The 138,310-nt window shown below is 44.0% G+C and overlaps 13 protein-coding genes across 25 annotated transcripts in view; 4 read left to right on the top strand and 9 right to left on the bottom strand.

Moving 5' to 3' along the window:
* Window positions 1-3,938, bottom strand: part of ndrg2 (NDRG family member 2) — an 8,559-nt gene extending 4,621 nt beyond the window's left edge. The window contains exons 1-5 of the mRNA XM_076027937.1: window positions 3,826-3,938; window positions 2,089-2,130; window positions 1,575-1,680; window positions 1,354-1,474; window positions 693-755 (exon numbers count right to left, since the gene is read on the bottom strand). Of these exons, the coding sequence (XP_075884052.1) occupies window positions 693-755; window positions 1,354-1,474; window positions 1,575-1,680; window positions 2,089-2,130; window positions 3,826-3,897 (404 nt within the window). The 5' untranslated portion in view covers window positions 3,898-3,938. The remainder of the gene's footprint in view (window positions 1-692; window positions 756-1,353; window positions 1,475-1,574; window positions 1,681-2,088; window positions 2,131-3,825) is intronic.
* A 27,087-nt stretch (window positions 3,939-31,025) lies between these two features.
* LOC142889288 (heterogeneous nuclear ribonucleoprotein C) lies at window positions 31,026-41,960 on the bottom strand. Of its 2 annotated transcripts, XM_076027932.1 has the most exons (10): window positions 41,810-41,960; window positions 39,580-39,613; window positions 36,765-36,814; window positions 36,256-36,524; window positions 36,074-36,146; window positions 35,104-35,151; window positions 34,762-34,955; window positions 33,072-33,188; window positions 32,562-32,740; window positions 31,026-32,051 (listed from the first exon to the last, which is right to left on the bottom strand). In XM_076027932.1, the coding sequence occupies exons 3-10, from the start codon at window positions 36,767-36,769 to the stop codon at window positions 31,938-31,940; spliced, it is 999 nt and encodes a 332-aa protein (XP_075884047.1). In that variant the 5' UTR covers window positions 36,770-36,814; window positions 39,580-39,613; window positions 41,810-41,960; the 3' UTR covers window positions 31,026-31,937. The 2 variants fall into 2 exon arrangements, with proteins under 2 accessions (XP_075884047.1, XP_075884048.1); XM_076027933.1 differs by lacking the exon at window positions 39,580-39,613 and having other exon boundaries at window positions 41,810-41,956.
* A 267-nt stretch (window positions 41,961-42,227) lies between these two features.
* LOC142889285 (FH1/FH2 domain-containing protein 3) lies at window positions 42,228-47,984 on the bottom strand. Of its 3 annotated transcripts, none has more exons than XM_076027920.1 (9): window positions 46,828-47,984; window positions 45,978-46,118; window positions 45,691-45,873; window positions 45,338-45,424; window positions 45,093-45,254; window positions 44,231-44,478; window positions 43,622-43,844; window positions 43,084-43,195; window positions 42,228-42,967 (listed from the first exon to the last, which is right to left on the bottom strand). In XM_076027920.1, exons 1-9 carry the CDS (start codon window positions 47,272-47,274, stop codon window positions 42,939-42,941), a joined length of 1,632 nt encoding a protein of 543 aa, XP_075884035.1. In that variant the 5' UTR covers window positions 47,275-47,984; the 3' UTR covers window positions 42,228-42,938. The 3 variants fall into 3 exon arrangements, with proteins under 3 accessions (XP_075884035.1, XP_075884032.1, XP_075884034.1); XM_076027917.1 differs by having other exon boundaries at window positions 42,230-42,967; window positions 45,338-45,457; window positions 46,828-47,983; XM_076027919.1 differs by having other exon boundaries at window positions 42,230-42,967; window positions 43,084-43,192; window positions 45,338-45,457; window positions 46,828-47,983.
* Window positions 47,985-50,192: 2,208 nt separating this feature from the next.
* Window positions 50,193-57,137, top strand: LOC142889284 (uncharacterized). Its single transcript, XM_076027916.1, has 7 exons — window positions 50,193-50,483; window positions 51,722-51,826; window positions 53,864-53,959; window positions 54,586-54,663; window positions 55,522-55,592; window positions 55,690-55,861; window positions 56,828-57,137. The coding sequence occupies exons 2-7, from the start codon at window positions 51,758-51,760 to the stop codon at window positions 57,044-57,046; spliced, it is 705 nt and encodes a 234-aa protein (XP_075884031.1). The 5' UTR covers window positions 50,193-50,483; window positions 51,722-51,757; the 3' UTR covers window positions 57,047-57,137.
* Window positions 57,138-62,937: 5,800 nt separating this feature from the next.
* LOC142889279 (kelch-like protein 33) lies at window positions 62,938-68,528 on the top strand. Its single transcript, XM_076027911.1, has 4 exons — window positions 62,938-64,082; window positions 65,094-66,033; window positions 66,135-66,302; window positions 66,922-68,528. Exons 1-4 carry the CDS (start codon window positions 62,978-62,980, stop codon window positions 67,442-67,444), a joined length of 2,736 nt encoding a protein of 911 aa, XP_075884026.1. The 5' UTR covers window positions 62,938-62,977; the 3' UTR covers window positions 67,445-68,528.
* An 854-nt stretch (window positions 68,529-69,382) lies between these two features.
* Window positions 69,383-72,406, bottom strand: LOC142889245 (kelch-like protein 33). Its single transcript, XM_076027872.1, has 4 exons — window positions 71,473-72,406; window positions 70,438-71,386; window positions 70,161-70,331; window positions 69,383-69,929 (listed from the first exon to the last, which is right to left on the bottom strand). The coding sequence occupies exons 1-4, from the start codon at window positions 72,287-72,289 to the stop codon at window positions 69,410-69,412; spliced, it is 2,457 nt and encodes an 818-aa protein (XP_075883987.1). The 5' UTR covers window positions 72,290-72,406; the 3' UTR covers window positions 69,383-69,409.
* A 628-nt stretch (window positions 72,407-73,034) lies between these two features.
* LOC142889278 (C-type mannose receptor 2-like) lies at window positions 73,035-76,702 on the bottom strand. Of its 2 annotated transcripts, none has more exons than XM_076027910.1 (5): window positions 76,574-76,702; window positions 76,239-76,326; window positions 75,410-75,784; window positions 74,939-75,238; window positions 73,035-73,996 (listed from the first exon to the last, which is right to left on the bottom strand). In XM_076027910.1, exons 2-5 carry the CDS (start codon window positions 76,270-76,272, stop codon window positions 73,626-73,628), a joined length of 1,080 nt encoding a protein of 359 aa, XP_075884025.1. In that variant the 5' UTR covers window positions 76,273-76,326; window positions 76,574-76,702; the 3' UTR covers window positions 73,035-73,625. The 2 variants fall into 2 exon arrangements, with proteins under 2 accessions (XP_075884025.1, XP_075884024.1); XM_076027909.1 differs by having other exon boundaries at window positions 76,586-76,702.
* A 4,688-nt stretch (window positions 76,703-81,390) lies between these two features.
* ltb4r (leukotriene B4 receptor) lies at window positions 81,391-86,680 on the bottom strand. 2 transcript variants are annotated; one of them, XM_076027914.1, is made up of 4 exons: window positions 86,473-86,680; window positions 84,759-85,304; window positions 83,424-83,700; window positions 81,391-82,409 (listed from the first exon to the last, which is right to left on the bottom strand). In XM_076027914.1, coding segments are annotated over exons 1-4 (1,194 nt in total). In that variant the 5' UTR covers window positions 86,475-86,680; the 3' UTR covers window positions 81,391-82,040. The 2 variants fall into 2 exon arrangements, with proteins under 2 accessions (XP_075884029.1, XP_075884030.1); XM_076027915.1 differs by having other exon boundaries at window positions 86,481-86,676.
* A 1,144-nt stretch (window positions 86,681-87,824) lies between these two features.
* On the bottom strand, window positions 87,825-93,671 carry LOC142889280 (leukotriene B4 receptor 1-like). Of its 2 annotated transcripts, none has more exons than XM_076027912.1 (5): window positions 93,495-93,671; window positions 90,287-90,837; window positions 89,498-89,698; window positions 89,339-89,379; window positions 87,825-88,195 (listed from the first exon to the last, which is right to left on the bottom strand). In XM_076027912.1, the coding sequence occupies exons 1-5, from the start codon at window positions 93,496-93,498 to the stop codon at window positions 87,952-87,954; spliced, it is 1,041 nt and encodes a 346-aa protein (XP_075884027.1). In that variant the 5' UTR covers window positions 93,499-93,671; the 3' UTR covers window positions 87,825-87,951. The 2 variants fall into 2 exon arrangements, with proteins under 2 accessions (XP_075884027.1, XP_075884028.1); XM_076027913.1 differs by having other exon boundaries at window positions 93,491-93,670.
* A 1,673-nt stretch (window positions 93,672-95,344) lies between these two features.
* LOC142889277 (uncharacterized) lies at window positions 95,345-98,217 on the bottom strand. The gene is made up of 5 exons (XM_076027908.1): window positions 97,872-98,217; window positions 96,961-97,164; window positions 96,455-96,582; window positions 95,937-96,127; window positions 95,345-95,825 (listed from the first exon to the last, which is right to left on the bottom strand). The coding sequence occupies exons 1-5, from the start codon at window positions 97,932-97,934 to the stop codon at window positions 95,449-95,451; spliced, it is 963 nt and encodes a 320-aa protein (XP_075884023.1). The 5' UTR covers window positions 97,935-98,217; the 3' UTR covers window positions 95,345-95,448.
* Window positions 98,218-98,859: 642 nt separating this feature from the next.
* Window positions 98,860-103,638, bottom strand: LOC142889290 (myeloid-associated differentiation marker homolog). 2 transcript variants are annotated; one of them, XM_076027935.1, is made up of 2 exons: window positions 103,493-103,638; window positions 98,860-100,683 (listed from the first exon to the last, which is right to left on the bottom strand). In XM_076027935.1, exon 2 carries the CDS (start codon window positions 100,550-100,552, stop codon window positions 99,701-99,703), a length of 852 nt encoding a protein of 283 aa, XP_075884050.1. In that variant the 5' UTR covers window positions 100,553-100,683; window positions 103,493-103,638; the 3' UTR covers window positions 98,860-99,700. The 2 variants fall into 2 exon arrangements, with proteins under 2 accessions (XP_075884050.1, XP_075884051.1); XM_076027936.1 differs by lacking the exon at window positions 103,493-103,638 and adding an exon at window positions 101,069-101,135.
* Window positions 103,521-130,258, top strand: arhgef11 (Rho guanine nucleotide exchange factor (GEF) 11). Of its 6 annotated transcripts, XM_076027923.1 has the most exons (42): window positions 104,263-106,185; window positions 108,546-108,560; window positions 110,079-110,170; window positions 110,261-110,365; window positions 111,053-111,102; window positions 111,187-111,244; window positions 111,363-111,562; window positions 112,180-112,251; window positions 112,666-112,773; window positions 112,870-112,918; window positions 113,871-113,908; window positions 114,046-114,138; window positions 114,997-115,065; window positions 115,216-115,320; window positions 116,028-116,126; window positions 116,272-116,314; window positions 116,432-116,528; window positions 117,146-117,268; window positions 117,719-117,742; window positions 117,826-117,952; window positions 118,282-118,375; window positions 118,735-118,764; window positions 118,965-119,097; window positions 119,193-119,399; window positions 120,103-120,150; window positions 120,457-120,608; window positions 120,703-120,843; window positions 122,206-122,282; window positions 123,055-123,180; window positions 123,273-123,390; window positions 123,936-124,084; window positions 124,189-124,264; window positions 124,741-124,923; window positions 125,009-125,090; window positions 125,172-125,252; window positions 125,492-125,538; window positions 125,846-125,977; window positions 126,764-126,994; window positions 127,649-127,756; window positions 128,410-128,741; window positions 129,125-129,257; window positions 129,865-130,258. In XM_076027923.1, exons 1-42 carry the CDS (start codon window positions 106,151-106,153, stop codon window positions 129,912-129,914), a joined length of 4,332 nt encoding a protein of 1,443 aa, XP_075884038.1. In that variant the 5' UTR covers window positions 104,263-106,150; the 3' UTR covers window positions 129,915-130,258. The 6 variants fall into 6 exon arrangements, with proteins under 6 accessions (XP_075884036.1, XP_075884037.1, XP_075884040.1 ...); XM_076027921.1 differs by lacking the exons at window positions 104,263-106,185; window positions 108,546-108,560 and adding an exon at window positions 103,521-103,657; XM_076027924.1 differs by lacking the exon at window positions 108,546-108,560 and having other exon boundaries at window positions 104,264-106,185.
* A 3,760-nt stretch (window positions 130,259-134,018) lies between these two features.
* On the top strand, window positions 134,019-136,768 carry LOC142889289 (uncharacterized). The gene is made up of 5 exons (XM_076027934.1): window positions 134,019-134,346; window positions 134,742-134,951; window positions 135,041-135,148; window positions 135,644-135,913; window positions 136,509-136,768. The coding sequence occupies exons 1-5, from the start codon at window positions 134,316-134,318 to the stop codon at window positions 136,751-136,753; spliced, it is 864 nt and encodes a 287-aa protein (XP_075884049.1). The 5' UTR covers window positions 134,019-134,315; the 3' UTR covers window positions 136,754-136,768.
* Window positions 136,769-138,310: the final 1,542 nt, after the last annotated feature.

Genomic DNA, 138,310 nt, shown 5'->3' with positions numbered 1-138,310 from the left:
GGACATGAATAACATTATTTTAATGTATATTTCAGTGCTGTTTGTTTGCTTATCCTATTTCTATTTTTATTTATTTATTTTTTTTAATTTTCTTTCGTATGTTTTGTTTTTTTTGTATCCCTTTTATTTTCTCATTTTCTTTCATGTTCGAAATAAATCAATAAAATAAAGTTATTTGACTTGTCGACTTTAGAAGAGTTTAAAAGCTAAAGCCTGACTTGATCAGTGTGACTGCCACCTGGCCACCACTCTGTGCTACACTCTCTGCTCTTGTGTCTTTTTCTTGCTTTCAGTGAGGCAACGCTGACCCTCCGTGGAAGGCCATTGGTCCCTCCATATTCCATCTGGCCAAAAATAAAACAATAATAATCTATGTAATCCATCGAACTATCTATATAATAATGATGGAGACAGAGAGACACAGAGCAATCCAGTTGACTTTGCTATAAAGTGTTTTCATGGCATTATTTCTATTCTATTCAGTATTATTTATCGTTTTATGAGAATATTATAGTTTTATTCCAGTGGACAAGATGATGTTTGTGATGACAGTGTCGAGCCTGTTGAAGCTCTGATTCTTTGTTTGACAGCAACGCCACTACATTCAAATCAGGGTTCGGAATCACAGCCACCGCTGGGTTTTAGGGCAAACCAGTGTCCTCCTGTGCACGGATGAGAGACTGCGAACTCACTTGAAAAACTGCAGCACGGCAGGAAGCATCTCTGCGATGGTCTCCATGGGGAGGAACTGGTGACTGCATGGAGAGAGCACGGACAAGGACTCATTAGAAATGGAGATGCATGTTTAAACAGCTCTCATTGTTGGACACGAGAAGCGGCTGCAGATAGAAAAGGTCCAACTAAAGTCTGAACTTTGATCTTGCACAGTTTTATGTTTGAAACTTCGCCCTATCACAGGAAGTGCACTTTTTATTCCAGGCGTTTTTCTTTCTTTTTTTTTTTTTTTTAATCTGCTGATGCGTAATACAGGATTAAAAAGAGAAAAAGTCTTAATTTCCCAGAAACACCAGCTGAAGTGTGAAGGTCACAGTTAAAACGCTCTGACAATACAGGCCAGGAAATCTTTGCCTGAAACTAACTGTGCAAGAAAGTGGAGCGGCGATAGTGTGAGGAACGAGGAGGACGGATTTTCTTTTTAAGCCCCCAGACAGGAAGGACGGCGCTGCAATGGCGAGATGTGAGAGATGTGAGGGGACGTATTTTTGGAAGAGATTAAGCGGCTGCAGACAACTGTTTTTTTTTTTTGTTTTTTTTTAATTTTCATCCACGGTGGGGAAAAAAAGAAAAAAAGAAAAAAAAAAAAAAAAGCCTGAAGGTTACTCCAGGTCGTACCCTGCGGGGTAGACGGCAGCGCCCTCCTCCTGCCCAGGAGCGTCCACGTGGATCAGGGTGAAGTTCTTCACAATCTCCTGCATCTCTTCGAACTTGAACAGAGGGGAGAAGCAGCTCTTGCCTGTCGGAGAAGAATAAGGCCAAATAAGGCTGAGAAGAAGCAGAAAAAATCTTGAGACAGAGTGAAAGGCGATAAAAAATAAATAAAAAAAAACACCTACTGTCCAGGCCCACATCGTGGAAGGTGAGGATGGCAGGCCTGCGGGTGGTCCGTGTGCCATGGAGGGTCACATGCAGGACCCCGTGAGGCGTCTCAATACTGTGCTCCTGCAGAGGGACGTGTTTGGAGTCAAGGGCAAGTTAAGGTTTCTGTATTAGGACCTGAGGGGACACTCCAGGTCCTCTATCTTCACCTGCATGAACATGAATTCAAAACGTAGATCCTAAAGCTACAATAAACTTAAAGCATAAAGCATGTTTATCATGCATAGTGAGTCGTCTTTAATCTTTTAGATATATTGCTGCCAGTCATGTTCTCTACTTTATCTGAGTTGAAGCACTTTTTGAAATGTCGCACGACTGTAAGCACTTCTAGATACTTTGTTTGATCTTTAAAGTGCAGTATAAATAAAATTCATCGTTATTATTTTCTAATTCTTGACATACAGGTCATAGAAACACGTATATATGTGTGTGTGTGTGTGTTGTAGATTGTGTTTCTTGATGACAGTTTACCTGTCCCTGGTCTAGGAGTATCCTAGCAGCCAGTTCAGCATCCTGTTGAAAAAGGAGAAGAGAGGAGCAAATGAGAACGAGGCGAGCGTGACATTGTTTGGGAACTGCAAGTTATAATTGGGTTAATTAAACGATGAAATACTGTCAGTAACACTGAAGCGGTGGACGAGGTATTATTCATTAAATGCTGCCGCCTTATTCAGCTCTTGAGGGTCTTTTTATTTTCATGGTCAGCCAGGAGAATCTAAAACCCCAAACTAATAAACTCCCAAACAGACGAAGGAACAATTCCAAACTTCCATGTAGAACTTGAAATAATCCCAACATTTTCCTAAAACGTTGTCATCATATTGTCAGAGTCATGAAGAGGTTGGCAAGATTGCATTTTTCTTCTTCTATCGGTGCGATCAAACATGCAAAAAGCATGCTGGAGAAATGAAGTGTCCACACATGGGCGGCGAGCAGCAGAGAAGCTCCTCAGAGGAGCAGGTGGTGCTGGTGGTGGTGGTGGTGGTGGTTGTGGTGGTGTGCTGAGGCCTGTGTGGAGTCACTGAGTCGGTGGGTGGCTCTCTGAATGGGATAATTAATGAGCAGCCTTGGATCTGTTCATCTCGCTAATGAATTGCCAGCATGGTGAGCTCTGGGTCATAATGGTGAAGGAGGGGGGAGGGTGAAGTGGAGGTGGGGCGTGAGGGGAGATGAGCTGAGGAGACTTGCAGATGTTTGTGGAGCTTGGCATTAGTGCGCTGGCGGTGAAGGAGAGAGGAGGGGAGGAGAAGAGGGGCCGCTTGATGGTGCTGGTATAATGTAGACCAGGGGGGGAGCTCAATGGGCCGCATATGGCCCCCGGGCCATAGTTTGCCCATGCCTGATGTAGACTACACCCACTGCTAACTGTGTTTCCTCCCTTGGGTGAAGGACGGATGGATGAATGGATGGAGGTATGGAAGAAAGGGAGGGAGGATGGATGGGATGATGGATGGATGGGTGGGTGGAGGTATGGATGGATGGAGGTATGGAAGGAAGGATGGATGGATGGGTGGATGGATGGATAGTTGGATGGATGGATGGATGGATGGATGGAGGGAGGGATGGTTGGATGGATGGATAGTTGGATGGATGGATGGATGGATGGATGGATGGATGGATGGAGGGATGGTTGGATGGGAGCCTCTAGTAATTTAGTTAACATTGATTTCACCAGGAAGTCACCACTGAGATTTAAAATCTACTTTCCAAGAGAAACTTGACAAATAGAACGCATTCCATATCTTCAATATAACGTATTTTTAAAAAAAAAAAATATATATATATTTTTGAGCACTTCAACGTTGTATTCGTTATTCCCCCCACCAGGTGCCAGTAGTGAGTAACAAGAGGGGCTGTGCAGCGCTACATCTGCTCAGCAACATCAGCGCCGGAGCCGCTGCTGCCCTGCTCCCCCTGGGGGCTTTGACGTCAAGCCGACACGTCTAAGCCAGCGCTGCAGCTGTGCACACACACACACGCACGGACACGCAGTCATCGTGCGTGCACAATCATTTTTTTGGGGGAGGGAGGGGGAGGGGGGGCACATGTCGTTACATGGTGGTTGCATGTTAGCTTTGCTGAGCCTCACAAGCCTTGCACACAACGGTTGCAGACGGAAACACGTTTGCATAATTACCATTAGAATGTATTCCGTGTGTGTGTGTGTGTGTGTGTGTGTGAGAGAGAGAGAGAGAGAGAGACTCTGACCTTGGCGTCAGCCTGACCCGTCAGTAAAGGCTTCTCCTCTGTGATGGCGATCTCCTGCATCTCTGCTGTCATCGTGTCAAACCTCTGCAACACAAACAGCAACAAAAAAAACAAACAAACAACTGAATCATGAGCCACTCCCCTCCGAGGACCCCCTCCCCTCCTCTGTTTTCTGTCATTACACACACACACACACACACACACACACACACACACACACACACACACACACACACACACACACACACACACGGGGACGTGTGCACCGACACAGGTGGTGCGAGCTGTAGTTGGAATACAGGAAGTCTCCAGGATCACTGGGGACTCTGAGCAGTGGGACGTGTGGAACTTAATTAAGACCAGGAGAGGAAGCGATGATGAGCAGACGAGGTCTGCGGCTCGACACCTACTTTGATGGTGGGCGGGTTCTGGTGTTAGGAGGACATGCAGGATTTGCTTGGCGTCAACCAACACTTGAATTGTGAACTTGGATGCAAATCTCCTCTGACTTTCTTGTCAAGTGTCTTCATAACTTGGACCTGGACAATTTACTTGCACTTTACAGATCAAATTTGTTATATAATGTTATATTTTTGCATTCTATTGTATAGTATTGCATAAAACTTCAATCAGCCTTATCCGTACTTGCCACTTTTTTTTCGTATTTTTGCAAAGCGTATATATTTAACTGCCACCTGCCACTTTTTAAATTCTCTTCTTTGCACTTCCTTTGTTCCTCGGGTGCACAACCACGTCGGGTTCTGCCACACTAACGAGACGTGACAAATCAAATCTTCCAGTCTTCATTCATGCACAACAGACCTCCTCTCACAAGACGTAGCCTGCGCTCAGTTGTACATGCAGAGTCGGTGTCATCGCATTAGAACATGGACGTGAGTGGTGGGGGGGTGGGGGGGGGGGGTGATGTGTATCTGCTTGCGCATGTTTTACGTGCATGTGTGCGCTCACCAGAAACTGAACTGTTGGCCCAGGGGGCCCTGTGGCTCCTGGGCCTCGGCCGGAAATGATTAGTCACCAAAGCAACCCCCCCCCCACCCCACTGAGGCACACACACACACACACACACACACACACACACACACACACACACACACACACAGCTATTTCAGCCATGGTGTGTCATCCATCCCTCCTCATCATCTTCTACCATCTCTCTCTATACACATAAATATATGTTTTAAAAAAAATCACATATCTATTGTTTATTGAATTATGATTTTATGATTTTACTCTGATTTTTTTTTTTTTCCACATGCTGGCCTCAAGTGACTTCACAACATCAACACGCCCATTAAACTTGACCACAGTTGAGCCACAAGCCACTGCATCACTATATTTACGTCTGGCGTGGCCTGACGGCGTTCCTCCGGGCGTATTTATGGGTCTGGTAATACTCCGCGTTGTCAATTGTAACTGGATATGCAGCACTGTATGGTTAACCCTGTGCAGCAGGTTGAGAATATCAGTGACAAAGATGAAGTCAGAAGTCCTATCCATCCAGTTGTGTCGCTGGAAACACTGAATTAAAATGAAATGAACTAAAATTAAAATACATAGTGGCATTGCTACAGTATGGCCACTCTTATCTTGACTAAGATTTCTGGAAAAAAAAAAATGATGCATGCAAACTAGTGTCTACAAGCCCAACTGCTAACGGCTTACTTTGTCAGCCATGGAAAGTGGACTGCATACTGGAAAAATGTGGAAATTGTGCAAATGTGGACCTGCCTGCTGACTCAACAGGCCTGCCATGGTTTAGCATTCACTTTACACACACTGCTTCCCATTGCTACTAGAGTAGGCTGATATATGCTGCACTGTTTCACAGAGAAAGAGGTCAGAGGCGGGGAGGCCCTGCGACGGAGGGCTCCCAATGAAGATATCTGTGAGCCCACCTGAGGTGCAGTGCAAGAACACCAGCCAGTGGGTGGCGCTATCCAATAGGACCACTGATAGTCTGATGGATGAAACACAGCTGTTTTACAACTGACTGACTATGAATATAATTCCTTAAGTTTGGCGGGCCGGATGAAAAAGCTTAGTGGGCCATATTTGGCCCCCGGGCCGTAGTTTGTAGTTTGCTCATGCCTGGTTTACGGACTAGACGTCTTCAGTTTGCAGTGCACGTGCACTGCAACGAACCCTGTTGACTGCATTTTCTTCAGTTGCTGACTTTTGAGTTTTCACTGTCCAGAATTGTTCGTTTTTCAGCCGTCACGGGAAAAAGAAAAATCCCAAAATCCCCACAAATTTTTCCAGCATCCTGATCCGGTTTTCCTCGTTCGGCAGTCTAGAAGCACACTTCTAATCATGTGATTCAGCTTCGACGGCATTAAGTAAACAGGCAGAGAATGTTTAGTAGTAGTAGTAGTAGTAGTAGTGGTAGTAGTAGTAGTGGTCGTAGTACTAGTGGTAGTAGTGGTAGTAGTAGTAGTAGTGGTAGTAGTAGGTAGTAGTAGTAGTAGTAGCAGTAGTAGTAGTAGTAGTAGTAGTGGTAGTAGTGGTAGTAGTAGTAGTGGTAGTAGTACTAGTGGTAGTAGTGGTAGTAGTAGTAGTAGTGGTAGCAGTAGTAGCAGTAGTAGTAGTGGTGGTAGTAGTAGTAGCAGTAGTAGCAGTAGTAGTAGTAGTAGCGGTAGTAGCAGTAGTAGCAGTAGTAGTAGTGGTGGTAGTAGTAGTAGTAGTAGCAGTAGTAGCAGTAGTAGCAGTAGTAGTAGTGGTGGTAGTAGTAGTAGCAGTAGTAGCAGTAGTAGTAGTAGTAGCGGTAGTAGTAGTGGTAGTAGTTTGCCCACGCGTGCCTCAGATGCTAACGCTTCAAATCACTACGGCTCCTCCGCCAACCCGGAATTTCTTCCAAATGTCTGCCAGTGTGTGAGCCAGTGAGTGAGCCAGTGTGTTTCAGACTGTGTAATGACGGCTCGAGCGCACAAGAGGCGCCGCGTGTCGCCCATGGAGACCGAGAGACAGACAGACAGACAGACAGACAGACAGACAGACCTTCGTGAAGAGCAAAACCAGGCTGGTTTACAAAGTGAACGCCTCCACACCACACTGCAGCTGTCAGTCCAACAGCTGCTCCGTCTGTCTGTGGCACCACAGCACCTTCCACGTCTCACATATCCAGCCACACCCAGATAAGTGTTTCATCAAAATCAATCCAAGTGCGCTTTTTTTTTTTTTTCTTTTTTTTTCGAAATGCACGTTCCTAATCCTGCACTAACGTCGGAGTGGTCGGCTGTTCGCGGGAAGCCTCGTTCACACACGTCACAATCTGTCAGAGTCCAGACTTCCTCCCACTGTCACACTTCATCCCTCCATTCTCGGACGACACGTCGCCACACTGCAGCTCACGACTGACAATCACGACATCCCAATGAGCCACTGTAATAAATTGTGAAGTAATATTAACATTAAGACATCGCAAGACTGGGGCGACACAGTGGGGGGGGGGGGGGCGCCGGGCCGCCGCCTCCGATTCCGGGCCTGGGACCTGGGACCTTTGCGTGTGAGGAGTTTGCATGTTGTCTCCCTGCGTCTGCGTGGGTTCTGTCCGGGTTCTGTCCGGGTTCTCCGGCTTCCTCCCACACTCCAAGAACATGCACGTGAGGAGAACTGGAAACTCTAAACTGTTCCTGTGTGAGTGTGAATGCTTGTTTGACTCACTCGCTGTGTTTCTGTTACGTCTAGAATTGCACACGAAACCTAAATACGGCAATAAAGAACTGGTGAAAATAATTGATGATTAATAAAAAAAAATAATTTGATGGTCATTTTTCATAATATGGTATCTGAATTCTGTCTGTGAGGGTTGTTGTTCGTCACGATATTCTGCTTTATTGTTGTAAACATTTTTAGAATGAAGAAAGAAAGAGTGCAATTTGAAACGAGTGCATTGTACCGAGGGTCGGAAAGCATCTTCAGCTCCTTCTAGCAGCGCTGCTTGAGGTATCGGAAGTCTCCCAAGAATCTATTTGCGCAAAAAACACAAAACAAGGTTTGACTTCGAACATTCCAAGGAGCGACTGGACAGAACCGATGCGTGTTGAACTTCAGCCTCCTCCTCTGAAATCCTCCTCCTCCTCGAGGGTTTTATCCTCAGCGCTGGTACAAGATGCTGCGGACGGAAACTCGCCCTCCCTCTGTTCCCATCTGTCCTCCTCTACTTGGTTTTAATCCCTTCCTCGCAGCTCAGCCCATTCCTCCGTCTCACTCCATCCATCCATCTTTTGTCACGCCGCTGACCTCTCTCTCTCTCTCTCTCTCTCTCTCTCTCTCTCTCTCTCTCTCCCCCCCCCCCCCCCTCCACTGCGCTACCTTTGTGCTATTTCTGCATTCCTCCGTCTCTCCCTCCCCTCCCGCTGCTTCTCCATCCAACAGATCGCTGCAGAGGAAGAACAAAACGCTGCTGCTGGCCGGCTCCACTCGTTTACTCACTCTCCCTTTCTCTCTGTATCCATGCGTGTCGTGCAGCTCCTGACAAAAGAGGTGAGGCCAGACACTCAGATGCACAGACACACAGACGTAAACAGTTCGCTGAAGTGGGGCACTGAGCATTAAGGTCACCTATATTGAGAATGTAGGCTGAAATGCTAAAGGTTCAACCGGTGACGCTCAGCGGTTGACAAGTGGTCATTTACAGTGCGGCGCGGCTCCATTTGTACCACGTGCTGTCAATTTCTGGCATTATCAGAACAACCCTGGACTTAAGTAAGGTAGGAGAACCTGATTTACTTCTCGCCAGAAAGCCAATCTTTTGAAAAAATATGCAAAATTGCAGTCGCTGCACAGCCGCTCGGGGCTAATCTGCCAGGACCCTCTCTGAAGAAGAGGAAACCCTACTTCACATGCATTAGAAATCGCCAAACAAACAAATAAAAAGGTCCACAGACTGAGAAAGATTTATCCTTGCTATATAGGACAACATTTTGGAGACGTGGTAGCAAATTGTGGTCATTTTGTCGCTTTCTTGGGGGCAGAAATATCAAAGAGGACTGAGATGGTTCATGTGGTTGTGCGTGAAATTTACTTATAAGACACCACTTGGAACAAAACGGCATCACGTGTACATCATGTTCCCACTATATTATATATATATATATATATATATATATATATATATATAAAAAAACACCGTGCCCTCAATCTGCCGGCCGATGATACGCCGGTGCAAACACGCCACACAAATTTGGCTCCTGAATCGGTTTCAAGATGTTGTTATCAGACACTGTGGTTTCACGTTGTTCTTCCTTATACTCTGTAAACGCTGTAAGCTTGTAGTGTTCCTTCAACCACTCATGCTACTACGCTGTTTAAGGCCTTTGCTCAGTCCACTCCATATTTTAGTTCCACGTACTGATACGCTCAAGGCTTCTATTGTTGTACGCGCCCACAAATGATTTATGTTTGCTTTATCTCTAATATCACATTTACATAGGATGGATAAGAGAAAAATAATTTAAAAAAATCTCAGATTATCAACTTTTTACAGGCTCGTCTTACTGTGTGGCTTAATTGAAAGGAGAACGGAGGGACTTTGCGCAGGATGTATGCAAGATGACCATTTAAAATGTATTCAGATCAGTTTTTCTACGGGAATAAAACAAACACACAACCACTTTGTGGATGCTCTGGCCCCTGTGTCTTTAAAGAGTATCTACCTCATCAGAACCTATCTTAGGTTGGGATTGCAGCAGATGTTGCCACAGCATCACAGATCCATGTGTCTCCATCGGCCCTTGGCGCCTGGTTTAATTCGTCCTACTTTGAAGGTCACCTTGTGTGTGTATGTGTGTGTGTGTGTGCCTGTTCAATTTCATGGCTACGTGTTCACGTGCTTGATCATGCGCTCCTCCGTTGGTCCGTGACCTCCATCATAACAATCAATTTGTCCTTATTAACATCTTTGGGGCTCTCCCTCAGGCTGAATGAACTAGAATAAAACGAGCTTATGCGCTTTACGCAATTATTTTTTACGCTAACTGATGACTTCTTTCCAGGCTCCGGTCGAACGCAATCACATGGTGGACAAAGATGACAGAGATCAGGGTGTCTGATGACTGCCAAACATTTAAACGCTCCGATGGGGGTGCTGATGGAAGCGGTGGTGGCTTTATTGGTGGGTGTGACGTCCGATTGTCCACAACGATCATAAACCACTTAACACGTATAACAAAGAATGATCGAGTCAGCGATTCATTTCCTTGCGATATGTCGACACGAAAAACTGCCATTGTCTCAAGGTCAAACATTTTGACCCTGTCCCGTGTGTATCTAGGATGCAAGTTGACAGATCACGACTTGCTTTTGTCACGTCGGCCTTGTTTGAGAAGAGACCTCTTCCATTTCAAGAGAGACAGAGACTGGATGTCTGAGTGGAAGTGATATCAAGATCGAGGGGATAACAGGCCGCTTGAAAATGAAAATGAGCTCCGAGCCTCGTGATGAACGACGAGATCGGAGGAGACAACGGTCCAAAGCCATCTGCTGAGAAGCAGACGGAGGGGAGGAGGTAAGCGGGGGGGGGGGGAGAACTGGCCTTTTTGTGGAATGGCTCTTTCATTTGTATGTTTGTTTCTTTTTGGAGAGCCAAGGTGAACAACACTGGGCCATCCAGCTCCGTGGGAAGCAGCGAGGGAGGGGAGAGCAAGCAAAGGCTTTGGCTCAGAGTGGAGACAAGGGGAGCTTTGGCTCCTCTCTGGGTCTCCATGGCTGCTGTTGTGCCTCTCTTGCACCCCAAGGCAGTTGTCGCTCATTTTGCCACTATTTTTCTGCTCTGCACTGTTTTCCCCGAGGACTACAGCAACAAAATTCTTCAAAGAAATGATCATTCTTCTTGCTCCACTTCTCAGAAAGTCTGTAGAAAATGAGTACTTCTGGAAATCATGCACCTTTGTCGGCTTCCTCTCCTCATCCAAAACATGCTCATGTTGTCCAAAGGTGTAAATATAAATGGTTGTTCGTCTCACTGTGTGGTCTTTTGAAGACCTGGACCTGTGTGAGTGACACTTACACAGGTCCTGAAGCAGGTGAACCCCCCCCCCACCCTCCCCAACAAGGCTGTGGGTCAAATGCTACATTCAACCAGGAGAGAGTAACTGGTATGCATACAGACATCTTCAACCTCTCTTCAAACAAGGCAGTAGTGCCTCCCAGTTTCAAGTTCCCCAACGTCATACCAGTCACTCGGAACACAGACGCATCCTCGGTGAGTGACGGAGAGCAGAGCAAGTACACATTAATCACATGGTGCTGGACGCCGTCGACCCGCTCCAATTTGCCCACCGCCCCAGCAGAACACGGTCCAGTGCTGGGGCTGTATCCTTCAACCACACCCTGCTGTCGACACCATCCAGCTAGCCAAGCTGATACAGACGGGTTTCCTCCTCTGTCCGGGGACTGCTGTTTGCTACTTCTTCTGTCTGCTCCATTACGTTACAGCCCCGCACCTGCAATAGCGCTCTCTGGTGGCGCTCTCTGGTCTGGCGCTCTCTGGTGGCGCTCTCTGGTGGCGCTCTCTGGTCTGGTGCTCTCTGGTGGCGCTCTCTGGTGGCGCTCTCTGGTCTGGTGCATTGGCTCTCGTGCTGTGTAAGAGCGACGTTACGGACAGTAAAAACCCATCAGTGGCTTTGCTGCTGTTCAGACTGAGACGCATCTGTCCAAGTGCGATTTGAAAGTGGTTTCAATCCGTTTCGCAAAAATCGTACACTTGATGTGATTTGTGACTGTTCAGACTGCGAAAGAGCCATCCGGTTTCATCCTGGATGAGCTAAAAATGGGATTTTGGCTGGCAGTCTGAACGCGGCTGATGCGACAAACATATTCTACAAATTATCAACGCAAAGAAAAACAGAAAGCCTTTTAATTCACATTTACACAAAATGCTACTGTGCAAGAATTACAAAGACTCCTTTGATGCGATAACTTTAAGTTGACCATAGTATTGCCGCCCGAACCAAACTCCTGGCCTATTTATAAAGTTTGAGGTACATTTTCTAAAGAAAAATGCCAGGTTGGTTTCATGCTGATATATAAATACATACTGCATATTTCACCCTCACAAGCCAGCAGGCATTTTCTTTGCGGTCTTAATATGCTCAGTGACACAACTGCAACATTCGACCCGCCGCACACATAAAAACACTCAGCATGGGGGTGGGACATAATGCACGCAACATTTCCGGTGAATTTTCCGGCTCGATCTGATCATACTCCCTATATTGACATACACACTGCGTGTTATATAACAGTACAGTTGGAATTCTCACCAGCCAAACCAAACGCACACATTTGGCAAACGCAGATTATATGTTATCGTTAGAAGAAGAAGAAGAAGAAGAAGAAGATGCATAAATGACACGTACGCACTCTCCTCACAGCCAAACCTGTGGAATATGAATGGAGTTCAGTCCGAGCCTCTGCCTATTAATAGGCTGTTGTGAAGACCCATTTGGACCCATGGGAACAGACAGGGCATTGTGCTGCCTGGCCTATCTGTTTCTGGCCTGCAGCCATTGGGTAAAGGACTGAGGAGCCCCCTCCACACCTCCTCCACACCTTCTCCACCACCACCACCACCACCACCACCTACTAACAAACACACACTTAAACACACGTACAGTACACATTGAGTGGCCTAGATGCCAGTATATGAAGACTGCTGTAATCTCGCACACCTACGTAGAATACAATCTATACACACTGACCCAGATACTGGCACTGCTCTGCCCACATGATATGTTCTAAATAGAAAGATTGGATATGTGTGCGCTACTACCAAAGGCCACAGTCAGAGTCAGAATGCAATTCAGAAGTTGGAAAAAAAAAAGAACATTTGTATTGTAAGGACACGCCGAGAAGGAATCATTTTTTTCCATCCTCTCCAACTGCAATGTTTTGCTGTTCTGTCAGAGACACAGGTATCTGCACATTCATTAAGCCCAAACCACTAAAGGGACACGGAGGGACGTGCGTCATTCAGCCCTCATTGCGCCCCCTTCGTCAATCAGCTTCATCATTAATTGGCTCATCTAATGACCTCTGCGTCTGTCTTTTGCGCCAGCTAACCTTTAGCAAATCAGGCCCTCAGCGTCTGACCTGTGAGGACAACTGCCACCGTTTGCATTACGTATCCAGCGTCGGCTCTTGTCACGTTAGCTCGGTTTCCGCCCACTTCCCAGACATGAGACAGAAACCAGTCAGTGCAAACTGGGGGGGGGAAAGGCACAACAGCGGCAAACGTTAGTTACAGTCGTCGCACTCACACACACGTGGGACAACTGGAGCATGAAAATACAATACAGGAAGAGGGACTTTTTTTTTTCTTGCAATATCAGGTTTTCAATTAAGGAGGAGGAAAAATGACAACAGGAAGCTATCCATTGTTATTGGCTTTTATCGGTTGCCTAATGCTCAGTCAATTGATACATTATTATTATACATATTATTCCGATGTTGTGAATAAAAACGCTGGAATATTTCTAACACTGTGGTGGTGGCCGTAGCTGAAAATACTTAGTATCTAATTCCCAAAGAGCAGAAATATAAAGTCCCTCAAAACAGAGACACATATTTGTCAAATTAAAACGGCAACTAAAAAGCAAGCATGTGGTTAAAAATAGGACTAACTTAGTTAGTCCTGTGAACTTGTCCTCGTGCACTGCTGGTGTCAAGGCTTTTAGAGCTGAATGGGGTAACGACCATTGTGCATTTAAAAACATTTCACAAGTAAAGGCTGAAACCGTATCCAGTTTTTTTTTTTAGTTGAACATGACTGATCCTGTAGTTTACAACTGACACTTTTGATTTAAGCGCTGCTCCTCCATTCAGTGTTGAACCCTACAGCTGGCGATGACTTGAAAAGCAGCGCTGTCAACACCTCGACATAAGTAAGACTATTTCTGAACAGTAGACACAACAACAGCGTGCGATATTCCGAGTCCTCAATTTACCTCTGAAGAAATGCTTACAGTCCAATTATAGCCGTTTACTGGCCTCGTTTCAGCGTATCAACACAGGCGTCTTCCTGTTGCCAGTGCTATCAGTGTCTTGTATTACCCAGCTTCTATCAACCTTCATTCCATGAAGTTCAGGAACATTTTAATGGGTGGATTTGTGCAATGTTTTGCCTTTTTTCTTTTTGTACCGTTTTACGTATTCGCTGTGAAATCTACTGTATCGCCTCAAACCGAAAAAGTGCTTCTACTGCATAAAAAAAAACCAAACTAATTTAAATCCGATGTGTTTGTGTTAAAACAAAAATATGAGGGCAGTGTAAAAATGCACTGTACTAACAGTAGCGGCTCAACCATAGCGGCTTCCCCTGCGAGCGGCGCTGATGAATTAGCAAACATTGGGGAAGTAAATGTTAATATTGGCTGAGTCAATAGACGAGCTGACAGTCTGTTTGAGTAAGTCCCAAAAATCTCTCCCTCATACACACACACACACACACACACACACACACACAGTTGATCCCTCTTGTTTTTCAGTCTGAGCATCACAGCGTTTTAACCAAAAAAAAACCAAGAGATAAAAGCGTGTGAATGTTGAGTGAACAAGCTGGACGTACAAATATGCTGGATAGAATTCAAAATCTGGGAGGTCGCCTTCTGTTCCCAGAACTCTGCATCCGTGTCGCGTTTCCAGGGGGACCGCTAACAGCGAAGGACCGGCCTATGACACACAATTCTGCTTCCAAACACAAGACTTCCTGTTAGGTTTAGTCGTACAAAGTCAGTTGGGTCAGAATCACAGTCGGTACTTCGGTATTATGAGTTGTGTGTGGGATGTGGGTCCGTCACCAATAGCGGTCCCCTTGGAAACACAGTGCGGCAACAGAGTTCTAGCAACAGAAGGCGACACTCCAGGTTTAGCATCATTATTGCGAATAACAACTATGCAACCAAGTGAACCTTGGCTTTCCTTTTCTAGCATGTTTCATGCTGTGAGTTGTGTATGTATAAGGTTGTTATGTACAGGATACATTTTTTGCGTGCAAATAATTTGCACCTCAAAAAAACAAACAAAAAAAAAAAAAAAAAACCTTAACTGCCAACTGGCCACTAGGATTTCTTACATAGAAACATGCTGCAAAAATGGAACCCTTCTTTTTTTTTTTTTTTTTTACAAAGTTTCACACTGCAAACAACAAATGAATCGTCTGTCTCCGGCCCTCAGAAAAAAATGCAAAAAAGCAAATTTAACTCAACGTTGACCTGAAAATGAATCTTGGAACGAGAATCTGAAACTCTTCCCTCCTTCCCTACCACGTAGGTAGGGGGCGCAATCGCAGACAGAGTCACCACCAGCGATATGATTTTGGTGAGAAAAAGGAAGCTGCTTCAGTCAGCCACAGCCCGGTGAGGTCATCGAGATGACCTCCTCGGATTATCAGTCTGGCCAGAACACAAACACGAAGGGAGGAAGCAGCGGATGAAAAGACCAATGTGTTTCTGCGACGTCAAGATAAAAGAAGAAGAAGAAGAAGAAGGAAAAAGTCATGAAATATGTCGGAAATTCAATAACAACTTATTGAGGTAAATGGTTGGGAACGCCGCCGGTCTAATTCAAACACAGTGAGTGGAGTTTGACTGGCCGGCCGGGTGTCTGAACGCCGCGGCGGAGCACAATTTGTTCCAACGGTCGCTATATCCAATTTGCACAAATATGTGCTCCCATCAACACAACAGCGGTGTTACATGTGCGAACTCCTACTGCACAAGATCACCGTGTAAACAGAGTGAAGTGTTTATTATATGGCTGTGTATACAGTGGTCCCCTGTGTTCCGTGTCATTCATAGAAACAGAGTCCCAGTGCACGCTGGCTCCATCAGCTCCATCAGCTCCATCAGGGCTTTCAGATAGGAGCGACTTTATCGACGATGACGCGTGAAAAGGAGTATGGATTCTTTTTTTTTTGTTTTGGTTTGTTTTTTTTAAGCTGTAGACTGAACAGGAACACGGTGGAACTGACATAAATATCAACTTTCCATCATCAATATTTGGAAAATCCAGACAGCCCTTTGAGGCACAAAAACACTTCATATTAATATCATACTAACTGCTCAGTATTCGTTGCGTCTGTAGTTTCATTCTAAGATTGTGATTGTTCTTATATACACAAAGACAAATATGTTTATACTGTATTAATAACAATATTTCTGGCAGGGCAGTGGGGAAGGTCATGGGTTCGGTTCCATGCCGGGCCTGGGTCCAGTCAGTGTGCAAGCTTGCATGTTCTCCCAGTGTCTGCTGGCTTCTCTCCGGCTTCTCCAGCTTCCTCAAACACTCCAAAAAACATGCGTGTGAGGTGAGGTGGAAACTCTGAATTGTCCGCAGGTGTGAGTGTGATTGTATGTTTGTTTGTCTTTCTATGCGGCCCTGCGATGAACCTGCCACTGGTCCACAGGGTGTCACCCTGCCTTCACCTATGGCCGCTGGGAGAGGCTCCAGCAGAACCCCCCCCCGCCCCCCCCAAGACCCTGAGTGCAGGAGGAAGCAGGTATAGAAGATGGATGGATATTTTTCATCATAAATCTATCATTGTATTAGTCTAAATGATGAGAAATTGATCTCGACCATGCATTTGAACCTGTATCTCCTACAAAAGGGCCAATTGGCAGGAATGCACATTTCTGCACACAGTTTCTGAGAAGTGGGACAACCAACGGAAGTAAAGGACAGAGTTGCTGTCGTCCAATGACGCGAGGTGACATCAGTCTTCTCCTTTGGCCCTCAGTGGATCATCTATGTCCGTCCAACACTGTCTTCCGCATCCTCCACTGTGACACCCATGCAGTAACTTCACGTCCTCGTCCACCATTTCCAGAAATCCCATTTTTGAGATGAAGAAATTATTAATGATGTATCGGTGACGTTCATTCTTGCATGATCTGGAGCCCTTTGATGTGATGGGCCAGTACATATACATACATGGACATATATGTGTGTACACACACACACACACACACACACACACACATATCATAGACGTACTGTATCTATCAGGAAATAAGCTCGTGGACGGCTTGTTAATGCGTGCTTGTGTGGATCTGGAAGAGCTGGAATAAATCCCACTGCTTCTCCTCCTTAGAGGAGGTCTGCCTGCCCACGCTGCTTGGCGGGGCTGTGCGAGTGAGTGTGTGTGTGAGTGTGTGTGAGTGTGTGTGTGTGTGTGTTATCAGCAGCAGGAGCTCCACTTCGCTCTGAGAACAGTGAGTGAGCACCAGACTCCGAATGCGGCACGATGACGCGCAGGCAGAAGGTGCACGCCGGTCCGTGGAGCTCGGAGCAGAGTGAAAACCTGTGTGCGTGCGTGTGTGTGTGTGTGTGTGTGTGTGTGTGTGTGTGTGTGTGTGTGTGTGCATGCCAGCTCGTCCTTGGTCTGGCACAAGCAAAAACAATCGACCCCCAACCCCTCCAGCATCATGGCTGCAGAGCTATTTGAGATTCCGAGGGGGGGGGGGGGGGTGTCTGTGTGTGTGTGTGTGTGTGTGGGGGGGGGGGTCTTCACGAGGAGCATCCTCTGATCTTCTGAGCACATTTGTTGTTTTTTTTTTACAGCGTTTGGGTTCGAGCGCCTGGTGTTCAGCCAGTGCACAACTGACACACCTCCATTTGACATTGGGAGATCTGCCCCCCCTCCCCCCCACCAGTGCAGCAAACACACACACACACACACACACACACACACACACACACACACACCTCCTGCTCAAGAGACAAACAGCAGCAGCAGCAGCAGATGCGCCACGGTGCTTCAACAACACAAAGGGGGCGCAAGTAACGCGCCTCGTGCTGAAAGGGGTCGGTGTGTGTGTGTGTGTGTGTGTGTGTGTGTGAGCGAGGGGGAGGGGTGAGGGTACACGCATGATTCAAGTTCATGTGACACGGCAACGAACTTCGATACTGGCCTACATTGGTCAAGCACCGCGCGCGGGAGGGGGGTGAGGGGGGTGTCGCGGTGTTATTATGGAGGGAAAACAAAGAGCCGCGGGCGACGCCACATGTGCGGGTCAATAACACACGCACGCACGCACTCGCGCTGGCCTCGTAGCGCGCGCGCGCGCAGACAAGAAAGGAAAAAGGGAAAAATGAAATCGACAGCGTCTGAATGAGGAGAGACGCAAAAACACAAATGACTTGTGCAGAGTTGAAGCGTCTGGGCGTCTGAGCATGCGCGTGACTGGATTCTGTCTGGCGGGGATGGGGGGGCGGGGATGGGATGGGGGGGGGGGGCACACATGATAAGGTGGGCTGCACGGACTGACTTTGACCATCCCATAGATTTAACACACTGCTGCACAATCCATGAAACACACACACACACACACACACACACACACACACACACACACACACACGTGTGATCCATTGTACTGGTGCAGAGTGAAACAATGAAACATGGTTACAGGAGATCAAACATTCATTTCACACACACACACACACACACACACACACACACACACACACACACACACACACACACACGCACACGCACACGCACGGCGCTTGATAAGAGGATAAAAACGCGGTGACTCACCTTGTTGTTGTTTTTTTTTCGTTTTGTATCAGCAACAAAAACAACCCAACAGAAAATCTTCTCCCAGTCAATGTGTGAGGAGGGAAATGGAACGCAGCCCTCTTGCTTGCAGCTCGCGCCAACCTGTTTCTCCCCACTGCTCTGCTGCTGTTTCACTCCTGTATCATCCGCTGCGACCTTCTCCTTCAGGTTGCTGCTGCTGCTGCTGCTGCTGCTGCTGCTTCACCTCTCTCTCTCTCCCTCTCTCTCCCTCTCACTCTCTCTCTCTCTCTCTCTCACTCTCACTCTCTCTCTCTCTCTCTCTCACTCTCACTCTCTCTCTCTCTCTCTCTCTCTCTCTCTCTCCAGCAGGAGCAGAATTCAGCACAACAACATGGAGCGGTCCATCAGACGAGCGGTGGGAGTTCTGGTGGTGGTGGTGGGAAGTTGGGCCCACTCAATCAGCAACAGACGCGGTTACACTTCAGCCAGAGTCGCTCCGGTGAGTCCACAACAATACCACACTGCGACAGTTGTGTTACACCGACGTGACGCCCCGAGTTGTTGTGAGACCGAGAGCGGCAGCGACGTGTCTGGTTCTGCTCTCTGTCCCCCCCCCACGACCCGTCCCGGTGGTTCAGTCCAGCCTTGTGAGGCTCGTGGACGTGAAGTGAGCGGGCGAGCCGGAGCGTGTTCCCGCCCGTCTGGTCCGCGGCCAACAGGTAAACAAACACACCTGGGCTTCAAACGCGTTGGAGAAACGGAGGAAAAGGCTCCATCACAGAGGAGCCGTGACCCAACTGGAAGTGGAGCTGCTCGTCGTTACAGCAATGGTTTCATGCGAAAAAAGATGGGAAAATGTATGAATGAAAAAGAAATAAGAAAGTTAAAAAAAATAAATAAAAATGTTAATATTTGTAGTTCATTAAAGGAAAAAACAAAACAAAACAAGATATTTATAAGAGACTTGAGAAATACGAGACTCGTAATCGTAATTATATTAATTGGGTTTAAAACATTGTATCATAGCAACAGTGTATGTTATCTTATAATATATTAATATATATAATCCCCCCCCCAAAAAAAAATAATTGAAATAAGTAATTAATTGAATTAAATTTAATAGCAATGGCTTGAACAAATGCCCTTCAGCTCTTGCCATTGTTACTTTGAGCAAACTTTAAATACTACATTTTCCAGTCATTTCTTAAACGTTGATTTTTCATTTTAAATCTCTGTTCTGTTAAGGCCGTGCAAACCAGACGGAAATTAAAAGTGTTGCACAGTACCCACACTAAAAAAAAAAAAAAAACCTTTTGTCAAAATGCTGTCAACAGAGATTTCTTTTTTTTTTCCCTTTGGAATATGAATAAAATGAAAATCTTTACCACAACATTTACAATGCGTTTTCATTTCTTATCTCCAGTTTTCCAGGCTTGACCCAACTCTCCCACTGTGACACACTAGTTCCCCCCCTCTGTACTGTGACACACAATGAGCTCTCTTATTCTGGGGTAGATAGGAAATAACCATGACTCCAGTACTTCCAGCTGTGACTGTAGTCCAGCCCCACTGCAGAGCTGCTGAGGACAAAAAAAAAAGAAAGAAAATCAAGCAGTGGTGGCCTCCACTCTCCATGTTCTGTTGCTGACTGTATTCCAGGCTCTGTACGACTGGAAGATACAAAATTTGACGAGTGACTTTGTGCCGAGTGGTCGTTCCTTATCTTGGCTCAACAGCTGTGCAGCCCAGCCAGCTGGATTAAAGGAACCGCCGGTGATGTAACGCGCCCTCTGGTGGCCAAACTGGAGGTGGGGCACGAGCTGCTCGGTTGCTATTGGGGGCGTCGTCTAGAATGGTTCTAGACCAGCGGCCCCCGACCGTTTTAGCACCGCGGTCCGGTTTAACGTCAGATGTCAATATTTTCAGTGGTATTTTCTAAAAAATAATAATAAGCGTGAATCCACTGTGTACACGTTTGGAACTTTATTAGCAGCGTCCTCTTAACATGGCGACAACAACATAAAATAATAAAAATCTGCTCTGTTAAACTCTGCTTTCTTGTTCTTGGAAGTCTCTTCCGTCTCCTCACTGGGCCGTTTCCTCTTTCCAAAGACGCTCGCTTTCACTCATGTTGCTCGCTAGCTCGCTAGCCCGCTAGCTCGTGGGTTCAATCTCGCGGTAACGTATCAGGTGACCGAGACGAGCGTTAGATGGACGTAACGGAGAGAATCCGCTCATTTTTCAAAATAAAACTGTTCAGACTCGGATAATGAACGAAAAGGGATTCATTTAACGGAAGTTAATTATTCTTTCTGTCCGGCCCGATACCAAATGACCCACGGACCGGCACCGGTTGGTGGCCCGGGGCTTGGGGACCGCCGTTCTAGACGACGGAATGAGGATAACCGGATCAGAATTAGTCAGGATGGCTGATTGGGGGGAAAAGAACAATTATGGGCAAAGACGGGACGGTGAAAACTCTCACAGCAATGCTGCTGTCGTGCACCTGCACTGCAAACTCAAGACGTCCAGCCGTCAAACCAGGCATGAGCAAACTGCAAACTATGGCCCGGGGGCCATATGTGACCCGCTAAGCTTTTTAATCCGGCCCGTCCAACTTGAAGAAATGATATTAAAAGCCAGTAAAGTCATAAGATAGCTGCAGTGGTAAAAACATACAATCGTACCTGCATCTGCCCTGAAGTCCATGCCACGCAGAGCCTCTTTATACATCGCTGCTGTGTTGAAGCGGACTGCTCACAGCAGGGGGTGCTTGGCCTTTACAAGCCCCCCCCACACACACACACACACGCAAACACGTCTGGCCACATAAACAAACAAGAAACGTAGAAATACCTTCATGTCTCATAGAGGTATAGATCAGTGTTTCTCAACTGGTGGGTCGCAACCCCAAAAATGTTTTTTTATTTATTTTTTTTTTATTACGCTCTGTTGGTGCCGCCCAGAGCGACAGCCCGCCCCCTTAGTCCTCGTTTGTTTATTTATTTATTTTTTTTTCATTTTATGAAGCAAAGTTGTTGTTTTTTTGAAAATGGTTCAAAATAGTCGGCAAAGCAGCGAAATGATTCAGACACCTTGCTGACAAGAGATGTTGCTGTTGGATTTACTGGCAAAGTTGAATTTAAAAACAAAGATACTCAGCATTTTCTTTTCTCTTTTGTTGTTATTTTTCTTGGATATTCAAGGTCATGGTCTCCATCTGGATGCTCTCTGAGTCTTGATCGTGTCTTGGTCTCGGTCTGGACTACAACACCGGGCCCATCATTTGGAAGTGTTGGTGTTTGGAGGTTTTCCCTACAAACACCAACACTACTCCATCACAATCAAGTCCAACCCACTGACTGCGTCAAACCAAATGATAAAGAGTGCGGTGCGGTGGTGTAATTTGCTATAGTGCTATTAAAATGATGAGATTTTTTTGGGAGTTAGGTTGTGATTTGATGTGAGATGCAAAGCCGCGGGAGGTTAACGTAGCTGGTCGAGTAATCAAGCGAAAGGCAGCAGGAAAGAAACCCCCCCCCCCCCCCCCCCCCCATATGTGTCATGTGTTTAATGCAGCACAAAGTGAGCAGTGAGCGAACGGATTGAAGAGTTTCATCAGCTCAGTCGCTGCTCGAGCTCTCACTTTGCTCCCTGCTGGGACAGATGATACCGTCGCAGGTCTGCTGCCTCTCAGACGCTTTGTAGCCACTGGCAGGAGTTGAACGACAAGAAGGTTTTGACTCCGACGTGTACAGGAACCACCCGAAAAATGAGAACATCCAGTAAAAGTTGTTTTATTTTGGCAATTTAACATAAAAGATGGAAAGCGACACATTTTATTGAGCCATTCAACGCAGATTGACATCTCAAGCAGTTCCTTGTTGGAACTTTGCTGATTAAGATTTTCAGCTCATTAAAACCACAAACCCACAAACTCAGAAAATTATTATAAAATTTGAGTTTTTTTTTGTTTTTTTTAATCTGCAAGACCTGATCAGCAAAACCCAAAGAAATAAAAACTTGAAATATATTGATTTGCATATTATTCCTTTATATAATATGTCACATTCACCTTTGAAGTTGAATTGCAGAAATACTGCAACCTCTTCAGGATATTCTAGTTTTCTGGGTAGTACCTGTACTTCAGCGTTGCTGCACCTGTTTTTTGGCCCAGCGCTGTAAATGTTCCATCCCATTCACCTCCATTAATGTTTGCATAAGGAGTAGCGAGTAAAGGCCAGACTGTCAGTCTCATTCTATTGATTGCTGCTATAACCTTCTGACCCCGTCTGCCCTCTTACACACACACACACACACACACACACACACACACGCACGCACATGGAAACACATTTACACCGCCTCCCCTGCAGCTGAAACATTTAACCAGGGTTAATGCTCGGCACAGGACAAAAGAGTGGAAAATATGTTAGTGCCAATGAACGACAGCCACACTTTTTCCAGTCCCCCTCGAATGGCTTTAACAGGCTGTCTGGTGTGGGCTCAGTGGTGCTGTGCACAGAAGGAACACAAATAGTTTCAAGAAGATCACAAGATATGTTTTGGTCTGCAGAAACAAAGTCTTGGAGCAAATCTGTTCTAAAAAAAAAAATAATGCAAAGAAATCTGTTTTCATCTCAAAGGTTTACAACATTTTCTCAAAGACAATACTCGATTTATATATATATATATATGTATATATATATATATATATATATATATATATGTATATATATATATATATATATATATATATATATTGATTCTCCATCAATAAAAATGAGAATATCAAGTAAAAGTTGTTTTATTTTGGCAATTTAACATAAAAGATGAAAACCAACACATTTTATTGAGCCATTCCACGCAAACTGACATCTCAAGCAGTGCCTTGTTGTAACTTTGCTGATGAAGATTTTCAGCTTATTAAAACCACAAACCCACAAACTCAGAAAATTATTATAAAATTTGAGTTTTTTTGTTTTTTTTAATCTGCAAGACCTGATCAGCAAAACCCAAAGAAATAAAAACTTGAAATATATTGATTTGCATAATATATATATATATTTGCACACCCACCCATAATATCTTAAAGTTGTACTAACTTGAACGTCAGGATATTTTAAATTTGAGGTTTTCCTTTTTCCTGGTGAATTGTGGGTAAAAACACCAAAGGATTTTTTTTTTTTTTTCAAATGATGGTAGAAATGTTTACCGTGCATACAGTACATTCATTTAAATTTTATCTCTAAAAAATATTGGTTTCATAAAAAATAAAAACAACATATCGTAGATGTTACAAAAAACGTTCATGCTCTTCTCAGAGCGTCAACATTTGCCCGCGCCTCGGAAGGGGCGGACGCAGCTGTAATGTGCTCAGCGAGACTCTGTTGGCCAAAGCGCTTTCTGTCAGCTGCACATTTTCAGTGAAAAGCGACGAATGGGACAAAGACACTCGGGCTGCTGCTGACTCTGTGATTTGATGACGCCGAGACGCATTGAGACCTGAGACTGCATCCTTATGTAACATGGTGCATTCGCAGCACATTACTCATGTGACCTGAATACACTTTGTTTCCTGCGTCGATTGGTTTATATTTCGAAATTAATTTTCCCCGCTTGTCATGTTTGATCTTACTGCCAAAGCATCTCGATGAGCGGCCTTGGTTTATTTTTATTCAGATCTAATCAATCAGCCTGCAAGATGTCAGTTTTTTGTTTATGTGTGTGTGTGTTTTTTTTTCTGTAGGTTTAATTCAGTTCATTTCAAACCTTCATTGAGTTCATAAAATCATTTTGGAAAAACACTAAATTTGCAAACGGAGAGAAGACGAGATTAGATTAGAGATGAGCAAATGAACGTTTCAAAGTAAAAGCATTAGAAAAACTATGCAAATGATAACAATGTAGAAGGTAAATGGCTTTAGCGGTGTTTCTATTTGTGGGAATAATTTATGAGACTAAAATGTGCTTGTGAGATTTTATTTCCATGTGTTTCAGAGGCTGTGTGTTAGCGAGTGACCAGTGCTCGTGTTGTTTGTGAGTGGGCCTGCACTGGTGTGTGACTGGGGGGGGGTCACATCAATGCCGTTTACACGCAACTTGGGTGAGAATTCACCGTCATTTCTGTTTTCTACTGAGAAAACTAACGACCTTGACCTCACAGGGTTGAACTTACACAGCCACCTCCATGTTGTCCTCATGGTTTGCTTTCTTTTTAATGCTGATTTTAAGCTCAAGTTGAAGTTTAAGGTAGCTCATTGTCAATCCTACAGAAGGTTGGAATTTCATTGCTCCATGGCCTTAGATAGCATAAAGAGTGCAAGAGAATTAAAAAAGTGTAAAACTATGTGACATATTTCCTCATTTTTTTTATCCAGAGTCCAGAATGTTTTTGGGGGGTTCTTTTTGACAGCTGAATTGATTGAAGTCAATTTGTCTTGATGGCCCCCAGAATCAAAAGAACGTCAGAACCCCCCCCTCCCCTGGTGTTCACCACCCAGGCCGTCCGTCCACCGGCAACGCCTGAGTGGAGTAGTGACGAAGCTCCGGTGCGATTTGACGTCGTCGTCCAGCAGGGGCAGCAGAGGGACGAGCAGCGAGGAGGAGAGCAGACGGGTGAGGGGTGAGCAGTGCATCTCCTGCAGCAGCGCAGCACACCACGACCGGCTGTTTGTGGGTCTACGATGAGACAGCTGCACAGGCTGGTGGGGGGTGGGGGGGGGCGATGACGGGGAAGTGTGTGCAGCAGCAGCAGCAGCAGCAGCAGCAGCAGCAGCAGCAGCAGCCATTGGCACACTGGGCCGATTCCAGTGCCAGTGACATCACATCTTTGCATCTGACCTACTTAAAAGTGGCTGTGACGTCGCGACTGGCTCTTCCACTCCGCTGCCCCCCCCCCCAGCCCTCATCCTCCACCCCCCCCTGTCCCAGCCCCCTGTCCCACCCCCCACTCCCATCCTCACTCTCCCCCTTATACAACTCCTCCCCCTTCTTTAGCCTCATTTCCCTCATTCTCATCCCTGCTGACTCTTGTTGTCTTTCTGTATTCTTTGCATCAGTCAGACACACACAGAGAGAGAGAGAGAGAGAGAGAGAGAGAGAGAGAGAGAGAGAGAGAGAGAGAGAGAGAGGAATGGAAAATGAAAGTGTAATGAGCAAACCGAGGGCTGGAGGAAGATCCAGGACTGTGTGCCACTGCCAATAACCCAATTTCTACAGATTAAAGCAACATTGATGAATATTGATGTGCTGGAAAGCAACATGGGCCCTGACGACTTGACAAAAGCAGGCAGCCAAGCTCCCGGCGTGCGTGAGGGCAGAAACGCCACGTGAAGGAAGCAGAAGGGAGCGGGAATGGCTGATGACTTTGTGTAAAATTTAAAGTGAGAATAAAATCACAAAACCAAATGCAAAATAGTGCGGAAACAACGACGACAAAAATGTCACTTTCTTCCTCTCTTGGTGCGTAACTGTAGACTGAACAGCTTGATAAAGCACCAGCTAACTGGCTGCCTGGTTACCTCAGCAACACCTCTTCAGGAGTACAACTATGGTTGTAATGCAGAAGATAAATAAGCAAAACAAGGTGTCAGTGGAGATGAGAGAAAGAAGAAGAAGAAGAAGAAGAAGAAGAAGAAGAAGAAGAAGAAGAAGAAGAAGAAGAAGAAGAAGAAGAAGATAATGATAATAAAAATGGATTTGATGAGAGCGTCGAAACCTTTGAGAGGTTTTTCCAAGTTTATGTGTTTCAATCACCAGCCTTTTGTTGCAAAATGTAGGTTTTGCACAATTGTAGGGGTGATGGAAACGCAGCAGCTGCTGCTGCTGGTGGTGCTGGTGATGCTGGTGGTGCTGGTGGTGCTGGTGATGCTGGTGGAGCTCCATGTGGAGCCACAGCTGCTCTGGGCCAGACTGACGGAAGCATGGTAGCCAATCTTCACCTCCGACCACCACCTAACATTCACTCACATTCGTGCGAGGCAAAGTGGGTTAAGTGTCTTGCTTAACTTCACACCAGTCAATGGAAACACCAGCAAATTGCAATTGTACTCTGTCGAAATTTTACAAACATCGCTTTTATTTTGGGAAAAACTGTCATGGAAACGCAGCTGATGGTAGTCGGTCTGGAAAATAGAATCAATGCACTGGGAGGGAACAGTCAAAAGGACCACACACACACACACACACACACACACACACACACACACACACACACACTCACACACACACACACATGCATCATGATGGAAACCAGGTGCACCAGCAGATTTGTGTGTGTCAGTGAACACAGGCAGATTATCAGCGAGAACCCAGAGACGCTCAGGGCTGATTACAGCAGCAGGGGCCGATCTAATCTGGGGCTGCGCTAAGAATCCCCTGCCCTGAGAGAGAGAGAGAGGGAGTGAGAGACAGAGAGAGGGAGAGAGAGAGAGAGAGAGAGAGGGAGTGAGAGACAGAGAGAGTGAGAGAGTGAGGGAGAGAGATGGAGAGAGAGAGAGAGAGAGAGAGAGAGAGAGTGAGAGACAGAGAGAGGGAGAGAGAGGGAGAGAGAGAGTGAGAGAGAGAGAGAGAGTGAGGGAGAGAGAGAGGGAGAGAGAGTGGGAGGGAGTGAGAGACAGAGAGAGTGAGAGAGTGAGGGAGAGAGATGGAGAGAGAGGGAGAGAGAGGGAGAGAGAGAGGGAGGGAGTGAGAGACAGAGAGAGTGAGAGAGTGAGGGAGAGTGATGAGAGAGAGAGAGAGAGTGAGTGAGAGAGAGAGTGAGACAGAGAGTGAGAGAGAGAGAGAGAGAGGGAGAGAGAGAGAGGGAGAGAGAGAGGGAGGGAGTGAGAGACAGAGAGAGTGAGAGAGTGAGGGAGAGAGATGGAGAGAGAGAGAGAGAGAGAGTGAGGGAGAGAGAGAGTGAGACAGAGAGTGAGAGAGAGAGAGAGGGAGAGAGAGAGAGAGGGAGAGAGAGAGTGAGAGAGAGAGAGTGAGTGAGGGAGAGAGAGAGTGAAACAGAGAGGGAGAGAGAGAGAGGGAGAGAGAGAGGGAGAGGGAGAGAGAGAGGGAGAGATAGGGAGGGAGAGAGAGAGGGAGAGGTGTTTGGTGGTCTCAGTAGTGAAGCGAGGAGAGAGATGGTGAAGATAAGACAGAAAGCTTTGAGATTCTACCAAAGTGAGGGAACAAAGAGAAACAGTGGTGGCAGGACATGAAGGGGAAAACAGAAAACAAGTTGTGTGAAAAACACAGACAGAGAAAGAAAGCTGGTCCAACTTCTTCAACATGGCCAAAAAGAAAAAAGAAAAGACGCAACAATTCTTCCTCTCGCGCTCCTCTTCTCCTCCTCTTCCTCCTTTGTATGCAGGGCAAGTCCTGTTCCACTCTCATTTATATTCAGCCCAGGCATGGGGCGAGTCGCAGGCCAATCACCACACACACACACACACACACACACACACACACACACACACACACACACTTCATGGTGAAAGTGTAGTTACAATAGGCCAAAACAACAATATCGACACTGCAAGTTTAGCCCAGGCATGGGCAAACTGCGGCCCGGGGGCCATATGTGGCCCGTTAAGCTTTCTAATCATTAATAGTCAGTCAGTCATAAAGTAGCTGCATTTCCTCCATGATTCCAGTGTTTTCAGAGTCATGTCAGTGAAGAGCTCAACCCCCCCCCCCCCGGTGGCTTCACAGACACTGATTTGGTTGCAACTTTGCTTTGCATCATTTTCAACTGACATTGAAGCAACATGTTTTCTACACAACCCATGATATATTTTTTCCTGTGATGGCCCCCTGTGTCACAATTTACAGCTTATTGTGGCCACACCAGTCAAAAAGTTACCCCCCCCCACCCCCCCCCTCCACCCCTGGTTTGGGGGCAGAGGAAAACAAAGGGAAGGACTGTTGGTTGTTCTCAGACACCTTGGTGGTGAAAGGCTGGACAGCTCTCCAGCCTCTGCTTCAGAAACATTCCTCAGATATTTCTGGTCCACACTGACCTGGACCAGTTGTGAGTTCTGGGATTGATTGGTGACCTCTGCGCTCTGGCATCAACGAGCTTCAAGTCTCTGCACAACTCTGGAACTCTGTCCCATCAGACATCCGTGACAGAGACTCTCCTCCTACATTTTAATCCAGACTCAAAACCCATATATTTAGATTATGCTACTTATTTTATTTTAGTTTTAGTTTTTATTATTTTCCTTCTCTTTTCTATGTGTAGCCTTCAGCTTATTGCATTTGTGTACTCCTCTAAAGTGTCCTTGGGTACTCAGAAAGGCGCTTATAAATAAAATGTACCATTATTATCATTATTGTTCTGGTTCATATACAGTATTGGTGTGTTGTTCTGTGGATTCATCTCTCCTCTCTCACAGGGCCCGAGTTTTATTTCTGGATCTCATCTATTTCGCCCTGTTTTTGTCTCTTTCATCAGTGTTGTCTGCACAAAGAGGCCCAGCGGTGACACTGATAAATCTTCCAGGAGGCTTTCAGCTCTGCCCCTCCATCTCTCACCCCTCCCCTCATCTCTTCCTCTCCTCTCTCGGCCTCTCTGTGCCCCTGTAATACTCTTCCTTTTATCTCCTGTCTGCCTTTGTCCCCCCCCCACCCCCCCGCCCTACATCCTCTTCCTCAAGGCCATGAACTTTTATTCCTTCTGCAGCTCATCCACCTGTTAGGCTTCATATATCATTGTTCTGATCTGATTGTGGTTCAGATCATCTGTTCATTTAGATTTTTAGATATGATAACCTGTCAGCAGAAGAAAAAGAAAAATCCACTTTCTTCAGCGTTTTCTGACACTGCGTTCTGTCTTATATGTGAGAAAAGTCAGCTGCTTTCTCTTTTTTTTTCACTTGCTCTAATGTTCATAGTGCAGGTACTCTGTAGAAAATCTGTGCTGATACCTCATGGATCCCTCCAAGTTGGTCAGACACAGTTGGCGACCCACTTTTGGGTCACAAGCCACCAGTTGAGAAACGCTGCACTGAGACTGGCAATCTTTAGTCAGCTGCAGTTGCATCAATTTACTGAAAACAAAACGTGTGCACAATCTCACTGTGGTCTGTATGACGATATAAAACATTAGAACTTTAGTAGGACTCGTTTTCATTTCAAACTTGGACATCAGTCAACACGACTGCTAGATTTCCTAAAACAAAAGATTTAGGTCGATGAAGGAGTGAGTGAAATTGTTTTAGGGGCGAAGCTCGCGTGCAGCCCTCTGGTCTTTGTAACCACTGGACACTGAACAAAAACACCGCAGCCAGGAGCTTCGCAGAGCTGCAGCGACTTGGATGTGAACGCTGCAGGAAAAGCAGAGCACTGGCGCTGACCCCGGTGCTCAGACTGCGCTGCAGCGGAGAGCGCTTGTCGTAATCGCTCTGTGTTCCACACCATTTCCACCGTTTTTCTGCACCGCCTTCAGCGCAGCGCTCTGCTGAGATGTCTTTCTTCCGCTCGTCCTCCCTCCATCTGTTCGCCATGCTTCCATCTGTGTCGAGTTTTGTGCGGTCTGTTTGTCCATCCCCCTGCGTCGTCGTCATCCACATGGTCTCATCATCGCACCGTCCCAGTCCAGTCCAGCTGCCTGGTGCCATTAATCATGGTTCACCCAGCGGATGCTGCTGTTATATTGATCACTTAACTCTTTGGTCACTTTGCATCCCTCCCAGTGGCGCTTCCGTAAAGGACAGAGTTTAAGCAGCTTCCCAGCAGGACATTGTAATTTCAATAGAGAGTCTCGAGTGCTGATTGCCTTATAACGAGGCTGGGCAAATGTTTTGACTGGTGGGGGGGCTCGCAATGGGTTCTAAAATGTGTCAGAGGGAGGTAGTGGAGCAGCAGCAAATGGATGGAGTGTTTTCCTCATAGGAGGAAAAAATACAGTCCTACCCCGAACATGAGAATCTCCTGAGAAGGTTGTTGTATTTGCCCATGTGTGAACTCTTCTGAGCCAACAACCCAACACAGACTTTTTAAAGGCTCAGGAGCCTTTTTGCAGGTGTTTTGGATTCTTTGGACTCTTTGAAGCTACAAAACTGAAGCTTTTCACAATATTCTAATTTTCTGAGTTTGTGGGTTTGTGGTTTTAATGAGCTGAAAATCTTCATCAGCAAAGTTACAACAAGGAGCTGCTTGAGAGGTCAGTTTGCGTGGAATGGCTCAATAGAATGTGTTGCTTTCATCTTTGATGTTAAATTGCCAAAATAAAACAACTTTTATATTGATATTCTAATTTTTCAGGTAGTACTGCATATAATGGGATATGTAGAAAACATGTTGCTTTAATGTCAATTGAAAATGATCAAAAGCAAAGTTAAAACAAAATCAGTGTCTTTGAAAGACAACCTGAAAAATGGATAAAATGCAGCTACTTTATGACTGACTTGACTACTAATATAATATCTTCAAATTTGGCGGCCTGGATTAAGAAGTTTAACGGGTCGCAGTTTGCCCGTGCCTGCCTTCTAGACACAAGTATCTGCGAAATGTATGTTTATTACTTCTAGTTTGTCACAGTAGTGTGAAAATTAGCAAAAAATAGTCCCAGACTCGGGCCGATAAACGCAAATCAATCAGAACTAATCAAGCTAGCTTCTGTCTGGACCCACTTCCTGTTTCAATCAAACATTTTTCAGCTGGATAAACACCAAAATCTCACTTTGAACGTGGAAAACAGGTTTATTTACTGAAACAAACGCGGTCAATGTACATAGAAAACATGAAGAGAAACATGGGTGAACATGGAGGAGTGCTGCTAGCCAGTCAGGGCCAGTCGCGGTGACAAACACTCGGGCAACAAGCAGACAGTATCCCTCTGTGCAGTCTGACGGTCACGTGTTGCTTTGACGGGCAGAAAGTTGTTGTTTCCCCCCCCCCCCTCTTACAGCTTAACGTTGAGAAGTGTTCAGCTAGTAGTCGCTCTGGATTCGTAAGGGTTATAAAACACCGCCACCTGGTGGATGACGGTAGCTGTACAGCAGTTGGAATTAGAAACACATTTGGAATTATTTTTCGACTTATTTATTTATTTTTTTTGTACGAATTTCCCTTCCCCCCCCCACACACACACACACGAGTCAATCGATGTCACGTGACGGTCGCTAAAAGTGCCTTACCTCGTTATTTATTTATTTTTTTTCCTTTCAGATTTTATGTTGAAAAGACCACAGTCAGCGTGGAAGTCAAGCTTGTTTCTTGAGACAACGCTCAATATTCTACTTAAATTTGCATTCATCTATTGTACCTATTGTAGTAAAAATTCTGAAAAGTTGCTAAATTTAGAGGGCGGGGAAGGAGGAAGGAGGAAGGGGGGGGGGGCACATCTACATTAGATTCCTAACTTGAAGGAAAATCCAGAACAAATACTCATCCAATAGACCTATTGATAGTAAGAGTGTGAGAGCGATTACTACAACACACGGTGTACAGTAGCACAGTCAGTTCAGCAGCTAGGAGCACACGAGACTGCACAGATCAGCTGTGGAGGTACAGTTACACAATCTACTGTATGTGTGTACGCGGCGGGTGTGTGTGTGTGTGTGTGTGTGTGTGTGTGTGTGCCGAGGTGTTTTTAAGAATCATCTCCGTTGGCGCTGTCCCCGTCGTCCTCTCCTTCCTCCGGCTCGCCGTCGTCCTCCTCGCCCTCCTCCACCTCCTCATCCTCCTCTCTGCCCCTGCTCTTCATCTGGAGTTCAAGAAGAAAACAAAAAAACAACAAAAAAATCAAACATGAGCGTCAGCGATTCCATAATTTTTTTTTTTTCTGTCTGGAATCACTACAAAAACATCATCTGCAAAGTTATGAACTCCAGAAGCCCACTGCATTCACTGGGTAAAGACACGAGGCACCTGAGGCACCAGGACCTGGCAGTTAATCGCAATTAATCTGCTATTAATCTGCTATTGCTACCTCCTCGGTTTGAGACACTGGGAAATACTTGCATTTCTTCAAACTGAGGATGCTGTTAATATCACCAAGTCAACACTGCCCAGGCAATTCAATGATTCAAGGATACAAATTGATTTGAAATGCATCCAGTCTGGTTTGGTAGCGACTCAGAAAACTGCACGGCCTCCGCTACAAATCCTAGTTCTAGTTACCAGAACCTCGTCTCCTAACTACCGGATCTTTCCTCGTAATTTGGAGATCCTGACTGAAGTGCGAATCGTCGCCGATATCTCGAGCTCCTCTCACATCTGAGTCGTCCTCCAGCAGATCTCCCTCCTCCTCCTCCTCCTCCTCCTCTTCCTCCTCGTCCGAGTCGTTCAGGTCCTGGCTCTCTCTGTCCCGTCGCAGGCCGTCCTCCTTCTTGCTGGAAGTGGAGGAGTTGAGTGAGGACAACTCACCCGGCTCTGTTTTAGCGCTCTTTAGCTCTGAAGGAAAAGAGAGATGGACAAAAAAAAACTGAAGTCTTCACCTTGACACTTTTAAAAAAAAAATCTTTTTCATTTGTATTTTTGTGATACTTAAATTTAACTTGCACTTTGCACTTTTTAAATTCTCTTTTTGACACTTTCTTTATTCTTTATTCTTTGATGCACCACCACGTCGGCTTCTGCCACACCGACACTTCAGACAAATTTAAATGAAGGAGTCTGTTGTTGTTGCTCGGCGATTCTTCACTTTCTCTGATTATAAATATCATGTTTGCAATAAACAATCCGCAGGGGCTCTGTGCAGTAGGAACTTTGAACCGCAGTCTACCTGACTTCTTGCTGTGATCCTTCTCCATGCGCTCCAGACTCTCCAGCAAGTAGTCCACCTTGTGCTTGATCTGCGTCAGCTCCCTCTTGATGGTCTGCAGGTTGTCCACCTTCACTGCTGCAGGAGGAGAGAGCGGCGGCAGAGAGAGTCAGAGAGCAGCAGGTGCTGTTCTTCATCATCATCATCAGCCTTTATTTAAAGTTCTCGTACATATAAAACAAACAGACAGTATGAGTTGAAAAATTAAAAGAATTAAAAGATAAAAAATTAATAAGAGCAATGAAATAGATTCAACTTAAAGTAATTAAAAGGCCAAGGAACTTCCATAAATAGCCAGAAATTTAAATCAAATGTCACGTTCTGTAAACGGGCGGTTTAGAATAATTGTTTCTCATGCAGGGGTCACCAACCTGGTGCCCCCCCAAGGACCTCATGAGTCGCCCACAGACCCGTTCGAAAAATTGCACAGCTCGCTGAGCTGCGTGTAAAATTAAATTTTTATCCAACCTCGTTAAGTCATTTTTGATAATTATTGAGAACTCATAAGCATCTTCACATAGAAGAGTATCATTAATAATAATAATATGTAACTCAGAGAGTTCAAGAGGAACAGAGCTGTGCTCTATGATGGTGCTTTATAGATACATAGAAACCAGTGACTGTCGCGTCTTTCAGTAGCTGCGTCTCCATGACATTCATTCATTCATTCATCTTCTATACCCGCTTATTCCTATTCAGGGTCCTGGGGCTCTGCTGGAGCCCCTCCCAGCTGTCTTAGGGTGAAGGCAGGGTGGCACCCTGGACAAGTTGCCAGTTCATCGCAGGGCCACATAGAGACAAACAACCATTCACACTCACATGCACACCTATGGTCAATTTAGAGTGTTCAATTGACCTCACATGCATGTTTTTGGAGTGTGGGAGGAAGCCGGAGAACCCGGAGAGAACCCACGCAGACACAGGGAGAACATGCAAGCTCCACACAGAAAGGTCCCAGGTCCGGGCCCTGGAATCAAACCCACGACCTTCTTGCTGTGAGGCGGCAGCGCTAACCACTGCGCCACCGTGTCGCCCGCCCTCCATGACAGCTTTTGGCAGAATGAAAGTAAATATTTCTAAAGGTTCAGCAAAGTACAATTGTGATTTGCAGGTGTTTCCATTGATTATGTTTGCGTTTGTTTGATTACGTTTGTTTGCTGTCAAGAATGGTTGTTATATTTTTCTCTTGTCTTTCTCCCTGACTTGTTAAAAAATATTTTGTCTCCTCCTCCGTCCAATCGTAACGCGCCATTTCCACTGGCCAGTGAAGTGGTCACGTGACCCCGTACGTCACGTCCGCTGACGTGGAAATGTGAAAAAAAGTCTTTCCAGGACACTTTTGTGATATTCCTCTATTTATATATATATATATATATATATATATATATATATATGTAGATACGTGTGAAAAACCACCTCATGAGAGCGTCAAACTCTTTTATCCATATTTAAGAGGTTTTTCCAAGTGTCGCTGTTTCCATCACCAGGTTCTTGTTGCCATATTTGGGTTTTGTGCAATTCTAAGGGTGATGGAATCGCAGCTGGTGAGAGACGGCCGGTCAACTCTGTCGTGTGAAATGCAACAATGTGTCATATAACTCCGGCATCAGCGGCGATGAGAGAGTCTCAGCGGTGGTGGTGTGACACTGACCGGTGCGGGAGCTCCGCTGGCTGCCCTTGGAGGACGAGGAGAAGCTGGTTTTGGTTCGCCGACTCCCGCCGCCACCACCGCCGCCGCCACCGCCGCCACCGCCGCCGAGGCTCACCCTGGGCCGCTTGGAGGGAATGACGGCGCGGGACAAGGGCGGCGGTGGAGGAGGAACCCGGGACGGATAGGAATACATCCTGAGAGCGGGTTTAAAACAGACAGACAGGCAGGCAGGGTGCGAGGGGGGGGGGCGGCAGAATTCAAGTCAGCTTTTTTTTTTTTTTTTTCTTTTTGAACAATCCGAAACAATCTGAAACGCAGTCATTCTTGGAAGTGCGGCGTCACCTGTCGTAGTAATCCCTCTGAAAGTCGTAATCCAAGTCAATGGACGAGCTGTGGAGACAGTAATGACAGTCACAATGGGACTTTAAGATTGACCGATTTGAACGTTTGTTTTGAATATAAGGCATTTAAAAAAAAAAAAAAAAAACGTGAAACAATTAAATTCAGAAAAAAAATCATATTACACAGGAACCACCTGAAAAATGAGAATATCCAGTGAAAGTTGTTTTATTTTTATTATTGAGCCATTCCACGCAAACTGACATCCCAAGCAGTTCCTTGTTGGAACTTTGCTGATGAAGATTTTCAGCTTATTAAAACCACAAACCCACAAACTCAGAAAATTATTATAAAATTTGAGGGTTTTTTTTTTAAGCTGCAAGACCTGATCAGCAAAACCCAAAGAAATAAAAACTTGAAATATATTGATTTGCATATTATTCCTTTATATAATATGTCAAATTCATCTTTTAAGTTGAATTGCAGAAATACAGCAACCTTTTCAGGATATTCTAATGTTCTGGGTAGCACCTGTATACACATATATATTGACAAGACAGGCGTGCCTACACACACACACCCCCCCACACTACATAAATATATAATAAAGTAAACATAAATTTCAGCTAGACATATGCAACCATAATTCTACAATAAAAAGAGAATGTGGTGAAATGTGCCCAGTGATTTTCAACCTCTTCTTTCCTGCACCTCATAAATGTCATTTCTTTAAATTTCATTTTAAACTGCTTCATGTTTCCACAGGTCTTTAATTCCTTTAAGTCCTGACCCAACCAAAATCAAATGAAATTTTATTTGTAGAGCACCTTTAATACAACGACATGCAACTCAAGGTGCTTAGTGTTGCTTAGTTAGGTGCTAACCAAAAGTATTCCATGGTTGTTTTTTTTATACATGTTTTGCATGTTCTAACTTGTGTCACAGTTGTTGTGAGCATGCTCAGTGTGCACACCTGTACATGTCCCCTGCAGAGCGCTTGGCTGTCTTGGACCTGTGAGGCTTGGGCTCGCCTGCCAGGTTGATGTCTGAGGAAGAGAAACAACGAGAGAGCTGTAGGGAACTGGAGGGAACGAAGACCTCGGTGACACTGACTTTGTCAAAAAAAAAAAAAATAATAATAATCAAATGACTCACCCAACACCTGTCCCACGATCATGCGGCCGTCCTCCCCGGTCACGGCAGCCTGGGCGTTCCTCTCGTTGGAGAACTGGACGAAGGCGTAGCCCTTGTGCACGGAGCAGCCCACGATCTTGCCATACTTGGAGAAGATGGCCTCCACGTCGGCCTTGGTGACCAGCAGGGTGTTGAGGTTTCCGATGAAGACGCGGGAGTTGAGGGAGCGCGGGTCGTTCTTGTTGGTCACGTTGCTGCTGGCCATCAGGCTGGAGGTGGAGGAGGACCAACTGACGGTCAGACAGACAGGCAGACAGACACACTAAAAGTGACTCCTTTTTTTTTTTTTTTTTTTTTTTTTCTTTTCCAAAACTCTTAGACAAAGACTGGGTTCCCAAATAATTTTTTTCATTCAGTCACTCTCCTCACACACTGGTGGTCAGTAAACCACCAGATGTGGAAGTCAGAGATCCAAGCATGAGACAGAAACATGGACGGTGTGATTGGGTCTTGAAGCAGGCAACACTCACTCCATGTTGTCGGCGATCCGGTCGGTGGAGGTCGGCTGGTCTGTGTGAGTCTGTTGGAGAGATGAGGGTCAGCAACACAGGGAGATCAAGGCCTCGTGACATCACAGCCAAATCAACTTCAGGTTTGACTAAACTAATATTGAATGAGGAGAAAATGAAAGGCAGTGAAGTGATGAAACTGGCTGCAGTTTGCAGCCGCTAGGCTACAAGCCACCATCACACCCCCCCCCCATCACCATGTCTGCTCATTCTGTGCTCCAACAACCTCCTGACTGAGATGATTGGATGGACACTGATGGTTTGAAACAGCGCCATCTTCTGGGAGGGACAAGCAAACAACTGTGCACAGGAAATACTTCAACAATGTCCTGACATAGTTGAAGTACATTTTCTGTCCAGTGGGAGCGCTGCAGTAACATGACCTGCCCTGTAACTGTACAGTGAACACACACTGGATGGCTTTCATGAGTAGAAGGAGTCAAACACATAGCCGCAGTTGAAGTGGTTCAACACTGCAGAGAACCATCGCAGCCTCCTATAATGATAGATTGCTGTCAATTTCATTTTATTCTCCTTTGTTCATGTAATTGAATGATTTGACTTTTGTGTTGTTGTAAAGTCCTTATTATCCCAAAGTGGCTATTGGGAGCGTCGTAAATCCAAGCGCTTCCAACTTTATGAGTCACTTCAGTTCGCTGGCCAGGTCACGACTCCGCTGCCCGCTGTGCTAAACTGTGAGCCTGCGGCCTCCTCTTCATCTCTGCCCGGTGGCCACCAGCAGGGGATTACACGCTTTGCTGCACGCTGCCCGGCCAAAAAGATTAATTCCCCGCTCGGCCCGCGACAACATTTGGCTGGTGAGGATTCTGCTGCTTGGCAAACTGCGATGGGGCAGACGGCTGCTCAGCAAACGCTTCTAATTCTCTGTGGCACGTCGGCATACGAGGGAGAATCTGAGGTTTATATAGAAGCCCTTCAGTGTTCAACCACTCGTAAAGCCACCGGGCTAGTTTTGAGGGACTCGACAATAAATCACTCATGGGATGATTTCAGTGTTTAAACAGGGTGGACATTAAAAACAGCACCAGGTGGCTCCAACAGCTAAATGCTGGCTGGTATAATAAGATCACATGTCCGTCATGGTTCATGACTTCCTGTACAAACCCCCCCCGCTCTGTTTTGATCACACTTCTGCACATAATGACCTGAATTCATCTGTCAGATAGCTCCAATTACTACCTCTAGTGGTGGGACATTCACAATGTTTTGGTGCTTTTGTCAGTTTGTCAACATAGGTGTCAAACTCTGGCCCTCGGTATACTGTAATTATATTTGGCTCATTACCAGAGCTGGCCCGCCGGTATTAAACGGCACATATACTGCTAATACTACAAATCCCACAATGCTCTGCTGGTATTTTGGAAATTTGAAGCGTATTATTATTAGGACTTCAATGGTTTATTATTATGTTTTTAAATCTATTATTAGCATGTACAACATTTTATTTACATTTGATTTATTTGAATGAGTTTTTTTTTTTTTTTAATTCAATTTGGCATGTGTGCAATGTAAATGTATTTACTGTGTAGTATTAAGCTTTGCTTTGTTCCATATTCAGTGTTGAAGCAAAACTCATATGAAAGAGTTCACAGTTCTATCCGGAGAAGGATTTTTTTTTCTTTTTCAATAAATATCAACGTTGCGCCGCTACCTTGTCCAAGTTCTACATTTTGGCCCAGCGGTGTGTTTGAGTTTGACAGCCCTGCTATACAATGTTTACTGCTGACGGAGTGAACTGATCCAAATTGTGTAACTGTTAATGGCTCCTGCAAAGCAAGTCTATGGCACCTTGTGTTTGCGTGATGTCCCATCATGCATGTGACGCTGTTGTTAACATGTGCGACAGGAGCATAGGTATATATCCTAGGTATATACTGGGCCTTTATACTTTATATATACACATACAAGAGTAATATATAGCCTTATTGTCTAAATAGGGGCCTCATTATCGCTGCACAGCAGCCGCACAAGAGAAGTTTGAGTGCGTGTTTTGTGTTGGTGCTTCAACTTTGCACAACACTGCCGCTCTACAGCATCCTGCTGCAGGACGCAGGAGTGGAAGAGCAGCCGAGTTGAGCTGAATGAGGTTGGTGTGGATGCTCGGCGCTCACTAAGGAGGTGACGAGGGAGAGGAAGTAGGAAAATACTTTTCAGAGTGCAGAGTCTTCTAAGTGAAACCAGTGGTTGATGTCACAGAGGGCGTGTCAAATGCAAGGTGGGATTATTCATTATTCAGTTAGTAAGTCATAGTGGTCAGTCGCATGCTTATTACTGTGAGCACAGTTTCACTATCGGGTGAAAAAAATGGCGATGGTGAAAAGTGCAGGGGCTTCTCTGTGTGTGATGGGGTCAGGTTTAGTCAAGACATGCACACTCCAAAAAAAAAAAAATAATAAAAATAAAAATGAATGAATAAATAAAACCTGAACTTGTTTTGCTGTCATTTTAAATGTCTGACGGGAGAGGTTCTTCAGAATGTGACCACCGTGTCTTTAAGCATTCAGCGATCACAGAGTGAGAATGTGTGGCAGGCTCAACATTTTCAAGACAAAAAAACAAAGGCAAAGAAGGAAAAAAAAACAAAAAAAAAAACTACATGCTACTGGAAAACAAAAAAACGGGGAGAGAATCAGCCAAAATGAAGGGGGTGAACACAAATGTAGATTTTAAAAAGTGATGCAAGAGTTGAGGTAAAAAAAAAAAAAAAAAATTAAGGAAAATAAAAAAAAATTAAAAAGTGATGAGACCAACTTACGATTTGCTGCCGTTCAAAAAAGTGGCTTCAAAAACTAAAACGGGAAAAAACAAAAGTGGAACATTAGAAAGAGGAACTCATATCATTTACAAAAATGTTATGTTGAGAAGCCAATTCTTATTCAAAAAACATTCCTGCAGTTTTTGTATACAATACAAAATGTACACACACACACACACATGGGCAATGTGTTGGGTTTTTTCACTTTGCCATCTCCTCCTTTAAAAATTAAACGTAGGTCCCACCCCCAACATGATGTCACAGGTACAGTGTTGGCAGTGGTTGGTAGGTCTGCCTGGGGTCAACCTCCCAGGCCGCCTTTTTTTTCTTTCTTCCCCCAGGGGTCGGGGGGTTGTGACACTCACCACTTGGCCACTGAAATTATATTTACAATCCAAATTGGCTGTAGGTCAATATTGTTTGTGTGCATTTTAACTACTCCATACTCCATACATTAGCATTTCACAGTGAAAAGAAGAGAATAGATGTGTCTGCAAATCTTCTCTTTAAAGGTCCAGTGTGTAAAAACCCTGACGGGCTTCCAAATGGTGGTGCACCTGGCAGCTAAGTAGGAGCAACCATTCTAAGCGGGCAGTTTGTTAAGCTTTTACCAGGATAAAAATCATAAATCAAGCCAAATTTTACACACTGGACCTTGAAATTGTTGTCAATTTTACAAATACGAGGGTAAATGCAGTGAAATAGTGGAAAACAGCTCGTCTTTCACAATTCTTTGCTTTGCCTGCAGAATGGCGCCCCCTGCTGCACAGTGGTGTAAAGCCATGAGTCTGCATTGTGGCTGGAGTCGTACTGCGGAGTACAAGGAGTGGAGGAGGGGTGAGGCTGGACAGAATAGCAGAGAGGATAACTGGACAACGAGGCCCTGACAGCCATCTACATGCAAAAATGAACCTGCAGGGGGCGACAGCGCCCTCAAGGAGCCTCGTCAGCCCCTCTCACAGTTGCTTCTCCCTCCCACCGTGAGGAAGGTTCCAGATATGTGCAATGAGTCTTTTAAACCACACACATGGGCCAACTGCTATTTCTCAATAGTAGTGCATTAAAAAAAATAATACATATCTTACTCTGCATTCAAGGCAGGCGGTGCCCTGAATTCATTATTATAAGCATTTCCTAGATGTTTATTTTGTATTTTTTCTCATTCAATTTCAGTATGTGCAACTTATTCATGTATTCAACTTGCACTACGTTAATCCAATGGCCAGGTGTTGATAGTGTCTGCCACGTACTGCTGCATCTTTATTTTGGGACCATATATTGTTCATAAATGACTGATTATTCTGATCCATGTTCACATGATGTGCTGTGTTCACTCCCCCACCAAGTCTCTCTGTAAACGACACAACTCACAATAGAGTCTTACTGACAACACAACTCATACACACAATAAAGTGCCATTAAAAAAAAAAGCAACTGAAATATTTGCTTTAAAAAAATTATTTAAAAAAAAAAAAAAATCAAATATTAGATTTACCAAATGCAAAAAAAATACATTATGCCACCGACGCAGGTCCACAAATGTAAAAGCACTTTGAAAAGCTGTCTTCCGATATTAAAAAGGCACCATGAGGGCGGGAAAAAACATATATCGCCTGAGAAAAGTAGGCTACATATGCTGCAGAAAACACACCGTCAAAATAGCCACAAAAAAAGCTGCAGAAAACACACCGTCAAAATAGCCACAAAAACACGTTGTGTGAGTCAATAGTCGACGAGTGCAACTCAAGTGTCGGGTAAGGGGCCAAAAGACAAAGACGAGAACTTGAAAAGCCTTGAAAAAAAGCCATTTAAAAACATCTTTCCAGAAAGTGGCCGACTCGAAAGACTGTAACAACAACAATAAGCCCGCAGCGCTTCCCCCGAAAATATCAACATAACCCGGATGTAGCGAACAGCAAAACCTTGGAAAAACCCAAACTTGAAAATATCTTGCAGAGGAATAAAAAATTAAAGCAAAAACAAAAATTCAAAATGTTTTTCTGGGGTAGCAGCTACTTGAAGCTAAAATTGTGCGCAGCTCACATTGCCTTCACAAAATGTACGCCAACTAAAGCCAACAGTCTGAGGGAAACCAGCCAGGAGAGCAAAAAGAAAAAAAACAACAAAAAAAACATTAAAAATGAAAAACAAAAAGTCCAAAAGACGGCTCAAAGTCAGGTTAAAAAAAAATAGGGGGGGTGTAAAAAATCTCTCTGTTAAAAATACTCACCGGGAGATAAATACTAAAAACGAGTAAAATTCACACGCTGCTGCCTTCTAGCTGAGCGAGTTGAAATCCTCTAACGGCTCTCGTTGTTGATTCGATCACCTTGAAATCTGTGGACGACGTGAAATGGCGTCGACACGCTCACGCAAAAGGGGGCTAAGGACACGCCCACTTCTGGTCTCTGAGGCCGCTGATTGGATGATGGGAACAGGCGTCACTCGTGACGTCGGCTTTCGGTGATTTGCTCAATGTTGTTGTCCGTCTGTGACGACAACAACTGTCGCCCATTGGCTGTCGTCTAGGTGACGTAGCGCGCAAGACCGGAAGAGGTTTGAAAACGGATCACTTTTACATTTCTTTTTTAAATTCTTTTTCGATTCTAAATTTCTAAAATAATGCAGTCATTTTAAGGATTCAAAAATTGTTTATTGAGTTTTTTTTTTAAAAAAAACAAAAAAAACACTGTACAACAGTGTGCGAGAGAACAAGGTGAATAAAAACAATGTCTGCCACAATTTAGCATTGAATGAATATGAAATAGAACAATGAGCAGATAGAAATAGTTTAACCAAGCTTCCCCTCCCCCGCTGCTCTAATGAGAAGCGTATAGATTCATCTTGGCCCAGCAATGAGAAAGCCTAATGAAACTCAAAGTTCCTCCAAAGATGCCTTATAATCTCATTATATTTAAAGCATCCTCCTCTTCCTCCTCTTGAAAACAATGAAAACCAGACATTCTTATCACCTATATGTCCATAGGTTCGTCTGTACATGTGACATATGTGACGTAACAGGACACCCAGGACAGGGCGTGGTCACCCTACTATAAGACGTTCAACGTATCTCAGTTTTTGCATGTTATTAGACATATTAGAAGTGTTTGAATGAAAACAGATTCCACCGCATGTTCAACGTAAAGCATCCATTTCTATGCTACTCATTCAGACACAAGTAATCTCATGCATTTTTCTGCACACGTTTACTGAATCACAGGTCCTCCAAGTCTCCAACCGGAATTCAAGACGTCAGCTGAATATGTTGTACTTGTTTTGACCATGGGGACGCAGGAGAGGTGACTTCTTCTGAGTTACAACTGGATGCATTTGAAACCTTCAGGTTTATATCTGCTGCGTCATCGTGTCAGTTTCCCTGAGACCTGACCTGAGAAAAACAAAAGAAGTAAACATATCTTTTAGTAGAATTAAAAAATATTAAAGGAAATAAACCATGCTTAATGTTGAGAACACCACACCACCACCACCAGAAACATCAGCTACTTTGGCTATCCGCTATCCTCCTGCGGCTTCGTGGCAGAGTGCCGTCCAGTCTCGGAGTGCTCTCTGGTGTTTTCAGCACCTCTTCAAGCTTTGTCTGTTCTTCGCTCTCCTGCTAGATAAACAGTCAACAGGATAATCGTGTATAATCGTCTACAACAGTACTTGTAATAACTTCAGAACATCTAGTCCACGGATGGGCAAACCTTTTGACTCGTGGGCCACATTGGGTTCTAAAATTTGACAGAGGGGCCGGAGGAAAAATATATCACGGCATATGTAGAGAACGTGTGCTATAATGTCAATTAAATAATGAAATAAAATGTTAAAACAAAATATGTGTCTTTGAAGCCCCACTGTATTTTTTTTTTTTATTGTCATATAAAACACCGAAACAATGGATGAAATACAGCTATTTAACTATTTCAAACTATTAATATAATATCTTCAAGTTTGACGGGCCGGATTAGAAGCTGAACAGGCTGCATATGGCCCCCGGGCTGTAGTTTGCCCATGCCTGCTCTAGTCCAACATTAAAAACCTGAGCTGGAGTTCTTGGGTGTTTCCTTTTCGCCGCTGGAGTGTGAGAGCTCGGGCTCTCTGCGCCGCTTTTTTGCCGTTCCCGCTCTCTCTGCAGGAGGACAGTTTGCCGCGTGGTTCTGTACTCCAAGGAGAAATTACTGACGGTTCGACAGAAGGCCTCTGGTCTGGTGTCTTTCACCGTGGCTTTAGGGTAACCCAAGAATAAGAGGAAAGAGTGGAATCTGAAATGGAGAGAAAAACAATTGTGTGGTCTTGTTTAGTGTGATTTAGTATTGCATCACACTTCAAACACCCTCATCCGTACTTGCCACTTTTTAAATCTTCTTTAAACTTGTAGTTTTGTGTATTTGTAAAACTGATATTCAACCTGCCACCTTTTTTTTTAAATGCTACTGTTCTTTATTCTTTAAGTGCACAATCACGTCGGCATCTGCCGCACCAACATTTCACTGCCGCGTAACGTGACGTGTGACCAAAAAAAAAAACGTTGAAATTTTGAAAAAGGGGGAAGATTGCGACGGCTCGATGCAAAACTTTCACCGCCACAGTGAATCCAAACTCAGCGGGTCTGGATGGTGCAACGCGGCGGCTTCGTTCAGGCTGCTACCTGTTGAAGACCCTGCGGTGGACGGCTCTCAGGACCTTCAGCCGCTCCTCAAACTCCTTCAGAAGCTTTGGTAACTTGTGGCGCAGTGCACCTTGCGGGGCCAAGGCCTCCTCGGCTCGATTCCTCTTCTCCGAATTCACACCTTTCCTCTTGTTGTCTGCCTTGTCTAGAACCTTCAGCTGCTCCCACGATGCTTTGCACATGGCCTCCAGCTGGACGAAGTTGGTCTGCACTTGAGAGTAATCGCACTGTAAGACAAGGGGTGGATGGAATTGCACCGTGTGACAATAATTTAGAGCAATGTAGTGTCACTGTGTCATGGCATTGCCGTTCAATTGCGATGACTACAATTTTGAACAATTAAAACAGCTAAAACAGACAAAGAACAAGAGTAAGTATATGTACAGGTACTACCCGTAAAATTTGAATATCAAGTAAAAGTTGTTTTATTTTGGCAATTTAACATAAAAGATGAAAGCAACACATTTTATCGAGCCATTCCACGCAAACTCTCAAGCAGTTCCTTGTTGTAACTTTGCTGATTAAGATTTTCAGCTTATTAAAACCACAAACCCACAAACTCAGAAAATTATTATAAAATTTGATGGTTTTTTTTTTAAAGCTGCAAGACCTGATCAGCAAAATGCAAAGAAATAAAAAAAAAAACTTGAAATATATTGATTTGCATATTATTCCTTTATATAATATGTCAAATTCACCTTTGAAGTTGAATTGCAGAAATACAACAACCTCTTCAGGATATTCTAATTTTCTGGGTAGCACCTGTGTAAATATATGCAGAAAAGCCCCAATCCACAGACATCTACGCTCAGAACAAGGAGGCACAGGCAAAGGCACTCACCTTGCTGGCTTTAGTGACTGCAGTGATGTCAGAGTGCAGGTCGGATGAATGTGGGTAGAGCTGCATCAGGAGCACACAGACATGGTGCAGCAGTGGCTGGCGAGTGTGCGTGTCCTTGACGGTGGACAGCTTCCCCAGGTAGCTCAGCTCAAAACCACGAGCCTTAGCAGAGGAAAATACACTTTCCGGATGTACTCAATTTCAAGTGTACAGGTCCTCGATACGTAATTCAGCCACAAACTCACCTTGCATCCATTGAGGAAGTTGCCGATGGCCAACACTGTGGCTAGAATATATCTAAAGGTCTGGCTTGCTGACAGCTGTTCCATGGCCTGCTTGAGATGATAGAGAGGCTCAGCAATCTCCTGGACACAGGATGGACACATTTTAGAGAGCAATGTTTCCAGACTGAGCTCAAACCCCAATCAGTCAGCGCCATTGATTTATTACCAAACTCAGAAATAATTCAACTTGTTTGGCATTATGCTCCTTTGAAGTAAATATGACTTCTGCTCATTTCAAATTTGAGTATTTGTAGGAAATTCCGTTAAGAACTGCAAATTGCGTTGCAATATGTGGTTGTTGAAGTGGCCCTCACCCTTTCTAGGGAGTCATAGTCCAGAGTGAAGGCCCACAGCTGAAGCCTGGTGCTCAGGTGTGGGATTTGTCCCAGTGTGAGCAGGCACTGCTCTGCTGGTGCCAGAGAGGAACTCGGGTTCTGGGCCTTGGCTTCCTTGATCAAACAAAGCTCCTCCTCGGTGGGGACGAGAGCTCGAAGCCTCTGTTTTAGATAGAAATGTAGACAAGCGGCGGTACAACTGAGACCAGACTCCTTCTTATCGGTCTGCATGCAGATGCTATAATGATGAAATGTAGTCGCTGTACCTGGACGTCTTCTCTGTCCAGCACGCTGCTGTCCATGCTGTAGATGGCAGGGGGGAGGAGGCGGGGAGGGGGCAGTCTGCTCAGGGCAATGGTTATTATGTTGCTCCGCTTCATCTGCAGCACTGAGACTGATTGCTGCCTCTGGGTCAAGATTTAAAATGTAAATGTGGAAAATGTAGAGAGTAACATTTATTTTTGAGGGCCTTTAGTCCGCTGAGGAAGCGCAGTTAAGAATGAAATTTTCCACCAATTTGAATTAAAATATTTAGGAGAAATGTTTGTACAAAATGATAAGGCCGACTAGATTAGCTGTGAAGAATAAAACCCTCTAGAACTCTTCCTCGCTGTGTGACAGAGAGCAATCTGGACATTTTTCTTGGACTCAATGGCAAATAATGCACTCATGGTTTAGAAAAAACCTTGCTTATCGCTGCCATCGGCACAATTTGACTTTTCAAATGAATTAAAAGAAATGAATTTAGAAATAAGCTCGGCCACCCGGGAGGAGCTCGGAGTAGAGCCGCTGCTCCTCCGCATCGAGAGGGGCCAGCTGAGGGGGCTCGGGCATCTGTTCCGGATGCCTCCTGGACGCCTCCCTGGGCAGGTGTTCCGGGCATGTCCCACCGGGAGGAGGCCTCGGGGAAGACCCAGGACACGCTGGAGGGACTATGTCTCCCGGCTGGCCTGGGAACGCCTTGGGGTCCCACCGGATGAGCTGGAGGAGGTGACTGGGGCCAGGGAGGTCTGGGCATCTCTGCTAAGGCTGCTGCCCCCGCGACCCGACCCCGGATGAAGCGGTAGAAGAAGAAGAAGAATTTAGAAATTTCCACCTGAATCATTTTCGACTTACCTGTTTACTGGAGACCATATTAAAACTGGCGCTGCTGCTCTTGGATTTAAACAGATATTCCAGTTGGTTTTTATCCAAGTCCACCGGCTCGAGTCGGGCCCAGATAGTCTGAACGCCGAAGCGAGTCATCCTGGGGAGGGGGGCCAACGTTTGGAGCTCCCTCCAGTGGAGCTTCAGCGTGGGGCTTTTGATGGTTGCACCTGTCGGGGAGGAAAAGGGCAAAGGTGGGGGAGGTGGAGGGAGCGGCGGAGGTGCAGGCGGGCCCCCGAAATACGCATCGTTGGCCGAGGTGGTCCCTTCATCCTCCGTGCTGTCATCCTCATCCCACAGGTCGGAGAAGTCCAAGGTGTTGAGACGAAGATGTCCCGCCGGCTTGAGGAAAGAACTCCACGGCTGGTCCGAGTCCCAGGTGAGGAGATTGTCCTTGGTCTGCTCGGACCTCTTCATTCTTTTTTTTTTTTCGTGGTCTGTGACTCCAGAGAAGATGTTGGAGAGCGCAGACGATTTCTAAATGACCTCGTCTCGATTAAGAACAAATAACTCAAACAGCTCCTTGGCAGCTCGTTGCAGTAGAACAAAATAAATCCATTTTTTTGGGGAGGTCGAGGAGGGGGGGGGGGGATCAAATTAGGTTACGTGCATCCATACAGAGGCAGAAGTCTTTCCCTTTTCGCCGACTCCTCTGTGCAGTCAGCATCCCTCACACACTGTACATCCAAATGAATGTGCAAACCCCATTTGTGGACCACAGAGTCACATAACTCAACACAACAGAATCACAATCTTTCCCCACCGCACCATAACCTGCAATTGTGTGTGCATATGTGTGTGTGTGTGTGTGTGTGTGTGTGTGTGTGTGTGTGTGCGCGCGCTCGTGCACGCTTGGGGGTTTTGTCCGTTCAAATCTCAAAATGAGCGCGCAGCCTGATGCTCTGATCCAGCAGTCCACAAAAATATGCAAAAAGAAAACCTGTAACCTCGGACCAAAATGTAATAAAAAAAAAATAAATAAATGAAAATTCCCCCCCAAAAAATCCAAACAAATCCAAAAGGCTTGCAAACAGCACTGATTGCAAAAAAAAATTGAAAAATGTCTTTCTGTGCAGCTTCCAGAATATCGACATGTGTTTTCTGAACTCCCTCTCTGACAGTGTTTCTCTCTCTGTAACAGGTAGTGAGTTAGACATTTAGACAGCAAAAGGGAGAGAGAGAGAGAGAGAGAGAGAGAGAGAGAGAGAGAGAGAGAGAGAGAGCGCAGTGCATTGGTCAGTTGAAACATTAGTCTTGGTGTATTTGAGTTGCACCCTTTCCCTTAATTTTCTTATCAGGCCTGTTTGCATCTCCTGTTTGTATTGCTGCTGGTGTATATACAGACCCTCTTTATCTGCAACTGAGGATCTGTTACTTCCCTCCTCTACACCCCCCCCCACCACCACCACCACCACCATCTCAGCCTAACGTCCATGTGGCGCCTACGAATGACCTGCATCCTTTTCTTTCTTTCTTTTTTTTTTTTCATTCCTGCACACGCACGTGACTTTGGAGATGACGGTGACGCAGAGAGCGCAGCATGTGCAACGTGTTGGATAGAAGGAATATTATCAAATGAAAGTGAAAGGAAGAGAACTGAATAGGATGTAATAGAGGTGACGGCCATTTGTACAGGTTAAGAAGAGGTTAAAGCAGGTTCACTGAAACGCTTGAGCATTGAGCAGTTTCCAGTTGACGCCGGGAGCAAAACAACATGGGGGTTAAAGTTGCCTTATAACCGCAGCTGCTCTGGGTGCAGGTCGTCAGTGTTTGGCTCCAGTCAAAGAGGTCATTTGCATGGTCGACGTGCAGCCATAATGAGGATCCCTCCCTTGATGATTAGCCCTCCCACTAATTACACCTTATCTTGTTTGGTGGGGCTCCGGTGAGATATGGGCCAAACTGAACTGCGGTTTGAACTTATCGTATTTATCAAAGGGGGGCTTCTATTAAGCCCCGCTGCTGCAACACCACTGCCAGTGCTCTTACAGCGGCAATGAAGACTCAAGTAGTATTTAGGAATTGTTTTTTTTTTTTTTACAGATTCAACATGAGAACAGACCCGTGTGCGAAATACACGTGGGTGCAGAGAAGTTGGACCCCGCCGATGAACCCATGAGACCCCCTGAAAACCTCAAAGCAAAATCTTGTCAGAAAAGAGCTATATATCTATATCTATATCTATCTATCTATGGGGATCTCAATATTGATGGGTGTTTTGCACACTGGGACAGATGTAGCTGTGTGATCTCCTTTGATTAACCTTATGTGTATATGTTTGTATTTGGTATGGTATGAGGGGGAAAAAAATCTATTCTATAACTATGGGATTGTGGTCAGAGCTGGATAATGTTTTTTTTTTTTACATTTGTATGACAAGATCAAAGTGTTTGTACCTTTGCTGCTCTGTTCCTGCATGGGTAGGTGCAGCTACTGAGCTCGTCCTTCCCCTCAAAAAAGACAGTTGCATTCCGATGCACAACAATGCGGCGGCCGTTGAGAGCGTTGCACTGACACAGACTCCCTCCTTCCCACCTGATGATTGAGGGTTTCATAAAAACCACCTTCACATCAGGATCAGCAGTGCACAACTCACACACGCACGCACGCACGCACGAACAAACATATGCACACTTTCTTTTGAACTGGATGGGCCCTCTGGCTGAAGACCTTTTGAACAATTATTGTTCAATGTAATATATAATAATATGTAACAATATATACAATGTTATTATTAAGAAGAAGAAGCCTTTTTGTACATCTGTGTGCTTAAATTTCTTTCTTCCATCGGTGTGTGCTGCTACTGCTGCTGGTAGTTTTAATTCCCCTGAGGGAGTCAGCCCAAGGGCATCAATAAAGTCTGTCTATCTATCTGTCTAACTATCTTTATCATTCCCACATTGGGGAAATGTGTGTAATTCCAGAAACACCACAGAAACACAACTGTAGAAAAGAATGGAGATTATATTGCTTGAGAAGAAACAGAGAAACAAAATAAAAATGTTTATGGACTACGAAGGGACAAACAAGATATTCACATTATATTGACAGTTGGATTATTTTACACATTATGGAAACAATATTGACATATAAAATAGTTTTTTATTGCACCTTTTTGAAATGTAAGCGTGCGAGAAGAAGATATTATTATTATTATTATTATTATTATTATTATTATTATTATTATTATTATTATTATTATTCAAGGTTGTGCAACAGCCAATGAATCCAATTTGCCTCAGCGTGACCCTGTAAGTTGATGCCAAAAAAACCCCCCAAAAAAACAGACCGGAAGTCGCTCCCTCCCTCCCTCCCTCCCTCCGCTTTCCGCGCTCCCGCACCGTTCTGGGATGGTGTCCGCGCACGGTGAGCGCGCGCGTGCAGCTGTCAGCCAGTCATCGGCGGGGCTGAGGCCGCAACACTGACATCACTCGGAGGCTCCGCTGCTACAATGTCAAGCAGCGTCAGGCGGCTGCGGCTCATGGCTTCCCCGCGCGACCGTGACCACCAGCACCACCACCGCGTCCTGCTGCTGCTGCTGCTGCTCATCCTCTAGACCGCTGCTGCTGCTGCTGCTGCTGCTGCTGCTGCTGCTGCTGCTCCACGGCGGACACGATGCGTTCCAGGTAAAAGAGAAATAACATAAAAGAGTTCCACTGTCCCATTGTCACATTAGAGCGTTGCAACGTTAAAACGATAAATAGGATATGTTTTTTGTTTGTTTGTTTGTTTGTTTCTCTTCGTGTTTTTTTTTTCTTCCCCCCTTTGGAGGGATTTATTTATTTATTTATTTATTTTTTTCGAAAACTTATCCCGGGTCTTAACGCCGAGTCCCCTCGGCTGTTACGTAACGCTGCTGGCCAGATGTTCCGGCGAGGCGCCGTTACGTCAAATCTCAGACCGCACGAAGCACGCTGCTGCTTGCTTGCTCGCTTGCTTGCGTAGTGACGTCATCCGCCTACAGCTGGGGGTGGTGTCACATTCGTGACCCCGCAGAGTAACAAAAAGTGGAGGAAGGGCGGAAGGAGAGAATAAAATCCCATCACTTTATTCTTAAATGGGACAAATTACACGGCAACACTTGAGAATGAAAATAGTTTAATATTCTGCACTAACTCTGACTTCTTTATTGTTATTATTATTGTTGTTATTATTATTATTATTATTATTACAGTTTAGACATATTGCATCAACGCACAATGGGCAGTTATTGTCTGTTTACCTGAAATGCTGAAGCAGCTAATAATTACAATCAATTATAATTTCACAAACGGTTTCAAACTCGTGTTCTGTCTCACCAGCACAAACAGGTACAATCATAATGTTTTCATTTCACTGGCAGGCATCAAAGAGTCTTCCTCATACAGGAAATGACGTCATCATACAGTTCTGTCACGCCTACCTCTCATGTTGTTTACTTTCATACCTTTATTTTGTATTGGGTCTTCCCCCCCCCACCCCCAATGATTTGTGATGTGAGGCTTGGATCATCAGTACACCTGTGTCTAGCTCAGGCGTGTGTGTCCTGTGTGGTCGTACACACTGAGGAAGACTTTGCTGGAACGCGTTTCTGTTTGATCCATGACGCCTGCCAGTGAGATAAAAAAAGAAAAAAAAAAAAAACATTTTTTTTTTTCACGATGGACGCTTGAGTGTTGCTGGCTCTTTTTCCATTTTTGTTTTTTTGTTGTTTTTTTTTCGCACCATGCTGCCTGCAGACTATTTAAATCCTAAAGTAGAACATAAAAACGCAGCCACGCTATCAAACCGTGTACAACTTTGTTTAACATGAATGCAACATTGTGGTCTCATTTCTGTGCTGTGTGTGTGTGTGTGTGTGTGTGTGTGTGTGTGTGTGTCGCAGCATGTCTGTGTGAGTGTGTGAGTCCGGTCGGAGGTGATGCTGCGGAGGGAATCCGACTCCCAAGGCCTCTTTTCCTCCGGGGAGACGTCTGACAATGGCTGTGAGGTGAGCGTCGTCGTCGTCGTCGTCATCATCATCATCATCATCACTGTACGGAGCCTGTTTTGTCAGACAGAAATCCTAAGGGGGTCTCATATTTTTTCAAAAAGCTTAAAAAAATATATTCTATTTTATCATCAATAATGGGTGTAAAATATCAGTCACCCTCTCTGATATTAATTTCCATTTCAGTGGCCATATCTTCCTGAAGTCAGGGTCATGGGGGTCTGCTGGAGCCTCTCCCAGCTGTCAGGGTGGTCTCGGGTCAAAGGTCAGCCAGAGTGATGCTGAGCATTGGGGAGGGAATTAAAGGAGTCGCCACAGGTATTGAGATGAAGAAGCTGCTGTGTGCTTTTACTCTTGTTTTTTTTTTTTTATGCTCCAGTTATTTATAAGTATTTACAAATTTTTTTTAAAAGAGCTCAAAATGTTCAAAACAATCACGACGCTGCCAGGGGAGCATGGATGTTTGCAAAATAACAATCTTAAAGAGCTAGGGGGAAACACAGAGCTAACTAGCTAGTGAGCTAGCTAGCTAGCTAACTGGTCAAGAAGCAAAAGCCTGCCTGACTGCTCTGTCCAGTGCAATAAACAGCAAAGTGGCAGCCACCCCTTACCCAGTGTGGCTTAACAAAGCTTCAACCTACGTGATGTCTGTGTATACGAGGCCGCCTCCTTACCTGTTCCAAGGCAGGACTTGTACACTAGATGATGGCAAAACTACAAGAACAAACTCCAAGGCTTCAATGGGCCTCAGGAGCACCCGGGCATGCAGCTGGTGCAGGTGACAGAGAGAGAGCAAAGTGAACTGGACCCAGCCCCCTTTTATAGAGCAGCAGAGGAGTGTGATCGGCGGGGGCGGAGCCAGAGAATCAGCAGCTGACCAATGAAGCCAAGGTGGGTGGAGGAAGCAGGTGGTGGCTGTGATCAGGGAGATGATTGGGCTGGTTGAGCAGGTGATTGGAGAACTCAGGCCTGTGGAGCAACAACAACAGAGGGAGGAGAACCAGACAAAGTTTGCTGGGCCTCTGTCCAACGTTCATCCATCCATCTGATTTCAAATAGCCGCTTCTTCCTCACCACTGCACCACCGCGTCGCCCTGTCTAACATTCCATTTAAAAAAAATATATATATTATCCACGAACCGGAGCAGTGAGCGGTGGATTTACACCTGGCAGAGGAAAATAAAATAATGCGGACGTGTCCTCGGTCATCAGCTTTGATGCTATTTACTCGGTGTGACTGACTCATCCTCATCCCACATGCAACAGTGGCGAGTAGGTGGGGAAGGTGAAAATGTCACCAGCGAGGCCCCCCCCCCCCCACCTCCATGAGAAGCTTTTTCCTCGGTGACAGACAAAAGTCTTCCTGTTCGTTGTTGTACATCAGTGGAGGGGGGTGGGGGGGGTTTAAGCACATTTTTTACATTGAAAAAAAAAAAAAAGAAAAAAAAAAATCCCATGGCACAAAACCAACCAAAAATATTATCAAAAATGACCATGAGGGTGGAAAATATGCTTACAGGTAGGTCTCAAAAAATTCAAATGTGGTGAAGAAGTTCAATTTTTTTTTGTCAGTTGTTTCAGAAAGTGCCGAGAGAGTTATTATATTTAGATTCATGACACACACAGTGAAATATTTCCACGTCATGTTCATTTCTATTCACTCAATACCGGGCTTGGGCCGCCTGTTGCGTGAATTATTCTAAATTATTTTTGAGACGGACCTGCGTATTCCTTTTGAAGTCACTCGGCAACGGAAGATTATTATTATTATTGTTATTTTTAGCCCAGATTACGTGAAATTGGAACTTCTTCCAAGCACACCTGGCACTATCTCAGAGTGCTGCAGCACAGTGGTTGAGGAACACTGGTCTACAACATTATGCAAGTTTTCCCTCTGTGTTTTTTTGTCATCCCTTTGACTGACTGTGTTCATAAGCGGATGAACAATTCTGTGTGCGAGTCAGACGGACACTGAGTGTGTTGTTCCCTCCTCTCTCTCTCTCTCTCTCTCTCTCTCTCTCTCGCTCTCTGTCTCAGATGGGGGCGAGCTGCAGGGAGGAGGTGGATGCAGTGTGTGTGTGTGAGGAGGCTGCTCCCTGCACACTCTACTCAGAAGTACACACGCCTACGCCGGTGAGTCGCTCAGCCTCTCTTCCTACTTTAAGTGGCTGCGCTCACAGACTTCCCTTCATCTCGGCGTTCTGCCTTTAAGTGCCTGCTGACCTTTGTTCAGGCTCTGCTTCTGGCTTTTTATTATTATTTTTTTTTTTACTGGGGTTATTTTACTGCACTTTTAAAAATGTCATGTGAGATATACTTTGTTAAAAAAAAATATATATCAACACACGACCAGTCAAAGGTTTGGACACACCTGTATCTTCTTTTTCTCGTGACTATTTTCTAAACTGTAGATACAAACTGAAGGCACCAACTGTATGACCAACATATGTGGATTAATGTGGCAAAAGGAAAAAATGTTAAACACCTAAATATGTGATGTTGTATATATGCTGTATGAAGGGTGGCTATTCTAGATCATCTAAAATATAAAATGTGTTTGAGTTATTTTACACTTGTTTGTTGAATACATATTATATATGTATTCATTCCTAGTTTTGATGCCTTGAGTGACAACCTACAATGCAAAACAGTCACGACAATGAAAGAAAAACCATCAAATCGGAAGTATGAGTCCAAACTTTTGACTTTGTATGTTTGTATTTAATAAACAAATGAACAAAATCTCTCTGCGCTCCCAGGAGACACTCCCACCATGTGAACAGTGTGGAAAAAACAGAGTGATGGTCACCAGGTACTCGGAAGGATACGGCACAGAGGTAACGCGTGTGTTCCTCAACCTCTCAGAAGCAACACGATGACAGTTTGCGTTTTACAGCCACAAATGAAAACCGGGGTTGGTGGTTTGAAAAGCTTTGGAAAAGAGAGCAACTTTGCAGCAAAGAAAAAACCTTGCATGCTGATTGGATGCAGGGTTTTGTTTTGTTTTTTTCACATGTTGCATTGCAGTGCAGTGAAATGTTGATGTGGTAGAAAGCCGATGTGACTGTGCACGCGAGGAAAAAGATAATATAATATAACATCATATAATATATTATGATATATTATAATATAATATAATATAATATAATATAATATAATGTAATATAATATAACGTAATATAATATAATATAACATAATATAATATAATATAACATAATATAACATAACATAACATAATATAATATAATAAAGGACACAGCTGAGGGCTCCTTAAAAATAAAATACTTTTATTAGAAGCAGTGCTAAAAAAAAGACAGCGTTGTTAGACTGTCAGACAAAGTTCATTAGCATTAGCATTAGCTTGTGGAGCTTCAACCCAGCAGACTTTCATTCATCAGTCAGACGTTTGCGTTTCGTTTGGATGTGTGGAGGCAAAAATCACATCACTCAGCTGATTACTCATGTGTTGAGAAGTCTGGTGATTCACCCGCAACAACAATGTTGCGGGATAATATAAAAAAAATATTTTTTTTTTTTAAAAAGTCAAAAACTCCACGGGACGAGATTTGTTCACACCATTCAATGGAAACACCGGCAAACCAATGGAACATTTTAGAAATATCGCTTTTATTTTGGGAGAAACTGTCATGGAAACGCAGCCAGAGATTCCTTCACGTGTTCCCGCTCTGTGCAGGAGGAGTGCGCGCTGTCGGACCCTCAGGGGGAGAGCGACGCCGACGCCGACATAGAGGACACAGACTGCAGGTTGGACTCCATTGCTGTGCTGTTTCTTGGACCGCCGTCCTCAACTCGCCGTTGCTGAAGTCTGTCCTCTGCGTTCCCTCCCCTCCCATTGGTTCAGACTCCAGGAGCCGGGCTCTCTTCAGCGAATCAGCTCTCGGAGACGCAAGCGCCCACGAGTGTCTCGGCAGGACACCACGGAGAGCGAAGACGACGGTGGGCGGAGCCACAGATCTCATCGCTGGAATCTCCGGCTCAGTCCAGATAGAGCACAAAGCAGGACCATTTTAGAGGTACAACTGCAAAAGAATGCAGTTTCAGGTTCCAGCTTAGGATCCGCTTTGGACGGAATCACACTGCAGTTGTGTCTTTGTTTAGAAAGTTTAGTTGGGAAAAATTGGAACCAGCTTTTGTTCAGACTGAAAATAATTGGTGTGAACTGGAAAAACTGCACGTCTACCTTCTGCTCGTGGTAAAATAGGGACAAAACGCAGCGTTTGCGATTCTTATACAGTCTCATGAACGAGATGTAAGTCCATTTCTGGAAAAACAAGGAAGAAGAAAAGAAACAAACAGCTCAAACTAGACACATTAAGAAGGGCTGAGGGCCAAGTGGAGGAAGCCATGCCCAGGTTTCTGGAAGACTTTGGCAGAAACAGAAGTTTTTTCCATTTAAACTCTGAAATAAAGAGTTTAAATGGAATAAATGGAGGTTATTCCATTTATAATATGATTAATATGATATAATACTCCATTCCATTCCATGAATGGGATAAACTCCATTTATTCCATTTAGTACATGGAGAGCCATTTAAATGTTACAGTGTCAAGATGGGATTCCTCATCAGGATGTATTCAGCTGAACTGAAGATGTTTTTCCACCATTAGCGTGACAGCAAAGAGGACCAGACACTGAAGTGGTGCTGCGGAATTTTGGACATCGGACCTCACGGCAGAACTTTGCCTTTGTGCAGCGGTACTCTGCTTCTGTGGCAGTGACAGCAGCAGGGGGGAAAAAAGAAAAGAGACGATCAACTCAACTCAACTGGTGGCTCGTGACCAATGAGTGGGTCATGGAGCTGTTTGGATTGGGTCACGCCTTCATGTTTATTTGGCCCAGTGTGCAAGGACCTTTAGCCTTCAGTGCCTCCTTGAGGGCCTTCGGACCCCCAGCTCAGTCTGATTGCATGCTACTGTCCTCGTCACACAGTCAAAGACAGTGACAACAGCAGCTTCTCCTCTTCTTCTGTGCCCCGCAGGAGAGCATATCACAGGTCCGACCGCTGGTCATCTGTCGGCCAAGCGTCCAATCGCAGAGGAGCGCGCTGGAAGCCCACGACGGCGGAGGCACCAGGGTCCTGATGTCTCTGTGGCCGTCGTCGCTCTCTCTTCCTCTGCTCCTCCTCTTCTCGCTGCCCCTCTCCCTCTCCCTCATCATCCTCATCGTGTCTTTCATTCTGCCGTGGATTAGAGCTTGACCAACCCTGTTACCGTCACGTCCCACATCATGCCCATGGTAGGTGTCATTGAACCAAAGAGGACCTAGATGTATGATCTCCCACCAGAGTGGTGGGTTGTTTTTTTCAAGGCTTAAAGATTCTTCAGATTCAACCAGACCCTTGGCAGCAACTATACTATTTCAATGAAAGCACAATGTGAAAAGAAAAGAACACCAAGAACAATTGACTTGTTGGCTGTCAAGCAAGAAATGAACTGGACTCGAATGAGTTGGATTTCGTCCATGTCCAGTCTTTCTTATTTTGATGTTAGAAAAAAAAACCTGGCTGTTTTCCATTCATATTTAAAATAAATCTGCGATCCAATCTGAATCTGAAAAGCCTGCAGGCACCAAAACGATGCAACGATGCAAATAAATGGCTCATTTTCCTTGAATGGTTTTAGGCAGTGTGAAATACTGGTAACTGCTAGAGTGCAGAAAGAGCTGCGGTAGAACGATATAGAAATCAACCACATAGAAATCAATATGGTTGCTGATTCCTTGCTGTTGTCGTTCTACGATGTTGAGCAGCATCTCGCAGTCCGGAAGGTTGTTTAGACCCTTGTGAAATAGACGCCCCTTCCTTCTCCTCCTGTGCAATACACTCAAGTTGGTTTTTTTTAGAAGAAACATTTTTCTTTTGAAATACAGGTGTTTTTTTTTGAGACAGCCACATTTTACAATTCACAGCAACCAGCTGCAGTGTCAGGACGTCCCTCCTCCCCGTCCTCCTCCCATCATCTTATCTTCAGCCCCAATTTCTCACCTTCTTGCTGGTGACACGTGAACTGTTGTTTGAGCCACTGGCAGCACTCAGGAGCTGTGAAGACCCAGAGTGAGTCCCGAGAGTCCGTGAGGTCCACTGGAGCAGAACTCCGTAGAACAGGCGCCACATTCTGCGTAGTACCCGTTAAACAAGTAGTAGCTGTTTTGCGACTACACCACACAGTATTCATTACATTTGCACCCAGTTAGCCAGTGTGTGTTTTATCAGTGAAGAGTCTGTTTGAACAAATTTCGTCAACAAAATTTTTACCCAAATTTTGCTAGCGCAAGTCAACGCTTTCTGCTAGCCCACTGCACTGTACACCCCAAGCAAATCATGAATAACGCCAGGCTAGAAGACACAAATGTCTCTTTTCACGGAATAATGTTAGAAATCAAACTAACCTTGGCATCGCATCGCTTAATTGATTGATTAATATTGTGCAGCGTGTGGCCGGTTATGATTACGTGGTATCCAGCGTTCCCCATCCTCTTGATTGTTACTCGATACCAATCTAAAGTGACGTACAGGGTCACGTGACCAGTTCACTGACCAGTGAAAATGGCGCGTTATGATTGGACGGTGGAGGAGACGGAATATTTTCTACGAAAGAAGAGAAGGGAAAATTATAACGACCATTGTTGACAGCAAACAAGCGCAAACAAACGAAAACAGCCGTAATTCTGCTCAATTCTCGCGGGACGACGTTTGAGCAGAATTACGGCTTCACACCATTCAGTGGAAACACCTGCAAGTCGCAATTGTGCTTTGTGGAAATTTTAGAAATGTCGCTTTTATTTTGCGAAACACTGTCATGGAAACGCAGCTAATAATAAACTTTTTTTTTTTTTTTTTAGCTTTTTGAAAAAAAATATGAGGCCCCTTTAAAACTTTGCTTTAAGGCTTTCAGGGGGTCTCGCCCTCCCTGAAGCCCCCTGTATCTCCCTCACTGGTTGAGCCGTATTTTCCAGTGGGTGTAGTCGTAGCCTCCAGCTTAAAGATGTCTCTCACATGAACCCTCGTGCAGGGACTCACTCAGGGTCGCACGGAAAATTGTCACGGCTGCAAAAGACTGAAAGAGAGAAGAAGAAGTTAAAAAGAGAGTAATGGAGAGAAAAGAGAGAAAACGAGCAGATGCCGCTGAACTATGCAATCCCTGTGTTTCCCACCGCGGCATCGCCAAGTCTCCCGTTTCCTTGGCACCGCCGGCGCCTCCTCGGCCGGCTCCTCTTCCTCCCGGAGGAACTCTCCACCAATGCAGGGACTTCAAAAATAGGGCACGACCTAATTAAAGCAATAGCAGGTGAGATCCGATCTGCTCCTACCGCTCCTATGACCCACAATGCATCTGTTTACCGAATCATGAATCACATGCTGAAAACAGATGGACTTGTATTTATTTCCCCTTCCTCTGCTTTTCTTCCTTCTCCTCATAAATGTCTTTGTTTTTTTTTTTTTGGTTTTTTTCGGTCAAGTTAGACAAACCTCAACCGAGAGCTTCAGCAGTTCAAACGTCATCGTCACATTTTCAATAACTGTGTTTTATGTTAGTTTCAAGTCAATCACGTGATTTAAAAAGAAATGTGAATAGACAATCGCACACGCTACTTAGTCTGAATTTACTGGGGGGAAAAAAAGCCATTTAGAATGTTTTTATTTTCATGTTGTGTTTTTAATGTCACATTGTTTGGGTTCGTGTCCAAAGTTCTGATTCATTTTTCACACCACACCTAGATGTACTGTATACGCTATTTTAATTCAATGCCTAGAGGTGTTTTACTTCCACCCTGGTACTGTATATTTTATCTGACAGACCTTTCATTTTATTTCCGTGTATGTTTTTTCCTCTGTGTGTCATTGAGCCGTAGAAGCTCAATAAATCTAAATTGTATTTTGACAAAAAAAAAAAAAAAATCTTCTTTGTGTGAGGAACTTATTCGCTTAGAACTGCAGAGACTCTCTGGAGACACAGACAAGCACACCTCGGTACGTTTCAGAACTTTTCTCTGTGCAATCTGCTGTGCAAATTGTATATTTCTAAAAGCGAAAGGCTCTGCAGGAGATGTAGCATCTGTGAGAAGATAACGAGAGGTCCAGCTTGCAGTGCCTCCAGGTAAAAGGAGCTGAGAGGTGAGCGGCATCCCAGCACTCTTCACTCCTCACTCCTCCTGCATGTGTTGTCATGGTAATGATTTGGACTGCAGAATTAGAAGGTGAGTTGCTGCAGCGTGTGAAGGGTCCATGAGGATGTAAATAGTTGGCTTTCCCTTCCATTCTTACTCTATAAATTCTTATCTTTTTTTCTTTTTTTCAAATTCTAATATTTTTTTCTTCTCTATTGCATGACATGTCGCTGTAATTATGTCAGTTTCCCCAATGTGGGATAAATGAAGGCATTCTAATTGTAATTCTACTTCTAATTTGAGATGAAGTACAAATTTGCACAAGTATTGACTTGAAGTAAGAGCTGTGTGTTTGTGGCACAGCTAAATACGTGTATGGTCCAAATTGCTATGAGTCACATGCTTTCTGTTAACTGATGAAAAAAGAACCTCAGTTCCAAATTTGCTGAAATTGAGCTTTTTTTTTCTGCATCAGAACATGAACTTTGTTGAATAATGTGACTCACTTAATTGCCTGCCCATTTGAAGTGCACCGTTTGCACGCACGCACCCACACACCTGATGACCCTGTTGACAGTCACTGTATCCCCGGGCAGTAGTTGTGTGTTTTGTTGCCCACCAGTTTCACTTGCAGCTGACGCGCTCACAGTGGCTCCGCTGCTTCAGATCATTTCAATGGAATCAGGCGGTGTTGACTCCATTGAAAGGCCTTTCTATATTTTGTCATCATTAAGAGTGCAAGATTGCATCGAGCTTTGGAAAGACCAAATGTGATATGCCTTTAGAAAAAGGGCTGCCTAGTAACAGGCTTCTTTTTTTTTTTTTATAGGTGTCCCTGTGCTGTACGCTCAACTCCTAACTTTGCTGGCCGACAGCCAGACTGTATTTCAAGCCTGAGCTTTTGCAGCTCCTAAGTTGTTTCCATTCCCATTGTTTGCATTGCACATCAGCATCCAGGGTGCAAGGAGCAAACCTTAGCGCTGACTTGCAACCCAAGGCTTCCAAGTAACACTTGGTGCATTTAAATGCTGAAGAAGAGCCAAGAATGACATCTGGCTGACTTTGGCAAAGTGAAATCCACATTTTTTTTTTTTAATGTCCTTGATGCTCTCAAAATGGATCAAGTCCAACCAATGGGAAAAATGTTTCTTCTTAGTTTAAATAACTTTACTCAAAAGTAAGTTTGACAAAATGGCTTTTGGCTTCAATAAGCTGGAGAACAAAATAAGAGAGCAAAGAAATACCTTCAGACTGTCATTGTTGCAATGTTGAGATGCAATGCAGCAAATGAATGGGGCCCAGGGGATCATTAGCTCCACAGCAGGCTCTTACTCAGGGATTAAAGTATTTAATAAACAAACAGCCGCAGCTTTCCATTCAGCAAATGCCATTTAAATCAGTCCTCCTCGCAGTCCTTCGGAGGCGCCGTGTGTTCACAAGTCCATTGTCGAGCGTGCGCGACCTGTGAAGTCGTTTTGTTTGTGCGTGAAGGTTAGAATGGAGGGGAGTGGGTTTTTTTTTTTTTTTTTGCTGTCAGCACAAAAGGCGACAGGTGTTTTGCGGCGTTGTTTTATTGCACATTAGGCCTCCTCCTTCCCCTTGTGCGACATTCAGTCCTTGACCCACATTCCTCCGCTTTGGCTTTGGAGGTGCAACACAACCTCTGCGAGGTACTTAATACTGATTCCAAAGTCAGATGGTCAAGATGTGACTCGGTTCATGGGCTGAGAGGAGACGCGGATGCCTCCAGGTCTAGATCACTGCCATGTTTGTCACATTTTCACGTCTGGCGAGTTTGGCTGATGGCTTCAGGAATACGCTGCAGAGACGAGACAACAACAAAACAGACAAAACAACAACAGAAAGACGAGGTTGCATATGCTGTATTGTCCTCGACAACACAATTGCTAATTCACAAAACGTAAACAACATAAAACAAACAATGCAAAATATTTAATATCAATTTCAAACAATATTACTCAAATGTATTAGAATCATAAAACCTTTTATTTACATCCACCATAAGCAGATTTGAGGTCCAGCACTCAAATGGTATAGGATTTCAATTTACCTTGTGAAATATCATACTGTAAATAGCTCCTCACACATGTAAAATATGAGGTGGGAGAGGCGGGAGAGGAAGAACTGCAGGCAGTCGCAGCAGAGCAGCCTTGTGACAACAGCGGTGGATTAAAAGTAGATGTGCATCACATTTCAGTAAGTGGCCACAGCAGTGGTGGACAGCATGGCAGTGGCGCAACCATGCCACGAGAAGGAGTGCGAGCAATGGAAGAGGGAGATGGAGGCAAACAGGAGAAGGAGATGGAGGAGCTGGGTGAGGGGCTGGACTGAAGCAGAGGTGAGTGAGAACAGTGAGAATGAGGGAGAGCAGCGAGACGACTGCGGCAAATGGGAGGCAGAGGGAGCAGAGTTTGAGTGGGAGGAAGTGAGTGAAGAAGAAAGAGGAAATGAGTCAGAGAGGAGGAGAGAGGAGAGAGGTGGAGGGGAAGAAGCAAGGAGGAGGAGGAGGAGGGAAGAGAGTGATGTGGAGAAGGAAAGAGAGGAGGAGATGGATGGGAGCTGTGAAAAAGAGGTGACTCAAGAAGACGGCGGGGTTGATGAGGTCAAGTGGTATGAAAGGGAGGTTAATGAAAGCAAAAGGGAAGGCGGTGAAAATGACAGAACCACGCAGGAGTTGGAGGAAATAGAGGGAGGTTACGAGGAAGAGGGGGCGACGGGTGAGATTGGAGGAAGCGAGGAGCTGCGTGATAGCGAGAAAGACGTGGAGGAAGATGGTGAAAAATTGGAGCAAAGGAAGTTTGAGGTGGAAAAAATGAAAGAAAAAGACACAAGGAGCGATGCGGGAGATGAGGATCATTTGGTAGGAATGGAGAGGGACCAAATGTTGGAGAATCAGAAGAGTGTAAATGCTTTGGATGAGGAGATTAGAAGAGAGGTGATAGAAAGAAGGGAAGAGAGTGATGATGTAGATGATATAGAAGAACCTGAGGAACCTGGAGCGATGGAGGCAAAGGATGGAGAAGAGATGAAAGAAGAGCCAGAAGAGAAATGTGACTATAGTGATGATGATGATGATGATGATGATGATGATGATGATGATGATGAGATGGAAGAGGTCCATCAGAAACAGTGTGGACAACAAGTGAGTGGAACTGGGAATCAACAAAGTGAAGACATGAAAACACAAAACAACCCAACGTTCAATGCAGAAAACAATCTCCAAGGTCCCACTGAATCTGAAAATGAGGATTTTAACCAGTCAGATTTTGAGGATGAGAATTTCAAGTGTGCAGAATTAAAGAAGAAAGAAGTTGAGATGCATGAGAGCAACATGGTGGAAGCATCAACGATGGAAACCACTTTCCAAAAAGAGTCGAGCTGCTATGAAAGAGACGAGGAAGAGGTTCAGAGTGACAAGATGGCAATGGAGCCACGACGTCTGCAAGATGATGACTCTGGTCTTCAAGAGGAAGAGGAGGAGGACGAGGAGGTGTCTACAGATGATGAGGACGACTGCTCAACAGAGGAAGGAGAAGATAGTGGCGATGAGGACGTGGTCAAGGTTTACTGCAAAGAAGATTTTGTCAATGACTTCTTTGGCACCTTAAGCGAGTTCAGGCACAGTTCCGTTCTCACTGACCTGATCTTGACCACAGTTGACGGCAAGAGCCTCCATGTTCACACTGCGGTCATGGCTGCTGTCAGCTCACACATCCGGGCAAGCCTGAGTCCGAGTGAAGTGGAAAATATCACAGTGCGGGACTGCAATGAGGGAGGAATAAGGAGGAGGTTGGTGTCTCTTGGTCCTGAGGTGGATCATGTTGGATTAGAGGCAGTTGTGGAGTTTGCATACACTGGGTTTATTCCCTGTCCACACGTGGACACCATCCACCGCATTAAAACGGCAGCTGAATCACTAGGAGCCATCAGAGTACTGGATGTCTGCACGGAGGTGGAGGAGAGGTCGAAAAACACTCAAGGGCAAAAGAAGGACGTTGTTTCCGCTGAAGAAGAAATGGTGAAAACTCTCCAGGCCATCAAACAGCTGTGGGCAGATGGCGCTGGCTGTGACGTCACCCTGGAGGTCTTGGGAGGATCCTTCCATGGTCAGTAGAAGCATCTATAAATAGACGCCACCAGTCCTCAGATTTTGAACAAAACTATGAAAAAGTAGAACTGTGCCCATATTTGCATACCCATCTACAAAACCCTTGTTATTGTGAGTCCAGACAGTCCAACGGTCCAAAAGTTGAGTGTGAAACAACGGGCGTCTCACACATTTAAAAGCCATACTAGTTGCCAAAGCGGAAGTGGAAGTGATTTACCACAGGCAGCATAATGATGTTAACACATACTAGCTAATCTCAGTGTAAGCCATCACATCACAGTTAATCAGGCACTGACATCAAAGTGTGCCTTTAGTGTTAATCGTCAATTAAAAAAAAAAAAAAGGAGTAGTGAGTGGATAAATAGAAGCTGTCAGTACCAGAACAGCAGCACACCATTTGGGAAAACATCACCAATAGCAAAAATTGGCACAACGCACAATAAAAAGTCCAATTTAACATTTAGGTTAGCCAATGCAAAGTATGCAATGCAATCTGTCCAATCAGCTTCTGTTTGATTTTATTTTGTGCACAGTGCATTTCTCTCTCTTGGTAGCTTCTTGCTTTTTGTCATAGCTGAACCTCCCGCATAGCGTTTGTTTATTTGTGTCTGTCTGTCTCTGTGTATATTTTTATGTATTCATTCATTCAAGTAGCCATTCTCCTCAAAGCGCACTAACTGGTGTGGTTTATTTTCTGACTGGCTGAAAATCCTTTAGGATGATTTTCAGGATGGATCACCAAAATTTGACTCTTGAATCTCAAAAATCTTGCAATCTTCCAACAGGACAACTCTTGTGGTGGTCTTCTCCTGGCCATCTTTCCTTGAGGGAATTTCCTGTTCAAAATGTTAAAGAGTGACAAAGCTTATTGTTTCATTCTAGTTGATTACATGTAAAAAAAAAAAAAAAAAAAATGGTGTTATTTCGCATCAGTCTTGGCCAGTTTGTCTTATGGGAGTATCTTGGGTGTAGCATGTCTAAGCCGTACCTAAGTCCAGTCTCCCTTCAGTCCACAGAGTCATCCTGGCTGTGTGCAGCGACTACTTCCGCAGCATGTTCACTCTGGGCATGAAGGAGTCCCATCAGTCCCGCGTACGCCTTCCATTCCTCCTGGCCTCGGAGCTGCAGTTCCTAATTGACTGCTCCTACAGCGGGGCTCTACCCCTCAGCTGGGCTTGTGTCTTTGAGATCACTATCACCGCTCTCCAGCTCCAGTACGAGCCCGTCTTCTCGTTGTGTATTCAGTTTATGCAACAAGAACTAACTCCTCAGTCCTGTCTGGATGTGGCGTCTTTTGCCGAAGCCTACGAGATGGCACAGCTCCAAGAGACTGCTGATGATTTTGTCCTGCGGCAGTTCCAAAAGGTGGCTTGCACCTTAAAATTTTTGGACCTGCCAGCCAAGCAGCTCCTAAGATACCTCAACAGCCACTCACTTTGTGTCTCATCTGAACTCGTTGTATTCAAAGCAGTTGTGGCATGGATCCAGGCAAAGCCCAAGAAAAGGCTGAAGCTTGCTAAAGACCTCATGAAAACCATCCACTTTCCACTGATGACTTTTAAGGAGTTCAAGGAGGTTCGGTCTCTGAACATGTGGACTGACCACAGCATGATGGAGCTCTACGAAGCTGTTTTCGAGGACTTTTGCGCAAACGAGACTGAGTCACAGAGCCAGTGGCGTATCTATTTGCCCAAGGAGAGTTTGGTTTTGATCGGAGGAGACCACGTGTCCGACGACCTGGGCAGACGCAGCATCAGCAAAGATCTCTGGTTTGGAAATTCCTTAAGGAACCACACAGGAATAAGAAAGGCCATGGAGTGGAGGAAGTTAGGAGAGTTGCCGGAGTCAGCGCGGTTCAGACACGAGGTGGCTGTGCTCGGTGGAAAGCTGTACGTGTTGGGTGGCAAGAAGTATTATGGCATCTGTGATACCCTCAATTCAGTTTACAGGTGAGAGAGGACAATATTAACACAAATGAGTAATTACGGGCTAAGTGCATGTCTGAAATCCTAAACAGTATGCATAAGTGTATTTTTCCAAAAAACTGCAGGTTTGACCCTCTTCAAAACAGCTGGGAAAGCCTGACTGACATGAGGGAGAAGAGATGCTCTTTCTCTGTGGTTGTGTTGGATGGAAAGATATATGCCATTGGTGGACACTGTGACCCAACCTACTTAGATAATGTGGAAAGATACTGTCCGACTGCAAACTCCTGGAGGTATGTGGGGGGGAGGGATGGGATGTTGTTAATTCATTTTTTTTTTTTTAATGTATTTTAATTAAAACTTACACATTAAAAAAAATATCACCTGTATTAAAGTAAATGCGGGAAATTCGGGTTGTGTTGTTCACCAAGAATAAAAACTTTCAGATTCTTCTTGTGATGCAAAAATCCTGTTCTGATGACGCTTTCAAAGTAGGCGGTGCCTGGCAGTGACGCCTCACATTTTTTACATTCATTATATTTATGTGTTTGTATATATATTTATTTTTTTTACATTTAAATAGTCTGCAGAGGGGTTGCGATAATAATCAGGGCGACTTCTTACATAGAAAGTCGAGCAAATTCAAAAACAACCTGGAACATGGAAAAAGCTAGCCCATCAAAAAGTGTGCAAGTTGTCACTTTTTGTACTTTTTGTGTTTGTCGGCATGCCAGTAATGCTAAAAGACATGAGTTGAAAAATAGCTAATTTAAGGGCAGTTTACACCTGTCACTTCCTGATACTAAATCACCAGAAAGCTGGTGAAAAAAGGAAGCCCAGAACTCTGAGCAGATGAAACGTTTTTTCAATTCTCAGTTTCTCCATTCTCAATTTTTCCGTTTCTTCTTTCAGCTTCACGAGGCCCTTGGATCGGCCTCTGGGTGCTCACGTAGCAAGAGTTTTGCGAGGCCAAGTCTTTGTCTCTGGGGGGAAGAGCAGCGACTACCACAGTCTCGCCTCCCTGTTCGTGTACCACCCGCAGTCGGGAAGCACCAACATGGCAACCATGACGACGCCTCGAGCGCACCACTGCATGGAGGCGCTGGGTGAGCGCCTGTACGTCGCCGGTGGAATCAGCACGGACGAGTGGATGGCTGTCGTGGATGAGCTGGCGTGCGAGGTGTACAGCCTGGCGTCTGACTCGTGGACGGCCGTGGCGTCTCTGCCGGTGCCGCACGTGGGGGCCGGGAGCGCCGTCATGGAGGGGAAGTTATACGTGCTCGGTGGGTACAGCCAAGAGGACTACAGCGACACCGCCCTGGTCCATCGCTTTGACCCCGCCACGCAGAGGTGGGAGAACATGGGCAAGATGCCTGGACCCAACAATGACATCAAGGCGTCCATGCTGCGCTTGCCACAGCATTTAAGATTGTGAGCGACGTCGATGACACTGATGTATTTTGTGAGGTGGAAATTTTAATGTTGCCTTTTTCAAGGGTTCATATTTCGCTTGTAGTGTTTGCTTTCCAATTACTAAATCTTCTTAAAACCAGTGTTTGAAATACAGGAGAGTCCAGGGGAGGGGGTCGGACCCCGCTCCCCCATGAGACCCCCTGAAAGCCTCAAAGCAAAGGTGGTCTCATGGTTTGTTTTTTGTGTTGTTTTTCACAAAAGAGAACCAAAAACGTTACTGCTCAGAGAAGATTGGATAAAAGGTTGTGTTACTAATTTTACAATAGGCCTCCTGCATGTTGAGAAAATTTAGATTGGAATTGGATGGATGGGATACAGGATAGGATGGGAACCCCCAAATCCGTTGTAGAAGTGTTTGTTAGGGGTAAAAAATAAAAATAAAAAAAAAAGTTTTACATCTTCTTCACTGAACTATTTGAAAAATGATAAATCATGCAATACATTGTGAGACTCCCATGTCTTCCATGTCCATGTAACTGAGCCAGAGTCTTGACTTGGTTACAGAGTATAGAAGGAAATCACTGAAGGTTCCATTCAACAAATTATTTTTGATTGTTCATGCTGAGACTTTTGAAAATTCAACTCTCCTGCAGTGCCTTGTTCCCTCGTGAAGTGAGGTGTTGTATTTATTTTTGATACTTTGGAGATAGAGTTGCTCTTTTATAATGGTTTGTGCTTTTTGGAGTGGGTTATAGTTTTTGTCCTTTCAAGATTTTGGTTATTCAAAATAGATTTGAAGTTTTACTTTCATTACTTCTTTACGTTCTTGTGCATTCACATCACTGATTCCATCTGTTGGTCTTTGAACAGCAGCATGTTGTTCAAGAAGACAACTGGGACTTTTTTTTTTTCTTTCAGAGGCGTCTCAGGAAAAACTGTTTGTCAAGTTTGCTCATCACTTTCTCCAGACAGTGTTTTCACAGGAGGCTTCCGAGTTTGGTTTGGAAATGTTGCAGCTCAGGACCATAAGCTCAATAAAAAGACTGAAAAGCAAACAATGGTAATGGACATCTACACCATCTGCTGTAAGAACAAGGCTATACATACAGTATACACTTACTGCTATTTGGAAGTTTATTGACTGTTATTATATTGTTATTACAGTGTCTTTTTGTTATTTTACGGCGATATAAGGGTTTCAAAGGTGTCTGGCAAAAATACATTTCATTCTGTATTGACTGGACACTGCCCTTATCAGTGCATTTGACAACAAAACGGACTGGTCAACACACCCTGGGAGTGTCTTTTTTAATTCTAGTTAGACCTTTGTGAGTTGTTTTTATATCAACTTCGATATTAAGAACTAGCTTATTGAGAACTTGAGTTTTTGGGTTCAGCACCGAACCCACTACTGACACTGTCCTTCTTTGTTCCATCCAGTCTTCTTAAATCAAATAGAAAAGCTCTCTAAAGTCTAAAAAAAAATAATTCAGTCACTAATAAGAAACACTCAGATTTATACAATTAGTATGTGCGCGTACAAGTACGCATAGTAATTTTGCTCAGTAATATTGTGTGGATCTACTCTAATAGGTTGTGGTGCCAACTGTTGTTACAGCCGGTAAAAGAAACATCACAAACAGTCAGAAAGCAGGGATTCACACATCTTAAAAGATGCTATTGTACCACTATTCAGTTTAATCTGATTCCATTTGCCTTTAATAAATAGTTAAGTTAAGTTGAAGTTACCCAGTAAGACTCAAATGTGGCATGCACAGGATAATTAAGAACATACACACAACATACATATCAAATATAAATATGTATCCTTTTACATTAGATCTTATACATATTAAACATTACAGAGACAGTATATACATGTATATATATATATATATATATATATATATATATATATATATATATATATATATATATATAAGCTTTCTTCTAAAAAAAACCAAACATTTTTATCATCTAGAAGTTCTTAAAATCTTAAGTGTTGCGGCAGTTGAATCAGGCAGGCTCGTAAATCAGTAACAGCGCCAGGCAGTTTGCCCATTTGCTCCCAGCGATGCAAGCTGGGATCAAACCGATGGACCAGTCCAGTCTCGCTGTAATCCTCCTGGCAGTATCCTCCCAGTATGTAGATCTTGTCCTCCAAGACTGCCGAGGCTGCACCAACATGGGGCACACACAGTGAGGTGAAAGCAGCCCAGGAATCAGCCGCAGGATCATAAACCTCGCAGGTTTGTTGGTCAGTGTAAAACTTCCTCAGGTTGCACACACCGCCAGCCACGTAAAGACGAGCTCGCAGGAGCTCCATGCAATGCAGGGCTCGGTCCTTGGCCATCTCTGCAAGCTGGGTGCTTCCTTTCTCTGGGTCATACAGGTATGTGGTGGACAGACATTCAAACTTACAGTTGAAACCGCCAGAGATTAAGATGCCTTTGTCTATAGCAGTGGCAGCATGGCCACTGAGAGCTTGATGTAGTGGATGGACAAAACTGTGAACAACAAAACAAATAAAATCCAGATAGACTTTTGAAAATTTGATTCTAATAATATCCTCCTTCCATTCTTTTATCTCAAAACAATAGGACAGAGTAAGTGTTAGAAATTCTAAATTAACCTGAAAAAGGAAAAAACTGTGATGGTCGCCATTAGTTTAGTAGCCATAAAACTGACTGCTGTGGTTCCAAAAGTTTTTTTTTATTCCCAGACATTCACAAACTTACCTCCATCTGTTGGTGCGTGGATTGTACATCTCAACGCTGTTCATATTAAGATTAATTTCTTTGTCTCCACCAATGGCGTAAAGATTCTCCCTGTGTGCAACTAACGAGAGGGAACTTCGAAACTCCAGCATATCAGCCAATTTCCTCCAAGCGTTCAGGACAGGGTCGTAACTGTGTTGGATTAAAAGTACACTCAGATCAACCTATCAACTCATTGGACAACAGACTAGATAGGGACACAGTAAACTTGTGTGCAGCCATAGTGTGAGTTGTTAACCTGTAGGCAGATCTCATGATGTCATTCTTGGTGTAGAAGTAACAACCTCCAACCACGTAGAGAAGCCCCTTCAGTGTTGCGATGCCGTGCCTGAACTTTGGGTTTTCTGGTATCTCACTCAACTTCCTCCACTCCACCTCCTTCACCAGTCCAGTGCCACTGCGAAGGGAGTTTGCAAACCACACCTCCCTGCTTGCTGCGTGCTGACTTGTATCTGGGTTTAATTGATCTCCCCCAACCAGAATCATGACATTTTTTGGATGGCGGACGCGGTGCTTGGTCTGAGTTTGGGGTACGCTGAATGCAAATTCTTGTAGGGCTGAAGAATAGAGATTCACATCCTTGTTTCCCAAGCATTCCATTCGCAGGTTAATTGCCCTGACCTCCCTAAACTCCCGAAACGTCATGAAGGGGAAACGGACTCCGGTCATTAACACACCAGCCTGAGCCAATCTCTGTTGGGGATCCGCCTCAATCCAAGAGGAAACGGCTCTAAAAACAGCCAACTCAGAGGGCACACACAGACCGTCACAACGAAGAATGTCAAGTAGCTTCTCTGGCGGCAGGTCCTGAAACTTGACTGTGTGCGACACGTCCCAAAAATTTCTCAAAATGTAGTCATTTGCCTCCTCAAGGAGCTCTGACATCCCATAGGCTTCAGCAAACGATGCCACGTCCAGGCATGAACCCGCATCCATCTCCTGCTTCATGAAGTCGAGGCAGAGCGACTGGGCAGTGCGGAACTGAAGCTGGAGTGCCAAGCAAGTGACCTCAAAGACACAGTCCCAGCTGAGCTGAAGAGCTCCACTGTAGGAGTGTCGAATCAGGGCTTCTAACTCAGAAGCTACCAGGAAAGGAAGGGCAACATGGCTTTGCTTGGATTCCCTCATCCCACAGGTAAACATACCGCGGAAGTAGTCACTGCTCGCAGCCAGGATAACTTTGTGAACTGGAAAGATAAAAAAAAAAAAAAGAGCTGTTCAAACTAGTGTTGAAATGATTAAATGTGATTTCTAAGTATAAGACAATGTCTACCATGGAAAGACGTCTCGTCCAAATCCAAAGTTACATCACATCTGACTGTGTCAGCCCACAGTCGATTGATGGACTGGAGGGTAATCTTCATCTGTTCAAGGGACTGCATCTCTTCCTCTTCCTCCTGGGCAGGTGAGTCTTTCTTTCTCGACCACTCGACACCTCTGTCGCACAGTTCGACTAATCGAGAAACCCCCAGTGTTTGTGCTGCAGCTCTGGTCCAATCAACGCTGTCTTTGTTGAAAGACGACGCAGCAGCACCGGTGTAAGCAAATTCCACCACTGCCAATAACCCGGCGTGTTCCACCTCAGGACCGAGACGCAGCGTCTTCCCGCACACATGTTGATCACTGTCAGTGTCGGCTCGGTCATTGACCTCATCTTTCAACTTCTCTCGAATGTAAGAACTGACAGAAGCCAAAACAGGTGCATGCGCTTCAATGCTTTGGTTATTACTGGCGACGAGACAAAGATCTGTGAGAACACGCGACTCCTGCAATGTCTTCAAGGCCATGAACACATCGCTAGGTTGGGTAACACTGCGGTACGTGACAACGCGTCTTTCGTTCCCCAATGCCTCCTCGCTTACCCAACCTCCAAACCCCTCCTGACTCATACCACTCATATCTCTTTTACGCTCCCTGCTCGGCAGCCCCATCCGGGCATCGTTGTACTCAACAATCCTCCTCAGCTCGTTGCGGTCCCGTTTCATCCTTTCTTCATCGCCTTCCTCAATAGATTTTTTCCGCCTCTCCTTCTCTCTTCTCCATTGCTCTTCCCAGTCCGATGGAAGATAGTGCTTGTGCAATGGATCCATGTTCTTGGGCTAAACTTGGGTCTTTCTTCAAGCGGCCATGAATGTCCAGGTCAGATGTTTACAGCGAATGCTCACGTCCAGCTTGCAGCCTTGTCTCGTCAAGTCTTGCAGTTGGCATTGTTGCCTTTCTCTGACTGTACACATCTTCCTCGCCCAAATGACTGGACCAGTTGACGAGCAGCTATTTAAAGTTATTGGGTCAGAGGGATTTAGTTTCACCAGAACACTAGCACAACATGAATGTAAAAGCAGTTGGGCTTGTGTGTTCTGTGCTTTGCTATACTGCACTGTTAACATGAACACTCGTACCTCAGATTCCAATAATGATCGGTTTTTAAAGACTGAGCTTGTTAAAAGGAAGACTCAGTAAAATAACGTTTTTGGATTTCCGTCAAGATAATCTCAGTTTGCCTTGTCTGCTGCTAGATGGCACTATTGGCTCAGTGTACTCCAACTACACATATATATATATATATATATATGTATATATATATATATATATATATATATATATATATATGTATATATGTATATATGTTTTTTTTTCTTAAATTGCAACAGAAAATAATGAAAATGACTTTACTCTATATTACCACCAAATTTGACTAAAATGTCCATGATTAAGACTAACTGTTGATGAAACACTAAGTTGAACACGAGGGAAAAGGGCATCAAACAAGAGTCAAATTACATGTGGTCAATATGAAAAAAAAAAATATACAGCCCCCAAAACATTATAGCATTGATTTATGTTTATTAAATGAATGGATGGTATGTTTCCTACAACACAGCACACAGTTTCATTATCCAAACCAGCACAGTCACCAGGTTCTTGTCGAGTTTTGAAAAAGAGGCTTGAGAATGAATATTAAACATAAAAGGCTCAAATAAATTGCCACGGTCATCTTCAATACAGCTGACATGTTTTACTGCAAATATACCAATTTTTAGTTATAGCCCTCGCACCTCACTTCAAGTTTTATCTGTAGTGACTCATCACTCTGTCAAAACATCTCTCCCAGGTTCCTCACAAAACTCCCTGCCAGGTGTTGATTCCAAATTCTCTACCAAGGTCAAACCAAGGTCGAACAAAAGATCAGTCTCTGCTTGAAAGTAAACTGAGTACATTTTCTCAAGGTTGCAGACAGAAGGCCAAACGTGTGGTATAATATGAGACCTTCAAAGCGATGCTTTTGAGGAGTCAGCAGAAAAGATTTTTATGAGAGATAATTAAGTTCCACTCACACAATTAACAATTTGACTTTATAGGTGACTTCAGAGTACACGTGGTGTCTTGTCTTCACTCAATAAACCAAGAGAGACACCGTGTGCATGATTAGGAGAGACCGCTGGGAGACTGCTCTGACTTGGAGCATATGAAATTAAACTGCTCAGTGTCAGAATGGCTTCTCCACTTTTTCTGACCTCCTCTCTCCAGGGCACCAGACATGTCACACTCATTCTTCTCTCCATCACTGTCCCAGTTATGATAATTCACAGCCTCATCACTGACCCAGAACCAGAACTCCAGTGTACACGTGTATCGCAATCCCAGCCAGACGTAGGGAGATGTAGCATTCTTGACTTTAATTTCCATCCGTTTCTGTTTCTCAGCGCTTGTGATGGAGACCAGGTCGTTGTGTTCCTCTCTGCAGAAAGTTAAAGACTCCTCCCAGGTCTTGTTTTCTGTGACCAGAATTGTGTTATCTGTTGTGGAAAAATACAGGCGGTGAGTTGGGGTGTGTTGATTGAACTACCAGGAGTGAGACAATGTCTGGTGTGCCGTGAAAAATGATCCACTTTAATTTAATTTGTCTTTATTATTATTATTATTGATGATGATGATAATGATAATGATAATAATAATAACGTTCCATTATGGAGTGACTCTGCTTTAAAAGGAATGTGAGCCTGTTTTCCTTCCAGGAAATCAGCTTTGTGTGCATCTAAACAGGTCCAGGTTTAGTTTAAATGAATTCAGAGACTATCTTGTCCTTATTACGCTAAAAAGTGTCATTTTATACTTTTTTTTTGGTCGGTGGTGGATTTTTTTTTTTTTTTATGTGAAAAATGTACCATGGCTCAAAAAAGGTTGAAAAACACTGCACTCTACCATAAGATAACGTGACGGCCTATCTGAATTCTTTAAAATTTGTATCAGTGACCTTTCTATAGTCAAAGAGGGCCTTGATACGACTGATACTTCAGGGGTTGGTTAGAGAAACTGCCTCACAGCTGCCTCGTTTCTGTCCCCCTCCTAACATGAGGAGGATCCTGCAAAGCAAGCAGTTGTCAGACGCTGCTAAAACTGAAGCTAAATACACTGTTTCCCAGAGAGTGGAGGGGGTTTTGGAGAGTAACCACTAACTGCTTTTACACCTGAACATAGGGGTGGGGTGGGATTTAGTGCAGTTGGAAAAGGAGGCATAATTTAGGAATGTTTCGAACCAGCGGAATTTTGTTTTAACACGAATAAAATGATATCCAGTCGTAAGGTGCTTCAGTCAATGAACACAAATATAACCAAAAGGTACACAGTGAAATTAGCCTGGTGGGCTATACAGCCAGTGTCCGCAGTCTACTAAATGGAATGACGCAATGCCGTGACCGACTTGGCTATAGCGATGAAGAATCAACGAAGACACACACCTTCGTAGCAGATGAATGGTTTTTTCTTATCACAAGGTTGAGGCTTCCACTCTCCAGACTCAAGTAACAACGCGCAACGCTTTTCTTCGTCAACAGTTGATTCCCAGTTTCTAAATAAAGAGTCACTCCCATCTGACCAGCTCCAAATGTCTCTGAAGTAGCCGGTCCAGCGATATTCTCTGTGTGCCTGGTTAAGCTGATCAGTTCCACTGGCCAAGTCAGTGTGAAGTCTTCTGCAGTATTCGCGGGCATCCCACCAGTTTTTCTTCTTGTTCACTAACTGGACTGTCTTGGTGGTGTCTGTTGAGGCAGGAGAGAAGCTTTGAGACGAGGTGAACAAGAAACAAAATGACCTTGTCTGGCCCGAAACAACTGAACAAATAATGATCAAAGTTGGTGCAGGTTGATTCTATTGCGTGTGCAATTAGTGAGTATTGAAGAGAATGAGTGCTCATCAATAACAGTCCTCACCGTTGTAGCATAAAAAGGTATAACGTTTGCTGCAGACGACATCGCGCAGGCCGTCAGATGAGATGATGGCACAGTTCTCTATGTTGCCTTTATTATTGTTTGGTTCTCCATTAGCCCATTTTGCATCCGTCTTGTTCACTCCAGGCTGAGACCACTGCCAGCCGTCCCCATCAACTGAGACGCTTTGCAGCCCGATCCAGGCACCTTTTCCTTTTTTTCTAAAGTCTTGACCTATTTTTTTTAAGTCTTCCATGTCATAAACTGTTAGCAGGTCACTGTAGTGCTGTCTACAATGTTCCTGTGCATCATGCCAGGTGACCTCTGTGTCACTGAAGAAAAACTTCTGAAGGTCGCACGTGAAGACGGAACAATGGCCTAAAACCAGGAACAAAAGTTTTAGTCATGATGATTGGTGCAAACAAACAAACAAACAAACACATAAAAGACATTTCTATAATTTCAAGGATACCAATTATGATGACATTATCTTTATGTTATTTTATTATTTATCCGTGCTAATGCTTTCACACAAAAACATCTTTGCGTCATTTTCATGACCTTCAATGAAATGCCCATTTTTACTTTGTCCACCAAAGCGCAGTACATAACCAACACAACACAGTTATTGCAAAGCCTAAATCTTAGTAGCACGATTCTTTTTTTCTTTTTCTTTTTTTTCTCTTTTTTTTTATCTATATGGTTTCACAGTTTCTGTGATATTCAATCCCAGATTCCAGAACAGATTGGATCAGACAATGTGCATGATGCAGCAACTTTAGTACTTAAACATTTGTAGATTAGGTAACTTTAGTAACAGAGAGCCACTCACCCAGCAGAATGGACAGGAACAACCTCCACTTCATCTTTTTGTTTGAACAGGCTTGCACGGAATAACGTTGTTAAAAAAATGTCCAACCCTATTAAAAGACTTTATTAAAAGACAATATTATCCATATTTAGCAACACATTTTCCCCCAGGTTGGTTTTAGCTTTTTGAAACACTTATCCACTTACTCAGTGGATACAATAAAGCAGTTGTGATTATTAACACGTAAGTTTCAGCAGCTACCCGACACAGAAGGCCACTTTGTAATATTACAATATTTAAAAAAAAATATCAATACATCAATATATATATATACATATATATTTATACATATGAACGTGTTACTCTACCTTCTGAGCTTGATCCTGTCCTGCTCTCTTGAGCTCCCACTTCATAACATTATGTTCTTGCTGTTCTGTGTGACAACACCAGAGACCGCATTTGAATATGAAAATCAGGATTTTCACATCTTCCTTTATCAGTGAAACTGTTGTGGGACATAAAATGTAAAGTAGAATACATGTCTTTGAATACTGTTAAAAAACAAAACAAAAACAGGCATATCAGAGTAATACGAACAACATGTGTTATGTTTGGTTTTTTTTAATAAAGGAGAGCACGTCAAGCATGCAGACTGATAAAGTTTGTAATAATCTAGAAAGGAACTTATTAAATTTGTTTCTTTGAAGTTGTTGTGGGGGGTCTTTTACAGTTCTTCTCACAAAGTGAAGCTGGCCAGTGCATGACTTTGAGTTTGGACGTCGGCTTCACGTTGGGAGACAGTGACTGGCAGTCGCAAACTGAACTGCGGAAAAAAGTTTCACTGCTCGCAGTTTGAGACTAATGTTGAGTAAAATGCGACTTCCGAACCCAAATGCGTCTCAAAAAAAAACCCAGCGCTGTCAGCCAAAGGAAGTGTCATCACATTTAGACTGACACAAGGAAATGGCGCCAACACAATACCTCGGCCTGTACTGGGAGTAATGCAGTCAAATAAATGCAGCTAATTGAAAGCAACGCTAAGCTTTTGGCACAGATACAGCAGCTAACGCTTTGCATATTATTTTTGAATCCTCCCTTCACAAAGAGACTCATCGTTGATTTTAATATCTTTCCTGAAAAACAAATGACCTTCCTCAAATCCAGCCATCCCTGTTTCCCTGCATTCCTTTATTGTTTTGAAGGTGATCTGTGTTTGTTTTGGCCTACAGTGGATTTATGATGTGTGAATTTGTAACACACTTGTTATCATATCAGTGGTGTTTTACCGTTTGACAAAAAAAAAGACAGCAAGAAATGGAAACCTTCCCCATGGATCCAACACCAGTCTCCATTGGTGGGTGGTCTGCACTCGGCCTGTTCAGCCCTCATGGAGCTCAGCTGGCAATGCTGGGGTCCCTTGTCTGGTCACGTCACAGGAAGCCGGAGAACCCGGAGAGAACCCACGCAGACACAGGGAGAACATGCAAACTCACACAGAAAGGTCCCAGGCCCGGAATCGAACCCACTACCTTCTTTTTCTCACCACTTTCTATTCACTCATCAATTTTAATGGTTTAAAAATGTGTTTTTTGATTTTTATTCTTTTTTTTTTCTTTTTTACAATTATTGCCTGTTTGATCTATTTTATTTATTCTGTTCCTTAACTGTTTTTTTTGTTTGTTTTTTTTATTTTATCTTATTTCTCTTATTTTACTATTCTTATGCCTTTTATTGCTTTTATTGCTTTTTATACTTTTTATATTGTCTGGCTACTTTTATCCCACGGTTCAAATCTTTATTTTTTATTTTATTTTTATTTTATTTTATTTATTTATTTATTTATTTTCTCTCTCTTAATTTACTTTTATAGTGCCAGTGTTTTCTCACAGGCGCTGATGTTATTAAATCATGTCTCATTGTGAAACTACTGACAACAGTTGATGATTTGAAATGAAGAACTTCTCTCTTTAGTGTGTGTTTGCATGCGTGTATGTATGTTCATGCGCTAGTATCTGATGGGGGAATTGGTTTGTGATTTATGCTTGTTGTCATGTATGGTGTCTAGCATCCTGTTCATAAGCTGTAGTTCGCTTCTGGGGAGTCCCAGTCTTACAAACGCACTTTGATCGAATGTTGTTTGTATTCGTATTTTAATGGACTTGTAAAATAAACTGAAACTGAACTGAACTGAAGTCCTTAACCTTTCTAAATAACCTCTGTTGACCATAATGTAATGTCACCGGTGTACGCATGGAAAAGGCAAAGTGCTTTTGCGTGACAACAATAAGGTACAAGAAGAACTGGGGCAGCATGAAGGTATGAAAACCACAACACACGTCAAATTAAACAGTGCTCGTGCACAAAGGATTCCTCGTAAGTCAGTGACATTAATTCTCACTTTTGTCGGCCCACATAAGCAGCCACTAGAATTATGCCAAATGAGGCCGTGCCCACCACAAAAGTACATCATCAGTCTTATGCAACAAGCTGTTACTTAGTAACAGCGAGCCTCGGTGAGTTCGGTGGTGGTGGTGAGTAGCTCCATTCAACAACGCTGGCGTGCCATCAGGTTGACAAGGCCACTGCCCTGCTTGTGCAGCAGAAAACCTGCGCAAGACCACAGGACCAAGAAATGTGTCCTATTCATCATGATTTTAAAAAAAAAAATAATAATAAATTAAAATGAATGCTGTCTTTGTTTGCGTACCTTTTATTTTGTTGTGTAGATTGAAAGTATGTTTGTGTATTTGTGGTAAAATCACAATTGAAAAATCAAATGTACAATATTTGTGCAGTCATTTTTAAAGTGTAAATTTACAGTGAAGGGGTAATGAGTTGCATTACTTTTCACAATAACAGTACAAATACGCAGGCAATTACTGTGAATTTTATTTTATTTTTATTTTTTTACAGTTAAGTTGTTACAGCCATGGGGGCCTTGGGTATTGTCCTGTTGTACAGTGCTGTGTACTGGTTGTGTGTGTCTGCTGTGCTGATGACTAAACAGGTGCAACTGGCCGGCGCACAGCTTATTTAGCACTAGCTCACTCTCTCTCTCTCTCTGTCTCCCCCCCCCTCTCTCTCTCTCCCTCTCTCTATCTCTCTGTCTCTCTCTCTGTCTGTCTGTCTGTCTATCTGTCCCTCTGTCTCTCTCCCTCTCTCTATCTCTCTGTCTCTCTCTCTGTCTGTCTGTCTGTCTGTCTCTCTCTCTCTCTCTCTCTCTATCTGTCCCTCTCTCTCTCTCTCTCTGTCTGTCTATCTGTCCCTCTGTCTCTCTCCCTCTGTGTCTCTCTCTGTCTGTCTATCTGTCCCTCTCTCTCTCTCTCTCTGTCTGTCTATCTGTCCCTCTGTCTCTCTCCCTCTGTGTCTCCCTCTGTCTGTCTCTCTCCGTCTCTCTCTCTCTCTGTCTCTCTGTCTGTCTCCCTCTCCCTCTCTCTCTCTCTCTCTCGCTCTCTCTGTCTCTCTCTCTCTCTCTCTCTCCCCTGGCTTCCACCACAGCAGCTGCTTTGTTTTTGAGTTCTCGTTATGCTTTCTTTGTTGCGCACAGACAACACGCACTCACACGATCCACTGCATCCACACACCTACACGCATTACTGACCAGACACAGAATGCATTCACACTCCATGCATTCTTGTTTCTGATATAATAATCTAGTTTATATTACCTATATTACGGCTTGAGAGCCGGTCGTAACAAAGTACAGTAAATAACAGCCACATATCACAGACATATCACAGTCATTTCATGGCATGAGAGCTGTGAAATTACAGTATGCGGAAGTAGTTTCCCCATCATTTACTTTAACGTGTTTACAGGAAATTTGCTTTGAAAGCAATGCAACTAGTAGCCAGTCATTTACTGTAAATTCACTGCCAACAGTGCATAATATATTAGATTGACGCGCCTTGACAACAATAAATCAGTTGTGATTATTAACACACGTTGTCATTTTTATAGTTTCAGCAGCTACCCGACACAGAAGGCCACTTTGTAATATTACAATATTAAAAAAAAAAATATGAACATTATCCATACCAACATAAGAAGTAAAAAAAATATATATATATATATATATATATATATATATATATATATATATATATATATATATATATATATATAAATATATATGCGCGCATTGACAGCTTTTGGATCATGACAGAGTTTCCACCTTTTGAATGGAGAGAAATGGAATTGAAACAAAGGTCCGTCGTTCTTGCCACACAACAAGCAGCCAACCAACCCCCGTGTTCATATCTCACGATCTCGATTCAAGGGTACATTGCAGCCCGGGTTACAAGATCGCAATCTCTTCCCCTGAGCCGGATGCTGCAATTCTGTATTTTTTTGTGCCAGCATGTAATGAGGGCAAAGACCTTTGAGGAGACGACGAAAGCGGCAGAGATCACTGGCGCAACGTCGTCGCAAAAACAAACAAACAAACAAACAAACAGTCAATTACCGCTGAGACTATCTGTGTTTTTCACTCAGCGTTCTTATTCTCACGCTGGTTTTAAAGGATGGGACTGATGCGGAATGACCGTCTAAAGCATGGGCTGGGCCAACCTTTTGACTGACGGGACTGTGGTTGCCTCATCTCAAGCAAACCCGTTCGACCACTCGGACCACAGCGGACATCCACTCACATTCATTTGAAGCAAGATGAGAAAAAAAAAAAAAGAAAATGTCTTGCCCAGGGACACCACGACACAACAATGGCACAGCAATGACGCACACAGTGAGAGGGCGATGAAGCAGAGTTCACTCTGCCAACCCCTCGACGACTGGAGGTCTTCTTTCCTCTGGGGCACGGCCGCTCTTTCCTCAGAGCTGCTGCTGCTTCAGAAGAAAGTAGACTCAGGCAATTCAAGAACTGCAGTGTGTGTACAAAAGCTTTAAAAACAAGTTAAACACCTTTGAGGGTTAAAAACAGGCTGAAAAACACAACTAAATTCATATATAAACTGTATCCACATTTTTTGGGGGGGAAATCAAAGCTTCTGCTTAAATAACAAAATAAAGCACAATGCAACTTGCAAGCACGGGTGTAGCAATGGTGCCGTTTCCCTGGCACATTCCTTCCTATGTACACTATCTTAGCATTTCACAAAGTTCAGACCTAATTATTTGTTTTCATTCATTCCCAACGGTACATTACAGATTTCAGGGCTTATTTTTTTTTTCTATTTCAGAAAACTTTTAAATTGTACCAGAGGTCAACTGCTGCCATTCAACATGCAGGCATGAGGAATGTTTTGAAAAACCTATTTCCAAGAAATAAATGACTAAATTATTATATTATGGGGTTACTTTTCCCAACAGTCACAGCGACTCCGTCCAGCTGATATCTTAAGACACGACCAGTTAAAAGTTTGGCCACACCCGTTTCTCCTCTATCTTGACTGCTTTCTACACTGTAGACTCACACTGAAGACATCAAGTACATGAGCAAGATATGTGGATTCATGTGGCAAAAGAACGTCGCGTTAAATACCCAAATATGTTCTGTTATATATAATTTATATGAAGGGTGGCTATTCTAGATCATCTAAAATATGACACCCGTTTGAGTTGTTTCACACTCGTTTGTTTAACACATATTCCATGTGTGTTCATTCATTCATAGTTTTGATGCCTGGAGTTGACAACCTACAATGTAAAGAGTCATGAAATTGACAGAAAAATCATTCAATCAGAGGTACGTGACCAAACTATTGACTGGTGGTGTATATTACAGATTCTTACAGTCTTTCAACACCACAATCAATGCGAATGAAAAAAAACAAAACAAACAAACAAACCCACAAGTCTTGCTGAGTCTTAATCGCACGGTCCGACAGTGGCCAGAGTCTTGAGCTCCTTCCCTGCCGAGTTGCTCCTGCCGTCCTTGTCCCTGCCTTTGAACGGCCTCCCCAGTTTGACCGACAGGGTGTGCAGCACCGTGTTCTCCTCCTTGGACGAGCTGCTGAAGCGGCCGCTGCGCGTGGTCGAGCTGCGGGCATCGGAGTTGGTGGCTTCGAAGAGCTTGCCCATGAAGCTGAGGCCGGCCTGGCGGATGTGGGAGCTGCCGGCAAACACGTAGAGGATGGGGTTGACGGCGCTGCTGAAGAAGGCAAAGGCCGTGACGTTGGGCCGAGCCGTCAGGGCCGCCTTGATCACCTCCTCCTTGTTCTGCAGCAGACCGGCGACCTGCAGCGACCGGAGGAAGAAGGAGGGTGAACACACATGGGTGATGTGCTCTGTCAGGGGTGGGCAAACTACGGCCCGGGGGCCATATGTGGCCCCGTCAAGCCTTTTTAATCCGGCTCGCCCAACTTGAAGAAATCATATTATTAATAGTCAGTAAGTCATAATAAAGCTGTATTTGCTCCATGTTCCAGTGTTTTCAGAGTCGTTTCAATAAAGAGCTAAACACCCTGGTGGTCCTGGTGGTCCTGGTGGTTCTGGATGGTTCTAAGAGCTAAACACCCTGGTGGTCCTGGTGGTTCTGGATGGTTCTGGATGGTTCTAAGAGCTTTCATGTTTTCTCCAGATCCCATGATATATTTTTTCATCCCATGAGGTGTCGCTGCTCCGCTACCCCCTCCCCCCCGGCACATTTTACAACCGACTGTGGCCCCAGCAGTCAAAAAGTGGGCCCACCCCTGGTCTGCGCGCATATTAAAGACTACACACATGTATGAATATACATATCAGCAGTGTGCGAAATACCAACCGATCTAAATTACATTAAAATACAGGAGGCCTATAATAACCTTACAATATTTGTGACAGTCTGTATAACAAACACACACACCAGCTCAACTTGGCAAAAAGAAAAACAATTGCGAATAACATTTTTAAAAATGTAATTTTAGACTAAAAGACATTTTAGTAACCATTAGTGACATTAATTATATATAAATATATATATAGGTGTGTGTATATTAGCTTTTTGAAAAAAACATGAGAGCCACTTAAATGTTGCCTCACTTGTAAATAGTCCTTAAGATGTAAATATCTTGTTTGATTTTTTTTCCTTACTTACCCTGCAAATGTTTTATTTTATTTCTTTCTAATTAATAGAATTTTCTTCTCTTTGCACTATATTGATGCTGTAATTATGTAAGAAAAAAAAACAAAAAAAAAAACAATGTGCGATTTAATAAAGTCAATCTATTCTATTCCATTCTATTCAGTTGATGGTGACGAATCCAAACTCACCTCTATGATGTTGACGATGTGATAGGGGAGCCAGAACGCTGCGAAGGCGCAGATGATCATGAGGATGAGGCGGCTGCCCTGCTCCCTGCGCTGGAAGCGAGCGCTCCTCAGGCGGCAGAGGATGGTGGAGTAGCAGGTGTTGATGAGCGAGAAAGGCAGCAGGCAGCCCATGCTGGTCTCAAAGAGGTACTGGAAGACCCGGTGAGCCACACTTTTCCAGTGGTATGGTATACACACAGTCACAGTGGTGTTCAACTTGGTCGTTATTTTCAGATTACTGGTGGAGAAGAGAGGGACAGATGTGAATGACTTGTGTCAACCTGAGAGATCGTTGTCCTCACTGTCCTAGTGCTTCATACCTGCTCAACAAAAAGGTGTTCTTTGCTATTTTACCTATAACAACAAGTCTGTTGAATTCATAACCAACGACTTCCTTCTCTCTTGTAAGGTCTTTACTTTTTCCAAAAAACTCAACCAATGTTTTAGGTGTTTTTACTTGAATTCAACTTCATGGTTGTTTTGCTCACATTCATATGGAAATAAAACATGGTTAAACTAGAAAAATAAAATTAAAAAAAAAATGAACGGACCAGCAACCTTTCATTTGGGGGTTCTGCAGACTGAAGTTGAAAAAAGAAAATCTGTAATTTCTCTGAATTATAAACGTTAACAAATGATCTATTCCTTCAGCCTGGTGAATGGCCTCTAATCTTTATTCATCTCTAATGGTTTTCTGACTTTTTTTTATTTATTCATTATAATCAATCAATTTAGTCTTTGTGTACTTTGTATTCTCTGTGTGACCAAAGTGTGGATCAATTATCACACAGCTGGTGGGAGAGGCTCCAGCAGACCCCTGCGACATTGAGCTCAGGAAGGAGATGGATAGAAGACGGATGGATGGATGGATCCATCTATCCATCCATCCATGCATCTTCAATACCCGCCACTTCCTGAGCTCAGGGTCACGGGGGTGTGCTGGACACCCTGGACACCTCACCAATTTATCACAGGGCCACATAGAGATAAACAACCATTCACACTCACGCACACACCTATTCCAATTCACCTCGCATGCATGTTTTTGGATGGTGGGAGGAAGCTGGAGAACATGAAGAGAACCCACGCAGACACATGGAGAACATCCAAACTCCACAAAGAAAGATCCTAGGCCCAGAATCGAACCCACAACCTTCACGTTGTGAGCGCTACTTCCGCTACTTACAAAACCTTTCCACTGTTTCCTCTTAAAAGACCAGCACACCATGGAGCAGCGAGTAAAGACGCATTTGTTGTTGGTCGTGGTTGACGATGCATAGAAACTTGAGCTCCTACCTGCGGTAGAAAGGCATGGGTATGGACAGGAGGAAGGCCAGCGTCCAGACCCCCAGCAGGAGGACCAGCAGAGAGCGCTTGGTCCTCAGTCTCTGGGACAGGAAGGGCTTGGTGACGGCCAGCCAGCGGTCCAAGCTCATCAGACAGATCAAGTAAATGGAGCCGTACATGTTGACGTTGGACACGTAGTGCACCAGTTTGCAGGCGGCCGTGCCAAACTCCCAGCCCCGGCCGGCGACCAGGTAGCGTATGAAGAAGGGAGCGCTGAGCAGCACCAAGGCGTCGGCCAGAGCCACGTTGAGCACCAACAAGCAGGTGACCGAGCGCTTCTTCACCCGGCAGAGCACGGACCAAACCACAAACAGGTTGCCGGGGAAGCCCAGCAGGAAGGCCAGGGATAGGATGGCGACGCCCACTTGGGCGGAGACGCTGATGGGCAGAGGGCCAGAGGGCTGCTGGGAGGCCAGGGACGTGGCGGAGGTGGTGGTGTTGGGCTCCATCGCGATGCTTCTGGGGAAGTGTTGTCCGGTCTCGGCACTCCCTTTCCTACAAGAACAAACAGGCCAATCACAGGATGTGTCGTATGGCGCGTTGGGAAACAACAATGTGTGACAATTCTGTGGGGAAATTGCGTCACATTTCCATTTTAATGAAAGAAATTGTGGTGAATATTGCACATCCATGTACTTTGCACGTTACATCTTGCAATTCTGCATTTCACTTTTTAAGCCTCTGTACCGCTGGCTCTGTCACTCTCTTTCCTTTTTCTGTTTTACCTCAAACCTTTATCCTAACCATTGTATTTACTTCTGTATTTTCATTGTTCTTTTACTCTCTATGTGCTTTTTATAAAATGATTGCTGATGACTGATTATGTAGCTGAAAAACTGAATTTCCTTCGGGATAAATAAAGTACTTATCTCTCTATCTCTCTATCTCTATCTATCTCTATATCTATCTATCTCTCTATCTATCTCTATATCTATCATGTTCTGTGTTCTGTTGATAATAATGGCTTTTTAGTTCTTAAAGTGTAGGGGTTTTTTTAGTACCCAAATGTGCTTTTATCACACTTTGTAAATTCATTTCATCTAAGAATAATCTCTTTTTTTTCATTTAATACGTAAACATTGTTTGCCAGGATGTGTAAAATAAAGTGTATTTAAAAGTCAAAGTCTATCTATCTATCTATCTCTCTATCCATCCATGTATCGAGGGCAGAAAGTCGCTCATGGTGGAAAGGATGTTTAAAGTAGAGAAATTGAAAATTAGCTGTGTTAGCTGTGCTGAACAGAAAGATGTGCATGAAAACACATCAGAAAGAAATGTTTAATTTGCTTCCTTGTTCTGTATTTTAGAAGTCCTTCTTCTTCAACAACAACAACAACAACAACAACAACAACAACAACAACAACAACAATAGTGATTTATTTCTAATTGTAGCTTGAAAGATTTTTTTTTGAACACTTGGAATCCAAGACAGCACACTATGAACACAGGAAAAAGAAAATGTGATCATCTATTCTCACAAACAGTCTTTCAGTCTTTGGGTCACAAAGCAACATATAGTTTAGAAATTGTCGATATGTTCTTCGCAGTGATTTCTAAGATTTAAATTGAAACTATACATGCCTGTATCGATTGACTGAAAGAAATTAATCAGAAAAAAAAAAACATGATGATGTATCTTGAGAATCAATCATACGAAACCCACATGCTTACTTTTAATGGCCTTTTCTTTCAAAGTTCTGGCTTTTTAAATCCACTCGTCCGCAAAGGTTGGAGTCTCTCGTCTTCTCGCCCGCTTCTGTGAAAAGTGGGACTTCCCTCTTTCAACTCTGACAAAACCCGTCGATATGCACATCTTGATTGGGTAAGAAGGTCATGTGAGGGGAAAGACCGCAGGAAACCAACTTGACCTCATTGGATGCCAGAATAATAATTCTAATTGACTGACATTTTACAGAATGACAAATTCCATTTTTCTACTCAGCAATTAGACAAAGACGAACCAAAAAAGTTCCTTCTCGTGATTTTAAACAAAGATCAATGATCACTGAAGCACAGATAGACAGCTAGAGCTCAGTAGCCTGGTGTGGTATGGAATCATATTAACTTTGCTGGAAATGGGAAAATAATAATTCAACCTGCAATTCTAGCAACGTACTGAAGGGTTTTCTACTGACTCTTCACCGTCGACCTGTATTCACAACCGGTAGTGCTTTTACCTTTTCCTCTTGGTTTTTCTCTGTCCAATCACAGCAACGTCTTTACTAACAGCGTTGGAGGCATGCAAAGCATGAACACTGGGCAAAGTCAAACAGCTTGGGGTGACATTTAGCAGGAGACCACAAAACAAAGGAATACATGAAGTGCTAGATTCGTCCACCTTGAGTTTGACGCTGCCTTCACGTGGAGTCCGCCAGACGGCAAAGGACAAGCAAGCCAGACGGAAGAGGAAAAACAAAAAAAAACAGTGCCGGAACATCAAGATGGCGAAATAATAGAAACGTGACAGTAAGTCGGTGTTGTGAAATGTACAAAGAACAAAATACAGAAATGACATCACTGCATCCTTGCATATTGTTTATTGTTATTAACAATTAACAAATATATCTACATATATATGTATATATGTCTATACACAGGTATGTATATATATATATGTATATATATATGTATGTATATACATATATATATACATATATATATATATACATGTGTGTGTGTGTGTGTGTGTGTGTCTATACACACACACACACACACACACACACACGTATATATATATATATATATATATATATATATATATATATATATATATATACGTGTGTGTGTGTGTGTGTGTGTGTGTGTGTGTGTGTGTGTGTGTATAGACACACATACATGAACCACGACCTTTGGTTGGCTGAGTGCTGTGAAGCGTCCTGAGTGGTTTCTCACTCTTTGAGCCGTTGCTCCTCGTGTCACACTGGCAGCTCGGCAGTTCACTCGGTGCAGCTGAAACCGTGGTGGTGGTGGTCTTTAGACATCCACTGGTTCAACCCCCCCCCCCCCCCCCCCCCACCAGCGAACCGAGATGGGCCTCTGATTTGCTGCTGTCCCTCTGGTCCTTTTCCAGCTTCCCATCCTTTTGACTCAACGTGAGCACGTCACGGACGCCGGACACTCACTCCTTCACTCCTTCACTCCTTCACTCCTTGAGCATGACGTTTTCCGCCTCCTTCTCCTTGTCCCGGCTGTTCTGGCTGTTCTGCCGACTTTTCCTGTTGGCAGAGTCCAGCCCGGTGGCCTCGAACAGGCGGGCCATGAAGGCCAGCCCCTCTCGCCGGATGTAGGACTTTCCGGCGAAGAAGTAGAGCACTGGGTTGGCACAGCTGCTCATGAAGGCGATGGAGGAGGTGACGGCGCGGCTCCGCTGCCATATTTTGCCCAGCCTGGTGGGAGGGATGGTGCAGAAAATCACACACAAGGCAGAAGTGAAGCCAGCTGCACGCCAGGGAGCCAATAGTTGCCCACTGCCAGCTGAAACACCACGCTCTTCCACTTCATGGTTGGTGACTTATTTCAAAGGAACAATTATAGCTGTAGGCTTGGGACTATACCAGGCATGGGCAAACTACGGCCCGGGGGCCATATGCAGCCCGTTAAGCATTTTAATCCGGCCCGCCCAACTTGAAGAAATGATATTGATATGAAGTAATTGAACATTAAATATCTGTATTTCATCCATTTATTCAGTGTTTTCAGAGTCATTTCAATAAAGAGCTAAACACCCTGGTGGGGCTTCAAAGACGCTGACTTAGTCGTAACTTTGCTTTTGTTCATTTTCAATTGACATTAAAGCAACATCGTGTTTTCTACATATTCCATTGATATTCACTACCAGTCAAAGGTTTGGACACTCTTGTTTCTTCTTTATCTTGACTACTTTCTCCACTGTAGAGTCACACTGAAGACATCAAATATATGAGCAAGATATGTGGGTTCAAGTGGCAAAAGAAAAAGAAAAGTTAAATGCCTCAATATGTTATGTGACATATATTTGATATGAAGGGTGGCTATTCTCGATCATCTAAAATATAAAACTTGTTTGAGTTATTTCACACTTTTTTCCTTTAATACATATTCCATATGTGTTCATTCATAGTTTTGATGCCTTGAGTGACAACCTCCAATGTAAAGAGTCATGAAATTGACAGAAAAACCATCAAATCAGAAGGATGTGACCAAACTTTTGACTGGCAGTGTATATATTTTTTTTTCCTCCTATGAATTGGCTCACCAAAACACTCCATCCAACTGCTGCTACTCCAGGCCCCTCTGTCACATTTCAGAACCTACTGTGGCCCAAGCCTGGACGAGACTCAGCTTAGCTTAGTTTGACTTTGATGGAATGATGGAAGAAGAAAAACACAACAAATTCTTCTCAGAATTAAAAAATAAATAAACTAGCGCACACAAACTGATCGTATCAACCATCGTGGTTGGTTTCAAAACAGAGATGCGGTCAAAATCGCTCTCCTTCTGCTATTGTGAGAAGTGACAATGGTGAGTCATCATTTCAAATGGAGACTTACGTTTCTTTGAGCTGGCCCTCTGAGCACAGAGCCCACGTGACCTGGGAGCAGGACAAAGTTTGGTGAGATGAACGGATCTCTGCTTGTTCTTTTGAAAACAGGATGTGTGTGTGTGTGTGTGTGTGTGTGTGTGTGTGGGTGTGGGTGTGTGTGACATACTTGCACCATGTTGACGATGTGGTAAGGCAGCCAGAAGATGCAGAATGTCAACACAATGGCCAGGATGAGCTTCTCGCTGCGGATGCGGCGGCCAAACTTGGTCCTTCGGATGCGCTGCAAGATGCAAATGTAGCTGACGACGACCACCCCGTAAGGAATCACGAAGCCCAACACGATCTCCAGGGTGTACTGCACTACGGCCTGGGGAGAGGGACAAACATGGTGGACAGGGCTTTGGTTTTGACAGTCTGCACAGTTTGAAAATACAGGTCTTACTATGTCACCATTATTGAGATAACTGTCCATAATCCAACTGTTCATTACATGTCAATATCCTGTTTTTCCTTCTTGCTCTGAAAATATTTCTTTTTATTTCTTTATTTCTTTTTAATCAATGTCATAGTTCCTTTCTTTTTGCACCACTTTTTGTTGCTGTGATTATGCAAATTTCCCCCCAAAAAAATATTAATTAAAGATGACAAGCAAAATAAATGCCAGTAGAGGTGGCAAGTCATGAAGTACATGTACTTCACTTACTTTAACCTAAGTACAGAATGTGAATACGCTAGATACTGGTGAGGTGTCAGCAGCCTCTCAGAGGACTGGCACAGGGGTGTCGCGGGATTCGTGCAGTGACACATTTGAACAGTAGAGGGAGCCAATTTCAACGTTAATTGACCAGCAGCGGGCACAGTGTCATTGTTGGAAAGCATTTGGGAAAGTGAGTTTAGCACATTATGGGAACTTTTGTTTAACGCAGGACACGCAAGAGGTTTTTCTGCCACTTACATGGTTGTCGGAATCATGGAAGGAGTCACACACCAAAGTGTTGTTCCTTCTCTCCACTCTCCTGAACATTACAGCTGGAATGGAGGCCACCATCACCACCAGCCAGAGCACAACCAGCACCCGCATCACCGTCTTCCTGCCCGTCAGTCGGCTGACGCGCTGCGGCCACAGGACCGCCAGCAGCCTGTAGACGCTCATCAGGGCGATGATGTAGATGGAGGCGTACATGTTGAGGAGGCAGAGGTAGAAAAGCACCTTGCACATCACGTTGCCAAACACCCAGTGCTTTAAGATGAGGTAGGCGATGAAGAACGGGGTGAGGGCCATCAGAGAGCCGTCGGCGATGGCCAGGTTGAGGATGAGGAGCGTGGTGACGGAGTGCTTCCGGGCTCGAGCCAGGACACTCCACACGATGAAGGAGTTCCCCGGGAAGCCCAACAGGAAGACGATGCAGAGGATGAGGGCGCCCACCGTGGTGGCTGTTCGGTTCTCCACAATAGTCTCGTTTTCCCCAGTGAAGGATGCATTGTTGCCCAGAGACATTTTTCCACCTGCAACAGCAACAGCGGAATTACTTTTCTATGCACAGTGAAATGTGGAGACGTAGTCAAGACCGAGATCAAGACATCATCAAGACGAGAGAGTATCGAGACCGAGACCGGACCAAAAACTGGACACATCAAGGAAAAGCCACAATAAAACAGAACAGCATCAGAACCAGCATCTTTTTTTTCATTCCAGTCTGCATCGACATAAATGGAACTGCAACATCTCTTTTCAGCAAGGTATCTTGTAATCATTTCCTTTAACATTTTGCTGCTTTGCCAACTGTTTTGAACCATTAAAAAAAAACGTTGCTTCATAAAATAAAATAAAGAAAAATTAGACAAGGAATAACTTAACTGAATGACGGGGGTCCCCATTCTCAATACCAATCTAAATTTTTCTGAACGTTAAAAATAAAAAATAATTCATTAAAAATAATTGAATATGAGAAAGGGTGATCTTAAACACATTTTATTGACCATTAGTGATAATTCTTTAATTTTTTTAGCTTTTTGAAAAAATATGAGAGCCCCTTAAACTTTGAGACCTCGTAGGGGTTCTAGTGGGTTAATCTGACACTCCCAGACCCCCCTGCATTTCGCACACGCTGCCTGTTGGCCAATCACCTTTTTGTTCTGACGAACTCTGAATGAGCTGCTGCAAGTTCCAGGACGTGGCAACCCGCCCAGCTGTCGCTCATAGAGACCGGCAGTGATGCTGTGAACACGGTGTTTCAGCGACACTCAACACTCAACACTCAACACAGTGACGAGCAGTCAGTCGTGGCCCAGCACAGGTTGGTAACAGGTCAGCTGCCCCACGTGCCACTGGGAAGTCTGAACTAACTGGCCATACTGGCAGCGACGCGACGCCACGCGACGCTAGCTCACTTCATCACTGGGTGAAACTCGTCACCTCCGGCTAAAGCCGTAGTTTGACAACACAGGCCTGGAGCCGCAGCAGGCCGCAGTTCTCAGAAGTGCAGTGTGGGTGTATGGCGCAAGTGTAGCAAGTTTTGACGTGGAAGTCCTAATTCCTGAATGACGAGACCCGACATGAGCGGTGAGCAACAGCCACCGCATTGCTGTGTGTGAAGAATGACTCACTGTTTATTTAGTTTCGTTTCAACACGCAAACACAGACTAATCAGCCTTACTATAGAGGTGAATGACAGTGTTGCTGTTTTACACATCAGTGTACACACAACACTGATTTAAATGTGTTTTAGTTGGGTGGTTGGGGTAAGTGACTCAAACTGTTAAACTTGAGACAAGTCCCTCATAGTATCCATGTCTGCAAAACTTTCCACATTTTGTTGAAAGTCTTTGATCATTCATTAAGAACACAGAAATAATTAGCACACATAAACAAGTATTGTGTTTTTGTTTTGTTTTTTTGTTTTGCTTGTTTGTTTTTTTCATTACACCGGATTTGTTTCATTTGCTGGTTTCAAGTGTGGCCTGCAGTGTGGGGTGACGGCTACCGTGCAGCACAGAGTGTAGTATGAAACATGAAGTATGAATCAGGGCTCAAAGTTGAGCAACATGCTCATTCGGACACGGTGACTTTTGGAAAGCATATTTCGCTCATTGTATTACTTTCAATATTCACAATCCTAACCTCATTTAGGATGAAAGAAAACCTCACTGAGAGGAAACTTTTTTTTTTATTCTTTTTTTTTAAAGGAATGGAGGCTATAGGGAGTGTACTGTATATCTGTATATATTTATATATATATATACATATATATATATATATATATATATATATATATATATATATATATATATACATATATATATATATATATATATATATACATATATATTCCATAAAGAATTTTATTGGCAATCTCATGTTTTAATATTCTATGTCCTTGTTAGAGTTACATGGCCACGATAGTTAAGTGTCAAAGAAGGATCTGAGGGTGAGAGTGGCTCTAGAAACTAAACAGGCAGCAGTGACGATCATTTTGTTTTTTGAAGCAAGTGCTGTGGGAACGGCAGGCCGCTCTTTAGCGCTCAGAGGAGAGAGGCCACTGTGCACAGAGAGCCGGTCAAACCACACAACACAGGAATCAAAGCAGCGGCGGCGGGTGAAACTGTGTCGTATTGTGCAACGTCCACGACTGTGACGACCAACCCGACACCTTTACGTCTTTGACCTCTTTAAGTCTGTTTGATCCGTCTCTTTTTTCTTTTTTCCCCCCCTTGTGGTAAATGTGTTTGTTCTGCCTCTTCAACCAAGTTTCACAACGTACTTGGAACACTTGCCTGATACCATCACTACAAACTGACCTGCCTCCTAAGTTAGTGACAGGTTAAACCCGACTGACATGAGAAGGGTTGTGTGTGACTCACCAAAACACATTAAATCTCAACTGTGTCTCCGTTAAGTAAAGAAACACAGCAGAGATTTGTACAAATTTTTTGTTTGTTTGTTTGGTTGTTTTTTTTTTACTGGAATTTGATTTGCTGGTCTTTTTGTAAGCACTACAGAATGCACTTACTGTCACAACCCCCCGCCCCCTTAGCGAAAGGTTTCTCTTTCAGCACAAATAAAATACTGATTGTTGCAGCAATCCATTCACAGTCGTACAAGCCGGTTGCTAACAGAACTGAACATTCACTCATCAAAAAAAAAAAAAGAAAGACTCACTGACTCATTGGTGTTGAATCCCAACAGAGAGAGAAAGAGGCCCGAACAGCTCAGAAATCCAAACCTCTTCTGAATGTCAAAGCATTTCTCTCTGTTTTTCTTCACTCTTTCTCCCCCAACGTTTTCCTGGTGCTTCTTTCCCTCTCGACTCAGGCCATTGATTTGTCATGCTTGCTGTAACATGCAGAGTACGAACGGAGAAAAGGTGTGTCCCCATTAACTGACAGAGCTCTCCCCTGGCAATCTGTCAACATTCTCACAGGTCGGGTTAGGAATTTCTACTGTGTGGACTTAATCAGTGGGTTAGGTTCCAAAACACATGTAATTTACTCCATTTACCCCAAACTGGAAATGCAAACCCCACAGCCAGTGTGGTGAAGCTGGTATAAAAATGCATCTCAGAGCTTTGAAATAATCACAATAATGCATACACGGGATTATTCATCTTGTTTTATACATTCATTACCTTTCAAACGACATGTAATTGATGTACGTTTAGGTTCTTCAAAAAGCGAGTTATTAAGCTGGATTTGAAAATGAAAACTGGCAGATTATTTTGTTGTTGTTGTTGTTGTTTTTGGGTGAGAGTGAGAGTGGTGGAGTGCTGAGTCAGAATACTGCTGACAACTGTGTGTGTGTGTGTGTGTGTGTGTGTGTGTGTGTGTGTGTGTGTGTGTGTGTGTGTGCAATAGTTAAGGGAGAGTGGAAAGCTAGTCCGGATCCTATGGTTTGATGACCTCATGATGGCAGCAGCAAGCGATGACACCAAGTGTTCAGCAGACGCTCGCGAGAAGACAGGAAACGGTAGCATTAAGAGGCTCTTCTTAATGCTACTGAGCAGCTAGCTAGCTAGATAGATAGATAGATAGATAGAGTTGAAGAGGGTTTGGCGCTCAAAGCAGGTGAAAGTATTAATGTTGCCACTAGATAGCGCCCTCGGTCTTTGTGTTCAGTTCAGAGTGTAGTCAAACAAACGAAGACAAAACGAGCCCTGAGCGTGAGTACGTCACTTCCGGTGCAAGTTAAAGCTCTTAGTTCCAGCCGTGGGTGTATGATATTGTAAGAACTCAAATAAAGTTTGTTTGTTTGTTTGTTTGTTTCGAGAAAAAAAATAATAATGTAAGAACTGGATACACGAGATTTGTTTTTGTACCTCGAGTGCGCCACCTTTGGTGGCTGAAGGATAATCATATTGATTATCCACGCTATCCGCGCTGTAGGCAACAGTTTACTGTAAATAATATGTAGCGTCTGTGGACATCAACATAAAGCACAGCTCAAGATCTTTCCTTCACTCTGCTTTTTAAATCCCTTCGTATAGTGAAGTTTAAAATGTTTTTATTGTTTGTTTTTACTTTTCATTTCTGCTTTGTTAATCATTTGTACTTTTTCCTGTTGCACTCTGTAAATAGTTGTGTGTGTGTGTGTGTGTGTGTGTGTGTGTGTGTGTGTGTGTGTGTGCACGTGTGTGTATAATGTGTATTTTATTGTATTGATAGTAGCAGTTTTTCACTTATTTATTTAGTAATTTACTAATTATCTACTTTTTTTTATTTTTTTTTTACTACTTTATGGTGGTTTGTATTATGTAGGGTGACTAAGAGTGCTTGGTTGTGTATGGTGCACACTGTATGCTGCCGGACACCTGACTTTTCGCCATCCATTCATCTGCACATTGCAGAAGTAGGTAACAATGTATAGACCTAGATTTAATAGACTACGACATTGCATCTTTGAGGTTAACGAAATGTAGACTGCCACCATCACTACACCACATAATAAGCAATCTGCAAGGTGAGCTACGTCATCATCTTCATCGCCACGATGGCAGAATACGACAACAGAAGAATGCAGTTTTCACAACACAAAATGTTTATTAACATTAGAACCTTTTTAATCAACATTTTCCTCCACATTGGGCCTCAACATGAACCCCAAACAGGGCCGCCATGGTTGGACTAGTGATGACCACCAAGACATGCGTTGTCCTCTACACAATCAGCCAGGGAATGAGAGGCACTTTTCTTACAATTCTCCTTTGAATATTGATGTTCTTTTCTTAAGAACTTTGGGGGTGGCCCAGGTATCAAAGCACGTCTCTCCCCCAGTGCTGACTTTCTCCCGGCAATCGCTGTTGGCTGTGTGGCTTTGACCTGTGACACCTTGCCAAAAAAATGCAGAGCGGATGCGATGGAGCTATCGTTCATTTTACGATAGGTTTCCAGAAAGGTGCGAACTGGCGCAGTGAAGGTTTGGGGGTCATCTTTCAGCTTTTTAGTTATGCTGCTGCAGAACCACTGCCAACCTGCCTCCAAGTCCTCTCCAGCGGATGTGCCTTAGGGAAAAACACAAAACACCAATCTAATCAAATCATTTTGGTTATTATAACTAAAAAAAAAGAAACATAATATGGTCACTGTAAAATAGTGGCACATTTGTCACTAACCTGAGGCGTCAGGTCTGCTGGTTGGAGGGACCTCGTCCATGACGCCCTCCTCAGAATCCCCTTCATCAGCAGTTGTTGCAGACGAGACGTCTCGCTTCCGCAAAGCCTCAGCGCAAAACAGTGGGTGGTTGTGCTCGTGTCTGAGACTGATGTTGAATAAGAAGCCATCCTTGATATGAGGGTCCAGAGACCTACATGAGAAACATAATATCAATATCATGCATTACAAATCAGTCAACAGTTGACAAATGTTTTCCAAGTGTCAGAAAAAGCTTGTTTGGTGGTTGAGATGCTGATTAATCTGAGGGCTGTTGTGGAAAATGCAATCCAGCATAGACTACACAGAGCATAGATACATAGAGCATCTTTACTGGCATAGTCTGTGTGCTAGACTTTTTTTCTTTTTTTTTTTGTCCTTTAGTCAGTTAGACAGTAATGCAATTCTAGACTGAGCCTTGGAATACACACTGAATCTAGAACAATTTGTGAATATCACAGATGTTACTGTACTATCTTACCTCGACGTCCTGTTTTTACTGTGTATTTTGCGTTTCAGGACCAGGTACATGGTGGCACAACAGGATGTGTTTTTGGTCTTTTTTGCAACAGTTTTGGGATAGGTGTTGTGCTCACATCTTAAGTCCACCTACACAAACAAACAAACGTGCAATTAATGCCCATGTAAAGCAATTGGCTGTCAGTCTTTCCACTGCTGCATGGTTCTCACTAATGAGAATACAATAAATTCATCAGTTTCCTTCTCAAGTGTATTTTTCACCATATATCAAACGAAGCAAACAATATGGAGGGTCAATATTTTCAGTGCACCTGATTCAATAACCTGATTGCATGCAATAATAGTGCACTAATAATAGCCAACTCATGTACTTATTGGGTGTTATAGCAGCCTATACGACTCAGTGGTTTTCAGGGGTATTTAACTGGGAATGGCCACTGCCTTGAACAACAACATACAACATAAAAAAATACATGTAGGCACAGTAATAGCTTTTGGTAAACTTACCCTGTACGCATTGTGACATCCAGTGTGCTGTGGATAAGTTTTAGACTTCCTCCAAGTCACCAGGGAGGATGTTTGAAAATCTTCCAGCCATTTGTGTACCTCCTCTTCAGAGGTAATCCTTAATTTAATTTTGGCCTTAAATTGACCCTCTCCAATGTCTTCGTAGGTGCACACTCGGTGGTCGTAGCCCTCAGGAAGCAGTTTCTGAAAGAAAGAAAGAAAGAAAGAAAGAAAGAAAGAAAGAAAAACTTAGCGAATGCGTTATAATATTGGATTGTAGTTGAAGCACCCATGTACCACCATATATCAAACATAACATATACCTGTCTCTCTTGTTGTGTTTTTTTTAATATATATATATATATATATATATATATATATATATATATATATATATATATATGTATATATATATGTATATATATACATATATATATATATATATACATACATACATATATATATACACATACATACATATATATACACATACATATATATATGTATATATATACATATACATATATACACACACACACACACACACACACACACACACACACATATATATTTATTTTTATTTTTTTTATGGAACATTTTAATGTCTTAATTGAAACACGTTTCGTCTTTCTTAGGGTAATTCATTTTAGTTTACCTTACCAGTGAATCTGTACTATCATGAAACTGTACCTTTTCCTGTGTAAACGTCTAAGAAATTCTTCAATAAATCAACCAAAAATATTGTAGCAAAAAAAATAAAAGTTCTAAAGGAAAAACGCATTAGATTCTGAAGGAAGGTGTGCATTTTCACCACGGGTCATATAGCGCAGATAGCACAGAGGCTAAGGTCCAGCCATCACAATTGAAGTGTATTTAACATTAATATTACGTCAAACAAGTGTCATCCAAACCTCCAAATGTGGACTTTCAAAGTCTCCGCTTCCTGGCCGCTTGCAGCGTTGACAACTTAGCATGATGACAAAGTTGGCAAAAAAAAAAACAACTAAACAAAACAAAAAAAAAACATCAAGTTCGTTTCATATTTCAGCAGGTGTTAATCGTCATTTTAAATTTGGTGATTCGTTTTCCGATGGTGGCGCATGTAGCGCACTCGATGGGAAATCAGCCAGATTAGTCAAACGTTGCAGCGACCAATCAAAAGAGTTCGGGCAGTAGTTCTCCCTATTTCATCCTAGGAAAAGAAGACCCTCGCATCCCCTAACGCTCCCTTGGATAGAAAATACTTCCGCATTGTGCGGACCATCACAGACAGTGCAGCATGCGCAGTAGTGTCACTTCGAGGTTAGAGTCTAACTCCGCCTACTTTCTGGGTACGTCATTTGTACAATCGACGGATCCCGAGTTTGGACAAATGTCATTCCACGTATTCACTTATGACGAAACTTTCACTTCGAGCGATAATTTTATGATTAATATACGTTCCAAAAATTACACTCCAAGGCTTGAGGCCAGTCCCACCTTGATAATAATAATGATATATTCGTTTGTGTGTGTGTGTGTGTGTGTGTGTGTGTGTGTGTGTGTGTGTGTGTGTGTGTTTGAATCCAATATAATAAGCCGTAAATACTACATTTTCTACATTTCCCATGATAGATTTTTGCCTCCTATGAGGCTGCTCACCAAAACACCCCATCTATCTGCACCTGCTCAGGTCCCTCTGTCACATTTTACAACCCATTGTAGCCGACCAGTCAAAAAATTTGCCCAGCCCTGGAATAACCTAAGCTCAGTGATGGAAGAATGATTGAGCCAAAAATTGTCTCAGCTTCAGACTGAAGTCACTCAAGTGAAGCCCAAAGAGCAACAATAATCCCCGCGAGCCACTCAAGGCAGCTCAACTGTGCCTTCATGCTAACAGAGAACGGATACACATAGTCCTTAAATGATAAAAATACACTTTAATTATCAGAAAAACTGAACAAATCTCTGTGGTGATTAGAGTCCAGGCTTCAGTGCCACTGCGTTTTTTTTTTTTTTTTAAGTGAGACACTACGACGCTGGAAGCATGTGTAAAGCAGGAAGCTTGCAGAGCTGAAAACTGAAAACACCTCAGTTACTACCACATCCAGTGTGCTGACAGCTTGTTCGCTTTTCACAGAAATTCAAGATAACTTAGCTTCAATGTTGCACTAGCGTGGATAAAAAAAACAACCAACAACATACATTTCAATTGCAGATTCATAGTAAAAAACTGTGTTGCACAAATACACACTATATTCGCACGTGTGCTCACAAATAAATGAATGTATAAGGGTACAGACACTTGCTGCATCGCAGCATTTTAAAATCAAAAGCGTGTCATCTACACCACCAGTCAAAAGTTTGGACTCTGCCTGTGAATTGAATGTCTTTTCTTTCATTCTCATGACTATTGACATTGCAGCTTCTCACTGAAGGCATCAAAACTACGTATGAACACACACGGAATCATGGAGGAAACAATACAAGTGTGAAATAACTAAAACACATTTTATATTGAAATTTGCTGCATAATTACATATATCTCGCTCATATTTTTGATGTCTTCAGTATCTATCTGCAGTGTTGAAAGTTCTAAAGATAAATAAAAAAAACATTGCATTAGACAGTGTGTCGAAACTTTTCACTGGTATGGTGTGATTAAGCAGTTTTTTGTTTTGTTTTTTATCTCCCACAGCCACTTGCTTCTTTCTCCAGCTCTGCCCTTCATCACAGCCTGTCCCTGTCTTTCTGTTCCTTCTCAGGCAGAAACAAATACCAGCCTGGCGGAAAAGGTCAGGTCAGCGAGGTACAGCAGGGTGTTGAGGGCCGTGAGCACCGACACAGTGATCAGCTTGGAAGAATTGTTCGAGGTTCTGCTGTACTTTCTGTCAAACTGGAACACCGGCCAGACGATGGCGGCGCTCAAGTACATCAAGACGGCGAGGAGCCCGTACACCGACAGGAACTTGGAGAAGGGGACGGGCAGGTAGCCGGTGCACTCGCCCACGCACAGCACCACCACGGCCATGGAGAGGATGAAGCAGATGCAGTAGACGGCCATGCACCACTCCAGCCCCGGGTGGTGGTTGTAGGACACAGGGTCGCTGACCAGGATGAAGATGACGCACGCCACGAAGGTCTGGCAAACCTTCAGCAGACCCGGGGCTGTGGCCATGTAGCCCGCCACCTCTCCGGGTCTGGCTTTGGTCAGGCTCACCTCCACCACGTAGGCCACGGTAGCTAGGCAGGAGAAGACGGTGGCGGCGATGCCGTGGCTGCGGGCCTCAGTCGCCAAGTGCTGGCCTTTGAGGAAGAAGACTGGGAATATGATGGAGGCGGAAAGGCAGAGGAGGGCGGCGTAGCAGGCCACGGTGATGGGGAAGTTGGACCAGGACACCGGGGCTCTGGCCTGGAGGCCGCACTGCTCCACCAGCATCACCAGCAGGGTGCAGACGAAGCTGAACACCCAGCAGAAGAGGCACCAGTCAGCCAGGCCACCGTGTGAGAGGTTGGCCCCATGCGCTGCCACGCTGAAGGCAACGCAGGTGAAGAGCAGGGCAGCGAGGCGCGCCCAGAACAGCTGCGAGAGGGGAAATGCAATCACCGGCATGGCTGGAGGGAAACAATCAGCCCAGAGGATGAGAGATGGCCCTTTGATCCGGCGAGGAGGGTGGAGACGCTGGGCGACTGACGCTGAGTGGGCGGCTTCACACGCTCTGTCGATCTGTAGGATCGCACATTCTGCAGGAAAAGCACCAAAGATGAGAGTCGTTACAACAAACTGGGAACACGTTCACGTTACAGTCTTACAGAATCATAAAGACAAACGTTGTGGCCTGAAGTTCATTGTAAAATAGTTGACTCTTGAGAGTTGGGGCAAATGCAGGCATGGGCAAACTACGGCCCGGGGGCCATACGCGGCCCATTAAGCTTTTTAATCCGGCCCGCCAAACTTGAAGAAATGATAGTAAGTCATAAAATAGCCGTATTTCATCCCTTCTTCCAGTGTTTTCAGAGTCATTTCAATAAAGAGCTAAATACTGTGGGACTTCAAAGACACTGATTTTGTTTCGTTGGAACTGTTGCTGCGTGTAGTGCTGTGCTGTGCTGTGGTAAGTGTACTGACCAGTATTTCATGTCTCTCTGCTGTCAATGATATTATTTCTCTGGAAATGTTAAAAGTCCATCATTTTGTGATATCACAAAGTGCTTGGGTCCTGTGACTGATGCCTCCCCATGGTCAGAGATAACTCATGGACTGCTTGGTGACCCCTTTAACCCTCTTCCAAACATGGAAGAACTCACAAAGCTTCTGTTTTATGAGAACCTTTAAGCATTTTTGCAGGAGGCTGTAAACAGGAGGCTAAATGTGCCCATGTGTACAATGAAACAGACAAAGGAACAGATTAATAAACTGAAAGTGAAGTTCTAGAACCACTGGTTCATCCGTCCACCTGTCCATTACTTCATTGGTCTATTTCTGTCACAGCTTATCTTGCACTTACAGTCATGGCGGTGCTAGTAGATACCCAGGTTATCACATACAGAGAGGAAGAAGAAAAAAAAACGTCCACACTTTCGACTTAAACGAAATTAGAAAATTAAAAGGGAATTAATTTGACAATTGCTAACATTAAATTAACATTCAGCCAAAGTGTTACAGAACCACTAATTATTTGGCACGATTCAATTTTAGAAATGAGTTGTTGGAGCTTTACTATCTTGTTACGGCTTGAGATGAAGTTGTATAAAGACTAAAGAATGCGAGTGCAACCTTGGTTTTGTGGTTCATGCTGTGGCCTGTGCAGCGGACGCATACAGGAAGTGAGACTTGATCTGCATCCACCTATGCTGCTTAAAAAGTCCCTCCACATTGCAGCTGGTAAAATAACCTGTAAACTACCGAAAGCCTGAATTGGATTAGTTTTCCCACCGCAGAAGTTACAGTTGGAAAAGCAATATTACTACCATACCACTGCGGTCAGAAAAAAGAGATGTTGCAACCTTTTATTTTGTTAACGCCCTGGATAGTTAAGTTAGAAAAGGTCCTCCGCCCTTCATATGTTTAGCATGCTTGAAATGCCGCTGAGTTTTGTGACGCAATGATAAGTCGACATAAAAGAGAATTGACTTCTGCATTTGTTCCAAGAAAGGGCAAAAAAAAAAAAAAAACCCACACGGTTCACGTAGCAAAGGTTGTCTGTATCCGGGTAAACTGTTTTTATAGTGATAGGTTACTTAATTTACGGAGACCCCATAGCAGCATTTCAGGAAACATAATGTGCGTCCACGAGATAATATTGCTTATGAGGAACCACGGCTGCTTCTTTAGCCAACAAATATGGACACATTTGAATCATTTTGATTTCATTTTCATCTCAGAACGAATTACAGTGACATGCTTGGTCACTTCTATTCACAAATAATAAATAGCGTTCACTGTCTCTGTATTGGCTGTTCCACATAGAGTAACACTACATTTGAATGAGGCACCTGGTGCCAACCCTCAGCCAATATGAATGAGTCTAAAAAAAAAAACCTTCTCTGATGGGAGGGGTCTGCCATATTGAAAATGGAGTAAGGGAATACAGCAGCTTTAATGTGGGTGGGGGTGGGGGTTCTCTGCACAGGAAGAGCAGAATTGTCTCCTATTACTGAACACGTTCAAGTGTGCCAATGTTCAGCGAAAGGTGATTTTTTTTTTTTTTCTTCTTCCTCTGCCAACTTTAGTCGACCAACAAATGCACAACAGTCATGCAAGGGTGCGGGTCAGACAGTGCATTGACAGTGCATTGCTTTGCTTGAAATACAACAGAGGTTGAATTAAAAGTTGATTTTTGTGGACTTACTTACTCCTCCTCCTCCTCACTGTTCAGTGAAACCCTGGTCAAGATCTACTAAGTGCTGCACTTACACTCCAGCAGCCCCGTGGCCATTAACTGCAGCTTCCTGTTGTGTGGAACCACACGCAGCAAGAGGCACGTCCACAGAACACACATCAAAAATGGGGGTGGGGGGGTATTCAATCTGAACACACACTGACCAACAATCTCAGACTGAGCTATACAGGAACACAAACTGTGGCAAGTGTCGCATCAGTGAGAAAAGTAACAACCTGATTCTCTACTGGGCTGAAACTCAGCCGTCTGTGTTATCAGCCTCTGTGACTGTGACTGTGTGGCTGATTCATTGACGGCAGGAGGAAGACAAGCGTCTCAAAAGCTAAATATATCTCCCTACCTGAAATCTAAAACTCACACTCACTCAACTACCTTGCTACAATTCGAAGGGGACTTTCCAAAAACAAGCAGCGTTTTGTTGTCGTATTCTTTCAGAACAAGCCCAGTGAGGAACCCCATGGTGAGAACACACTAACGGAGTGAGGTGAGGAGGTATTTTTTCACTCCGGATAGCGGATGTACCGCACCCAAGGCAGCACCGTGCTACGGTAGCTCTTTTCTCGCTTCTCCCCAGAAATGGATATTGCGTAATCGCCAGCAAGTAACGTCTCTACACACACAAAAAAACGCACAACCGTCGTGAAACTCACCTTAAACTGAAACGACTGTGGACTTTAAATGAGTTTGGCGCCTCGGTGGTGGAGTGGAAGAAGTCCTGGCTGGCACGACGTGCATCTCCTCCCTCTCTCATCCATCCACAGCGAGCGAGCGAGCGGCGGGGGAAGAACTCTCACGCCCTGTACAGGCCATATTTGGTAATGTATTGAAACCCTCCCCTGGCCTCACTGGATAAGTATTTTAGTGTGAGTCAATCTCAACTTCACGTCGTTCGACAATACGCATATACGCATATAGGCAGCCTATGGCGGTGGTTCGCAACTTGTGGAGTCCCCCCCCCACCCCCGTTATCATCAAGTTGCGACCCAAGTTTAGTTCACAGCACTTACATTTATTTCACAAAAACCAGGGGGGGAAATAATGCAATACAATAATACAATACGACACAGAATGCATACATTCAGTCATAATATCATATCAATTCCTTGAGTTGTGTGTCTTGCATAATAAACGCCCGAAGCTGTGGTCCAATCAAAACAGCTCCACGACCCACTATTGGGTCGCGAATCAACAGTTGAGAAACACTGGCTTGTCGCACACTGCATACTTACATACTTTGGTAGATGAGTTATTGACAAAAAGGTTTTTATTCTTGAAGGAGAAGATTGTTAAGAAGTAGAAGATTTTATTTATTTATTTATTTATTTATTTATTTTTTAGCTCTTCTCAGTTTGCTAAGACGATTGCTAGCAAAATATTGCTAATTATCTAAACACTAAATACACAAAAAAGGTAATTAGTTAAATACTAAATACACAAATTGATGCACTTGGGTATTTAGTGCACTAAATACCCAAGTGCATCAACTGCGTCAAGGTCTAACAGGCCATGTACCTTCAACTACTTCACTCTTTTTTAGAGAACTTTCAGTTTTGTTGCTTTGTTTGCATAGTTTATCCTGTGTACGGCACTGAAAATGTTAATATTCCGCAGTAACGAACTTCACCCAGGCGGCGTCGCTGTTTTCCCTGGTCATGCTTGAATCCATGGTGGTGTGGTGGTGGTGGACCTGACTGGCTGCTACTCAGGCACAGACAGCAGGGCAATAACACGGTTAAGATCGCCATTCAATTCAATCAGGATTTTACCCCCCCAAGACATTAAGTACATGCATCGCTGCAGAACCGGCGACTCTCCTGAATGACAACGAGATGAGCACTGTGGATTTTATCACCAGGCCTTGTTTTTGTGGATAATTAAGGAACCTGAGATGGAGCTTCACTGTTATCGTTAATGCCGTGTAGCTAAAAGCTGGCTAACGTGCAACTTCAGTGTGTAAAATCGCAAGTAAACGAAATTGGTTGCGTCAAATAAGGAGCTGGAATCCTCCACGAACCGCTTCATTTTGGACACCTTGAATCCTTCTACTTGCACACAGTTGAAGTCAAGCTGGCTGAATCATCTCGCAGGCACAGCGGTTTGACTCATTTAAAAGACAGGCTCGCCGGCGGAGGGGAAAGGCCCGGCTGTGGCACCGTCGGTCGGCTCGAGGGTCCACGCAATGCCGTGGATTGAAACCGGCCTGCACTCAGAGCTAGCCTCAGGAAGCTAACGTCTGCTGGATGTAAAAGGCCACTTCGCCGGGTCGTTATCATTCCGTTGCCAGCTGGTTGTGTAACTTTGGAGTCAAAGTCGAAAAGAAACACGTTTCTACTACCAAGGAACGTGTTTTGTTTTTTGCTTTAATTGTCGAGATTAATGACAAAAATAAGTCAATGTCGGCTGAACTGCTCATTAGCCAGCTTTGCTCGTTAGCGTGAAACGCAACGCCTGTTGTAGGGTTTGGATTCAGTTTTTTTTTATTCATTTCTTTTGCTTTGTCTTCTTCGTCTTCCTTAAAAGAAACAGCACTAGCATGTAATGTCCCTCCATTTAACGGTAAACTCACGTTGGGAGCCTTAGTGGCGTGTTGTATCGTAATGGTTAAAACCTATCCATGTTTTATTTGTACAGTGTGAAAGGCAAACACACCGGCGACGATATCAACATGTAAGTCACGTTTTTAATTCGCGTAAGAATGTGAAATTGTTATACCACTGTCATTTAGAAACCGAGTTGTCAGGTAAACGTGTATCTCGACTGGGATTGTTTGAGTATCGGAAACCGCACGTGTAAACAAGTCTCACTGCGAGTCTAATCAGGGTCACTTTTGGTTGTCTGGTGTTGGCACATTAACGTGTCATTCAGATAATTTCTAGTGTGAATGTGTAGTATGTGTGTGTGTTCACACGCACAGTTTGGTAGTGTCTAATTGGGAATGAGCTTGAATGCACTGGAGCTGTAACTAGACGTGGCTACTTCATGACCAGGAAGCAGGCTTTGCCGTCTATGTTATAGAAATTAGTTGAACTGTACATCCAACTCACTTCTCGCACTGTTGTCGGTACAACGGAAAGCAGACTGCGGGGGGTGGTGAATGGAGGTCACCGGGAGCACCCTTCACATTCTCAATCTGCCATCTCTCCGTATCTGGAAAATTGGGCAAAAATAAAGCACAACCCTTAAAGGACACTTGTATGGACTGAAAAGCAGTGGCGAGAAAAGAAAAAGAGTATGGGGATGATGAAGATGGGCCACGGTCAGTGTTGATCGCACCAGGAAGCAGACGAGTGTCAAAAGGGCTTTCAGACATGAGTCTCCGGCAACCGACCTCTACATTGGACAGGTAGGACGCTTCTCACGCCCCACACACAGCATGCATCTCAACACTGTACTGCAAAGTGCACCACTAATCAATTAGATCAGTCAATAGACCTGTGACTGCCTATGCAATTCCCTCCAACTACTGGAAGAAGAGTTGCACAGGTTGTTCATTCACGTTAAGGTATTGCCCGTTAGAACAGTGGGATAGATTAAATTCATAATGTAAAAAAACGAATGACTTTAAAAAAAAAAAAAAAAATGGTTAACCTCTAAAACCATTGTACAACTTGTGTTGAGATTCCATAAACACCGTAGGGATTCTTCCGTCCTCGGCTCCTCCCTTTGAATGTCTCATTTGAGTGTTTGCCTGGGGTTTTCTTTCTTGGACTTTGGGTTTTGGCAGAATGGAAGTGGTGAACTGTGGCACACAGATGAATAATAGCAGTGTTTCTCAACTGGTGGCTCTGAGGCTTTGTGAGCAGTCCCTTTTCCCCTTAAAAAAAATAATTATATATATATATATATATATATATATATATATATATATATATATATATGTATATATATATATGTATATATGTATATATATATATGTATATATATATATATATATATACATATATATATATATATATATACATATGCATGAAAGCTTCCAATCAAATAGTCGGATTATCACCCGGTGTTAAGGTTTATTGTCTGTGTTGCTAATTGCTTGAGTCGTGACTTTTCACCCAATTGACTGACTGTACTTCATCCAATGCCACTCACTGCTTTCCCTCCATGATGTAATACACTGCTACCGTGCTCCCACTTTTAGCTGCATCTGTGTGTTGAACATGTGTCATGTGTCTTTCCTGTTTCTCCTGCTGTCACCCTCTCTTCACCTGCATATGTTCTTGTGCACGTGTCCACCGCTGTGTCTGTGTTGTGTCTGTGATGTGAGGCAACAGTGCAGCCAATAAGAAAAACGCCCACCTGTTCAGGTAGGACAGTTGAGAGTTTATAATATGGGGTGGGGAGGAGTCTCTTCCTGTTCATACATTGAAAAACAAGGAGAAATTAATGTTTCTTTTGATGTTGCAGTTTGAAAAGAAACACGCCATCAATGTTTTATTGCCCAGCTAACGACTCGGTCTCAAATACTGGCGGGTTTGCAGCTGTTGCTGGATTTAGGATCATGCAAGCGGGTCTCGAACGGCCTGCGTCACGGTGCATGGCATAAGCAGAACCTACAAAATCCAGCCAGTCACTTTATTCAGTGTTAAATTTAAAGCAGCTCTAGGTAACTTTTCGACCGTAAAATTATGATTCCAAACTCAGTAAAGCGGTACATAAACGATTAATAGGATCAAAGGTGCCGCCTCGGCAGCGAGAGAGAGGGGGTGGGGGGGAGTGGGGGGTGCCAGCTGTAACTGTGCAGCGTAACTTTCAAGCGCGTCCCGACACGCCGGACGAACCACTATACACCAACGTCGCACGGTATTTAGAGGCGATTGTGCATACTACTATTACAAATACATAAGATTATAAAATGACGGAATGGAACCCAATAAGTAACCTCCACGAAAGACTAATAAAAGTTATAAAAGTGTTGAACGTTTGCTACCACGTTGTTGTCAGTGTCTGTTTTGCATTTGATATCGGTGTTTTTCCTGAACACACACGAGCGCTCCAGCTAGGCAACTATTTGTATTTTCCCACATCAATAAACTGGCGCTGCAGCGTGTTTACTTCCACTGAAAGTTACCTAGAGCTGCTTTAATATCACAACATTAAAAGTCATCCGTCAGTGTCAGTAGCGGATCACTCGGTATCGACTGGCAGATGATGAAATTTGATGGGGGAATAGTTTCCTGGTTGCCTTTTTTCGTCTTGGTCATTTTTTGGACGAGCATTGGTGACTTCCAATGAATAGACCCACTAAATTCATTTTATCTACAGTGAGTCCATTGACATTTGGAAAATGGGCTGCTGGGAGACTCGGGGGCACAGTGATTTTTTTCAGTTGCTTATTTTTTCCCCATTATAACTTGATTTAAATTCACCAAAATATTCTCCTTTTCACCCCCTCCCCCACCCAAAGTAGTAAAAATGAGTCCGCTTCTCGCATGTAAAGCTGGAGTTTTCACTTTGCGTTGATGACATCACTGGTTCCCCCAAAGCAAAACCAAATCACTTCAGTGTTTGACTTGTGTGTCTTTGTGTGTTATGTGTCGCCTTCAATAAATCATTGCGTTTATGACCTGTGAGAGTCCAAAGTCCAGGTCAGTTTGTTTGTGTCCCTCTAATTTGATTCTCATTCTTAATTGGCACTCTTTTTTTTCTCTTTCTCCTCTCACCTTTTCTTCGCCAATCTTTCCTGTCATGCTGTGCTTTCAGCCCTTTTGCTGCTTGGTGAGTTTTCCCGTCAAATGCCTCCGTCTTGCTTTCTTGGACATTTTCGGAGCTTGCTCTGCAGACACTCTGTCCCTCTTCAGTTAATCCAGACACCTCCTGGGTTGTTTTTGAGTTTATATTCCCCGTTGAACCGGAACTGAGCTGAGCTGAGCTTAGCTGGACCTTCAAATCCCAGTGTTTTAGCATTCACCCTTGTTCTTGTTTTATCCCTGGTGATGTTGTTGCACCACAGCCTCACAGTGAGGTTTTGGGTTCACCTATATATATATATTTTTTTTTAGCATGATGTTCTTTTGCATGTGAGGGTTTTCTCCAGGTGCTCCGTCTACTTCACATGCGTGTCAGGTGAATTGGCAACTCTAAATTGATGGTGTGAGTGTGAATGCTTGTTGTCTCATTGTGTTTGCACTGTGATGAGCTGGCAGCCTGTGCAGGCTCTAGAAACTCGCCTCAGGTGATGGAAATAGGCCCCAGCGGTCTTGAATGCAGGAAAAGTGACGATAGAAGATGGATGAACCTTTTTTTTTTTTCGTTGACTTTTTTGTTGACAGTAGTGCTCATTTGAAAAAGGAAAAAAAAAGTAGTGTTTCTCTCTAAGTTTGTTGGAACGCTGCTTTATGACTATAAGTATTATACTGTCTCTCAAACTATTTATTTCTTGATTTAAATTGCGCCGCATTTGTACGGAACGTGCAATTGTGAGATTAGCAGAAGAACGCGTGTGCGGCTCCTGAAAACTCCCCCCCCAAAAAAATATCCAGTGCCTCTTCCAAACAGCTTATCATGCCATTGACTCTTGAATTGGATGATTGCACGGTGAAGACGCATTGGCAACGTAACATTTTATCCTGTGAAAGAACCAAACTCAGCCACCTTCTCCGCTTTGCAAGTCACCAGCCTGCTTACACTGCTGTACAGCTACAATTTGTCCCCAGTTAGTCAGCCGACGCGGTCGTGTCTCTCACCAGAGCAAAGGCATCTATCTGATGGCGACTCGTTCCCAAAATCCATCAGACACTTGGTCCTGCAGTCTTTGACTGCAAATGTACAGACAGTGCTGCCACTCACAAGTCACAGTTTTCATGGGCACAACTCACAAATTCAGCTCATCTTACAAATCCTACAAGGTACCTTTCAATGAGGCCATTTTAAAGGTTTAATGTTTAGCGTTGTTACCACAAAGTAATGAACTACCAAACACAAATATCCTTACTTTTTGTGCTAATTCTGTGTTTCAAGGAATTAAGGGTGCGGCTGTACTTGACATAAACAGTAGTTGGTCGGGAGCACACCGTTTAGTCTGACGTCATGTGACACTCTCTGCCATAAAAAACACAGAATTGTAGCCAGCATGTGGAAGAGAACCTCTCCATAGGCTCACAGTTGGCCAGCAGGTGCTGTGTGAGATCACCGTTCACCTTAAAAACCTTGCAACCCACCCGATCTGCTCTGTTTCTGCCACAGCTCTACTGGATCATTTCCTTAAACCTCGATGTTTCCCTCCCCTCTCACTAGGCTCAGCAGTCTGACCATCGGGGATTCAGAGCGCAAATCTTCTGCCACCCAACAGAGGGAGCCACCACTTGACATCCCTGTGGAGGCCACAGGTAATTGTGCCGGGTGACGCTGGTTTTTTGTGTTGTCAAAACCTCATCAGGCCTTTTTCTTTTTCACAAAGTGCTCTCCTCTTCTTCCAGGTCCTGGACTCGTCCATAGATGTGTGGTGGTACAGAAGGACCAGCTTGGCTTTGGCTTCACAGTATGTGGAGAAAGAGTCAAGCTGGTGCAGAATGTCCGACCAGGTGAGACGTGGTGACTTTGGTGGAACTCCAAGATGCTCCACTAAATTACAGAGAAATCAATCATACGTTTCTCTTTCCAAATGATGAAGTCTCGATGGAGATTATTTGATACTTTACATGTAGAACAGTCAGCATGATTAAGCTGAGTTTTTCCCAGTGTGAACTTGATCAGTGGTGCTGGACCTTAAACCTTTGACCTTAAAATCCAGTAATTGAGAAGCAGTTTCAAAAAAGATTCAAAGTGTTTGGCTTTAGATGAGAAATATGACTCACTGACTGTATGACAAGCAGCACTGCAGCGTGGAAAATAGACTTCAGTCAAAACCATCGTACCACCTATTCAGAATCTGCATTAAAAATCCACATTAAAATGATGGAAGAGGGTTTGTTTGTGGTCCACCAGTTGAGAAAACTAGACTGTGTTGTCGCTCACAGGAAACATAACATTTGTTCAATCAGCATTAAATTTAAAAAGCAGATGTGTATTTCATTTAAATTGTCACAATTTTCTGCTGTCCTTTCTAAAATGACTTTAGCCGTGTGAAAAGTCAGTGGCCCGTGATTTTATTTTAGTACCCTAAAACGTCCTGTAGAAAGCGATGCCCTGCTGATGTTGACGTCCTCCCACTCGGGAAGCTTCTGCTCTGCCTTGTGCTGTTTTCTCACTCAGGGTTCTTTTCTCCTCAGGTGGTGCAGCAGTCAAGGCTGGTGTCCAGGAAGGGGACAGAATAATAAAGGTTCCCACACACTGAGAAAGAGTGCTTCCCTTATCGTGCTAGTGGGGGCTGACTAACAGCCTCGCTCTCTGCCCTGTGTGACAGGTGAACGGCTCGCAGGTGTCCTCCATGTCCCATCAGGAGGTGGTGAAGCTCATCAAGTGTGAGTTTGAGCGCTGCCTCGTCCCCCCTGTTTGCATGCAAAGCGTGACTTTTTCTTTGTTTTAGCCTTTTTTTTCTTCTGCCTCTGATTTCTGTGTCTTCCTCGCGTTGCCCCGCAGCTGGTACCTACGTAGCTCTGACGCTACAAGGGCCGCCCCCCTCGGCTGCGTCGCAGCCCTTGGAGCCCCTGTCCAATGACCACGCACCTAATCAAAGAGCGTCGTTGGGTGGGGACGCCCCTCCCTCGCCACCTCCACCCGCCTCCTCCGCACTGGGCAGCATCCCATCCCAAAGAATCACTGGACCCAAACCACTACAGGTGACTTCCATTCCACTGAATTATTACCATCATTATTATATGACATGATGACCATTCCACCAGTCCTTGTTGAATGAAACCACAGTCTTAAGACGTTAAGGCTACGAGATTCTGGATAAAAATGGGAATTAGTTTTTTGTTTTTTGTTTTTTTTCTTTTTTGCTTAGAATAGAGATCAACATTCACTGACTATTTCTTTTTTTTCCCAAAATAAATGTTTATTGCACTTATTGTCTGAATGAAAAAAATGGACCAAAAAAATATAATAATAGTGCTCAAAAGCTGGCATGTTAGCTTTGGCCGCGGCGCTGCTACCACGGCAGAACACTGTTGATGCGCGATATTTTGACTTCCGTCATTGTCTTTCAATGCGAGAGACACGCGTCACAGAATATGAGCCGTTGCAAGGGCTGCTATTCATGCAGATGGAATCTGCAGTTGATTCATTCTCATGTAGAAAACGAGCTTCAATTGCTTTGAGGTGTGAATGGAGAGCCCGGTTTTCATCCAATCAGTCCGTAGCCCCAGGCTTTTAAGAGTCGACGTTGTGTTTACGTTTTTAAGTCGGCAGCTGCAGTTCATTGAACCCTCTGCCATAAATGTCTTTCATTTCATAGGACCCGGAATTTCAGAAACATGCCACTCAGATACTCAGGAAAATGCTGGAGCAGGAGGAAGCAGAACTGCAGGTAGAACATTTGAGTCTTATTTGAGTCTAGGGGTGGGAATATAGAAGTCTTTACTTCTTCCTACCCCCTTTCGAACATGAACATGTACTTGTATTTTCACTGGTGTTTGCTAACTTTTTATATATATACATATATATATATATATATATATATATATATACTTATATATATGTATACTTATATTTATGTATGTATATATATATTTTTTTTAATTTTATTTTTTATTTTTTGTGTGTGTGTGTATTTGGTTTTGTTTCCTTTTTAATTCTCTTTCCTTTCTGACATGTTCGAAATAAATAAATAAAATAAAATCAAAAATGCAAAAAAAACAAATAAATAAATTGCTGCATTGTTATTCGCGTCATTATCTTCGAGACGCTTGGCTTTTGAAAAACTCGACTGACCTCTCCACAGGCCTTGAGGGAGGAGCAGTCGAGGAATCCGTCGCCGTCGCTGGAGGAGCGGATTGAACGTGCCAAGAGGAGAGCGCAACAAGTCCGGATCAAGATTCAGCAGGATTTGGTGAGGACGTTCTGCTTATCTTTTGGTTATTATGAATATTTTGGTCGTCAAATGAGCCTGGAGTTCAACACATGATTTCTCTGTCTGCCCCTGCAGGAGGGAACACGGCCAGATTCTGTCGCAGATTACGTCACGGCAGGTGAAGGTGTGTATCTTTGTTTCTGGATTCATAGTGGAAGGTCCAGTTTATTAGTGTGTAAAAAAAAAAAAAGAAGGTAGTTTCCCAATTTGGGATCAATTAAGTACACCTGTTCTAAACCCATTCTGTTCTAAATGAGACACAAACAGTTGTTGCATTTTCTAGCAGTGGACTACAATCTACTGTTAAGTTGTAACTTAAAGGATGGACACAGGATCTCGTGTCCAAGTTGCTTCCTCCAGTGTGCTGCTCGTCAGTGGAGACCTTTCAACACATTCCATCCAGTCCTCTAGTTTGGCAGAGTTCGCTGGTGCTAGGCTAGTGCAAGTCAATGGTTTCTGCTAGCCTGCCAATCAATAAAAGCAATCTTACTCACTCCAAAAGTAATGCCAGACTGTGGATGTAAATGTCTGCGTTGATAATAGAATCACATGAGAAATAAAACCACCCTTTGCGTCGCAATGCATTTTGAGGGAACAGTGTCTCAGCAACGTACTGTTATTTCCTGTAGTTGGCAGCAAACTACGGCAGCAAAGGACTGCCTGCTACCAAGACTGCCTGCTCTTTTAATTCACCTGCTGCTGCGCGGCTTGGCGCACTACTAACCTCAGACACGTTATGCAGAAAGCCCCTGCAGTGCAAGAGGGACTCCAACAGTCACTTTAAACCAGGGCTGTCAAACTCAAACACACAGTGGGGCCATAGTGTCAAACTTGGACCAAAGTCTCGGTCCAGGAGAACAGTGAACCTTTTTATTTGGAGCCCAGCAAGTTTTGCTTCGACCCTGAAAATGGAACAAATAAAATAACAGTCAACCAAAGAAGTTGTAATAATATCATCCTTCAATGAACGCCCTGCTCCGGATTCATAATTACACTGTGGACCAAATCTGGCCCGTGGGCCAGAGTTTGCCACCTATGCTTTAACCAAAGTGCCAAACTCCTCTGTGCTGCTGCAGGTCGACTGTCGATGGACTCGAGCGAAGGAGACGTGGAGGTAGGCTGCACGCTCGCACTGGCGGAGGTAGTCGGCATGTGCCAGCGCACAGGACACTCCCACTCATCCCACACCCTGTCATCGCCTCCCCCACCCCACCCCAACCCTCCTCCGCCCCCCCCACCACTCCTCCACAGGCCTTTGACAGCCCCCACTCCTCCCCTGCATCCACCTTCCGAGCCCTTCGACCCCACCGGCAGAACTCTGACACTCACACCCAGGCTGACCTGGTGAGATATAGAGAGACGCGCACACACACACACACACACACACACACACACACACACACATCACTCACTTGAATGTCATTTCCCTTCCATTAAAGTGGTGTGAACACAGGACAGATTTGCAGGCTTCCTTCCATCAGGCCAGTGCTTCCCCAACCTTGTTTCCGCGCCACAGATCAGTTTAACGTCAGACAACATTTTCAGATTTTCTCCATCATTTTTCTAAATGTATCAAATAAACGTGAATCTACTGCGTCCACGTTTGCAACTTTATAAGCTGCGTCCTCTTAACTTTGTGACAAAAACAGAACATGAGCAACCTGAGCTTTTTATTCTTTCAGAAAAACTCCAAAGGCTGCTGTTCTTTTAATGCAGAGTGCTTCTGTCTCCCACTGGCAGAGCAGATTGCAAGGCTTCGCTGCCTCGTTAGAGAGCCGACGCCGCATGTTACGCAGAGTGGACTCAGTGCGAGGGAATCTCCTGTCGAGATTAAAATCCGTATTTTGACTCGCATAAACCATCGTTCAGACTCTGATAATCACTACAAACGGATGTAATGTAAGTTATTTATTCTTTCTGCGCGGCCCGGTACCCAATGAGCCACGGTACCGGTACTGGCCCGCCGCCCAGGGGTTGGGAACCGCTGTCATAAAGCTAAACTGGACACGGAGGTGACTGGTCTGGTTGTCTCCATTGCTGTCATGCTCCTCCACATGTGCGTTGTGTTGTAAAGTTGTTGAAAGGGGTGCAAGAAACGGAGGAGTGCGCCGGTCTTTGACCATCAGCTGTGGTTGAAAATCACTGCCAGTGTCCTCGGTAGCTTCCCAGCCCCTCAAGTCTGTGTTTATGTGCATTCTGAAGGGAGGGAAGGCTCTGATCATCAGCCCCGAGGAGGACGACGAGGAGAGTTATGGCTATGCAATTAATGAGGTGAGAAATATCTTCATACGTCATGTAGCTCGCTACTTCATTTCTCTTCACGCATTGCATCATGTTGCTCCCTCAATTTGTTTTTGTTTTTTTGTTGTTTTTTTTGAAACGTAACTTTCTTTTCATCATCGTCTTCCTCTATTTGACCAGATGTACGGCCAATTCCAGGACATTGAGTTGTTGAAATCGCGACCTGCTCACATGGCTGTGTTCATGAGATATGTCTTCACTCAGCTTTTGGACCCCAACCCTTTGGTCAGTACAGATAATATGTTGTGACTTTTTTTTTTTTTTTAATTTACTCCCAAAAATTTGTGAACATTGACAAAACAAACAAATGCGCTGTGCTTGCTAACAAGTGAGAGACGATTTGGTTTGGTTTTGTGGCAAAGCTGAGAAGAATGCTGATGTTATTGTTACCTTGGCTGCTAAATAGATTTAGAACTTTATTTGTGATTTGTAATATAGACAGATCGCACAAGCTGCGAGTCATTTAATATTTTAGTTTGAAAGGGAAATTTATAGAACATTAGAATATCCTGAAAAGGTTGTTGTATTTCTGCAATTCAACTTAAAAGGTCAATGTGACCTATTATATAAAGGAATAATATGCAAATCAATATATTTCAAGTTTTTATTCCTTTGGGTTTTGCTGATCAGGTCTTGCAGCTTTAAAAAAAAACAACTCAAATTTTATAATAATTTTCTGAGTTTGTGGGTTTGTGGTTTTAATAAGCTGAAAATCTTAATCAGCAAAGTTACAACAAGGAACTGCTTGAGATGTCAATTTGCGTGGAATGGCTCAATAAAACGTGTTGGTTTTCATCTTTTATGTTAAATTGCCAAAATAAAACAACTTTTACTGGATATTCTCATTTTTCGGGTAGTACCTGTGTATATACACACACACACACACACTGCTCAGGTGGGTTTGCTTACAGTTGTTGTGTTGTCTCCACCAGCTCTTCTACCTGTCAGTGGAGGCCTACCTGGGCTCCAGTCCAAAAGAGGCTCGAACACTCGCTCCCCAGATCTGCTCCCATTTCCTCGATCAAGACGCAGTACGTGCAGAACCTCCATTATTACAGTCTGGCTTCTGGTGTGCAACGTCACTGCCTGGATCCATATAACACTGTCAGACACATGAAAACAAACCGAGGTTCCTCTCTCTCTCTCTCTCTCTCTCCCCCCCCCCCTCCCTTCCAGCCCCTAAAAATCAAAGTGCGAGAGGAGTATCTGGCAGACATAGGTAAGAGAGATTCAGAGGACGGCCTCTCTGTCATCCGCCATCTTTTCCAAAGCACATTTGATGCTTGGTGATGGTTGTCCTTGTCACAAAGCGTAACGATTGTGATTGGTTGTTCAGAGAACAGGCTCCATGCCCAGGAGGACATCAGAGGGCCTCTGTCTGAGCTGCAGCTGGAAGTCATGGCTGATATCCAGGATCAGATCCTGGACTACAGGTACATTGAGTTACGTCAAGTGAATTAGATTTACACCACCAGTCAAATGTTTGGACACAGCCAATGACTGTAACGTCTTTTCTTTCATTCTCATGACTACTGACATTGCAGTTTTGTCACCGAAGGCGTTGAAACGACGTATGAACGCACATGGAATTATGGAGGAAACAATACAAGTGTCAAATAACTCAAACACGTTTTATTTTGGAATTCTTCTAAATAGCCTCCTTTCATTAAAAGCATATTTCAACTTATTGAACGTGTTTGTCTTTGCTACATAATTACATATATCTTATATACAGTATTTGATGTCTTCAGTATCTATCCGCAGTGTAGAAAGTTGTAAAGACTAAAAAAAAAAAAAAAAAAAAAAAATTGCATGAGTAGGTGTGTCCAAACTTTTGACTGGCAGTGTACATAAGAGTGAAACAACCAACTAAAAAAAAAAAAAAAAATGCGTGTTTAAAAAAACAAAACCGAGTTTCAAAGACTTCAGAGATGATTGCAAGCAGTTCTTTTTGTTCTGAATCTGTATTCAGATCCCCATGAGCGTCCAATCTACCTGTTGATTAGATTAGCCAGCTCACTGTAACCGGTCGACTCTGTGTTTTCCCCAGAAACAAGCAGATGATGGGCTTAGGCTCTCTCTTTGGAGAAGGAGACCTGCAGCAGCTGGATGGAGACCCGTTGAAAGAGCGGCAGGTGGTGGACAGACAGATATCTGCCCTCTGGGAAATACTGTGAGTTTGTGCAGCAACCACATCACATTTCAAGATCGCAGCAAAACTTGAATTGTTTCAAAAACGTTTTTCTTGAAGAAGAAATGTTTCAGTATCTAATCTACGTGTCGGTCTGGCTGACAGCAGTGCGAACACACCTGCAGTAAATGGTTAAAGCAGGTTGCCCGGCAACTGTCAGACGTTTGAGGCCCAATAAAAGCGTTATTACAAAGAGTCAGTTGGACGTAGCCCGAGCTATCATGACAAAGGTCGGCCCCATCGCTGCCCAATCCCGTAAAACACATGACATGTATTCCCTGGATTTTACCACGGCAGGTTCTTTCCTGTCACATGACAGCAGCTCCTTCTCGCTCCAAGTCCATCGAACGAGCGGCCGTCTGTCTTTTGTGAGCCTCGACTGAGCTGCTTTCCTAATCTAACCTTTGTTGTTTGTCTGTGTTTGTGCAATAGATCAAAGCATGAGGAGGACAGAAGGTAAGAGATTTCTCTCGACTGCCTCGGTTCTCTCCTGCCACTTTGCTTGGTTTTCTTCTCACGGTCCCCACCACCCCCTTCAGTTCCCCTCTAGCATGGGCTGTTCTGCTCTACCTGCGTCATTCTGGCATCAAGCTGAGGGACTCCAAGAGCTTCCCTGGTCTAAGCACCGAGAAAGAGAAGTGGCTGGCTTTCTTAAAGACGAAAAAGGTAAGAAGGAAGGAAATCCAGTCCGGTGACCCTGCCGTGGTTGGTTACTTTTTCAAGCTTTGGAAATCAAAGAAATTAGAACCCTTTTTTTTTTTTTTTTGCTTGATTTAAAACCCATCTAGGGCAAATTTAAGCATCACACTGTCAGGAAAGTGTTCAGTTCAACGATTCAGAATCCAGGATTCAAAAATGAAGCACAAGTGCTTAAAGTTCACTCTTGTGCTGTTTGCCCAACTAATTGCTGTTGGCCTGTTTTATTGCTGTGATCGCACATATGAAGGTTATTGTTTGATATTTATTATTGATGTCATGTGTGACTCTATCCACAGATAAGTGGTACCAAGAAGGAAAAGGATGGAGAAGACAAAAAGAGAAATCCCATCCTGAAGTACATCGGCAAGCCTCGAAACACTGCCCAGTCAAGTAAATACACACACACACACACACACACACACACACACACACACACACTTATTGTCTAATTTAGAATCTATTCTCACACCACACAAATAGCAGATATTGCCGTCATTCAAGCAGTTAAATCCGTCTTTGCAGAATCAGCTGTATGTGATGTATATGACACGTTCATTGCTTCGTTGCCACACCTCCATGCACTTATGACACGCCCATTCGTCGTGTTTGTCAGACCATATTCATTTAGTTCATGTCTTGCCAGTCTCACGTCAGTGCAATTTATTTTTGTTTGTCAACCTGTTGTTGGTTTTCATGGGCTTTTAATTGTCTCCTCACTCAATTTCCTTTGGTTCATTTTTGATTTGTAGCATTCCATGTCCCGTTGTCACCTACTGAAGGTACATTCATATCAATCTTTTTATCAATCTGTTCTTTTCTTTCACTTTCTTCACAATCTCCGTTTCCCTCACTCTTGTTTTCTCTCTCACCAATCACACCTGGATCTGACGCTCAGTTCTTTTTTTAATCCTGTGTCTCTTTTATTACGCTGTAAAAACTAAGCCTTTTATGTGTGTGTGTGTGTGGTGTGTGTGTATAGTTCGTCCCGGCAATGTGAGAAATATCATCCAGCAGTTTGAGAACCACACAGAGATCACAGGGGAGGATGGAGGCGATGCTGCCGAGGCCCAGCGGCTCTCCTCCAGCAGCCTGGGGGACGACAGCGTGGAAAGGTAGCAGCAAACTCCCAACATTTCCCATCCAGCAATTCCGCTTCAAAATGTTTCCGACCCCTGATCGTCCTCATCTCTCCCCCACCCCCTCAAAGCCCGACCGTCTCGGTGCGTCTGGCACGCAGCGAGTCGCTGAAGGCTCAGGGCGAAGGGCGTCGACGGGGCGCCGCTGCGGGGGCCGACTCGGTTCCTCGCTCTCGAAGCGACGTGGACATGGAGGACTGCGGCGAGGAGAGGGAGGGGCCGGGCCTCAGACCGCTGCACTGCAGCACCTCGTCATCTGCGTCCAGCAGCTCGGCACGGTAGGTCCTCACCCAGGGAAGGCCCCTCGACGCTCTCTGGGAAATAATGGTGCAGATATTTGGCTTTTAAAAGGTCCAGTGTGTAATATTTGGAGATTTTGAGAAGAAACAGTGACATCAAGTGGTTATGTTTTAGATTGCGGCACTCTTTAAGCTTGCCAGCGAACTACGCTGACCTGTGAGCACAAACCCGGAGACCTCGTCCACCTTTTTCTCCGTTTGGTTCATTCGAGGACGCGAACGTTCACCCCGATCACGAATCGCGCTGTCAGGCAGCTGGATTGTCCACACCAGGCTTCCTTAGGAACACGCTGGTGCAAAATGGCAACTAACTGGAAGCAAGACCCTTTTATTAATGATTCATGGGCAGTGTGTTGAGCTTTTCCCAATACAAAAGTCGGGCCAGATTTCACACACTGGACCTAGAAGCAGCCCAGTGGTCTGGTGGTGGAGCGTCCGTCCTGACAATAGTGGGTCGTGGGTTCCATCCCATTGGCTCCCTGCTTGCCACTCAGTATTTGGGGTTGGAATTGAGGGGGTTTGGATCAGCCAATGATTCCCGGGCGCATCCTCCAGGTGGAATGAGACTCTGTCCCCAAATGACCGCAGTAGAACCCAGCCGCCTGCATCCACACCCACCCACCCAGACTCTGGAGTCCTGAGAGTCCTCACGCCGTCTCTCTCTCCACTCTCTCACACTCAGGTCCCTAGAGAACCCAACGCCCCCATACACTCCTCGCTCTAGACGCCGGTGAGTTGCAGGCCTCGAGGCGTCACTCTGACTCACTCCTAACCAATGTGCAGCTGCTGTTCACTTTGGAGAGTTCACTTCCTGTCCAGGCGAAGAGCTTTGTCCCTCTGTGCAGAGCAGAGTGGCTCCTCCTCCTCCTCTCAGACTTCTTTCCATTCATTCTTCCTGTGTTTTTATACCGTGTGTGTGTGTGTGTGTGTGTGTGTGTGTGTGTGTGTGTGTGTGTGTGTGTGTGTGTGTGTGTGTGTGTGTGTGTGTGTGTGTGTGTGTGTGTGTGTGTGTGTGTGTGTGTGTGTGTGTCTGCAGAAGCATTGAATATCCATTGGCCCTGCTGCCAGACGCCGTGGCCCTGGAGGAGGAAGGGGCCGGCGAGGCCCAGAACTGGCGGGACACGGTCTCGCCGCAGCTCCTCGCCAGGCTCAGCCCAAAGGAGGTGGACCGCCAGGCCGTCATATACGGTACAAAGCAGGAAGAACAAAAATAAGACGAGCACGCGATGGTTTGCCGACAGTTCCCTGACGACGTCCACGCCGTCTTCTCTCCCACCTTCAGAGCTCTTCACCACCGAGGTGTCGCACCTGCGCACGCTGAGGGTTCTCGACCAGGTTTTCTACCAGAAGATGAGATTGGTGCTCAACGCGACCGACTTGGCCTGCATCTTTCCAAACCTGCACCAAGTCTACGAACTCCACGGTCAGACCGCCGCTGCCTCTTATTGTCCTCAAGTCGGTGTACACTTCTGTGTACTTGTGGGGGACACAGATGATGGTTTCGTATTATCACTACATGACGCAGCGTAGGATCATTTCGTTGCTCGTTGAAACTTGAATGGAGCTGCATGAATGCATCGCTCTCACCCAGCTCGATTGGAATCAGCTGCAAGAAAGCCAGCGCTCCACATTTCTCCCTCATGTTCCCTCGGTGGGAAATCTTTCAGTTGCAGAGAAGACGAGAAAAGTCAAACACACTACAAATCTTTTACAGCCGCCTCCAGCGTCACCACAGAGCTCTTTATTCTATTGTTTTTTTTCCGTGGGAGAATCGTGATCTCAATTCAAAACAAACAAATTGTGATTCTCATTTTTTAATTTTTTTTTCTCCCAGAATTCTGCAGCCCCAGTAGGAAGTGACGCCGTCGGTCTCACTCTCAGTTCTTCAGTACAAATTTTGACGATTGATTTTGCTACAGGACGATGAGTTGATCGACAAATATGTTGTTGTTGTTTTTTTTTTAAAGAAAATAAAAATATTTGCAATGTATATACGTAACCTGCAGCGTTAACGGAAGGCTGAGCTCTGTGGCTCTCAATCTGCTCAACAATGTGAGTGAACAGCGCACACTGACCCCCGGCTAGTTTTTAGTGCTGCCCCACAAACGCTGTGTTCCAGGATAAGCTAACTAGCTAACGGCTGCAAATTCTAGCATTGTTTTTTAGGTTGCGGTATTCAGGCATGGTAGTGAAAACACGGCTTAAGTCTTAGGAATTTATTTTACGTCAGTCTGAGCGTTCTAGTGGGCTTTCTTCCAGCTTTCATTAAATATTCAAGGGGGAAAAGGGGAATTATTTTTGGGCCTTGTCTGCTGCAGTTTGCCCTGTGTGTGAGCGACGCGCCTGCTGTTGTGCAGTTGAGAAGAAGAAGAAAAATCCCTAACTAGTAATTAATGGGAAATTGAAGTACGCTGCGTCTGGTTCTCTCTTTATCTGCCTGCTCCTGTGTGCCCATTAAAGGCACTTATGCTTTGAGTCAACACCAGGCAGCAGCCACTTGTTGGGTAAATAATAACACGCGAAGCAAAGGCAATAACAGCAATATGCAATTTCAGCCCGCCGCTTCCCCGAGTCAATATGTGCTGTGTGCTTTAATTAGAACTGCTGCGTGTGTGGTTGAGCAGCCGCGCTCGGCTAGCCCGCTCTTGTTGTTTGTATTTTGGCTTCTTCTTCTGGATGATTCCACCTTTTAAGAGTGCTGCAAGGAATTGCATCATTTACCGCCGTTTCTCTGATGGTTGTGTTCCCGTGTGTTTTCTTCTTTTTTTTTTTTGTCCTTTTGCAGCCAGCCTTTGTGACGCGATGAAGAAGCGCAGGGAAAACCCAGTTGTTCATGAGATCGGCGACGTCCTGCTCGCCAGGGTGAGACCACGGCACTCGGCATCAGTTTTTTTTATCCTCATCGTGAAGTCGCACAGGCCCAAATTTTTGTCCACGAAAATAAAAGAATATACTGGCTCGCCCCGCTTTCTGTCACGTTGACTCAATGAGTGACTGGAATTATTGTGCGTCCTGCAAAATAATTGCCCAACGTTTCCTTCATGAAAATCCCTTCAGACAGTGAAGGGGAGGGAAACTGCTCACAAAGCCGCGACCCAACCAAAACGGCTCCGCGGCCCACTTTTGGATCGCGACCCACCAGTTGAGAAACGCTGGCGTAAAACAGCAATAACAATGCAAACAATCGATGCCCGTGGGTGAACCCAAAGACTTCTTTTGTTTTTCTTTTTTTAACTCAACAATCACCAGGACGTCCTCACTTTGTTTCTCCTTCGGCGTGAAAGAGAGAGAGCGCTGAACTTCATTCGCTCACTGAATTTTATACGCATGTTGAAAAATTCGCCAGCGAAAAAAAATTCACATTTTCGCGTGGTTTATTTGCATCGCTTCGACGAAGGACCTTTACTCTGCAAATATTTAATTTCTTTTTAATGACTGAACTTTTTCCATCTTTTTGCACTGTACCGTCACTGTATTGATACAAATTTCCCCGACGTGGAATTAATAAAGGCCTCCATTCTATTCTATTCTATTCGTCAAACTACCATATTGTACATCCATTGTTTTCTAGTGATGGAGTGTGGCTGAACCCTGAAGCAGGTTTTCTAAAGGATGTCTCGTGTCTGCGTTGCAGTTTGAGGGCCACCCAGGAGCGGAGTTCCAGGAGGAGGCGTCCCAGCTGTGCAGCCAGCAGTCTCAGGCCAGGGAGCTCATCAAGGACAAGCGGCGGAAAGACCCTCGCTTTGCTCACATCATCCAGGTGACCAGGCGCTCTCTCACACAGCCGCTGCTTTACTCACTATTGTTCTTTTTTCTCTTTGCTTAATGCTCCTCTTGTGTCCGTCCTGTCAGGAGTGTGAAGCGAGTCCTCAGTGTCGAAGGCTGCAACTCAAAGACCTGCTGGTGTCGGAGATGCAGAGACTCACCAAGTATCCCCTGCTGCTGGACAACATCATCAAACACACTGAGGGTGAGCAGGCAACCATGCAGCACGTTAGAGAGGTTTGAAAAATGAACGTGAAACACGAGATGACTTCTTCTTCTGCTGCTGCTTCTTCTTCTTCTTCTTCTTCTTTTTCTTCCGCTTCCTCCTCTGCTTCTTCTTCTTGTTCTTTGCTTTTCCTCTTCTTCTTCTGCTCCTTTTTCTCCGTCTTCCTCTTCTCCTCCTCATCCTCATCCTCCCGACCTCCTTATCCTCCTCATTCTCCTCACTTCTTTCTCCTCTTCCATCTCCTCCTACTCATCCTCCTCCTTCTCTTCCTCCTTCCTCCTCTTCTCCTGTTTTGTCACCTCCTCCTCGTCCTCCACCACTTCCTTCACCACCTCCTCCTAATTCTCTTCCTCCTACTCCTCCTTCACCACCTCGCCCCTCTCCTTCTCCTCCATCTCCCCCCTTCCTCTTCCTCCTCCTCCCCCTCTTTTCCTCCTAAACCTCTTCCTCCTCCTACTCCTCCTTCACCACCTCGCCCCCCTCCTTCTCCTCCATCTTCCCCCTTCCTCTTCCTCCTCCTCCAGCCGGATCTCCAGACCTGGCCTCCCTCCATCGTGCTCAGGCGTGTTGTCGAGCGATCGTCCAGGCGGTGGATGACAGAGTGGGCCAGATGGAGCACCAGCAGCGGCTCCATCAGTACCTGCGCAGGCTGGACGCCTCCCCACAGTTCAAGGTGGCCGTCCGGCTCGAGCTGCTCCTCCTTCCACGTCTCTCCACTGACAGAAAGAGTGACGGCTTTTCTTTTTGTTTAACTTCATCATTGTTCTCTTTCTTCAGAGTCTGGATCTCTCCACAAAGCAGTTGATACATGAAGGTTCTCTCACTTGGAAAATTAACAAAGACAAGCGGATAGGTCAGTGAACGTGTCCCCTAAGGTTCTGCATTTTGACGGTTGACTTAATTTGTTGTTGTTTTTTATTCTTATTTTGCCTCTGCTTCCAAAGGAGGATTTCTTTTCCATCGTTTTCATTTATTTGAAAACGTTTTTTCTGAATTGGTTATAATAATGAGAAATATGTTTTTATTTTAACATCTCTTAACTACAGACTTGAGTTGTTATCAAAGAGAAAAATGTACCAATCATTCTTGACAGCAAACAACATCATAATACAGATTTATACAAGGGATTGGAAAGGGAAATGGGGGAGAAGGGCTTTGAAAAGTAAAACGGAGATTTTCCTAGAATCACAGCTCACACCGGTCAATGGAAACGCCTGCAAATCGCAATTGTACTTTGTTGAAATTTTACAAATATCTTTGTGGTGGAAACGCAGCTGCAGCGAAGGCCGCTGATCTCCCGCACCGACGTCTCCTTTGTCTCCCCGCCAGACATTCAGGCGCTGCTGCTGTCAGACTGCCTCCTCCTGCTGCAGCGAGGCCCCGATGACCGACTGCAGCTGAGACTCCCGTCCCGCTGGATGGGTGGAGGGGGAGGAGTCAGCGGGGACAGCAAGACCTCCCTCAGCCCCGTGGTGAAGCTGGACTCGCTGCTGGTTCGCCCAGTCGCTACCAGTACGCCCACACAGTCGCACCTTCCACCTGTCCTGCTTTCCTTACTGTGCGGCTAACGTTTGACAAACTTGTGCGCTGCTTCCAGACAACAACGCCCTCTATGTCATCAGCCCCACTGAGAGTCAGATATACGAGCTGGTTGCTGGTTCGCGGGCAGAGAAAGACACGTGAGAACAGTCGCTGCTGCTGCGCTGCGGGCTTCTCAAGCGTGGCTCTGTGTCATGACTTTCTTCTGTTGCTTTTCAAAGGTGGAAAGATTTGATGGAGAAGGCCATCGCATTGGTTGCTGGTTCATCGCCACTGATAAATCACAGCCCCACGCCTGCATCGTGAGTGCATTGATTCATTCAAAAAAATTACAAATTGTTATGGATGTATATATACATATATATGTATAGGTATATATGTAATATATCTGTGTGTGTGTGTGTGTGTGTGTGTGTGTGTGTGTGTGTGTGTGTGTGTGTGTGTGTGTGTGTGTGTGTGTGTGTGTGTGTGTGTGTGCGCGCATATATATTAGTATCTAGCAAGTGTTTTTATCTCATGCTGTCTCTTTCCTTTGGCCCAGTTCATACAGTGAGTCCCCAGTCTCAGCCCACAGTGATGTCTATGCAGGTAATCCTTTTATTTATTTATTTATTTTTTCATTATGAGTATTTTTAAGTATTTATAGCGTTGTAGGCAGATTCATAATGCATTATAAGTAAGGCTTTGGCGCATTTTAAGCTTGAGATGCAAAAGAAAATATAGAAATCATCATATTGTGTCTGTGGTGGTCATCCTGACTGGGCCAGTCATACAGTTCCAACCTTATTATATCAAAATAAGTTTTAATTAGTAGTTTGTTTGTTTGTTTTTTTCAAAATAAGGTTTATTAATTTTTAACTAATAGTTTTTTTTTGTTTTTTTTCTCAATTTCCAGACAGCTCCATAGCAGATCCATCCGACTCCATGGAGACTCATTCCAACGCAGACACTGAACACTCGGTCAACTCCTCCTCGGACCAATCGGACAGAAAAGCACCGTGTGTGGCCGAGGCTGCGCTGAGAGACGGTGAGAAGGACTTTCAAGATGGGTTTCTTCTAACTCAGCTTTCTTTGGTGGAGCACAGAATGTGTTCGGTGACTACTGGAGTAGCACGAAGGAGGCGTATGAAGCAGCTCCTCTTGTTTTATATTTCATAGAAAATAAAGCAGCGACCGAACACATGAGGCGCAAACTCCGTGAAGCTCACGCCCATGGTAGCACTACAACGATACGCTGACACCTTAAATGCCAACAGGGGGCGCTGTTTCATCACGCACAGCAGAGAGGACTTCACAAATAAAGTCCAGGATATACGTTTTTTTAAAAGACCGCTTATTTGTTACTTAATCATCAGCCTTTAATGCAAGTAAATAATAGTTTTCCTATGTCGGAAAATCATGGAAGAAGCTTGTTTAGCAAACGATAGTTCACTGTTAGGAAAATGCAACTTGACTGCGGTAATGAGTGAATTACGGCGTTTGCACTGAATTGTAAAAGTCTTTCACTTATCCCCTTTTATTTTACATTGAGAAAAAAATTACTTTGTCACAGATAAAAACTTTGCGTGATATATGTGTTTAAAAATGTATGCATGTTGTCAGAGTACAGCAGTATAACACAGGTGTGAAGATTCAAGCGAGTGCGGTTCAACAGAAGTCCAACACAGGCGGTGAAAATGAAGAAGATAATCGCCACTAATCCCAACAAAAAAAAAAACAAAAACAAAAAATCGATGGATTAGTCGACAACAAAACTAATCGTTAGTTGCAGCCCCAGTCTCATGAATCTCCCCCGCCCCACCCCTCTACCCAGTTGAAACGCTGAGGCAGCTCCTGCTGCAGGACCTGGATGAGGACGGCTGCAGCCATGACTCGGACGACACGCCCACCAATGAGACAAGCCCGCTGGACGGCGAGGGGCAGCGGCCCGAGTCTCTGGAGACGGTGCTCAAGTTCAGCACCGAGGAGTGGGACGCCGAGCCCGACGACGACGACGTCCACAGCTCCGAGGCCGAACAGCCCCCCCTGCAGGTCATCAGGAAAGGTAACAACCCGCCGGAAACAAACTGCCTTTTTTGTTTCTTTTTGGAATATTTTTGCGTAATTGAGGTTTTGCATCTTGACACTTTCCTCACTTTGTTTCTTTTTTATTCTTATTTTGCTTCAGCTTCCAAAGGATGATTTTTTTCCTGATATTGTTTTTTATTTATTTGAAAATGTTTATTCATTCCTAATTAACTCATTGACAAAATACTTTCCACAAGTGAATTTTATTTATTTATTTATTTATTTTTACAATCAATTAAGTTACTTTACTGATTTTGTTCAATTTGATACAAGTGAAAGCGAAAAAGATTCATATATAATTAAAATAAATATATATTTTGCATAATTTTTTTTTTTTTTTTAGTGGATCAAATAATTCCAGCTATCAATCTGATTGTTGATCTTTGATGGATGTTTGCTGCTTGGCATTGATCGTTTCCTCTGATAACTCTCTGATCTTCTGCATGTCTTTCCTGCACCCTTGAACTTTTGCTTTTTTTTTCTTACACACTTTCTCTTAATTTTGTCTCTTCTTCTCACACCTGTTCAAAATCCACTCCCTTCCTGCATTCACTCAAAATCACAAAACCCACCTCCACCTCCGCCTCCGCCCTCTCCTCGCATCTGCCGCTCGTCTCCTCTCCGTGCGTAGCCGTGGTTGCGGGTCCTTCTGCTCCTTCTGTCCCTGATGACATCACTGATGATGTCACCCTCCACTCAGACCAATCATCCAAGCCTACTGGCAAGGACTCGGTGCAGGGTAAACAATCCAAGACTGTCGTTTTGCTTCATTTTTGCATGTCGTACATTCATTTAAGAAGAAGTAGAAGAAGACACAGAGTGCAACTCGTGATTGTGTCTCTCACTCTCTCTGTCTCTCACTCTCTCTCTCTCTCCCTCTCTCTCCCTCTCTCTCTCCCTCTCTCTCTCTCTCGCCTCTCTGTCTCTGTCTGTCTGTCTCTCTCTCGCCGTCTCTCTCTCTCTCTGTCTGTCTGTCTCTCTCGCCTCTGTCTCTCTCTCTCTCTCTCTCGCCTCTCTGTCTGTCTGTCTCTCTCTCTCGCCTCTCTTTCTCTGTTTGTCTCTCTCTCTCTCTCTCTCTCTCTCTCTATCTGTCCCTCTCTCTGTCTCTCTCTCTCGCCTCTCTGTCTCTGTTTGTCTCTCTCTCTCTCTCTCTCTCTCTCTATCTGTCCCTCTCTCTGTCTCTCTCTCTCTCGCCGTCTCTCTCTCTCTCCCTCTCTCTGTCTCTCTCTCTCTCTGTCTCTCTCTCTCTCGCCGTCTCTCTCTCTCTCCCTCTCTCTGTCTCTCTCTCTCTGTCTGTCTCTCTCTCTCTGTCTCTGTCTCTCTCTGTCTCTCTCTCGCCGTCTCTCTGTCTCTCTCTCTCTCTGCCTCTCTCTCTCTGTCTGTGTGCTCCAGGAAACACATTCTACTTGGTGATGCCCTCAGAGCAGGGCGAGACAGCCACCGATGACCTCAACGACCCTCCCACCCCCACTGCAAACCACTCTCCTCAGCTGGTGGAAGACCAGGCGTCGCCGAAGATGCAGTCGGACAAGGAGGCGTCCACCTGTGACACTGAGCAGTCGAAGGAGGAGCAGCAGGAGGAGCAGGAGCAGCAGGAGGAGCAGGAGGAGCAGCAGGAGGACACCAGCGAGTCCAGGGCCTCTCACCAGAGTCACGTGATCAAAAATGTGGACGAGGTTTTCCACACCATCGAGAAGCTGACGAGCAGGCTGAGGGAGCTCAAGGTGCCAAGAATTCATTCTTCATTTGTCTCAGAAACCAGCTGCGTTTCCACGACAGTTTTAGGCAAAATAAAAGCGATATTTCTAAGATTTTGCCAAAGTACAATCGCGATTTACTTTATGGCCATATTTAGCTTTTGGGTAATTCCAGGGGTGACGGAAACGCAGCTACATGCACCAAGACCAACCAACTGTCAGGCCCACCAGGACACGCTGATCTGTTTTTCCTTATTGTGGCGACATCACAAAATGCCATTATGACAAATGTAAATCTTAAATGTGACACCGCAGCAAATAAGAACCAGTGTTTCTCTCTCTCTCACTCACTCACTCTCACTCTCACTCTCACTCTCACTCCCACTCTCACTCTCCCTCCCTCTCCACAGGAGATTGAGAAAGCCCATCACGAGCTTCTGACGAAGCTCAGAGAGCCGCTGGCCAATCAGGTGTCTGAGGAGCAACAGTGTCCCTCTGTGACCGTCTCCAGGGCGCCCTCTCTGGACCAGGGCTCCACTGACGGTACTCAGGCCCACAAGAAGATTAGATTAGAATGAACTTTATTGTCTCACAAGTACAGGGCAACTAATACACATGTACAGCGTATACACATTATATAAAATATATTTAAGATTCAAGAACTTTATTTGTCAGCGAAATGTAATACATATATATATATATATATATATATGTATGTATATATGTATATATACTCTATGTATGCACTGCACATAAATAATTGAATAATTGTAATTGCAGGCATGAATTATACGTGTATATACACATGTACAGTATATATACATATATATTGCCATAGGAATGTACCAAATATAACAGGTTGAAAATATACCGATGAGGTTTATGTGCATGAATTTAGTTTGCAGCGTGGACACCAGTGCTGTTGGTACTGGGAGGCTACTGGGAGGTTACTGGGAGGCTACTGGGAGGCTACTGGGAGGCTACTGACTTCAGTGAAGTCCAGTAAAATGGCAGTATGTGCAGTAGTGCACCCCCTGGTGGTGGGGCAGAGTCTTAGCTGTGGGGAAACGTCCTAAAGTTGACTTGAGTTCGGCAGTCGATGGCTTTTGGTGTTTCATCTGTTTTTGTGTGTTTTCTTGGCTCCAAACAGGCAGAGAGTCCAGTGCAATAGAACCCAAGATTATCTCCACTGGATTTTGAACCTTGCTGCAGTGTGGATGGACTTGCCTTGCCTTCTTACCGTTGAGGATTTGGCACAAAGAACTGCTGTGGCACGCACCTGCTGTCAGTCTTGGTCCGGTCCGGTCCGGTCCGGTCTGGTGTTGGACTGAGTCCAGGGGGAAAATCCCATGGCTCTTCTGGGTTTTTTTTTTCTTGTTTTTTGTGTCCAGACTCTGGATTTGTAAGGGCCAACACAACCTACATAAGGGAGTCCAGGATGAACTGAGGGTAAAAAGTATGAAGGAGCAAAAAAGAAAAACTCTAATATTGAGCGGTTGACCAGCTGGAAGAAGTGACAGTGGACGGAGTGAAAACAAACAAACTGCTTCTTACGGCGTCTCTGCTTTAACCAGCTGGTCCAACGGACTTTGAACAACTGTTGAAAAATGTTTTATCAGGAAGAATTGGAGGGACCCGTCACCCCCTGCACTTTACCCACCATGCGGCCCACTTTCAATGCACACCACCCCCCCCCCCTCCCCCCCCCACCACCACCACCACCACCCCACCCCCCCCAATAAATGATGGGCTGGATCAGGGACTGAGAACAGCGCTGGCTTCACTCTGAGGACTCCTGCTGCCGCCTCATTGGTCGCATCCTTCAGGTTATTTGCACTGGGGCAAGGAAAACTAACACACACACACACACACACACTCACAGACACACATTAACAGTATCAGTCACCTTGGCTTTTTGAGCACTGTGGCTGAACTCTCACTATCGCTCATCCTCAGACCTGGGCGGCTTTTTTTTTTTTTTTTTTTTTTTTTTTTAAAGCATCATTGTGACGCAGCAACAGTTTGTCGTTGTTGCTGTTGCGTTTGTTGGGAACACTACTACTACTACTACTACTACTACTACTACTAGTACTACTACTACTACTGCGCTGTTAACTACTGAAATGCTGCCAGGTGTCTTTTTGTGTTTGCTTTTGTTATTTCCCAGCGCAGCATCACAGCTTTGACAGTTTGAATCAGTGTTTTGTTTTTTGTTTTTTGTTTTTTGCGGGCAAAAGTTGGAGGATGAAGATGAGGAAATGGAACTATGACACATCCAGACTTGAATTCTTTTCTTTTCCACTCACATGGCTGCCAGAAATCACCTGTAGAAGGAAAGGGGCGGGGGGAGAGCGGGTGGGGGGGGGGTTATTATCATCGTGACAGTGAACATTAACCAGAACCAGGAAGCCCCTCCACTGCAGTGTTTGGATCCAGCTGCCTCTCCACCACAAAGGGACTGCGCTTCATGACCAAGTATCAGCCAACTTCCTCCAATACCAATAGAGCAGTATTAATCTGCAGGAGGACGCAGACCGTGTCAAACAGAGGACTCACACTGCAGCGTTCTTTGTCGTCGCAAAAAAAACAAAAAACAAAACAAACTGCAACGTTGGAAACACTTTGAAAGATCACGACTGAATATTTGCGTGTGCAGGAAGGTGAAGGTTTCTCCTGCACGTTTGAACGCTAAACCATCCCAGACTGACTTTGAGAGCAGCTCCAGCTTCTTCTCACATGTCCCCAATCCAACTTATCAAAAACTACATGCTTGGTGTCTCTAAGCTGCTCAAGGACAAACCAGCGACGCGTCATCTTTGGCGGAGCCGTTTAGATTTTGACCCGTCGAGCATCGGGCCGGGCGGCGCCCCACTGCAGTTTTATTTGAGCTGGTTTCAAATATCGAGTCGTACGAGGCGACCCAGCGACCTTTTCACCCCGTTTCCCAAACCTGACCGTTCGCTCACGAGAGCGTCGGTGAAAATCCACTGTGAGAGTTGAGGGTGAGAAGAGGGGAAAGTGGGCTGGATTCAAGGGCTAAAAATGAACGCGAAGGAGTTGCACCGGAACGCTTCGTCAAAGGTTTTCAAAGGGAAGACGGTTGGTTTGCTCCCTTCCCACTGACGATGCTGCCGCTGCTGCTGCTGCTGCTGCTGCCGCAGCATCGTCTCAGCTCAGATGGAGGGACAGAATGAAAGTGAGACTGAGAGAAAGAAGTCAGACCACAACACCTGAAAATAATCCCTGACCTGTAGCAGCGTTCTTTCCCCTACTGTACTTATTTTCCACTTCCCTAACGCCCCCAAACGCATCATCCATTTCCAATTTCTACCTCTACACTTGAGTTCCTTTACATCTCGCATAACTTCCATTTTTAATTCATTAATTTATCCTTTACTTTTGATAATCAGCCGTTCGCAGCTGCGTTCAGAACTAATTCCTTTTTGTAAGAGAAATTGATGTTGCACAAATGAAACTTCCTGCACGGTGTAAACTACTGTATGCACACACACATATACACACACACACACACACACACACACACACACACACTCATCTCATTGTCTTTCAGTTTTGTGTGTGTGTGTGTGTGTGTGTGTTTTTTTTTGTTTTAAAGAAAATAAATCTTCACTCGTGTAATATAGAGATCAGACCCACCTGTTTTATATTCATGTCTTTCTTTTTTTTCTGTAAAGCCCTAGTCCTTGTTTTTTTTTCCTTTGTTTTTCTTTTTGTAGATATTTCAACAAAAGGATGTATAAATTATTTTCTTGCTTGTTTTTAAAAATTGGTGAGATTGTGTAGCTGCACAGAAGGAAACAAAAAAGAGCTCATGTCACAGATTCATGTGTTTTGTGAGATTAAAAAGAAGCTGGCTAATGTCTTTCCTTTTTGTCAAGTCTTTTTCAGTTGCTTTTGGAAAGTGGATTCGTGGCCTGCTTTCATTTTTGGTTCGAAACATGCGGTTTCAAAGTTCGTACGTATTCAGCTAATGGAAATTAGTTGTCTCAAAAATAGCCTTAGGCTTTTATTAAGGGGGGCAGGAAATGTCACGGTTTTTGTGTGCATGCATTTATTACACAGTAATGCGAGGTTCAATCAGAATTAGAACTCCTTTATTAATCCAGCGTTTGAGGAATTTGCAATAATTACGTCAACAATATAATTTAAGGGGGAAAAAAAAGTATATTAGTTTAAATGAAGAAAAATATTTGCTCCATATCGCCACCAACAGGCAAATAACCACTACCCAAACTAGAATAATTTTCACGGCCAGTATGAACAGCGAGACATGGGACCAAAACCCATGCGTGCATGTGATCTCGCCTACATTTCAATCTCTCAGGCCGAGTCTCTATCTTCAACAGAAAAGGCACATTTTACAAAATAATGCAAAAAAAAAAAACAAAGAAATTTACCAATTTTTAAACATCTCCGAAAACACCAAATGTTGGGGGCATGAAAATTTAGCATAGCCAAGACTGTGAAGAGCAAATATCGCCAAGCAAATGAGCGAGATCTCCTTGATTGTTTTTTTTTTGTTGGTGAATATTTCTATATTGGGTACACGCACAAGTGACACAATTCTTATGCGTCTTTCCACCTCGTTTTGACCCCCTTAACGTGCTCTGAAATTAGCCAAGATTGGCATGCAGGTCAGGACAGGTGAAAGATTTGATACAATGCAAAAATGGGAACTCTGGGTGCTCCATAAAGCCACCTACAGGCAAAACACTGTCCCAGACTAGAATGGCCCTAGCGGCCAGTACAAAGATCGCAGAGACGTGGTACAAAGATCCACACGTTCCTCTCTACAAGACCTCTTCATACGCTCTGACTTTTGGTCCACGACAAAACATTCCCGCATCATCTGTGAACTCAAAGGTTCTTTAAACTTCAAGAATGACAGGAAACACTTTGATAAACAAAAAGTCTCCCTAGAATCATTTCATAAGAACACACCATTTTCATTTTGCAGCTCATCAAGGTCCAGACAGCAAAATTCGAGCCCCACCAATGCTCTTCATTGAAATGACTTTGAAAACACTGAAAAATGCATGAAATACAGCAATTTTATGACTTACTTACTATCAAAATAATTTCTTCAACTTCAGAGATTAAAAAGCTTAATGGGCCACATATGGCCTGGGCCATAGTTTGCCCATGCCAGCTCTAGCTGAAGTGCTGGCAGGTTCTCGATCTGACTTTCATGTTTCGAGTTTTTCTGCTACGTCACAGCCAACTCGCTTCCCTTTAGTGAAGTCAGCCTAGACCTTGTGTGTGTCACATCAGTCAGTTGTTTCCCCTCTACGCACTTCCCTTTTGGAACAGACTCGAAAAACTGCGGTCAAGCCAAGCAACAGCCAAAAAGTCAAAAGGAGTTTATTACATCGTTAAGGTTGATCACAGCGAGTGGTTCAGACCTGCTTCTCTTGTAGTTTTATTGACAGATATACGAGTTGAACGCGTGAAACAGAGATTCACACGCTCAACTCAGAAAAAATAAGACAACACCACTTCCACCACAGTCAAAGTGATGGGTGCGACAACTTCCCTTTTCATATACCGCTGAACATCGTGCCTCGCGTCTTGTTCTCCGTAATGAAGAAATTGTTCATAATTTTACTTCAAGGTAGGTCCTGCTTTTTTTTTTCACTCTTAAAACAATAGTTACCGTCAATATTTACATCCCAAACCAACAATTATGGACTTGTATTGGTAAAATGTATTAAGAGTTTATGAGAAGGAGGAAGCAAGTTATGGTGTTCTTTATACTGTCAAAATTTGTAGCAGGGTTGCCAGTATGTTTTCCCACAATCCACTCAAAATCCAAGAGGTTTCTGAGCAGAGTGGCAACCCAGGGATCCACAGTGACAGACTTTTTTTTTGAACACCTACACCTGCCCTCTTCGAAGTGGTTGTGCCACGGCTGGAGATTGATATTCTTGAAAAATAGATTGAGGTTATGAAGTCTTTGCTCTGTCCACACTGTCACCCGAGTTGAGTGTTTTCAAATGACTCTTGCAGCGGCCCTGGTGGAAGCGCTGAGCACAATCACTGGATATGTTGGGGATCCGGTTGTGTTGCCATCAGGAGCAGCTCAATCAGAGACACTTACCGAAATTGAATGGTCAATATTGAATAACAACACCGTGATTGCCTCCTACTACGGTGGTAAGAAAAAAGTTGAGTGGTTTTATCAGTTCACAGGAAGACTCAGCCTCAACTCCTCTTCAGGTGAAGAAACAAACAAAAACTAATTCATTGTCTTAGATTAGACAGTGCTGGTTCTTACAATGTCCCTACAACCTCTATCTGTGCATTAGGCGACTTGACGATTTCCAATTTATCGCTGGGTGATGCCCTGGTGTACAAGGTAGACCGCCTCAATGGCAAGGCTTCCAAAGTACAGGAGGTGGAACTGATAGTGAGAAGTAAGTGTCCCTATGTTCACGTCAAGGTGGACTTCTGACAGCTTTGTTGAGGAATCTCTTGAAATGCCCTTTTTTGTAAGATTAGACTGTATCAGTGTCCTTAGTGACTGAGTATAACTACGATTAAAATGATCGGGAAACGAGCCGCCGCAGCTGAGCCGTCCAGAGCGAGTTCCTATTTGCTGCAAATGGATTTTTTATTTCTTTTTTCTTTAGTATTCATTTTGAATGTGCAAATTTGACAAGGCTTCCTAACTGCTTTTAAATTATTCTGTAACACAGATAGATATTTATTTATTGGTCTGTGTATATATATATATAGATATGAATGTATATATATATATATATACACATATCTATCTATCTATATATAGATATATAGATATATAGATAGATAGATATATATATATACATAAATACATGTACATGGATGTACGTATATACCAAATTATCGGCTGAAATTCAAGCAGCTTTTCCCAATGTTAAACCCTGCAGAGCACCTCCAGAAACCAGCCATCACACCTATAGCGTGCCCGTCCAATGGAGGGCGCTACTTTGCACTGCTCCAGTGTTCTTCACCCGATGTAGGTGTCGCCTTCAGCTGGCACGTCGACGCTCCTGTCGTGACCGCCAACAACTTCACAGTAGGCCGAGATGCCTTTCTTCTGGCCATTATCAACAGCACGCAGGGCAACGTCCAGATCAACTGCACGGCCAGGAAGGACAGCGACCACGCCTCCCACTCTATCACCACAGACTGCTGCCGTGAGATTACAACACACACTCATTTTCAGTGAAACTGAGTTCTGACATTCCTCTGTGCATTTCATGTTTACGAAAGTCAAACGTACTGTCATCTGCTGAGGTGGGAAGTAAGGAAGTACAAATACTTTGTTACTGTACTTAAAGGTCCAGTGTAAAAGTATATACCCAAAGTACAATAAAAGAAATTTGGAATTTTTTGATAGAACAGTTCTCAGATATATCTATAAGAATATCCATGGATCAAGGGTCTTGCTCCCAGTCAGCTGCCACCTTGCACCTCCTTATTCCCTAAGGAAGCCTGGTGTGGACGCTGTCAGGCAGTTGGATTAACTGCCTGACAGCGTGTATCATATTTAGGGTGAACTCTCGCGTCCTTAAATGCGCACAGGCCACTGTAGTTCACTGGCAAGCTTGGGAGAGGGAGGGTACGGAGTCCCTGAGGTGAAAGAGCGCTGCAATCTAAAATGTAACCACTTGATGTTGTTCTTAAAAATCTCCAACTAGTACACACTTGACCTTTAAGTAGATGTATCAGGTATTTTTCCCCTTTGAAACTCACTAACGTGTGATGTTCACACTTGTTCTTGTGTTTCAGGTGAGTCTCCAACACCCCTCACACCACTCCCACCAACTACTGTGAAATCACAAGAGAAAAACTCCCCATCAAGATGTAGAGAACCTCTGGCCTTCTTGTTTGGTGTATTTTCTACTGGTGGTCTACTGGTGTTGGGCATATTTTTATGGTCATCGTTTTTGAAAAAAAAAGAGACCGTCCACATAAGTGATGTGCCTTCAAACGGTTTGCTGCCCCTCCCAGTCGTGGAGGAAGGAAGACGATGATATATAATGCAGCGACGCATATGTATATATATATATATGTGTGTATATATATGTATATATATATTTATATATATATATATATATGTATATATATATATATATATATATATGTATATATATATATATATATATATATATATACATATATATATATATATATATATATATATATATATATACATATATATATATATATATATATATATATATATACATATATATATATATATATATGACTGTGTCATTCCATAGGTCATGAGGGGGAGGTTTTTTTTTTCATTTTTCTTATGAAAGAAGACTTAATTTCCCGTCATTTCTGCCTGCTGTTCATATGCCTTGACAATAGATAGTTTTGATACTCAGTTGTACATTGAAATGCAAAGTAAAAATTTTTTTTTAATTTTACATTTGATGTGTCTTTCTTTGAGGAGTAAAGGGTGTTTGCTTTTAGTTGTTTTGTTTTGTTATTTTTTTTTAACATGGAAACCTGGAAACTCTGAGGAAGCTCTATGTAGTATATGTAATGACATAAATGAAATCCCAGGAGTAAAAAATATGCAAATTATTAAAAAAAAAGAAAAAAAAGAATTCATAATCACAGTTATTTCAACAAAAGGCTGAGAGTTTTTACCTTGTTTTTTTTTTTTAACAACATGGAACAAGATCGGTCACCTACCAATATTCTTATTTCAATAGTCAAGTTTCTTGTAGTCTAAAGCTAAATTCATATTGTCATATGACCTTATTAACACCAGTTTCTCTTTCAGTCTTCAGAAAGCTCTCACGGATAATTTGCACTCAATTAAAGGGCTCAGAATATGAGAATATGAGTCTCTGAGAAAATGCTTTCGCTTTAAGTTGCAAACAGAATTTCAAAGCAGTTTAATTCATGACTGAAAGTTTTATATTATATATCTGTTATCTTCTCAAAACAAAACAAAAAAAGAGTGGTGGTATTACTTCATTGTAGGAGAAGGTGTTGACATTGTTCCGTGCTAGAGTACCAAGCAGTATGAAGAACCTCCCTCTCGGTGGTGAACACGGCCTCTGTGGAGAAGGTTGAGAGGTTCCTTTCGATCGGGCGAGGACTTCCTGTGTGGGGGGTGTGTGTGGGTTCCTCCCACAGCTCAAAGACACATCAACAATTCAGTTGCACATTCGCCTAAGTGGCAGCTACACATTGTCTGTATGTAAGGACTGGTCCAGGAACAGGAGAATCGTCGGCCACGGCAATATTTGCAAAAATGTTTGAGGACTGTGAGCGTATTGTGACAAAAAGCAACTTTAGTTTTAAGGCTGTTTTCGAAGTACAACCACTGTCTCAAGTACATTAACTGTTAGCCAGTGGATTAAGGATTATGTATATATATATATATATATATATATATGTAATAAAGACTATCCATCGTATTATTTCAACAAGGTAAAACAATGAACCAACACAGCAACTGCCCATGAAGCCACGACCCAAGGCTGTGCCTTCTTAATTTACACTGCTAACCTCAAGAAGCAGAAAACACAGCTAAATTATCATTGTGATCTTTGCGATGCTGTGAG

This window comes from Nelusetta ayraudi, unplaced genomic scaffold, assembly GCF_046127955.1.
Source record: "Nelusetta ayraudi isolate G7.1 ecotype Tasmania unplaced genomic scaffold, CSIRO-AGI_Nayr_v1 ptg000022l, whole genome shotgun sequence".
Classification (NCBI taxonomy): Eukaryota; Metazoa; Chordata; class Actinopteri; order Tetraodontiformes; family Monacanthidae; genus Nelusetta; species Nelusetta ayraudi.
The sequence above is the reverse complement of the archived record's forward strand: the minus strand, read 5'-3'. Positions and strand labels throughout refer to the sequence as shown.

Excerpts from the sequence above, each read along its gene's own strand:
- LOC142889288 (XM_076027932.1), bottom strand. Across the intron at positions 35,152-36,073 it reads TCTGCAGGGGACATGTACAG|CTCGTCCATTGACTTGGATT; the intron begins GTGTGCACACTG and ends CTGTCTCCACAG. Across the intron at positions 33,189-34,761 it reads CCAGCGGAGCTCCCGCACCG|CAGTGAAGGTGGACAACCTG; the intron begins GTCAGTGTCACA and ends CTCCTCCTGCAG.
- LOC142889285 (XM_076027917.1), bottom strand. The coding sequence starts at position 47,274 with ATGAAGAGGTCCGAGCAGACCAAGGACAATCTCCTCACCTGGGACTCG. Across the intron at positions 44,479-45,092 it reads CAGTCACTAAAGCCAGCAAG|TGCGATTACTCTCAAGTGCA; the intron begins GTGAGTGCCTTT and ends CTTGTCTTACAG. Across the intron at positions 43,196-43,621 it reads ACCCAAGAACTCCAGCTCAG|CAGGAGAGCGAAGAACAGAC; the intron begins GTTTTTAATGTT and ends CTGTTTATCTAG.
- LOC142889284 (XM_076027916.1), top strand. The coding sequence starts at position 51,758 with ATGCTGCGGAGGGAATCCGACTCCCAAGGCCTCTTTTCCTCCGGGGAG. Across the intron at positions 53,960-54,585 it reads AAGTACACACGCCTACGCCG|GAGACACTCCCACCATGTGA; the intron begins GTGAGTCGCTCA and ends CTGCGCTCCCAG. Across the intron at positions 54,664-55,521 it reads CGGAAGGATACGGCACAGAG|GAGGAGTGCGCGCTGTCGGA; the intron begins GTAACGCGTGTG and ends CGCTCTGTGCAG.
- LOC142889279 (XM_076027911.1), top strand. The coding sequence starts at position 62,978 with ATGGAGGCAAAGGATGGAGAAGAGATGAAAGAAGAGCCAGAAGAGAAA. Across the intron at positions 66,034-66,134 it reads ACCCTCAATTCAGTTTACAG|GTTTGACCCTCTTCAAAACA; the intron begins GTGAGAGAGGAC and ends AAAAAACTGCAG. Across the intron at positions 66,303-66,921 it reads CCGACTGCAAACTCCTGGAG|CTTCACGAGGCCCTTGGATC; the intron begins GTATGTGGGGGG and ends TTCTTCTTTCAG.
- LOC142889245 (XM_076027872.1), bottom strand. The coding sequence starts at position 72,289 with ATGGATCCATTGCACAAGCACTATCTTCCATCGGACTGGGAAGAGCAA. Across the intron at positions 70,332-70,437 it reads ATCATGAGATCTGCCTACAG|TTACGACCCTGTCCTGAACG; the intron begins GTTAACAACTCA and ends AATCCAACACAG. Across the intron at positions 69,930-70,160 it reads CCACGCACCAACAGATGGAG|TTTTGTCCATCCACTACATC; the intron begins GTAAGTTTGTGA and ends TGTTGTTCACAG.
- LOC142889278 (XM_076027910.1), bottom strand. The coding sequence starts at position 76,272 with ATGAAGTGGAGGTTGTTCCTGTCCATTCTGCTGG. Across the intron at positions 75,239-75,409 it reads TACCTTTTTATGCTACAACG|ACACCACCAAGACAGTCCAG; the intron begins GTGAGGACTGTT and ends CTGCCTCAACAG. Across the intron at positions 73,997-74,938 it reads ACCATTCATCTGCTACGAAG|ATAACACAATTCTGGTCACA; the intron begins GTGTGTGTCTTC and ends TTTCCACAACAG.
- ltb4r (XM_076027914.1), bottom strand. Across the intron at positions 83,701-84,758 it reads CCCATGCCTTTCTACCGCAG|TAATCTGAAAATAACGACCA; the intron begins GTAGGAGCTCAA and ends CTTCTCCACCAG. Across the intron at positions 82,410-83,423 it reads ACATCGTCAACATCATAGAG|GTCGCCGGTCTGCTGCAGAA; the intron begins GTGAGTTTGGAT and ends CGGTCGCTGCAG.
- LOC142889280 (XM_076027912.1), bottom strand. Across the intron at positions 89,699-90,286 it reads TCCATGATTCCGACAACCAT|GCCGTAGTGCAGTACACCCT; the intron begins GTAAGTGGCAGA and ends CCCTCTCCCCAG. Across the intron at positions 89,380-89,497 it reads ACATCGTCAACATGGTGCAA|GTCACGTGGGCTCTGTGCTC; the intron begins GTATGTCACACA and ends TCCTGCTCCCAG.
- LOC142889277 (XM_076027908.1), bottom strand. The coding sequence starts at position 97,934 with ATGCTAAGTTGTCAACGCTGCAAGCGGCCAGGAAGCGGAGACTTTGAA. Across the intron at positions 96,583-96,960 it reads GATGTCACAATGCGTACAGG|GTGGACTTAAGATGTGAGCA; the intron begins GTAAGTTTACCA and ends TTGTTTGTGTAG. Across the intron at positions 95,826-95,936 it reads CAGCAGACCTGACGCCTCAG|GCACATCCGCTGGAGAGGAC; the intron begins GTTAGTGACAAA and ends TTTTTCCCTAAG.
- LOC142889290 (XM_076027935.1), bottom strand. The coding sequence starts at position 100,552 with ATGCCGGTGATTGCATTTCCCCTCTCGCAGCTGTTCTGGGCGCGCCTC.
- arhgef11 (XM_076027921.1), top strand. The coding sequence starts at position 103,521 with ATGAGTTTGGCGCCTCGGTGGTGGAGTGGAAGAAGTCCTGGCTGGCAC. Across the intron at positions 118,765-118,964 it reads CCCGTTGTCACCTACTGAAG|TTCGTCCCGGCAATGTGAGA; the intron begins GTACATTCATAT and ends GTGTGTGTATAG. Across the intron at positions 123,181-123,272 it reads GCTTTGCTCACATCATCCAG|GAGTGTGAAGCGAGTCCTCA; the intron begins GTGACCAGGCGC and ends CCGTCCTGTCAG.
- LOC142889289 (XM_076027934.1), top strand. The coding sequence starts at position 134,316 with ATGAAGAAATTGTTCATAATTTTACTTCAAG. Across the intron at positions 134,952-135,040 it reads CAGCCTCAACTCCTCTTCAG|GCGACTTGACGATTTCCAAT; the intron begins GTGAAGAAACAA and ends TCTGTGCATTAG. Across the intron at positions 135,149-135,643 it reads GGTGGAACTGATAGTGAGAA|AGCACCTCCAGAAACCAGCC; the intron begins GTAAGTGTCCCT and ends TAAACCCTGCAG.